Below are 144,179 nucleotides of genomic sequence, written 5' to 3'. Positions count from 1 at the left end.
CTAACCAAACCTCTATTTCTGGCGGTAAGTAAAACTTCATCTTAACAAATCTTGCCACCAACACCCCACTCTCACTAGATGGCAATGCCCATATACACCAGGAGTGTCTAAATATAAAAAGACCCATATAAAGGAAAAGGCAATAATTGTGCATGCCTTCACTTAACAGCACACCTCAGAGGGAAAAACTCATATATCTTATATAGAGTGTACCAGACTGGTGAGGAGGGCTTACTCTTTTGACAAAGACCCTAAGGAATTATAATTTGCAAGATATATTCCTTTGACAATTTGGATACTGACTCTTTCAGGTTTGCAATATACAACGTTGGGGTTTTTGTCTTGTGAACTCTCCTATGAAAAAGTCACCACTCAGAGACAAGCAAGGGCTTCTTAGCCAGGTAACTATGTGTGTGTTGATTTAAAAACCTTCCAAAGATAACCCTCTCTGCTGTGAAGACGCCTTCTTAGCACTGCACAATTCATTCATCATCCTTAGCTTCTGCTGAGAAAAAGTTAGCTGTTCACCTCTCTCTAAAGATCAAATCCACTGTGTTCAGGACAAATTGCTTCCTTCTTAGAACTTCAAAAAAATAGAGTTACTTCTAAGTCCTAATGAAGATATATTACTTCAAAAGCTATAAAACAGAACTCCCAGATACAGCTTTTGAGTGAATCCCAAGAAAGGTCAGTTAGGTTGTAGACATAAGAGGTTTCTGCTGCCTCAAATCAATCCCTTAAAGTGTTCCTCCAAGATCTCTGCAGTCTGTGCTAACCAGCAGCCTTGGAGGGTCAAGGAAGGGCCATCCGTTGGAAACGACTTGCATCTCTGATATAGCAACAGAACAATGAGATGATTTTTCTTCCTTAAAGGAGGATACTTCTACACTCCTTTCATTCAATATGTTCAGAGGGGAGGACCAAAATGGCAGCAGAGAATGCCTTCCACAAAAGATGCAATACCAATTCTCTTTACTCAAGCCCTTAGAGGGGAAGTAGCTAAGAGTTTTCTACCAGACAAGGAGACACTCAGAGACATCAAGGTCCAGAAGAGTTCAAATCTCCTCCACTCAATCAGGTACAAAGATACCACTTTGAAAGACATATACCAGCTCCCTCTTTTCTCCGAGAATTTCAAAGTGGTGTACATCCCAGTCGGAGGTCTTCACAGCACCTTTATGGAAAAGTGAGGGGGAAATAAAGGGCGATCCTGAGCAATTTTCAAAAGGCCATTCAGCAAGACAGTGGCAGATACGGAAACAGTCTTCCTGATTCTGATAACTCTATTGCATTTTCTCTAACACAAAAACGGATCCTGGGGGCCCAACCATTAGATGACCACAGTAACACAAATTGTTCTTTTTAAGAAACCCAGCTGAAAATGTTATGGGAAAAGCAAAATATCATCTCAACAGGGTCTTTACTGTCCTTAAGATACTCCAGGCCACAGTAATCTCTCCTGACTCTGGGAAGTACAGAGTCAGGTCAGTGGTTTTCAAACTTGGCCCCGTGGAGCCCCTTTAGAGAGCGCTGGGAGAGTAAGAAGAGCCAGATGGAACTCGGCCTTTCTACCCTAACTTCAGCCAGAAAATCTCTAAGCTTATCTGCTCAAAGGGGTCCATGATTTTTAAATATCTTTTAACAATCTAGGATAACTACATTCCTTTAAAAATGAAGGAACAGAAGTAAAAAGAAGTTAAATAACCAGAGAGAAGCACTGTTGAAAGAATGAGTGGTGGAAATCAATATGTAAATCAAGCAACCAATGCCTGGGTGTAAAGAAGAAAAGAAGGTGAGCTTGGATGGTCCTAAGACCCAGGAGGATGAGCACTTTCAAGAGGTGATCCTCACAAGGGCATAGTACAAACCCAAGAGGGACTTTGCTGATTGGCTTAACATTGGTGCCTCTTCCTTTGAACCTCATTTTCTTATAACACTGAAATAGCAAACGGTACCATGACTATTGACCTCTTTCATCATAAATATATTTATCCTCCTGCAAATTAACCTCAGTGATTCTTTTCCTTTTCTTCTGTTTCAATTCTAAACTCCTCCTTTCCTTGGCTACCTCTTCAAACCCCAACCCTTCTGTGAGGTTTTATTCTGAATTAGTAAAGCCAGTTTGGTCCCAAACAATTGCATGTAAATTATATTATCCAAAAGTATCAATTCAATCTTGCATCTGTGGCAAATTCTGTCCTGTGAAAAAGTCAGGAAAGAGTACTTACAACAACACTGTTAGTTCCCTTCATACACTGGTACAGTGGAACCAGATGATACAAGGAATCATAGAGCTGGAAGGGTCCCTAAGAAACCATTCAAACCACCCCCACCATCTTCAAAGAGCAACATCCTAGACTCTTGGCAATAAGAAACAATTTGAAACACATCCAGAGATAAACTTTAACACACACTTTAGATAAAATTGTTCCCCTGCCTTCTCTTCTCAGTTCCCATTTCTACATTTTGTCCTTTTTTTTTTTTTTTTTTTTGCGGTACGTGGGCCTCTCACTGTTGTGGCCTCTCTGGTTGAGGAGCACAGCCCCCGGACACGCAGGCTCAGCAGCCATGGCTCACGAGCCCAGCCGCTCCGCGGCATGTGGGATCTTCCCGGACAGGGGCACGAACCAGTGTCCCCTGCATCGGCAGGCGGACTCTCAACCACTGCGCCATGGGGGAAACCCTCTATTTGTTACCTTTTGACCCTTCTTTATACTCCTCTTGGTTCTGCATATCCCCTGCTCCTCTTGAAATGACAGACCATCCACTAAGCTTCAGTAAATAAGAACATTTTTCTAAGCTTCTACATACTAAATTCTTAACTGGGCATCTGAGTTGCTTTTTCCCAAATTACTTGAAAGCCTACTAGCAAGTAAAGAGTATTGGTAACATTTTAGTATATTCTATATAATCTTTCATTTTGTTTTTATGTAGAAGGATGGATGGACACATACATAGATAGATTCAGAATCTTATTGCTCATGTTTTTGTAAACTTTTTTATTCAACAATATCTTTTGGACATCTTTCTATATTAATAAGTCAACATTGTTGTTTTCACGCTTTTATAGTATTCCATCAACTGTGTGCAATGAGATTTAAATAGAGGATGAATTCTTCCTTCCAAGAAGTTGCTTCCTTAGTGTAGTTCAGAGTTTTGATTATTCCAACAGTTCCTAACTGACCTGCTTGTCTGCTTTCCCCTCTATAACCCACCATCTGTATATTGCTGACCTTATCTTCCTAAAACACAGGGAGGATCATGCTTCTCCTCTTCTTACAATCCTTCTGCTGCTCTTCGGGTAAAATCCAAACTCCTTCCCAGGGCATCCAAGCCCCCAAACCTGTCTCCAGCCTAGGTTTCCTGCTCCATTCCCAGCCTCCCATTTCCCCCAGCCCCTAACATAACAGAATTTTCATCATTTACTGCTCACTGCATGGAAATTCAAGCCTCTGTTCTTTTCCTACTACTTATAAAGTCCTCCCCACCTTGTCTACCTGTTAAATTCCCAGTGCTCTTAAGATCTTCCTCTATAGCATCTGTGGCACCAGGATAGTCACTTTTTTCTGTGTGAATGATGCCATTTCTAAATTTCTATATAATGGCACTTATATTGTGTTATAATTTTTTATGTATATGTTTATCTCTCCCACAATTCTGGCTTTATCCTTAATGTTTTACACAGTAACTGCCACTCAATAAAAGTTTATTGAACTAAATTCAGTCCCTCAACCTGTGGACCAGGCTTACAAGATAGGATAAAGCATTCATTTTAGCTTAAATTCTGGATCCAGGGATGAACTGTATTTCCACCCATCACAGTTGTATCCCTGATACAACAGCAGCAATTGAAATTGCTAATTTATTTTTCATCCTCCAATTTCCAGCTTGAAAGTAACACCCCAGATATGCAGGGAGTAGAGTCTTAAGGACGGTGTCATTGATATTATTTCCACCCTTTCTACTAGAAGGAGGGAACGGTGAATTCAGGCATTATGTCCAACATTCTATTACAATCCACAAATGTCCTGGAAGAGGCAGCAACTGTGGGAGATGTCAGTACTGTTCTAGAAAACAATAAAAGTCTGACAATAACGTATAAATAATATTTAAATGTGAATTTTGGCAAGTATGAAGTATTTCATTAGTTTTATCAGTATCTATGACTTCCTTTTCCCTTTCCCTTTCAAGAAAGAATATACAACTCTCTGCTGAACAGAATCAACCAAGAAATATCAAATGGCATAGATTATGTTTTCAGGGGGTGAAAAAAAGAGAAGTTGTCTAGATAACATTGGCTTCAGTGATATCAATGTTTAGTTTTCAGTTTCCTCTTAGGGCTTCTTGGCTTAGTGGAGCATGACAATTCTTTTTTCAATAAAATACAGTCCTACAGCACTGCAATACTAATCATGTTGTATTTTGCTTTGCTTTGTATTGTTTTCATTGTTTCTGATTGTCACTGATTTACTGGATGTTTGACCTCCTAAGTGTGGTTTAGATGGAGACCAAAACCCAATAAAATCAAAATCAACACTGCAATAAAGTGGGTCTGAAAAAAATAAATAAATGTTGCCAACTTAACGATTCTTTCCTTGACAAACCACTAGAGATACCCAATCTCAGATTTCCCTTGAGAGTCAATGAGAACCATTTTTCCTTTATTGTTCTATTTTTTAAAGAACTGTAACAAAGAAATAGCAAAGTGCAAAAATCATAAATGCACGGCTCAATAAATTTTCACAAAGCAAGCCCACCAATGTAACCAGTACCTAGTGAGGCACCCCAAAAGCCCCACTATGTAACCCCTATTCTGGTCAGACTATAGATGAACTTTGCCTATATTCTAATTTTACGTAAATGGATTCATACAGTGCGTACTCTTCTGTGTCCGGTTTCTTTCCCTCCAAGTTACGCTGGTGAGATTCATCTTTGTTTTCACTTGTGGCAACAGTGTGTTCACTGTCACTGCCATAGAGAACTACCCCTTTTTTGTTATTGTTTCAGGAGCATCTAAACAAACAAGTGCTCTGAGGAAAACACATGGATCCTAGGGTTAGAATACAAGAGCTTTAAGTCAAAAGAGTAAACAGTGACTAAGATGACCTTTTTTTTTTTTTTTTCTTTGCCACGCGGGCCTCTCACCGCTGCGGCCCCTCCCATTGCGGAGCACAGGCTCCTGACGCGCGGGCTCAGCGGCCATGGCTCATGGGCCCAGCCGCCCTGCGGCATGTGGGATTCCCCCAGACCGGGGCACTAACCCGCATCCCCCGCATTAGCAGGAGGACTCCCAACCACTGCGCCACCAGAGAAGCCCTAAGATGACCTTTTGAAACAGCTTGAAGTCAATTGTCAAGAAGCAGCTGTCTGAGCAGAGAAGCAGAATAGTTAAAAAGCACCCTGTGTGGGCTTCCCTGGTGGCGCAGTGGTTGAGAGTCCGCCTGCCGGTGCAGGGACACGGTTTCGTGCCCCAGTCCGGGAGGACGGAGCGGCTGGGCCCGTGAGCCATGGCCGCTGAGCCTGCGCGTCCGGAGCCTGTGCTCCGCAACAGGAGGGGCCGCAGCGGTGAGAGGCCCGCGTGGCGCAAAAAAAAAAAAAAAAAAGTAGAAATGATTTGTGCCAGAACATGACTAATATGAATTCCAGTTTTAAAACCAAATCCACATATAAGAGGATATGACACCCCAAGTTCATTTCAATGGCTACTAAAATATGCTAGATTAAATTAAAAGTGGTTTTAAGTTATTTTAGCTCTTTGCATCAAAAGATGGGAGTCTCTTTCCTCACGATGAGAGACTGAGTCAGCTTGTGACTGCTTTGACCCACAGAAGTAGGCAGAAGTGACACTGTGACTCTGAGCTCAGGCTTCTAGAGGCCTTGCAACATTGCTCTCACCCTCCTGGACCTGCTGATTCCACGGGAGATTCCACTTGAGCCCACCTGCTGCAGGAGGATGTCGTGTGGAGCAAGGACAAGCCCTCTCGTCTGAAGTCCCTGACCGTGATGGGGAAATCCTGGTTGAGTAAAATCCATTTCTCCTGCCTTCACTACTCAAGGTCATTTTAAAACCAGCATGTCCTTTAAGTAGCACATAACCTAAGCAGTAAGAAGTTTGCGTGCCTCACGCTCCAGGAACGTGGAGTCAGCTGTGTCTAATTCGAGCTGAGCTGGTTAAAACTGGATAGGACCGCCTAACCTCCGACTGAGCCTGCGCCGGTGTCTCCTCGGTGCCCGTTTGAACGTGCAGAGGGCGGGAGCTGACTTACGCCTGCGCAGAATAGCAATTACGGCACGTTTTTCCAATCAGCGCTCCGCACGCCTCAGATCCAGCCCGTGAATACCCCGTTTCTTTATCACATAAATACCCTCGGGGTGGCATGTTTAAGATTTGTTTGGTCTCCTTACTTGGCTGCCTTTTGAATAAACCCACTCCCTGCTGCAAACCTCACTGTCTCAGCATTTTGGCGTGCTGTGCATCGGGCAAAACAAACCTGGTTCGGTAAGAATGATTAATGTACATGTCAACTCAACTGGCCTAAGAGATGCCCAGAGTGCTGGTAAAACATTATTTCTGGGTGGGTCTATGAGGGCAGTTCTGGAAGAGATTAGCATTTGATTCAGTAGACTGAGTGAAGAGATCTGAGCTCACCAACGCGGGCGGGCATCCTCCAACCCGTTGGAACATAAAGGCAAAGGAAGGGCAAATTCTTTCTCTGTTTGAACTAGGACATCCATCTTCTCCTGCCCTCAGTCATCAGAGCTCCAGATTCTCAGCCTTCAGACTCAAATTGAATTATACCACTGGCACGCCGGGTTCTGTGGGACTTCTCGGCCTCCATAGCTGTAAGCCAATTCCTGTGGTAAATCTCCTCCAATATGTTTATATATATCCTATTGGTTCTGTTTATCTGGAGAATCCTGACTAACGTACAGTTGATCCTTGAATGATGCGAGGGTTAGGGGTACCAAGGCTCCACGCACTTGAAAATCCACGTATAATTTAAACTCAGTGCTCCACATACACTGTTCCTCTGCAGCCGAGGTTCCTTCACATCCTAGGTTTAACCAACCTCGGACACGTAGTACCATAGAATTTACTACGGAAAATATTCACGTATTAGTGGACCCCCATACTTCAAATCCAAGTTGTTAAAGAGTCATCTGTACTAACTAACAAGCCCTCAGAAGACTTCTTGAATATACCCCAGGTAAGAGCAGCAAAAGAATTGACTAGCTGAGCCCAGCCCAAATTTTTGAACAAATAAGTTTTTTATTTAAGCCACTAACTTTGAGGAAGTGTTGTTTTGCAGCAAGAGATAACTGAGACTAGTACCCACAGCCTGTCTCAGTTACCTCTTGTTTTGTTATGTAACATAACAAATGAGTAAGGAAACTGGCTGGTGTATTTGGGGTTACTATCATGTCTCCAACTTTAAATTTCTACAGCACTTTGCTGCCAAATTTAGGCCCAATTTATTTCTAATCAGGACAACTCTAATTGACTCCTGGTATCTGTGTCTGCCCGCATTTACTTCCTATACCAATCTAATCTCTGTGTTGCCAGCAAAGTATCTAGGATCCAAATTAAAATTCTCCCTGCTATTACGTTTCGTTTAAACACTTCTGTCTGTGGGATAAAATTCTGAGCCTGGGCTTCCCTGGTGGTGCAGTGGTTGAGAGTCCGCCTGCCGATGTAGGGGACACGGGTTTGTGCCCCAGTCCGGGAAGATCCCACATGCTGCAGAGCGGCTGGGCCCGTGAGCCATGGCCGCTGAGCCTGCGTGTCCGGAGCCTGTGCTCCGCAACGGGAGAGGCCACAACAGTGAGAGGCCCGCGTACCGCAAAAAAAAAAAAAAAAAAAAAAAGAAAAGAAAAGAGCATTAGTGGAACAATTGAAAAATTCAAATAAAGTCTATGTGCCAGATAATAGTATTGTATCAATGTTAGTTTGCTGATTTTGATCATTGTGGTGTGCTTTTGTAAGGTATTATCACTTGGGGAAACTGGATGAAAGATTATGAAAATTTTCGGTATGTTTGCAACTGTTTTGTAAATCTAAGATGATTTAAACCTTCAAAATGAGAGGGTAAAAAGTTTTAATTATTAAAATCAATAGTACAGAATATGATGGACAGTTGAAGAGGACCCTTGAAAATAGGTTATGAATGACATCTGTCCCATTTAGTTGGCTATTGGCTGACCAGAGCAATTATTAGCCACACTGGCTTGGGGCCACCCTACCCCAACCCCCATACACACACAACTTCTCAACTCTGGTTTGATCTGAATATGTCACAAAATCCTCAAAATTTCACAACAGTATTGCTCAAAATTCACTTTGATCTTATCATGTAAAATATCCTGTATAAATACTTCTTACAAGAGAGAAAGGAAAGGAGAGGGAAAGTCATACAAACAAGAGGCTATTTCCAAAAAGGTAGTTTTAAAACCATCAGCTAAAGTAGAATCACCTGGGTAACTTGTTTTTAAAAACTCTCATGCCCAAGACCCACATCTAACCTAGAGAATCAGCATCTATAGGAGTGGAGTATTTGTGTGAGTTCACTGTATGATTCTGAGACACAAGGGAAGTCTGAGAACTACCATTTAAGAAAATGACTGGTCCCTAAAACGGGATCCATTAACCACTAGATGGTGCCAGGATTCTGAAGATGGAACTTTCCATGTATATTTCCCTCTGAGTAAACAGTATATTCATTTTCCCTTTTCTCTCTCTCCACATCTCCCCAACTTTTAGAAGAAGGGTATAACACACCAAAATAAATACTCAGCATCAGTGTGACACTTTCTTCTTGAATTTATTTTAGCTGTAATAGTCTTGCTCTGAGTGGGTCTTGGGGAAGGCAGATCTAGGGCTTGTTTTTCCCTTAGCATCTTCCTTTCTGAGTGCAAGTGTTTCCAAGAAGGAAATCCACTGTGAGTAGTAAGTTCATCAGCAATGAGTGATGGACTAAGAAAGAATTATGTGACAAATTCCTGAAAGCTGTATTTAACCATTTGTAGCTTTTATCTCTGCCCTTTCCCAAAAACCATGACTTCAAAAATATACCAGAATCATCAGTTTATTCTGTCCTAACTCCCACTGCCTCTATGCAAAAGTATTTAACTTCTTTAACAGTTTATCCTTTTTTATTTCCAGAGTTTCTTCACATTAAAAAATCCTGTGTGACAATAATCTCATTTCAGAATTTTTCTGAAGAGTACATTTGTTTGAAATCTGCTCGAGGACATGTATGTAGCCTTACACGTGTTTAAGTATTTTTAAATGTGTACTGAACAGAAAAAAAGCTGGAAAGCTGACCAAGACAACGTATTTCTTTTATTAATCCTGCAAATACCTACTGAGTAATGATATATAGCAGGCACTGTGATACCTACTAGCATAGATATACAGGGTTGACCAAAACAGACAAGATAGAAATCTCATGGACTTGCATTCTACTTGAGAGAAACATGTAAATCAACAAAATAATGAGAGAGTGGCAACTCTTTTAAAAAATAAAGCAGAGTGATGTGACAGTTTCTGTACAATGTAGGATTATTTTTGACAGGGTGGTTAGGGGAGGCATCCCTGAAGAGGTGCCATTTGGACCAGGAGTGAATGACAAGAAGAGCTGGAGATCCAGCTATCTAGGCAGAGGGTAGAGCAAATGCCAAAGTCTGGGGGTAGGAACAACATCTGCTATGTTGCAGATCAAGAAGAAAGACAGTTGAGGGAAGCGTCAGACAAATGAGGTTGAAGACGTGAGCAAAGACCCTATCAGGACCATAGATTGCAATTTAAAGTTGTTTTGTTTTGTTTTGTTTGATGTGGACCATTTTTAAAGTCTTTATTGAATTTGTTACAATATTGCTTCTGTTTTATGTTCTGGTTTTTTGGCCACAAGGCATGTGGAATCTTAGCTGACCAGGGGTCGAACCCGCACCCCCTGCATTGGAAGGTGAAGTCTTAACCACTGGGCCATCAGGAAAGTCCCTAGATTGCAATTTAGTTTGTTTTTTTTTTTCCTTACATAAAATGGGAAATCATCAGAACGTTTTAAGGAGGAAATCAATACTGTTTCTTTTTCTTTCTTTCTTTCTTTTTTTTTTTTTTTGCAGTACGCGGGCCTCTCCCCGTTGCGGCCTCTCCCATTGCGGAGCACAGGCTCCGGACGCGCAGGCTCAGCGGCCATGGCTCACGGGCCCAGCCGCTCTGCGGCACACGGGATCCTCCCGGACCGGGACACGAACCCTTGTCCCCTGCATCGGCAGGCGGACTCTCAACCACTGCGCCACCAGGAAAGTCCCTAGATTGCAATTTAGATTGTTTTTTTTTTTCCTTACATAAAATGGGAAATCATCAGAACGTTTTAAGGAGGAAATCAATACTCTTTCTTTTTCAAGATCATCTTGGTTCCTGTTGGTAGAGGAGCACAGTGGAAGCAGAGAGAACAATTGCAATACTGCTGCAGTCGTCTAGATAAGGGATGATGATAGCTGGTTTAGAGATAAGAGTGGAATGGAGAGAAGTGGTCAAACTCTAGATGTGCTCTGAAGGTATGGCCAATCAGACTTGCTGGTGGAGTGCTTGTGGGGAGTGAAGGGGTGAGAGAAATCAACAACACCTAAATTGCTGTCTAATCAACCAGATGGGTGGGGAAGCTACTTACTTAGGGTAAAATGGGACAAGCAAGGTTTAGAGGAGAGCTGTGACTTTAAGATTCTGGTTTGGTAACAGTAAGTCTGAGATGTTTATTTAATATGGGAAAAGTTAGGAGGAGATTATAAGATTTGTTAGTCATCAGCATACAAACAGAATTTAGAGCCATAAGGCTGAATATCACCTAGAGAACAATATTGATAAGCTGAGAATAATAATACTCCCTATGGTTATTGCAAGGAATAAATTGAGGAATATATAAAATATCTAAGTGCCCAACAGAGTAGACAATCAATAAAATATGATTTTTCTTCCCTATTTCATTCCTTGGTAAAAGTGGACTCTGCAGTAAATTACAACAGAACTAAAATCTTTCCATTAGCTCAGATGTCTTTACAGCCAAAGGAAATCTTAATGATCATCTGTCTCCACATCTCCAAAATGAGGTCCTTCTAAGGTATTCACAGGTTTCCTGGATCTCTGTTAAGCCTGAGTTAATAAAGTTTAACAAATTTCTTACAACAAGGACCTATTGTATAGCATAGGGAACTATAATCAATATCTTGTAAACTATAATGGAAAATAATCTGAAAAAAGATATAGATATATAGATATATATGTATGTATAAGTGAATCACTTTGATGCACACCTGAAACAATAAATCAACTATACTTCAATCTTAAAAAGTAATAAATAAAATTTAAAAAAAATAAAGTTTAACAGATTTCTTAAATGCAGGCCCTCACAAATCTCTCTAAGGAATGGAACTTGTACCCAGCATTTCCCAACTTTCATACAGGCTGGAGAAAGTGTAACAGGGAAGAACAAAATCTGACACCATGTTGGATCTCTTTCTTTAATCTTTGCTCTCAGTTACTTTTGCTACTATAATCACTAAAATGATGTTGTCTATAGCTATGGGCATACATAGTGGCCTCCCTTGGGGAACCCTTCCCCTCTACCTAAATGTTAAACTAAAGTGCCTTTGTTCAGCTCACAGGGAAATATTTCGACCCTGCCCACCTGTGAATGCCTTCAAGAAAGAAGAACTTAACACATCCCCTCCCTGAGGCTGGCCAAACCATGAGTTGTTTTGCAAGACTTATGGCCTTTTTACTTTACTTCCTCACCTCCTCCCCCTCTCTCTTCTATAAAAGAAACTAGCATCCAGACCCCGATAAAATGGTACTCTAAGACATTAGTCTGCCATCTTCATGGACGCCCGGCTTTCTGAATAAAGTTGTATTCCTTGCCTCAACACCTCATCTCCCGATTTATTGGCCTGTCGTGTGGTGAGCAGAGTGAGCTTGGACTCGGTAACAAAAGTGTCCATAGGAAAGCCCTGATTTACTCCAAGCCCACATTTTACAGATGAGACATCTGAGGACAAGGGGGATAAAGTCTCCTAGCTTGGAACTCATTATAACAGAATATACCATTGCTAAGATACTGCTATTGTTACTAACATCACCCAAACTTTCCCACCAGCCTCCCCCTCTGAGTAGCCTGTTCCTGTCCTTTTCCTAAAAGCTGAGTTTATGAGGTGTCTATAGTAAGCGTTCAGGTTGATGAGATGCCTATAGAAGGCCTCAAGTTCCTTTATATGTCTGAGTAGCACCCATGTGGTTTATGAGAAGTTGCCTAAGAATGACTGTGTTTCATATCCATAATACAGAGTGGGAGGTAGATTTTTTTTTTAAGTACCAAGTAGATGATCAAATTGTTACTATATTTATGGCTTCACCTGCAGTCATGTGTGTGACTTTGGATCCTTCACCTCATGTAAAATTCCTGAACTTTCATTTATCTGGTTGTTAATAATAAGGACAGTAAAATGAGGGTTAATATTTGCTAAAGCTTTGGCTCATAACTCAAAGTTCCTAAATCAGTAGAAAGTATCTTTTACCAGTGGCCAAAAGTACATTGAACTAACTTTTTAAAAAGCAATAGCTTCTGTTTTTCCGTAATTTCTTTCCCTAACTGTAAGGTTAAGCCTCGGAAACAAAGAACAGAGCTTTGACGAGGGCCCTTTCTCATTACAGTTTTGCAGAGAAGAAAACTGGAGCACACAGACATCAAACCTTAGCATATCTGAGGGCCCATAACACGTCAGGCATGAGCTGGATTGGAAGCCAGCTTCGTCTTACACTGAAGAAGGCATGCTAGACTCAGTGCAAAAACCTGGAGAGCAGTCGAGGGAGAGGTGGGAAGGACGTCTGGAACAGACCTGACAAAAGTGAGTAGCCGGCTGGTGCTGCTGTAGGCTTTCCATGGGGAGTAGGAGGACTGAAGGGGAGGCTGGGGAGGAGGCGCACGTGGTGGCGACAGTGTGCAGGTCTACCAAGTACGATTTTGAGATCTTTAAAAGATGTCCTCTACCCACCTTTCCTTATTTCTGATGATAAGAGGCTTCTGAAACATAGTCAGCTGTTATCCCAGGAAGATTCCACTGCACTACCTAAGTTCCCCCTGCTCACTTACTGAAACCGAAGCCTCTCAGAGTGACTTTCGTGTAGCTCAAGCAGTTGACAACAGTTAAAATAAAATTGCCCCTAGGAGGCGCTGTTACCATCTTACCGCATTAATAATATGAATGTAGAATCTGAAGTGGTTAGCTATTGCTCTATAACAAACCATCTCAAAACATATGGGTTCAAAACAACTACTTACTATTTATGAATCCACAGCTTAGCAGGTAGTTCTAGTGATCTGATCTAACTAATCACCAATCTAGTGATTAGTTCTACTGATCTAGACCGATTAGATTTTGGCTAGGCTCAGTCATGTGTCAGATGGCAGGTCAACTGGGAGCTGAGTGGTCTATGAAAGCTGGAATGACTCACCTCTGCTCTACATGGTCTCACCTGGAGCATGCCCCTAATTCAGGCATGTTGTCATGGTGACCATAGAGAAGCCAAAGAGGAAGCAGAAGCACGCACGGCTTCTTGACTCAGACCTGTCACAATATCACAGTGTACTGGCCAAAGCAAGCCACAAAGGCAGCCCAAGTTAGAGGGGCAGGTACTCCAAAGTTATCAGACAAACAGTATGGATACAGAGAAGCCATTAATTTAATTGAGATCATCAATGCCTTCAATCTAATACAGGACAGAAGAGCACATTCTGCTTGAAAGAGTAGGAAAAGGAGGATAGAGAATAAAAGTTATGTGCATTTTTAATAATCTCATGCATAGAAGTCTCTAGTTCTAGTATCTAGTCTTGAACTCAAGCAAATTGCACTCTTTCTTCTCTATGTAAATCTTCATCTTAGTATTTCCTATACAAATAAATCTTCTCCCCACATACAATTTGTTTTGCAATGGTCTTAGATTAAAATGAATTAAATATTTTAAAATATTTACATTTGAGTTCAGCCAATTAGACTTTTGTTTGAAATAGAGTAAAAAAAAATTTTAATGTCATTTTATTATCCTCCTAGTTAATGAACAACTTCAGTGTTTGCATTAGTGTCATGGTGGAACAGCTAAAAAGAAGGAAGAATAAAAAAGATCAACTTCTATGATGAATACATGTATAAAACATGTTCTTTAAAAAAAGTACATTCTGATTATAGAAAGCACAGATGGGACATGGGCGATAAGATATTGATATTTTATCAATATTTTGATAATATCCAATTTGTTATGTTGGGTATGTTTAATTCAAATGAATATGAAAGTTGTTATATTTGGCATATTTAATTTAAATAATGTACAGTCATGAACTTTTGGGCATAAACTGAGGACCATTTAGGGAGAATTAAGGTGGAACCTCTGAGGTAGCAGATACTCACTGTCTTCTAAAGTGAGGAAAGACATCAGGATTGTAGTAAGACATAGATCACCGAGAATAAGGGGTCAATGAAAGTAACCCCACACCAGCCTCAAGATAAGATGAAGCTCCTGAGGTGAGAAGTTATTATTATCTTAGCAGTCACATAGAATGTCTCTGTGGTCAATTGCTCACCTTCACATGTAGGTTTCTGGTGTGGCTGATCCGTCCCTCTGACCGTACTCTGAAAGAGAAACCTTCTGATATACCACTTGTGAGGGAAGAACAGGCCACTTGGCTGAAAGGGTTGTTATTGACCAGATCAGGAGTAAACTCAAAGTTCCTTCCTGGCACTTCTCAGAGTTTCTTGAAGATTAGCTGGCCTCTGGAAGGTGTGGAAAAGACAACAGGCCCTGCCAGCAAAGAGGAGCATCCAGCAGACATTCTGAGCACAACTCATGCCCTAGAAGAGTAGGCTCCAGGAGAAAGCAGTGAAGCCAATGGATCCAGACCTAGAACTGTAAGTGACAGGTCCCAGACCTGGAAAAGGTAGTTGAGAGTAGAGTATTGCCTCTTTGCTATGTGAAATGTCTTTTGGGTATCTCAAGGACAGAAAGGCTCCACATGGAGATCTGTGGTTGCCCACTGGGGGCAGTTTCTTTGTTTATCATCAAGGACTTAAGCAAATCAAGAGTGATCCCACATGTTCAGGAACCTCTGACACAAGTGCCTTTTGCTTATAGGTTGATTGCAAAGAAGAACTGGCAGAGCTTGAGGTTTTTCATGTTGTTCAAGCTGAGGAGGGAAAACTCCAATAGAGGGGGACAATGAGCAGTGCTAGAAAAGGCTTGGAAGTATGGCTGCAATCTAGGACTCAGTTTGTCCAGGAGCACTCACTATGTTCCAGCTAAGGGAAAAGAGAATGATTACATACTTGCACTGTCACACTTGCTGTGTCAACTCTGCAAGCTTTGGTTTTAAGTTCCTTTTAATCTAGAAAGATAGGTTAGGTTTTAGGTTACCTTCTTTGACTTCCTTGTAAGCAGACACTGTAGATTAGGCTTTTGGTTTTTTGGCTTTTACTGTGTTTTCTAGTTTAAAGTTTGTAAAACTACTAGCAGGGTACCATGTATATGGAGAGGTATTGAATTTTTTGAAAATTACTCTACAATTCCAACTACAATTGCTTAAACATCCCTCAAAGAATCCTATCTGCAAAAGATTCTTTTATGGGAAAGTGATCAGGCTCAGCTCAGACCTGGGGCAATAAATAAAAGGTCTCCAGAATGACATTTGAAGGCATCACGGTGGGTACACACAGACATCGTGAAGGCAAACACTGTACGAGTCATGCAGAAAATGTAATATAATATGTAAGTAGGTTGAAGAGACTAGGAACCATGTGTTCTATTTTCCTTTAGGGGAGACTGTGTATAATAGTGAAAAGACATATGGCTTTGGATTCTATACGCCTGCATTTAAATTTCAGCTCTGCTGCTGTTTCACTGAAGGTGTGAGCTAGGAAAATAAACTGTTTCTCTTCAGGTTGGTTTCCTTATCTCCAAAATGGTGAGAAATTACCTGTTTTCTAGCATTAGAGGAAGATTAAATAAGTTTCTATATATAAAGTGCTAGGCATATAGAAATTACACAACAAATAAGTTCGCTTCCACTCTTTACCTTCCCTCCCTGAAAACCTAATAAGCAACACTGGAACACAGTTTCTCAGAGAAACAGTCTGTTTCCTCAGCCCCCATGATGGCCCAGCCCAATCACCAAACCACACCTTACTCTGCAGAGTTTTCACAGGTGCATAAGGCAGAATGCAAACTCTGGTTTACCAGAAATCTCACAATGACTTCTAACCAGTCTGGGCTAAACTCTCCCTGTGGCTAAGGAGGGGTTGGTCAGTAGCTATACCTAGGTTTGAATCTCAGCTTGGTGACGTACAAGCTGTGAGACATGAGATGACTTCATGAAACTTGCTGAGCTTCAGCCTCCTCCTCTGCAAAATGAGGATGAGAACTCCTTTATGGAATCATTTCCAGCATTGCGCACATACATGTTAAGAAGCCTACCACCGGCTGTAGTCCCAAGTGGTGCTGCTGAAATGGGCAAGTTCATGAAACCCAAGAACGTGGTTCTGATCCTGGCTGGATGCTACTCCAGACGCAAAGAAGTCATTGTGAAGAACACTGATGATAGTACCTCAGACCGACCCTAGAGCCATGCTCTGGTGGCTGGAATCGACCGCTATCCCTGCAAAGTGACAGCTGCCATGAACAAGATGAAAATCACCAAGGGGTCAAAGATCTAGTCTTTTATGAAAGTTTATAGTTATAATCACCTCGTGCCCACAGGTAGTCTGTGGATATCCCCTTGGACAAAATTGTTGTCAACAAGGATGTCTTCACAGAGACCCTCCTCTCAAACACAAGGCCCAGTGAGACGCCAAGGTCAAGTTCAAGGAAAGATACAAGACCGGCAAGAACAAATGGTTCTTCCAGAAGCTGCAGTTTTAGGTCTATCTTGTTTCAGTTATTAAAAATACCAAAACAAAACAAAACAAAAAGCCTACCAACCATCATCACAAATGTGGTGATCTTTATAAAAAACTCTGCCAATTTGTTACCCAATTGGGTCATCGTCTGCACTTTTTTTATAACTAATAGAGAATATTTTTCACTTGTTTATTAGCCATGAGCATTTCTTCTTCCATAAATTGCATGCTTATATCCTGACTCCCATCTTAAAAGATACCATGAAATAAATTTTTAATACTAAACTATCACAGACAGTACCATCACAGTCAGCTGTTGTAAATTCAGCCCAGCCTCACTATTCGTCACTGTTCTTAAAAAAATTACAAGATGAATGCTAAATTAAAGAGAAGTAATTAACAGTAAATAGAAACATATTAGTAAATGAATCTCTTTCTCTTTGCCAGTATTTAAGAGATAGTAGTTCATGCTCTTCTAAATGCCTGAAGATTTTGTAGAGAATCATCATTATTAATATTCTTTGTTATACCACTGTTACAAACAGGTGAAATAAACAACCACCTAAAAAACATGATTTAAGGATTACCAAGAAGGATAAAGGGAAAATACCAAATATCCTGGCCCTGGACTTATGTAGACTACATGAAAAATATAAAAACACGTCTTCAAAAGAAACAGTGGTGATCAAATTAACTAATTGTGAATAAGTTTCTAATAATATTGTTAAATAGTTAGCCAGAAATAAACCCTAACATTTATGGTCAATTCATTTTCAACAATAGTGTCAGGAAAACTGGCAAAAGTGTTAAGTTCTAGGACAACATGCAAAAGAATGAAGTTGGACCACTACTTCATAATACACTCAAGAATTAACTCAGGGACTTCCCTAGTGGTCCAGTGGTTAAGAATCTGCCTTCCAATGCATGGGATGTAGGTTTGATCCCTGGTCGGGGAACGAAGATCCCACATGCTGCAGGGCAACTAAGCCCGCGTGCCACAACTATGGAGCCCGTGTGCTCTGGAGCCCGCATGCCACACTGGAGTGAAGCCCACGCACCACAACGAAGAGCCCACATGCCACAACAAAGATCCTGCATGCCGCAACTAAGACGCAACGCAGACTAATTAATTAATTAACTTTAAAAAAAAAGAATTAACTCAAAGTGGATCAAAGACCTTACACTAATGTAAATGCTAAAACTCTTAGAAGAAACTCTTAGAAGACCTTGGGTTAGGCAATTATTTCTTAAGTATAACACCAAAAGCACAAATGATAAAGGAAGATTGATAAATTGGATGTTATCAAAACTAAAAACTTTTGTGCTTCAAAGGACACCATCAAGAAAGTGAAGAGACAACTACAGAATGGGAGAAAGTATTGCAAATCATATATTGGAAAAGGAACTCATATCTGGAATATATGAAGGATACAACTCAATAATAAAAAAGACGACCCAACTTGAATATGGGCAAAGGATTAAATAGATTATTCTCCAAATAAGAGATATAAATGCACAGAAAAAATGCTCAAAATCATTTGTCATTAGGAACATGCAAATCAAAAGGATAATGAGATACCATTTCAAATTTACTAGAATGGTTATAATAAAAAAAAATAGTAAGTGTTGTCAGGCATATGGAGGGATTGGAACCCCCATCCATTGCTGGTTGGAATGTTAAAATGGTGCAGCCACTTTGGAAAACAGTTTGGTAGTCAAGCATAGCAATTTTACTCCTGGCTGTACAGCCAAGATAATTGAAAATATATGGCCACATGAAACTTGTACACAAGTTTCCATAGCAGCGTTATTCATAAAGCCAAAAAGTGGAAACAACCCAAATATCCTCCACCTGAAGAATGGATAAATACAATGTGTTATATCCATACAATGAAATACCGTTTGGTCATAAAATGGAATGAATTACTGACACACGCTACAATGTGGACAAAACCTGTCAGCATGCTAAGTGAAAGAAGCCAGCCACAAAAGATCACATACAGTATGATCCCATTTATATAAAATACCCAGAATAGGTACTTTCCCTCTCTATAGCTGAGATATGAAATGTCTCATATAGAGCAATTACATTAGTAGATTAGCTGTTGCCAAGGCAGAGGAAGGAGGCGGTGGGGGGATGGAGAGTAACTGCTAATGGGTACAAGGTTTCTTTTCGGAGTGCGGAAAATGTTCTAAAATTAGATGATGGTGGTGGTTGTGTAACTCGGTAAATAAACTAAAAACCACTAAATTATACACTTTAGACAGGTGGACTTTACATTCCATACATGGTATCTGAGGCTGTTTTTAAAACCTTCAAAAACAGATAATTAGTTACTTTATATAAGGCCCTGTGATTTTATTATAAATGTTGGTAAAAATAATTATAAATGTTGGTAATAATTATAGCAACTTACTGAGTGCTTATTATGTGCCAGACAATATTCAAAGTCTTTGCAAGTATTAACTAATTTACTTTCCCAACAAACCTATTAGGCAAATACTATTATTATTCCCATTTTACAGATTAGAAAACTGAAGCTATTAAGTTGCATCATAAGAATTCAAACACAGAGAGTCTGTATTTTTAAATAAAATATTTACTAGCCCTGGAATCCAATAGCAAAATATGGGGAGAAAATCCCTAAAATTCAGAGAATTGGGGACATTTTTAAATATTATGATTAATGACAAAGCCTAAAAAAGTTAATACCTAAGAGTAAAAGAAAAATTGTTACTTCACACAATAGCAGTGGAAAGGAAAGGCTGTAGATTATGTGATCGTGCTCCTCTCTTGTCCTGTATAAATACAACAGTAGACACAGATGGGCTGTTGCTGAGACTCCCTGGTATGTTTTCATTCTCCTGTGAGTGACAGGAGGAGGAATTCTACAGAGACGCACGGTGTAAACAGGAGCCAGATTGCCAGGCCAGGAGTGAAGAGAGAGCCAGGAGGGCAGCCCCAGCTCTGCCACTAATTATTCACGTGACCTTGGGTAGGTCATCTGACCCTTCTGAACACAAATGATACATCTATAACATGAAATATCTTTAAGTCCCTATTTCTTTCAGAATCTCATTATCTACCATTTAGTTTCTAGACTAATCTCCGAAACATTTTGGCCAGTGTTATGTTTACTCCCAAACAAATTTTGCTCAAATCTGTTTCATGGACTTCTTCAAACATGTCTTTTCTTTTTTTTTCTTTTTTTTTTTACAACTTTATTGGAGTATAATTGCTTCACAATGGTGTATTAGTTTCTGCTTTATAACAAAGTGAACCAGTTATACATATACATCTGTTCCCATATCCCTTCCCTCTTGCGTCTCCCTCCCTCCCACCCTCCCTATCCCACCCCTCCAGTAGGTCACAAAGCACCGAGCTGATCTCCCTGTGCTATGCGGCTGCTTCCCACTAGCTATCTACCTTATGCCAAACATGTCTTTTCTGGCCCTATGTCAACTCCTCTGGCCCCTGGTGCTCTAGCTGTGGGGAGGAAACTGAGAAGATGTGTCTGTTCCTCAGTTTGAATGCAAGGCCCCTTAAAAATAATAAAAATCTGGGCTTCCCTGGTGGCGCAGTGGTTGAGAGTCTGCCTGCTGATGCAGGGGACACGGGTTCGTGCCCTGGTCCGGGAAGATCCCACATGCCGCGGAGCGGCTGGGCCCGTGAGCCATGGCCACTGAGCCTGCGCGTCCGGAGCCTGTGCTCCGCAACAGGAGAGGCCACAACAGTGAGAGGCCCGTGTACCACAAAAAATAAATAACTAAATAAATAAAATAAAAATAAAAATCCGTTTAATAAATGTTGGATGTATTTCCAGGATTACCAAACAATTTGACAGTCCTTTAGAGTAAAACATAATTTTGATGATGATGAAATAGTCATTGTGATTATCTCTGGGAACTGAGGATTACAGATGATTTTTAAATTTTCTTCCTTATATTTTGTGTATTTTGTCTTATAAACCAAAAAAGTATGTTTTTAAAACCTTATGGTACAACATTATGAACCACATTAACCACATTATTTAACCACACTAAAAATAATACCAAAAATTCCTTATGGGGCATTAAAAAATCGTATGATGTTCATAAATATTTCTCTGGAAATTATTACCAATTTGTGTAAAATCAAACAAGACAGAATATACTATAACTCCTATGCAATTTGTCAGATGATAATGCTATTTAAATCAAAGGACACAGGTTTTTTTTTTGTTGTTTGTTTGTTTGTTTTTGCGGTACGGGGGCCTCCCACTGTTGTGGCCTCTCCCGTTGCGGAGCACAGGCTCCGGACGCGCAGGCTCAGCAGCCATGGCTCACTGGCCCAGCCGCTCTGCGGCCTGTGGGATCCTCCCAGACCGGGGCACGAACCTGCGTCCCCTACATCGGCAGGCAGACTCTCAACCACCGCGCCACCAGGGAAGCCCTGGACACAGTTTTTTAAATACGGTAACTCTGCGGCCAGATTCATACATTTACCACACACTGAAGTTGGAACATTTAAATGTTTACTGCAGAGTGAGGGAGTTAGCTTGTACTGGCTCACAAGAGCTAGTGGTCAGCACCTCTTCCTAAAGCCATGTTCAGTGGCATCACCTTGGTAGCTTAAAATCAGCCATGGTGGGAGTATTTACACTCTGGAAGTTGGCAGATGCTCCAAGTCAGAGAACTTGGGTTTTCAAATTTCCTTCCCTAATATGACAAAGACCAAATACATGAAAAGAAAGATTGCCTTAAGTCTGATATGGCCATGTTTACTGGAACAGCAAGATCAACTTTCTGGAACAGCAAAATCAACTTCCTAATCTTTCCGGGAGCAAAACTTTCTTTAAACTGACCAACTGCTGCAGACAGTAATAGTTTTCCATCATGGGCAACACAGTCAGTCTCTCTATATCCTCTCAGAGAAGGGCTCACAACTTTAGGGGAGCAGCTAACCCCTCTCCAATCTTAGAAACCACAGAATAAAGGAGCTTGAAGCAAGTGGAAGGGACTTTAGATATGACCTCATCCATTAGTTAGACTGGAGTATTCTAGGCTGCTTGGTGGGGCCATTAGCACCAATGTCAACATTCCATGGACCCGAATTGTTAACCCTTGCTCTCCATCTGGGGTTAAGTCTTCCACAAGCCACATGCAGACACACAGCTGATGTGACATTCCAAAAAGGAAATCATATCTTTCAATCATATTATAATAATCCACTCAGCTTTAGAGAAAATATGACCAGCTCAAATCATAATCTTCCCACCTCATCATCAATAGCATTTTCTGAATGCTTACTATGCACAGGCTTCATGCGTGAAGTTTACATTATCATCAAGTTCTCACAATAGTCTTTTAATGATACTATTTTCATTACCATTTTTATGGAGGCTTGGAAAGGTTAAGTACCTTTCCAAAGTAACACAGCAAGGAAATAATGGAGCCACCCTTCTGATCCAGGCAACCTGACCCCCAAGCCCACACCCTAAACCACAACACTACACAGCCCACTCCAGGAATGTGGGTAAATTCACATTACACCCAACACTGGTTTGCCATATATGGCTATTCCACGATGAAGTCTGAATCTCCATGTAACTTCACCAGGCCACATGTTCCTTTGCTCAAATGGCAGCAGTATGTGTGTAGAGTATACAAACTAATTTTTTTAATACTAGCCTGAACAAAGCATAATCCATCAGATAAATCTTAAAGCACAAATATTTATGTTACTTAATTGTAGAGGAAATCTAGTTTATTTATAAATGGAAATTTATATTCCATTCCTTGGAAAGCTGGTTTTCAAGCTCTTTTTATCTGGTAGTTTCAATTTGGTCTTGTGCCTCAAAATCCAATTCCCACAGCTCTAGGAGGAATATACAGGCATGAATCCCCATCTCCTATCTAGCCTGACACCAGTAGGCATATTTGTTCTTTATTTGTGGACTTCATAATGGTTGGATGTAATAACTGTTGACTGAAAAAAAAACACGCACAACCTAAAAGTTGAGAGTTAAGTTTTATTTGGCAGCGATTTTTAGGACTTCAAGCCCGGAAGGCAGCACCTCAAGTAACCCTGAGAGAACTGTTCCAAGGAGGCAAAGGGAGGAACTAGAAGTTTTGCAACAAAAGGCAGGTAGTCTGAACATCAGAAGATTATTGTAAATTAAAGAAAACCAGATATCCCAAGTTAAAGAATTTGGCACTTTTCTGTGTATGGGAAGGTGCTAGAGTCTGGGCACACTGAAATCATTTCTTTGATATGCACCTCAGCTATCTGGAGCCAGTATCCAGTGTTTTCACATCCTGAGTTTCCTCAGGGCTCACCAGCTCACCATTGGTGGTGGCTGCAATCGCTGATGACTGTGACATCCTTTGCTTACTGATACGGCAGGAAATATTCCATTTCTCATAACCAAAGATTACCATCATTGCACAAGATGAAATCCTTGGAACTATGGACCTTGTTTCATTGAAGAAAGAAAAAAATCTTACAGGAAAACTTTAATGAGCCGGGTTTAAGGAGAGAAAACTAGAACTAGAGAAGACTTTCAACATCATCTAGGCTGGGGCTTTCAAACTCAAATGCAGGTTATGAGAGTAAGTGAAACAAAGCAAGCAGAGTGAGGCACTGAGGAAGGCTGGAGACTGATGCAAACTACAGAGGTCAGCCCCATCACAAGGGACCTCTACAGCTTAGTACCAGCCAACTATTGCCATACTCTTGTCAGGTCTGATTTTCCAGGCAAGGCCAGATAACCATGTTTTCTATGAAATGTATAGGAAATTTCTACTTACAAAACATGGTAGAGGCCAAACAGAACATGTCAGCAGGCCAGATCTAGCCTACTATCTCTTCACGTAGTAGAAGAGAAAAAGTCCAGAGATGTTAACTGAACTCACCGCGTGGGAGAGCCCACATTGATTGTTCTCTTTTCTATGTCAGACTCTTCTACAGTCTCTGTTTATAAAGACATAGCACTGTGACTTATTGGAGAGCATCAGAAAAATGAGGTGTTTCCATCATTGCTGGTCTTACTTAAAACTGCCTGCTAGTTGTCAGTTTTTGTCTTGTTTGGTCTTGCTTATTAATCTCCCTTTCCATGGAAGGCTATAAAAGGTCTCTGCTACCTTTGTTATCATTGTATTCTGGTTGTTGTCGTAGATCATTCCTTTTTTTTGCCAGTGTCTCTGCTCCTTTTATAGCTATATTTACAAAAATGTCCTACTCAAGTTATTTCTCTTTGATCACCTGGTCTTTGTTTAAATTTTCACACATAAAAATGAAAGCTGTGGCAAAGGCTAGAAGTGCTTTGAGCAGAGGCCACATCTAAACAGTCAAAGGGGTCAAACAATGGCAGCTCTGTGCCTGCAAGTGTAGACTGATGCACAGCAGTCAACTGCCATCCATTTAAAGAAAGCAATCAGTCACATTTTCTTTTAGTGGCCATGTGCCATCAGAACCTTATTCCTGTTTGAACATAAGGTCCAGATGTAACTACTAGCAAATTTTTAAAGATTGCTCATGGGCATGTCGTATCATGAAGTGAAATTCAGTGGAAAAGCCACAACTGCCTTCAGACCCTCCCATCAGCATCTGTAGTTTAACACTGACAAGCTCTAGGGAAGGCATGAGCGCTCCTCTTTTTCTACCACTTTCTTCTGACTTCTATGCCTCCTTCCCGCCTCATGGTTTTCCTTACCTTCTGGCTCTTGAAGGCATTTGAGTTTATGACCCATGCTCTAGAGTTTCAGCACATCTCATCTCTGGCACAATTTCTTATGATAAGGAATGAACTCAACATCTTACATAAGAGTTCAGTCAATACTGTTTCCACTACTTTGAAGCTACCTCCCCTAGACCCATAGTTGCTGCCTAAATGGAACAACTGTATCACCAGGTGATTGCAGTAGTGAGTCCACTCATCCCCTTGTGCTTCTAAAGCATCATGCACATGGCCATCAACTTAGTCTTTCCTCACTTTATTCCCAGTACCTACAAGATAAAGCTTGAACTGCCCACTGGCATTCAGGGCCCTTCATAATTCAGCCTCCATCTAAATGTTCAAAGCTCTTCCCTTACCGCTCCAGCACAAACTCTCCACTCTCACGTACACGCCTGGTCCACGTCTGGTCCACGCCTGTTCATTTGCTCACAAGCCCTGCTCCCTTCCCTTTCTGCTTTTCCAGCTTCTCCTCATTCTTCAGAGCTCAACTCAAACTCCACCTTTTCCACTAGGCTTTTCTGAGTCATCCCAGTCTCAAATGACCTTGCCTCCTTTTAAATATAAACGCCTAATAAACTTTTCTTGAATGAATCAATCAATTCTGGCAAGACCACATTCTTATGACCACTTAATTATGGCCAAACTACTTAAACTTTTTAAGATATATTTTCATCATCTGTAAAAATGTGGTTTTGGCAAGGATTAAATGAGATGTGATTATAAAATTATCTAGCAGAGATGCCAATAGACTCAAAAGATGTTAGGTAGTACAGAGATTCAAGAAATATTAGCCTGATTTACTGCCTTCTTCCCTCTTTTTTTTTTTTTTTTTTTGCGGTACGCGGGCCTCTCACTGCTGTGGCCTCTCCCGTTGTGGAGCACAGGCTCTGGACACGCAAGCCCAGCAGCCACGGCTCACGGGCCCAGCCACTCCACGGCATGCGGGATCCTCCTGGACCGGGGCACGAACCCATGTCCCCTGCATCGGCAGGCGGACTTTCAACCACTGCGCCACCAGGGAAGCCCTTCCCTCTTTTACTGTTAATTAACTTTTCAATTCCATATATTTTCTCTTCCTAGCTCCATTATTGGAGCAAGGACCCATTTCTTAAAATATTTTTGTATCACTCACTGCAGCTAGCATGGAACCTTACTGATAAAATATTGTTGAAAAGAAAGCTCCTCTATTGAAAAATATGTCCAAAGACTGGCTGTTGACCCTGGGATTTCCTCCTTCAGAGACATTTTTTCCTGAGCTAAGCATTGCCCCCAGTTAAAATCCAAACCTGCCTAGGAAACAATAATATGTTTCATTAGTTATAATATCTGTACTGATTAGACTTTTTTGTTTATAAGGAGCAGAAACTACCTTATAGGTTGTTGCTATTATATGAGGTATGGTGATGGGTCTGATTTTTTTTTTTGATTGAAGTATAGCTGTTGTGTTAGTTTTGAGCATACAGCAAAGTGATTCAGTTTTGTAGATAGATAGATGATAGATAGATAGATACACTCTTCCATTATAGGTTATTACAAGATATTGAATATACTTCCCTGTGCTATACAGTAGGTCCTGGTTGCTTACCTATTTTACATATAGTAATGTATGTCTGTTAATCTCAAATTCTAAATTTATCCTTCCCCCACCTTTTCCCATTGGTAACCATAAGCTTGTTTTCTATGTCTGTCTCTTTGTTTTGTAAATAAATTCATTTGTATCATTTTTTTTTAGATTCCACATATAAGTGATATCATATGATATTTGTCTTCTTCTGTCTGATTTACTTCACTTGGTATGATAATCTCTAGGTTGTAATGGGTTCGATTAATACACTTTAGTATAATTTAGCTTATCTAATATCTTTCCAACATAATTACAACACAAAAGGGGAACATAAGGGGAAAAAGAAAAATACATATACTGCACTATCAGAAAAGGATAAGGAGGGAGGCTGGGTGCAATGCACCATCACAACTGCAGCAAGACAACACCTGGAACCAGGGTGACCACCTGCCTTGATTGGCCCAACCCTAAGAGGTTCCTAGAATGTGAGGCATTCAGTGCTAAAATTAAGAATAGCCTGGGGGCTTCCCTGGTGGCTCAGTGGTTGAGAGTCCGCCTGCCGATGCAGGGGACGCGGGTTCATGCCCCAGTCCGGGAAGATCCCACATGCCGCGGAGCAGCTGGGCCTGTGAGCCATGGCCGCTGAACCTGCGCATCCGGAGCCTGTGCTCCGCAATGGGAGAGGCCACAGCAGTGAGAGCACCGCGTACCGCAAAAAAAAAAAAAAAAAAAAAAAAAAAAAAAGAATATCCTGGACAAACTGGGATAAACTGGTCACCTTATTAGGCATCAGTAAAATCCCACTGAAACATACACTTTATCTAATTTCAAAAGTGTGCTTAGAGTCAGTACTACGCACGGAGCAACACAAACCTGCCCCTGGCTGGTTATCAGCTGGTTAGAGCAAAGTGCTAACAAGAGCAAGGCTAAAGGTTTAATTTCCCAGGAAACTTTGCTCTCTTCCACTATCAGAGTCTGTGTACTTCACTTAAGCCTGTCGTTCTCCAATGTCACTGACTAATCACAAAAAGAAGAGAAGAGAGAGCATAGCTACATGAGACCAAATCCTTCCCTGCCACTAGTAACACTGGTGAAAAACTGATGTTTTTCTTGTGAATAAACATTAAGTGATTGAAGAAGCTGAAGATCATCACATAGGAAATTTATTTTCCTTCCTGCTTTTAGTAGGGTTATAAATAACAATAATGATAATACATAAAATATTCTGCTATATGATTTCATTCTAATCTTGTGAGAGACAACATGGCTGATACCACGCTCAGCAGGGTTGGGATCACCTGTGGTTGGACAGCCAGAAGCAATGGATGGAGCCTGAGCCCTTGCCTCCTAGTGTTTTTTTTATTTGTTTGTCTTTGTTGCCATCACCATTTTGGTAGAGGGCTCAGCCTCCTATAACCAGCAAAATACACAACCTGAATGTTGAGACTCCCCAAACTTTGTGCATATCACTTCCATGAGAACTCCAGAACTCTTCTGGTCCCAAAGACCAAGCACCACAGCCCTAAGGTTCCTATGTGTCTTACCAAATGTGGGCTGGTTATTTCCTGTATGGTAAAGGCATAAAGCACATCCACATTCCTTGCCCTGTTGATCAGGCTCAGGGGGTTAAAGAAAGCACCCCTACTTTTAATGTTTAGATCTTGCCTGGCTCTGCATCTCGTTGTCTTAAGTTTTTCCTTTTCCATAGACTTTTCTGCCTAAATCCAGAGTTATATGGTGTTCCTATTAGTAAACTGCAAGCTGAGTTTGCCAAACACATTTATTTCTCCTTCAGAGCAAATGGGTAGGATGAAAACCACTCTTGTCATACTTACATGTTACTCATTAACTGACTTCAAAAAAAAAAACTGCCTCAGCCAGATTAGGAGTCATGTGAAGAAGTAGCTTCCTGCAATGCAGGAACTGAGAGAGGCTGAAACGCAGAGATTTTCACATTACTGGGGAGGTTGAAAAATGAGCCCTTGAGTTTATTTCTTGACTTGGCGATTGACAAGTCCACAATGGTGAAGAAAAGGCTGTCATCATCCAATGACACAGTGTTCCGGTCTGAGATGCCAGACAGCCCAAGCAAGGTGGGTGCGGAGGCCCGGAACAGCATCCCTGACAGCCCCGGCTCAGTGTTTCTCAGGTGGGTACATCCCGTCTGCCCCCCTGATGGCCTCAGCCTCCCAAAAGGTGTTGCTTGGAGAGCCCCTTCCTCATCCCCGGAGGGAGGATTCTGCCAGTGAGAAAGAGAAGGCACAGCCCAGGCCCCTGGGCTGGTGGATTTTAAGGGGGTACATAGCAAAGAACGTGATCTGCTGAGCAAATAGAACTCTTACCACCATTAAGGGACAATAATTGTTAATGCCTTCTTCAGTACTTTTTAGTACGTACTAGAAAACTGGTCAGCTATGCAGTTACTCAATTCCTGACCCACTCTCAGGGTCATAGGCCGTGAAGCCAAATGGTTAAACCAAAAACCTTACTTTGGTGTCAAAATTACTGTATTATTATCAAAATAGTAATCATTAAAATATTAAAATAATTTTCTTCTTTGGACCTTTCTAAATTAAATATTAAAATAGTACTGGCTATGCTGTGATCCAACGACTTACTGTACAGTGATTTAAAGCAGCTTTGACTAGGTTCAGAACATATCTTCTTTAGCTGTAAGTATTAATATCTACATGAACACCACTCTGATAATTATATATTTTTAATGAAAATTCATTTATCTACTATTTTTCATTTTATCTCATAATAATTCTCTAGCAACTTATAAAATGTAGAAATCAAGTGCAAGTGGAATCAATTACAAGAAAAAGTTCCTTATGCAACTTTTTAAAAATTGAGGTTTAGTTGATTTACAACATTATATTAGTTTCAGATATACAACATAATGATTCAAATTTTTATAGATTATATCTCATCCAACTTTGGTGTAAACTTTTTTTAATGGAGGTGACATTGGTCTATATCATTATATCAGTTTCATGTTTACAACATTATATTTCTACTTCTATGTACCTTACAGCATGCTTACCACCTAAAATTTCCATATTATATCCAGAAAGTCAATCATTTTATTTATTTTTTAATCATTTTAAATCATTTACACAAAAAAATGCTCAACATTATAGCCTTTAAAAATTAAATACAAAATAACGAAATCACACTTCATTTAATAGCATTCGCATATCAGACTGTCAAGTGAGGAAAACAAATTCAATAATTTTTAAAAAGAAGTTTTAGAGATCAAGAGTCTGAATTTATGCAAAATGTTGCTTAATACATCTATTTAAGTTGGCTTAATTTTTCCATCCATCATTAAAATAAATCTACATAACTTGCATTATGGTCATTTGAGCAAGAGCACAATTCCAGTGATTGAAAATGTAAAACTTTGCATTACTTCCATATTTTGCTGAACTTCAAGTGCTTCTTTAATTGCTTCGTCTGCCTAATCCTCCTCTTACATTGACCGTAATGCAAACTCTTCTTGGAACTCAAGCTCTAACCAGGAAAAATAAAATCAAATTAAAATGCATAGGACTTCCCTGGGGGCGCAGTGGTTAAGAATCTGCCTGCCAATGCAGGGGACACAGGTTCGAGCCCTGGTCTGGGAAGATCCCACATGCTGCGGAGCAACGAAGCCCATGCGCCACAACTGCTGAGCCTGCTCTCTGGAGCCCGCGAGCCAGAACTACAGAAGCCTGCACACCAAGAGCCCGTGAAAAAAAAAAAGAAAAGAAAAGAAAAAAAAGACAGAAACCAACAAGGGCCTACTATATAGCACAGGGAACTACACTCAATGTCTTGTAATAACCTATAAGGGAAAAGAATCTGAAAAAGAATATATATATACATATGTATATATACACATATAACTGATTCACTTTGCTGTACACCTGAAACTAACACAACATTGTAAATCAGCTATACTTCAATTTAAAAAAACAAAATAAAAGATAAACACTTCCCTTTACCTTAACATTAAGAATTTATGTGGCTGTTGTGGCATCCCATTATCCTTCCCATGAGCTACAGCAAATCATACGTACCCTCAGATCAGCAAACCACTCAGATAGGCACAGCTACAATTTATGCAGTCTTTTTATTCAACCATTCAATTCAACAAAGATTTGTTGAATAACTATTATATGCCAGGCTATGAGGAAGGCACAGCAAATATAATCATAAGTGAGATAGATGTAGTCCCTGTGCTTATGGAGGTTATTAGTTTAATGGCAAAGACAGGCAAAAAAAATATGAATGAATGCATATATACATACATAATTCAAAATATTGATGTATATTTTTATAGGAAAAAATTACAGGGCAGAGATGGAGAATAAGGTGGGAAAAACTAATTTAGATTGAGTGGCAAGTCAGGGACTCTCCAAGGACGTGATATTTAGGCTGACTTCGAGGATGAAAAAAGAGCCAAGCATGAAATGATTGGGAAGGAGCAAGATGCCCTGAAGAGGGGAGTGAGCTGAGTCCTGAGGAACCTCAGCGCGGTGGCACCTGATGAAATCAGAGAGACAAGTAGAGGATGAAGGGGTTTAGAATTCTGTTCTAATCTTGGTGGGAAATCACTGGAGGGTTTAGAGTAGGGGAGTATCATGATGTGACGTTCCCTTTAGAAGGGTATTCTGGCCTCTCTGTAGGTTATTTCCAGTTTGTTGCTCATTCAAGCAATGCTCCGTCTTGCCCATGTCTCCAGTGTGCTTGTACAAGAGTGCCTCTAAGGTATATATATCTAGGAGAGGAACTGTGGGGCTATAATATGGACATGATTAACTTTACTCATTATGTCAAATTCTGTTCCAAAGTTCTGTGCCATTTATGCTATTACCAGCATTATTCCGCTTCCTCAACATTGCCATTGTTTGACTTTTTAATTCTTTCTAAGCTGGAATATATGAAATGGCATCTCAGTGTAAATGGTTTCAATGTGCCTGTCCCTTATTAAGACAAAAGGAGCATCTTTTCAACATGTTTATTAGTCATTTTCGTTTCCTCTTCTGTTAAATTCCTGCTCATGGATTTATGAACCTTTGGGGAAGCAAAAGGGGTGAGAGAGGGTACTATCTTTTCCTTATTTGTAGATAGTTTTTGAAATACTCAAGATACTGATCTTTTGTTAGCTATGTGTGTTGCAAATGTTTTATTCCAGCATATGACTTGTCTGTTCATGCTCTCCATTATGTCTGAGTTCTTACTTTCAATTTATCAGTTTGTTTACTTTTATTTTTCATTGAAGTATAGTTGACTTACAACATTATATTATTTTCAGGTGTACAACATAGTAATTTGATATTTTTATAGATTGTACTCCATACAGAGTTACTATAAAATATTGACTATATTCCCTGTGCTATACATTATATCCTTGTAACTTATTTTACACTTAGTAATTTGTACTTTTTAATCCCCTTCACCTATTTTTCCCCTGCCCCTACCACTCTCCCCTCTGGTAATCACTAGTTTGTTCTCTGTATCTGTGCATCTGTATCTGTTTTGTTATATTTGTTCATTTGTTTATTTTTTAGATTCTACATATAGGTGAAATCGTACAGTGTTTGTCTTTCTCTGATTTATTTGACTTATTTCACTAAGCATAATATCCTCCAGGTCCATCCATGTTGTCAAAAATGACAAAATTTCAATATTTTTATGGTATATGAATAATATTCCATTGTGTGTGTATATGTATGTATGTGTATATATATAGGGTTGGCCAAAAGCTTCATTTGTGTTTTTCTGTAAATCTTATGTTAATGTTGTGTGTGTGTGTGTGTGTGTATGTATATATATATATATATAACACACCTTCTTTATCCATTTATCTGTTGATGGACATTTAGGTTGCTTCCATATCTTGACTATTGTAAATAATGCTGCTATGAACATTGTGGTGCATACATCTTTTCAGATTAGTGTTTTTGTTTTCTTTGTATAAATACCCAAGAGTGGAAATACTGAATCATATGGTAGTTCTATTTTTAAGTTTTTTAAGTAACTCCATACTGTTCTCCATAGTGACTGTACCAATTTACATTCCCACTAACAGTGCATGAGGGTTCCCTTTTCTCCACACCCTCACCAACACTAGTTCTTTGTTGTCTTTTTGATAATAGCCATTCTGACTGGTGTGAGGTGATATCTTGTTTTCTTAATGATTTGCGCTTTCTGTGACTTAAGAATTCCTTCCCCACTCTGAGGTTATAAGAATGTTCTTATGTATTTTCTTCTAAAAGTATGTTTTCTTTTAAAACTAGGGTCCGTTCTGTATTTGGAATTTATTTTTGTTTCTGGTGTGAATTAGGGCCTCATCTAATCTTTTATATGGATAATGAACTCTCCCACATTATTTATTGAATAGTCTTTCCTTTCCCCATTAATCTGCAATGCCAGCTCTGTCATATATCACTGTCTTCATTACTATCACCTTATAATAAAAGTTTTGTTATCTGATGAGACAAGACTTCTTACCCGCTTCAGAAGTGATTGTCTACTTTTTTTTTTTAATTTTTAAATTAATTAATTAATTTATTTTTGGCTGCATTGGGTCTTCGTTGCTGCACGCGGGCTTGGGCTTTCTCTAGTTGCTGGGAGTAGGGGCTACTCTTCGTTGTAGTGCATGGGATTCTCATTGCGGTGGTTTATCTTGTTGCCGAGCACGGGCTCTAGGCGTGCAGGCTTCAGTAGCTGCAGCTCGCGGGCTGTAGAGCACGGGCTCAGTAGTTGTGGCACACGGGCTTAGTTGCTCCGCGGCATGTGGGATCTTCCCGGGTCAGGGTTCGAACCCGTGTCCCCTGCATTGGCAGGCAGATTCTTAACCAGTGCGCCACCTGGGAAGCCCTGATTGTCTACTTTTGACCCTTTGCTCTACCATTTAAATTTTAGAATTTTAGAATTTGGCTTGTCGCATAAAAACTTTTTTAAAAAGTTGAAATTCATCAAATCTATCGCTCAGTTTGAGGAAATTTGACATTTTATGGTGTTATATATACCTATTCATACACATGGTGTGGCCTCCATTTATTTAGGTCTTCTTTAATATCCTTTGATAAAGCTTAGATTATTCTACACAAAGCTCTTACACATCATTTGTTAGATTTATTCCGAGATACTTTACAACTTTGTTGCTTTTGGAAATATATTTTTAATTTGATTTTGTTGATGTTGTACAGAAATGTAATTAAATTTCTAAATTGATCTTATATTCCACATTCTTACTAAATCTTCTTATTAATTTTAATAATCTGTAGACTGAGTTTTTGTAGACAATAATATTATTTGAAATTTAAAACTCTTTTTACCTTTCTGAACTTTGCCCTTTTAAATCTTTTTTATTTTATTATACAAGCAAGGAATTCCATTATAATGTTGACTATAAATAGTAATTCCAGGCATTCTCATTTTGTTCCTAATTTAAAAGGTAATGCTTTTAACATTTCAGGTTTTATCAGCCTTTCTCAGATTAAAAAAGTTTCCTTCTTATTGAGGTTTTCTAAAAGGTTGCAGAAACTATTGAGTACTTTCCTGGCCTCCACTAAGATGATCCTCATTTGAAAATCTCTGGCACTCATAAAGTGCACAGTACCTCAACATGCAAAGTTCACAACAAGTCATCATTTCCCAAAATACAGAACACTGGACAGCCTTGAAAAATATGAATTGCTTTAAGCTTTATAAACAGACTGGAAAAGCCTCTGGAGAATTAACAGTTCCATAAATTAGTCATTCGGCAAATAAAAATCAGGTATTTTTTAAAATTAGTTTTTGGAGATTTACTATGCAAATTACCATTAGAGCTATTGCTTTTAATAAATTTGTTTCTCCAAAATATTTCTTTTTAGAGTATCAGTCTATTTCAGTTTTAGGTAAAGATGAAAGTTGCCCGGTGGAGCTAATGTGTTGAATGGGGTGCCATGGGCTTTGGGAGGCAAAAACAAGGTCCAAGATGACAACCAAAGAGGGCAAATATGGGGCAGTACCAAGCTGGAATGTGAAGCCAGGGTGGGACCAGCCCAGGCCTACTCATACCATCCGTGCTATGGTTTGGGGACCACTCCAGGCTGCTGCAGTGGACAGTGACCTTGGCAGGTCCAAGACAGCCTTGCATCACATTCACTCTGCCTCCTCTTAGTGGCTGCAAAGATTCTGCTTCTACTCCTCTACTCATCCAGTTGTCACCAGTGAGTAGAAGAGGAGATGCTGGGCCTTCTTCCCTTCCACTCTACCCTCCCAAGAGCCTTGCTTTTTCTTAGCCAATCCCACTTCTGCTTTTAGGGAAAGGATAGAAGCACTATTTGGTACCTGAAGAACAGGAACATAGTAGACATCATATCTTGACCCATTTTTACTAGCTGAGCCCATGGCCTCAGCTCGTGTTCATCATAGGAATTGTAGGGTTAAGAGTGATATTTAGAAGCTGAAGGGAAGCTGAGTTCTAAGAAATGGGCTTCCCTCTCCAGGAGCAGGGATGAGGGGGTAGCAATCAAAGAAAGTAAGACTGTGTTAAGGAGAAAGATAATAGTGTCCTGAGCACAAGGCAGGTATTTCAGTGAACGGACTAAATCTGTTCTTAGTGGGTGAGGTCAGGGTGGCAGGACCGGTGAAATCTGCCAAGGCTTGGGGCTACCAGGGTGCAGTGAAGCGGGGCTGTGGAGGTTAGAATAGGAGGTGACATACAGAGGAATAGGCCTCTTTGATAGGAGAGTTAGCATTTTCCAAGAAGGAGAGCATAGCACTCCCCAGTGCTAACACTGCCAGGAGAGAAGGGACCTACAGTCTCTTTCCCAAACTGTGCCAGGCACTTCTCCACAGTCTGCTAATACAAAGCACTCAGTATTCTCTCAATACACATGTTTGATCGTGTCACCGGGCTTTTGTTCATGCAGGACGTCTGAAAATTCCTATTCATCTTTCCAGATGCACCTCCTGAAAGGTCTAGTATAACATCAAAGGAGACTCCCCTTTGCCCTCTTACTTCCACCCTCAGAACTAGCAGCCTTTTCTTATTTGTCGGTACCATATTCCATATTAACCACTTACCAGAATGTATTGCCATCAGGGGAGTGTTTATTATAAAACCAAAGAAGCTTAAGCTTCTACCCTCATTTATTTGGGCCCCTTCCAAGGCCCTGGGAATGTCCCTAGCAAGATGTTCATGTAGTCGTACATTTCCGTCAACTTTTCAGATAATATTCTAACTACAAATATAATTGCTCTCTCTCTCCATTCCAATTTTCCCTCTGTCACATTCCTCTCCAGTCAGGTAGCCAGGGGCATTTGGGGCACTGTGAGCTAAGGGGAAGTTGTTTGGAGATACATTTAATTTGAGATTAGTGGAATGTATTTATGTGATTTGCCATCATTTCTATGTGCATATAAGTTATTGCTGGTTGTCCTGGCTTCCAGGAATACTCCAATAAGCAAATTCACCTTGCTTGGTGACACAGAAGTACAGGGCCGGAGATGGTACCATTGTCTAAACATGTCTCACAAGTGCCATGCATCAGAAGTATGAAGGGAATGGAAGAGAAACAAAGATGGAAATGTACAGAGCCAGAAGGTGATCTCTGGCAAATTCTTCCCATCACCACACGTGTAAATTGTATGGATTCTGTTCTCACTAATGCCAAGTCACAGCAGAAATTCTCTCCTATTAGGATTTGATACTTGATGACGCAGCTGATATAAGTATACCAAACTTTATGCTTATTGCACAATTTATCAGAATCCCTTGCTTATGGGGCACAAACCCAAGGTAATACTAAAAGCAGCCGTTGTCTCTGTATGTGTCACATAGTACATCTTAGCATGACATTTTCAAGAATAGGCTTGAATCTGAAAGAAAATGTCTAACCTATCGATAAAACTTAAGCTTTTTTAGAGAAAAGGCTAAATTATCTCTTTATTGAAAATATTACAAAATTCTTGCCATACGAAGAGATCAACAAGTATCAGTTAAAAATAAGAAAATAGCATAGAGTATGTAAGGCAGTTGATTTATGAGTGTTACATTAGTTTTCTGGATTTGGAGGTATTGGTGGAATTTGTCAGCTATTTCCAAACTAATAACTTGATATCCTTTCTCTTTCTAAATAAATACTCCCTTTCATGCCTAATTTTTTATTCATAATTTTTCTTAAAGAAGACCCTAAATTTGCGTAAGCTTTAGGCCCACAAAACATTGATCTGCTGCTGATTCTAACTGCTTCTATGTCTGTGTTCTCCAGCAGATCTGAGCCTTTTGGTTTTAAAACCTCGTGGAAATCTATTATGGATGAGTTCAGCTTAAAGTCCCATTTTCATTAAAAGCTTTTTATTGTAACAGATTTTTAAAAATCAGGTTCATTTACATGCCTTCATCTCTCTCTCTCTCTCTCTCTCTCTCTCTCTCTCCCCCTCCTTCTCTTGCTCTCGCCCTCTCTCGCCTCCATGTTTAACAAAACAAAACCAGCCAAGGGTAATTGAAGTGGAAGTTCTAGCAGTTGGCTTCCATGTGTATCTGTATGGGCCTAGATGAGGGCAAATGGAAAGGTCTGCCAAGAAGTCCACAAGTGATGAATGAGTGTTTCTATATCAGCCAGCAGTAAAAATAATAGTAATAATAGTCTCCCCTATTTGCACAGTGGCTTACTCGTGGGAACTTTTTACAGATGTGACCTTATAAACTTTGGTGGCTTTTCACTGTGGTAGATGGATTATGGCTACTCTCTATGTTGCTTAGGTGAGGAAAGCAAGTAACAGAAAAGGAAGAGAAGTTTTCTGCTGTTGCCGTACGGCATAATTGAACCGATGACATTAGTTCAGATAGTGAATGCGCGCAGCCAGTTACATGACTGAAATAGCATTATCCAACCTCGTTAACCAATTTCTTCACCTGGCTTGGCTCAAATTATTTGGGCTATTTCCGAAAATCAAATCCACCTTCAAGGGTCATTTCATTCAGTTTCTTCATTGCACCCAAGGTGATTTTTACAACCCCAGAGGGGACACTGTGTTTCAGAAGTAGGCATAATTCTCTGTTTGAAAGACTGAAGACTTTTCTGGGATTCTGATTTCTACACTGGGTCGTTATATGATCCTGTGAGTTTCAGTTAAATTTATCCGTAAAAAGACAATGGTATTTGCTCTATGTACTTTTGAGTGGTGATAAAAGAACAACTATGGTGGGTAATTTCTTTTAACAGAAATTTATGGAATACTTTCTATAATCTCTGTGTAGGGATGCTCTGTCTAGGAAGGACTGCCTGGTGTACATCTGGTTTCATCACTTTCTAAACTGTGCAATCTCTCTGTGCCTCACTTTCCTCAACGGCAAAATGGGGATAATCATAGGATTGTGGAGAGTATTAAGTGAGATAATACAGAAAGCGCTTGGCACACAGCAAATGTTCTGACACTAGCTGTGATTATTATAAGGCAGTGGGGGAGATCCACAGAGGAATAATGGTCATATTCACTTATCACCTAGAGCTCTTAGAGGCTAGGAATACATCCTTGCCTCTGTATCCCCAGCACCTGGCACAAAGAAGAAACTCTACAATGAGGAGAGACTCTTGTGGAGTAAAGAAATGGCTAAAGACCCAGCTTCTGCTTCCAGGGGCCCCAGTCTCTGTTGGTGACAGACACACACTCAGGCAAACATAGAGGGTAGGCAAGGCACATGTACCTTGAAGATTAAATTATTAACCTAACTCTCCACACTATAATTTCCCACAGCATGTTTCCTCTTAATCCCCATGTTGCAATACTTAGATCTGGAAATAAGCTGCACATTTCAAATGTTTAGTGGGACAAAATAAACTTTGCCAAATGTGAAAGACTCACAGCTGCCAGGATGATCCTGGAGAAAAAGAAACTTCTAGTTTATTCCCTCCAGTAAACCCACAGGGGCAGAACAGTGTGCCACGAACAAGCCTCACTCCAAGCATGCTCCTGCGAAAAAGAAAAGAAACCTGACAGCAGGAATGGTCAGGTCATACAAGTGTGTTCATTTATCTCGGAGCATTGTCCTTTGGACTGTGAGGGGAACACTCTGTGATCTGGTCGGCTTCCCGTCACATCTCTTGCCCTCTTTGTGCCCCAGGGAGATCACACTGCAGCTACAAGTGCTAGTTCTGGACCTTTGAACCTTCTTTTCTGCCTACAACACATGGGCAGAGTCAATTCTGAGCTGTCCTTCAAAGCTGGACCAGGTATCACTGCCTTCAGAAAGCCTATCCTGACCCTATCTCCCTTTCTCTGGGCTCACATTGTACCTTTTGTTTATTTCCATTACAGCATTTATCACACACTGAACCTCGCTTGTTTTTATATGTCTTTCTTCCTTACTCTCTGCCTCTTATTCCTAACCAATCAGCACAGTTCCAGGCACAAACTAAACAATGATAAGTGTTAGATGGATGAATAAATGGTGCTGGGTGGGGCTTCCCTGGTGGCGCAGTGGTTGGGGGTCCGCCTGCCGATGTGGGGGGCGCGGGCTCGTGCCCCGGTCCGGGAAGATCCCACATGCCGCGGAGCGGCTGGGCCCGTGAGCCATGGCCGCTGGGCCTGCGCCTCCGGAGCCTGTGCTCCGCAACGGGAGAGGCCACAACAGTGAGAGGCCCACATACCGCAAAAAAAAAAAAAAAAAATGGTGCTGGGTGATGGATGAATAAAGAGCTCCCCTGAGCTGGCAAGCACGGCTGACCCTTGCTGGGGCGCTGCTGACCTCACCCCAGGAAGGCTGAGGGTCAGCAGACCAGTCAGGGCGCATAAGTCGGTAATCTGCTCAGTTCAGGGAGAGCAGCTAATGGCAAAGTCGGGTGACCTCTCAGATCTTCTGACTCTGAGTCCAGGACCTTTTCACTCTTCCACAGTGATTCATTACTAGATCGCTACTGGTATTTGCCTCGCTGTGGTCCCAAGTGTTTCATCCTCGCCATTGGGAAAAGAGAGGGAAAAATTACACAACTGAAAGGCTACAAGGAGCAATATAGGCTGAAACTCCTGTTTCCATAAATTTAAATATAAGTTTAATTTTAGCTTAATTCTACACTGAATTAAAGTTTAAAAATAAACCTAATTACTATAAAATTGAATTAAATTAGACATAAAAGAAATAATTTCATAAAACATTGGTTTTTAATTTAATAAATAATCCCTCACACATGCCTCACATTTTCATATCTTCATGACTCTGTGCCTGTTTTCTCTCTGCCTCGGATAACATTTCCCTCAAGCAATACTTAACCAGCAAGTATTTTGCATTTTTGCAATATCCCCTTGGTTACACAGGTCAGCCCTGTGTATTCAGTGGGGATGGGGATCATACAAGGGGGAGAAAATCAAAAGGAGGGGATCTCATGGGCCATCTTGGAGGCTGACCACCACAAGAGCTGTGGGTGACACCAAAACTACCACATATTTCTAATCTGAAAGATGTTATATGATGAAAGGGCAGTAGCCTTGGAGTTACTCAGACCTGTATTTGAATCACAATTCCAACACTTACTGCGTCACCTTGGTCTAGTTATCTAATCTTTCCAAGCTTCAGTTTTCTCATTTGTAAGATGGAGCAAGTAACACCTGCCTCTTAGGACTGTTTTGAGGATTAGGTATGCGTAATATACAGTGGCTGGCAAGTAGGACACTAAAGAATTGCTGTTATTATAGTTACAAGGTAGGCAAAGTGTTACTATAGAAACACAGTCGGAAGTCATAATCCACTGAACCCTGTGTCAAACCTTAAGATTTTTTTTTTCTTTTCCTGTTTGTTTTATTATCCCCATACATTCCTTTATAACTTACAAATGACTTAGAGTTAAACACGGGGGGTGGGGGTGTAGGGGGGTAAAAGCAGATGAAGCTAAAAAAAAATACTTTTTTATATATTTTAAACATGGAGAAACTTGAGGACTTTAAGATCCAAACTTGAAGAGCCAAGCAGCAGTCGAGTGATTTCATTTCTCCTGTATGACTGAAGTCTATGTTATGATGATCTCAAAGAAATATGAAAATAAGGTAGGGGGAAAAAACCCACCAGTAGTTTCCTCAAAGTAGTTTCCTCAAAATTACAGTTCTGGGCTTCCCTGGTGGCACAGTGGTTGAGCGTCCACCTGCCGATGCAGGGGACGTGGGTTCGTGCCCCGGTCCGGGAAGATCCCACATGCTGCGGAGCGGCTGGGCCCGTGAGCCATGGCCGCTGAGCCTGTGCGTCCGGAGCCTGTGCTCCACAACGGGAGAGGCCACAACAGTGAGAGGCCCACGTACCACAAAAAAAAAAAAAAGAAAATTACAGTTCTTCTAGGAAAAAAAAAAATTAATTTTCTCTAGAAAAAAAAGACAAGTTCAAATGGTCAAGTTCTGTCTCACATCAAAATGAATCATTTTCCTAACAGTGCTACCAATTACAAGGTGAAACAATGTTCTGTACTCAGGAATTCGAGAATTTAGGCTTTGGCTTTGTTGTAAATTTGTCCGACCTTAGCTTCTTCTCCAGTAAAATAACGATAAAGACACTAAGAGAAGAGGCTTCTTCATATGTGATAAAAAATATTATCTCTCCAAATTCATCTGCTGAAAGAATAGTGGAAAGAGCCCAGGCCCAGCCCTGACAGACTTCCGTGACCAGCAACAAATCACTGACCCTCTCTTTTTCCTCATCTTACAAAATGGAGAGATCAGGATTTTTCCAGACAACTGAGAAATTAAAAGGAGAAAAAAAAAGTCAAATGAGGTGATATATATAAGTTTAAAATTACAAGCTCCTTCTGGGGGAAAAAAGTAAAGAATTCTTTTCAGGTATTATTTTATTTTTGTGGTATTTTTTTAAATTTTATTTTAGTTACTATCTGAAGTGGTGTTTTACCATGAAGCTAATAAAGCTGAAACTTTAGGGCCTGCTGAAACTTTAGGGCCTATCGTTTGAACGAAGCTCTTCTAATTCAATACTCACTCTTTGCACCTAATTATGTATTTTTTCTTCTGAAAGAATTCCGCCATATTGTATAGGCTTTAGGCCGTACAAAACTGAGTCTGCCCCAGTTGCTGTTGTTAACATAACGCTTCATTTTTCAACCAAGACTAATTTGCTAAATGTTATCATCAATATTTCATACCAGGAAATGGGAAAGTATTTACTAACAGCTTAACAAATCTACGCAAGAAGCTATTGTGATGGTATGAAAAGGTATTTCCAAAATTTCTGAAAAATATGGGAATGAAACTTATCCCCTACATAGACATAATTTGGGGGGAACGTTCATATTGTCATTATACAAGCTGACCACGTTATATAATCCATACATACTAGAGTATGTGACATATATTTAATGTAGAATTTAATTTTAGAATAAAACATAAAGGTGGTAGCATCTTTAAAAGAGAGAAAAAAGTTATCAGATCTTTTATTTATATGCATTATTATATCCCACATTTGGCGGGGGTTGAAGAAGTAGAGATTCCGGAAATCTGGAAACTACTCTACTAATAATAATTCCTCTTTGAGTTGAGAAGTAGCATAGAAGGGTAGTTAAGAACACCAGCGCCTCAGCCAGATTGCCTGGGGGCCCATCTCATCTGAGTGGCTTGGCATGTCTGTGCTTCATTTACCCCTCCTATTAAAGGTGGGGAGGGTGATAGCTCCTACCTCACAGAGCTGTTGTAAGGATTAAATGAGCAACTGGACTTGAGAAGTGCTTAGAAAACTGCCTAGCATATATAAGCACTACATAAATGTTATTTAATACACCTTTGGCTGATTTCTAACTTGGGCTGTCATCCCACAAATTGTTTTATCAACTTTGGTAATGATTGAAAATTTTTCATTGTATCCTACTGTCATTCTCCCATTAATGACAGCATCTTGCTTCTAGATCACCTACTGAATTGCCAAATTTTTAGTAAAAAAGACTATGTATCCCACTAAGGTTATTGGTTGGTCTTCTGTCGTTAGTAAGGACAGAGTAATCCCTAAATGTTTTTTTTTTTGGATTGCAAGTTAAGATAGGAACAAGTAAAATAGAAAACTGTGTAGCATGACTTAAATGTTTCATGGCATTGGCTTATTATGGTTTTTTTCAGAAGAGTTTTTAATACTTGCTAAATTGTCCCCATTAGGAAATATAATTATGCCAATTACTGACCAAGAGTTGAACTTTGGATGATGAATAAAGTAACAAAATTTTGGGTTGACTGTTATCTGTGTTTATCATAATAAAACAGAGTATATTTTATTGTGGCCCTAAACCACTCTGTTCATGTCAATACCAAATGATTGGGCTATTAATATGAAAGTTCTAAGGTAATTCTGTAAAGTATGATAAATATTTAATGAAAATATCAAGTGACCTTTCTTAAAGTCCTCTACCTAAGTGACAGGGAAGGAATTTTGTTAGTTTCCATGTAGTTATATAAACGGCCCTTAATTAATGATAAATAATAAGAAACACACATCGTGATGAAACGTTCAATTATGCTGACACCATAGTTTTTTGGTCTAGGGCTCTTCCTTGGATCCCAAAGAACAGTAGCTTCGTTTATTACTGAATTCAAAAGAAATAAAATTCTCCTACTGTGTGCCTATAAGGCTTTTCCATAGTGCCAGAAAACTGTATAACCATAAGCAAATCTGCAGTTCTATATAATTTTAGCAGCCTTTCCAAAATGCACAGTTAGGAACAGAGTGATAACTTTACTTCTGTTGGGTAATTCTCGATTAGGTCCAGGCTCGGTTCCACCTTCTCTTAATAAAAATAACAACCTAACATTTATTAGATGCCTCCTGCGTACCAGGTACAGTGCTAAGCTCTTTTTGCAAATTAGCTAATTCAAATTTTACAATAGCCTTATGAAGTAGTAATTACCCCATTTTCCAGATAGAAAACTGAAGTTTGGAAAATCAAGTACTTAAATCCCATGACAGATGAGTTGGACTCAATCTTAAGACTCTAAACCCCATGCTCTTTCTACCTCACTGTACTGCAACCCCTCCCAACTTTAATCTCCTTCCATCAGGGAGTAAAGCAATTGGGCTAATGGATGTAGACATCCTAAAATAAGTAGGGTGATTAAAACCCCTACCAAAAGTGGGGAGTTAGATATGACACCAAAAGCCTAAGTTACAAAAGAAATAATAAATTGGACCTCATCAAAAGTAAATACCAAAGACACCATCAAGAAAGTGAGAAACAATCCACAGAATGAAAGAAAATGTTTGCAAATCATGTATCTGGTAAAAGTCTAGTATTGGAATATATAAAGAATTTCTTACAACTCAATAATAAAAAGACAACTCATTTTTAAATGGGCAAAAGATTTGACTAGTTTTTCTCCAAAGAAGATATATAAATGGCCAACAAGATGCAACATGGTGATCAACATTATTAGTCACTAGGAAAATACAAATTAAAACCACAATGTCATACCACTTCACATCTAGTAGAACAACTATACTCTAAAAAGAAAATAACAAGTGTTGGTGAGCACGTTTGAGGAATTGGAACCCTCATACATTATTGGGAGTGTAAAATGGTACAACCACCTTGGAAAACAGTTTGGCAGTTCATCTAAAAGTTAAACATAAAGTTCATATGATCCAGCAATTCCATTCCTAAGTATATTCCCAAGATAACTGAAAACATGTGTCCAGGCCAAAACTTGTACATGGATATTCATAATAGCTAAAAAGGGGAAATAACCCAAATGTCCATCTATTGATGAATAAATATGGTATATCCACAGAATGGAATATTATTTGGTCATAAAAAGGGATGAAGTACTGTTACATGCCATGACATGGATGAAAGAAGCTAGTCACAAAAGACCACATCATTCCATTTATACAAAATGTCCAGAAGAGGCAAATCTATGGAGATAGAAAGTAGGTTAGTGGTTCCCAAGGGCTAGGGAGAAGGGAAAATGGGGATTGACTCCTAATGGTTATAGGGTTTCATTTTGTACTGATGAAAATGTTCTGGAATTAGTGGTGACAGCTGCACAACTCTGTCTAGTGATACTAAAACCACTGAACTATATAGACTTCAAAAGAATGAACTTTATGGTATATGAATTATATGTCAGTTAAGCTGTTATTTTATAAAATGCTAGTGAGAGATCATAAGAAATCATTTCTTTTTTTGAAAGTTCATATTCTGTAAGTACAAAGTATGTAAATAAGTTTTCCATGGCTGATAAATATGGCTTCCTGACTTTCAAAAGGATTGACATGTTTTTATTAAACCAGATCTTCTAGATCAATATTTTCTTTATTTGCCATTTAACTAAAAAAATGCTTCCCTTTTACCCTTTCACTGGAACTGTGTAGGGTTAGGATAGGGATGTAGGAGTACTGTAGGAAAGGGAGTTGCGTCAGAGGTCCCCAAGACCACCCCGCACTCGGAGATTCACAGAAAGACTCACAGAACTCAGCGTATGGTTGTACACATGGCTAAGATTTATTACAGTGACATAGTAAGTTGGGCCAAAAGGGAAAAAGATGCAGGTGGAGTCAGGAATCCATGTACAGGCTTCCTCGTGCGCTCTCCCTCCCATGGAGGGTCACAGGGAATGCACTTCTCCCCCATCAACCAAAATGTAGCAACATGTGTATGATGTGCCCAGAGAAGCCCATTAGAGACTCAGGACCCAAGGTTTTTTTTTTTTTTTTTTTTTTGCGGTACGCGGGCCTCTCACTGTTGTGGCCTCTCCCGTTGTGGAGCACAGGCTCCGGACGCTCAGGCCCAGCGGCCATGGCTCACGGGCCCAGCCGCTCTGCGGCATGTGGGATCTTCCCGGACCAGGGCACAAACCCGTGTCCCCTGCATCGGCAGGCGGACTCTCAACCACTGCGCCACCAGGGAAGCCCAGGACCCAAGGTTTTTATTGGCAACTGGTCATGTAGGCACCCTCTGCCTAGTATCAGTACATACTACAAATTTAAACTCCCAGAAAAAAAGCAGATGATGGGCATAAATCATATTATTTCCATAGTCTAGGCTCATGGAGCCACTTTTATTAGTTGGGGAACAGTGGGAACAGCCCAGAATCCAAATTCCAAAATGCCAGCTAAGAGCCAACCTTGCCAACAGGTCTTCCTTAGAAGACCAGTCTCAGGCTTGCTGTGCTACCTCTTCCGTGCACAGGGGTGGAAAATGAAGATCTCAAAGTCACCATCCAATGAGAACAGATCCTCGAGGGAAAGAGGAAGAGTACTAAGAGACTCTGGAATAGACTCAGCAGGGTTTCAGAGCCAGGGGGACACTGTAAGGTTTGGTTCTCAAGTCAGAAGTCTGCTGACACCCACAAACCTGGCAAGAGGACTGATTCAATAGTCTTAGGGCCAATTAGGCCTACTCACTTGGAAATGGTCCCAAGAGTTTCTAGCTTAAGTCCGTCTATTACCACAATTATGACCTTCCACTCTCCAGCCCTCCAAGTAAACCCTTGTTCCTTTCCTGGCATCAGCATATCTTCTGGAGGAGCAGTAGAAAGAAGGATAGATGAATTACAAACTCTTTGACTCTTACCTTTTGGCCCTGGTATTCAAGGAAGAATCCTCCCAGGTGAACAGATGATGAAATTGTTATCACCAAGAACAGAGTTCATGACACACCCTTGAAATATTTATCAGCCCAGCTGTTGGTTTTTTTTTTTTTTTTTTGGAGTGTAGTGGCTTTACACTGCTGTGTCAGTTTCTGCTGTACAGCAAAGTGAATCAGCCATACATATATATATATCCCCTCTTTTTTGGATTTCCTTCCATTTCGGTCACTACAGAGCACCGAGTAGAGTTCCCTGTGCTATATAGTAGGTTCTCATTAGTTATCTATTTTATACATAGTAGTGTACATATGTCTATCCCAATCTCCCAATTCATCCCACCACCCCTTTTCCCCCTTGGTATCCATACATTTGTTCTCTATGTCTGTGTCTCTATTTCTGCTTTGCAAATAAGATCATCTATACTATTTTTCTAGATTCCACATATATGCGTTAATATACGATAGTTGTTTTTCTCTTTCTGACTTACTTCACTCTGTATGACACTCTCCTGGTCCATCCACATCTCTGCAAATGATACAATTTCATTCCTTTTTATGGCTGAGTAATATTCCACTGTATACATGTGCCACATCTTCTTTATCCATTACTCTGTTGATGAACATTTAGGTTGCTTCTGTGTCTTGTCAGCCCAGCTGTTCTCATTAGCCCAGATGTGATGGCCAAAGATGTAACCTTGAGAAATAAACCCTCAGCAGGAGGACTCTAATTTAGTCCTTTTCTTTCCTGCAAATACTGAGTAAGAATTATCTTCTATCTCATGGAAGCATGAAAGGATCTGTTGGCTGTCCCAGCTCTTTTTGGAACCAATAACCACTATAAATCAACTAGAATACATTCAAAACAGGAAGTGGAAGGGATTTTTTTCCCCAGAACAATAAATTTCTATTACATAAGAATTATTTAACTTTGACCAGTGAGTTACTAAATATATCATAGTGCAAGACTCAAAGTGCACACAAGGAAACAGGTAACAATTCTGTGGCCACTTGGAAATTCTTAAACATTCCGCCTTCTCTGTCCTCTTTCCCTTTTACACCCTCCTCTCCTTTCCCCTTCCCTGCCTTCGCCCATTAGCTTCCTCCTCTTTCTTCTCACACTTTCCATCATCCCTACCTCCCCAAAAATTATAAACGGACTATAATTTCAGAGGATTCAAATGACTTCAAAAAATTTTGTTTTCTTTTACAATTTTCCCTACCCAAATGTAAACATATTATCTCACCAATCGATTATTTCTAGTAAAAATGCCTACATATTTGATATACATGTATCTGCATCTTCCACATTAATAGTCTGATTTAAAAATTATCTTCAGTCAATACTAAAGTTCATGAAAATCAATAAATTCTTTTTGCTAAATTGTACCTTTAGCCCTATGAGAAAAATATATAGTAAATTCTTTTTTAGCAGCAGCCTTTCAAAATCTTCACAGTTCTGCCTTAACTATCAGGCAACCACATGGGGAGACCTTAGTTTCCCAGAATCAGACTTGGCAGTCCCAATGATTGGCTTGGCTGCCATGGAGGAAACATTCCTGGCAGAGATCACCCAGGGAGAGATGCTTCATCTAACTCTCTACATCTAATCTTCACAAAGAGCCAAATTATCTTGAATCCAAATAAGTCACCTTGGAAACAAGACACAACAGATGAACCACTTAGCAGGCTAAACCTGCCTCCAAGATAATAATTATCTCCCATTTAATTTGCTTGCCTTTTAGGTAGGGTTTGCTAAGACTGAATTAGAAGTTCTCTCTGAAAAGCTGAAAAAATTGATTCCTCCAAAAAATTAAAAAGTTAATTTGATATCAAAAATCATCAGTAGACTCTAGAATGCAGAAGGTAACCATCCTATGCAGGTCAGGCCTTCTCTGACCATCCTGCCTACTTAAAGGCGATAATCTAGAGCATGCTCAGAGGGGAGTATCTGAGAACACATGGAGACACTCAGATCTATGCGGCTTGTGAAAGAACTAGGGATATTAGCCTGCAGAAGCAAAGCTCAGAGGCCAGTTGGAGAGAGTGGGGCATGAGGGTCAATTCAGATATTTAAAGGTTTGGCACGTGGTAGAGCAGGTTTGTGCAGCCTGAAGGGCTAAAATGGAACAAATGTGTGGGAAGAGATGACAGTCCAGTCATTACAAAAGATAACTCTGAGCAACCAGATTTGCCCAGGCATGAACTGGGCTGCTTTAAAGAGCAATGAGTTCCTTGTTCCCAGAGGTTTTCAAGTCTTTGATAGTTTCATACAACATTCTGCATTCCTTTTATCAAATAATTACTCTGAAAGCTCAACATAAGCTACACACAGGTGAATGAAATAGCCATGGTTCCTGCTCTCATCCCACTTAGAGTCTGGTGGGGTGATTAGGTCAGAAGTATAGAGGGGACTCAAACATACATCAAGACAAGACCTGTGAAGTTTTTCCTAATCTCAAGAAACTGATTCTATGAAGTAAAACCCATGTTTTTTTTTCTACATTTGAAGAGCCCCAAACATGTTTTTATTCTTACCAAGAATGAGCCAGCCAGATTAATAACCCTTAGCTATGAAACAGCTTAAGGCTAGCATAAAGAATATTTGGGATACTGTTGGGATAAAGCCATTAGAGTTATAACTGTGGGTCTCCAAAGTACATTAATGAAGGAGCCTCAAGTCCATTTTCCTAAAGTGAGCTATTTAGAATCATCCTTTTGCTGTTGGTTACAGTTCTCATAATAGAGTTATATATCTTTCATGGTTAGAAAATAGTTTTCCTTTGGAAAAATGGAATAACAGTATTTTGTAATTAGGAAAGAAACACAGGCTGGTATATATTGAAGAGAAGGATTTTTTTAATGGTTAATATTTAGTCTCAGAATTAAATTCCGTAATAAACAAAGGTGGTTACGTACAACCTATTCTTGCCTATTAATTTTAATTATTGAAGTTCATTTCTAATTACTTACCTAATCAGCACATTTCAAGATATGATTACTTTATCTTGATCTGAATTTAACAACTATGATCTTAGAGTTGGATCACATGATGTTTTGGAAAAATGACCTGTTGTAGCTAAAAGGCCCCTTAGAGTTTGCCTAGCTTGACAGGATGCAGAGGAGAGAAGTTCTGGGGAAATTCCAGGTTAGACTCACTGAACCTCTCAGCAAGGCTCCAGGCAACAGAGAACTCACAAACATGCCTTCATGGAAAATACACTGGCATTAACAAAAGCTCGGTTCATTTCATTTCTTTTTTTTTTTTAAAGCTTTTTTTTTATTGCTAAGACTAATCCCCCAAAAATCTACTAGCAAACCATGTATTAATCAATGCTAGAATGCCAGAAGTTTAAAAGAGAAGAAAAAAAAATAACAATGTCAGGGACTGAAAAGTCAAAAACAGCAGGACAGAGCCTGCTATTCAGTTTCTAGAATGAGAGGGAATGTTTTATGGAAACTTCCAGATTCAGATCTTCTTTACTGGTACTTAAACAGGAAAGTTTACTATCAAATAGAGTGATGATACTTTACTATACAGTTTTCTAAGGGCATGTCTTGGGTAGACCATATCTACTCGAAATAGTCCAGATATCTCTGCTGCTGGTTAAGCTCAGAAAACTAAATACTGTGGTAACCCATATGACCCCACTGTCATTTGCCGAGGTCAGACACGCTAACCCCAGCAAATGGCACAAAAGTGTAGATCGTGGAAGTAAGATAATAAGGACCATTGGGCCAACAGCGAATTGGAAAGTTCCCAGTTCGCTGTTAGGCTTTCAGAATTCTGACAAAACACACTGGTTGGTCATATTTAGCTGAGGGTCACTATTTTGTGACTGCTGAACCAGCCATAGGGACAACCAGAGCTAGGTGGGGATCCCAGGGTAGTCAGGTTTCAGGCCCCACCCTGCCCCAGTATTGGCCCTCCCTCAGCACCTTCAGTAGCATCCTCCCCCCCTTTACATGTATCTGTGGGGTTTCTGGCACCATCCCCACTGGGGGCCAGGGCCATCCCTGTGCCTTCCTGTTGCCCTTCCCCAAGTGGAAAGAAGTCTTCTCTCTAAGTGTGACAGTTCTTTCAGCCAACTCAGAAAGCCTGGCTTCATAAGCAACGGGCCTACTAGCAACAAACTATGGCTAATGAGTCCAAGGGTTAGCTGAGCTAGGAGGCATTGGTAAATACCATCCCAGGGGCTATGCCAGCCTTCTCAAAGTAGGTAATTCTCCTAATCTTCCCGGAGTAGGAGCCCTGCTTCTTGAGAACCCAGTCCAGGATTCTGGGATGGGGACAACCTCTTTTTTGAGACATAATTTCTCTGGTATTACATCTCCACAATCCCCTACAAACAGTTCTGAGCTAGAAAGAGCTCTGAAAACCAAAAAACATTTATGACTTTGCTGCAGAATCTGAATTGAAGTGATGTAAGTCTATAAGCAATATCTATTTATCTCACTTAGTGGGAATGTTCACACATTTAGCTGAAGAAATATTATTGTGTTGAATTACAAGCTGGGGATATTATATAACATGCAGCTTATGTGTCATATTGCCTTCCTAAAATTCAAAAATCTCTCTGAATTACAAAGTACACCTGTCTTCATGGGTTTTGGATAAAGGCCTGTAGATCTGTAGTGGCTTCGAAATTAGTTCCAGAGTTTTTTTTACTATTTTCTTCAGGCGGCTGAAGTAATTATACAGGATGTGTGGCTAAAAGGAGAAGGTCACGTATAGAAATAGAAGTCCTCATAATTGAGTGGGGAATTTAATGGAAAAAGAGTACCTCTGTAGAGCCAGGAGTTAGGGTAGCGTCTCCCCCAAAGCCCTGGAGAAGACAATGTTTACCCCTTAACAGCCAGTTCCTCATCTCTCCAGACACCTTTGACTAATATTCACCCAGGAAGGAAACTACAGAGAGGGAAACCTATTCTTGAATTCAGTGCAGAGTTCACTGTAGGATAAGAAGTTCCATCATCATATAAACAAGTTTTAAAATGATGATTTGATTCCTGAGCTAACCCCAAAAAAGTTTGCTCATAGCACAGCTAAAACAATAGAATTTATAATATGGGATAAGCTCAACTTTAAGACTGAATCTAGGGACCTAAGTTCTTTCAAATTACTGTTTAATATGAGAAAATATATTCTGCATCCCAAATAATGAAATGCAAAATGCCATTTAGAGCACAATGCATTTCTACGTCGGATGTTCCCCGTAATATGTAGTGTTTTTCTAATTGTCATCATTTATTGTTCAAGAAATAGTTACTGAGCACTAATCATAGGTACTAGGAATACTTAGAGGGCTCAACAAGAGACAGTGAACCAGTCTTCACACAGTTTAGACACTAGGTGGGGAGACAGCAGGAAAAGACATGCAATACGGACTAAAGTAAACTCATCTTTTTTTTTTAATTGAAGTATAGTTGATTTACAATATTGTGCCAATCTCTGCCGTACAGCAAAGTGACTCAGCAATACACATGCATACATTCATTTTTTTATATTCTTTTCCATTATGGTTTATCCCAGGAGATTGGATATAGTTCCCTGTGCTATATAGTAGGACCTTGTTGTTTATCCATTCTAAATGTAATAGTTTTCATCTACCAACCCCAGACTCCCAGTCCATCCCTCTCCCTCCCCCCATGCCCCCCTGGCAACCAGAAGTCTGATCTCTATGTCTGTGATTCTGTTTCTATTTTGTAGATAGGTTCATTTGTGCCATATTTTAAATGCTATATATAAGTAATATCATATGGTGTTTGTCTTTCTCTTTCTGACTTACTTCAGTTAGTATGATCATCTCTAGTTGCATCCATGTTGCTGCAAATGGCATTATTTCATTCTTTTTTATGTCTGAGTAGTATTCCATTGTATACATGTACCAAATCTACTTTATCCATTCATCTTTCAATGGACATTTAGGTTGTTTCCATGTTTTGGCTATTGTAAATAGTGCTGCTATGAACAGAGGGGGTGCATGTATCTTTTTGAATTACAGTTTTGTCCGGGTATATGACCAGGAGTGGGATTGCTGGAGCATATGGTAATTCTATTTTTAGTTTTCTGAGGAACCTTCATACTCTTTTCCACAGTGGCTGCACCAATTTACATTCCCATCAGCAGTGCAAGAGGGTTCCCTTTCTCCACACCCTCTCCAGCATTTATTGTTTGTAGACTTTTTTTTTTTTTTTTTTTTTTTTTTTGCGGTACGCGGGCCTCGCACTGCTGTGGCCTCTCCCGTTGCGGAGCACAGGCTCCGGACGCGCAGGCTCAGCGGCCATGGCTCATGGGCCCAGCCGCTCCGCGGCATGTGGGATCCTCCCGGACCGGGGCACGAACCCACGTCCCCTGCATCGGCAGGTGGACTCTCAACCACTGCGCCACCAGGGAAGCCCGTTTGTAGACTTTCTGATGATGGCCATTCTGTCTGGTGTGAGGTGGTACCTCATTGTAGTTCTGATTTGCATTTCTCTAATGATTAGTGATGTTGAGCATCTCTTCATGTGCCTACTGACCATCTGTATGCCTTCTTTGGAGAAATGTCTATTAAGGTCTTCTGCCCATTTTTTTTTTTTTTTTTTTTTTGCGGTACACGGGCCTCTCACTGTTGTGGCCTCTCCCGTTGCGGAGCACAGACTCCGGACGCGCAGGTTCAGTGGCCATGGCTCACGGGCCTGGCCACTCCGAGGCATATGGGATCCTCCCGGACCGGGGCACGAACCTGTGTCCCCTGCATCAGCAGGCGGACTCTCAACCACTGTGCCACCAGGGAAGCCCTTCTGCCCATTTTTTGATGGGGTTGTTTTTGTTGTTGTTGTTAAGTTGTATGAGCTGTTGTATATTTTGGAGATTAAGCTCTTGTCAGTTGCACCATTTGCAAATATTTCCTCCCATTCCGTAAGTTGTCTTTTCATTTTTTTTTTTTTTTATGGTTTCCTTTGCAGTGCAAAAACTTGTAAGTCTGATTAGGTCCCATCTGTTTATTTTTGTTTTTATTTCTATTGCCTTGGGAGACTGACCTAAGAAAACCTTGGTACAATTTACATCAGAGAATGTTTTGCCTATTCTCTCTTCTAGAAGTAAACTCATCTTAATGTAAAATTAACATTCAATAAAGTTACATTTCTCTTGTAATTTTATACATCAAAACATTTGCATGATGAGTTTTATCTTATTTAAAAGCAGCTTCATATTTCCTGATATCGAGTTTGACACACTAAAAGATTCACATTGAATGACTCAAAAGTCTCCAAACCTTCGCAAAGGTCAGGGAGGCTTTCTAAATATATTCATCCCCCAGGTTCTGCTAATAAGGAAGTGGCTATCTGGAAGGGAACAAGTTATGAAATTCACAGTGGAATAACAGCATTATTTTTCCAAAACTCAGAGACGCTGGACAATATTTGAATCTTAAAACAATAGCGCTGAATTTGTCATTAAAAAAAAAATCCACTACTCTGCCAGAAGAGAATGGAATGCTAATGTCCGATTGTGGCAGTCCACATTTTTAGAAAGCTTGTCACGACATTCCACATATCATACTTTGGAAAACAATAGTCTCATGCTACTGAAATGCCGAGGTAAAATTTTCTGACTGGAAATCAAAAAACAATAGCGACCTTCCCTGAAATCGGGAAATTTCAGGATTCCACAGTCTCGATACAACTCAAGGAAAGGAAGCCTTGGACTTCTCTGTGGTGGGAATATTTGATAGAGAGAGGAATGTGAAGGGAAGCAAAAAGAGATAAAGGCCTTACTTTTCCTCCTGGCAGCTCGAAGGGGGAGGTGAAGAAACAGTGCGATGGAAACGGGAAGCTGCCGGTAGAAAGCACGTTAGGATTTACTTGCTTGTTACATTAGCCCAGTTTGCATCAACCACATAATAGCAAGGCTAGAAAGGCAGTCCATGCTTGATGTTAATCCCCTAAAGGAACAACAAAGAAATAACTAATTCCTGAATTGAATCATGGGCATATGCAACTACCCCTGTACTTTTAGATTTCCAAAAGCAATGAGGAATCTTGGGGATAAATGCCAGCTGGGAAATCAATAATCAGGATTGTCAAGTGTAGCAGAATAATGTTTGGGAGGCTTGGATTCTGCACTTGATGGAGTCGTTAACTGGTGAAATTTGGAAAATGTGGAAAATTTGCAAAGTCACTAGCTAGGTAAATGAAATCAATCCAAGGGGCCTTTGTTCCATGTCTAGAATTGTTAAACACTGATCTTGGCCCTGAGGGGAGAATTAACAAGATGTGCCAGACACCATCTCAATCCCACTGGAAAGACGAGCCTGTACACATGTAACAATAAATCAAGATAGAAGTATTATGCAGCATAATAGCAAAAACTAATCACTAACATTCATGAGACACTTACTACATGCCACACCCCATTCTAAAGGGCTGTCCATGGCTTTTTTGTTTGTTAGTTTGTTTTTCTGATAGAGACTCATTCTGTATCTCCAGGGCCCTTAAATTTCTATAATGTCTATCACTAGTAGTCTTCTAAAGGGAAAGTATGATCTGATGCAATGAATCTTTTAATCACATGTCAGTAAATTGTTCCACTTGTAAATCAAGCAGATGAAGCATATCATAAATACCAATCTACCTGTTTTTTTCCACTGTTAGTGAATGTATGCATGGTCTTTTTTTTTTTTTTTTGCGGTACGCGGGCCTCTCACCGTTGTGGCCTCTCCCATTGCGGAGCACAGGCTCCGGACACGCAGGCTCAGCGGCCATGGCTCACGGGCCCAGCCGCTCCGCGGCATGTGGGATCCTCCCGGACCGGGGCACGAACCCGTGTCCCCTGCATCGGCAGGCAGACTCTCAACCACTGCGCCACCAGGGAAGCCCTGTATGCATGGTCTTGAAGAAAGATCTTGTATATAGAGACTGACCAGAGGTATCCTGAAGCGTGTGAGCTAGGTTGTACTGTGGCAATGAATAACAACAAAATTTCAATGTCTTATAATAAAATTGCTTGCTCACTGCAAAATGTCCAACATGGGTTGATGGGGGGAAGGGCTATCCATGTTCTAATTCATTTAATTATCACAGCCACTCTATGAGATAGGCACTATTATTCTCTTCTTTTTCACTCTGAGGAAACTGAAGCTCAGAGAGGTTGAGTAACTTACTCAAGGTCACACAGCTCATAAATAGTAGATCAGGGATTTAAATCCAGGCTCCAGAAGCCACTCACCCTTGCATACCACAAAATATATACAAAGGATTTTAATTCTGACTATGGTAGGTTAGTGGGGCAGGATGAGGTGGGGAGGTGAGGAGAGAAGTAAAAGGAGCTTCCAGGAGGAAATGGCAATTGAGCTGTGTGTTGCACAGATGGACACAATATAACCTCCCTAGACCCAGTTTCTTACCTCCAAACAAGTGGGACTGATGAGATTATCTCAAAGGCCCTTTGAATCTTTTAATCACTTCAGAATTCGCCTCTTGTGGCATCACCAGAGATAGCACAAAAAGAGCAAGCTTCAGAAATCAACACAACTGAATTATTAGCTGTGCGATCTTTGTAGAGTTGTTTACTTTTTCTGAATCTTAGTTTCTTCATTGATGCAATAAGAAAATCCTCATGGGGTTGTAAAGATTAACTAGTCTATGCTAGGCACAGTGTATGGCACATAGGAGGCACTCGATTAATTGCAGCTTCTCCTTCCCCTTTACTTTTTCTTTAACTGAATATAATCTCAGTTCTTGAACTGACCTAAATCTTAGATCATTGTGTGCTGGCTACACATTAGTAGAGTACCATTTCGGGGTAGATAGCAAAACAAAAGACGATATTTGAGGGTATCAAATATTTTCTAAAATATCTGTTCTAATTTGCAGAGCATTTATTTTATAGTAAATGCCATTTGCTTCTCTTGATCCTTTTGATTATATAACTCAACTAACTTATTAAACAGTCACATGATAAACTGGAAATCAAGAGGTGAAGCTACATACTCTTCATAAGCTGTGACTGATATTGCTCAAGAAGCTTTTGGTAGCTATTTCATGGGTTATGCAAAAAGTGCATAGTTAAAAGAGTTTAAAACTTTGTAATGTCACATACTGAAATAAACATGTGAATGGAAGTAGGAAGAAAAAGTCTTATCCAAAAACTCTTTTGCCATAATTTGCAGTTTAATTATCAAAGACAGAGATAATAAGATATATATCCGTAGAAAAAAGTAAAGAGACAAAGATCATATTGATATACAAGAGAAAAAAAAGAGATAAAAACTTTAGGTAAGTAGGTGTTTTGTTTCTTCTTTCTGTTATTTTATTAACCAGAATACATTTATTTTAACCAGCTCTGGCTAAAAAGATTTGAGGCTTTTCTTTTTACTTCTTTTAATTGAGGTTTAACTTAAATACATTAAAATGCGTACACTCAAGAACTTTTACATATGCATACGCCCACATAACCACTACCCAGATCAACATACAGAACATTTCTAGCACCCTTGAAAGTCGTCTACCCCCTTCTTAGTCCATACCCGCAAGGTAACCACTATCCACATTTTAAATAAAGCAGGTAACAAAAATAGAAAATGATAAATGAAAAAGTAAAGGAATCCTAAACCTGCTTTTTTTTGTTTTCTGGTATGTGCTAGAGTTTTTCTTTACAAAGTTTACATTGGCGGTTGACTAACCATTAGGTACCCAAGGGTCTAAGAAATTAGCTCATTAGGTGGTAAACTGAAAACCATAGCCTGCAGCTTAAGAGAAGCAGCAGCCTTCACATTCTTACTGTAGAAGAGTCATATGACCCATTTCTTTCTTCTAGAGCAAACTGATTAAAGAAAGCATCTGGAGAATTCAATCAGATTGTTTACAACCTCAGTATCAACATAAGTGTTGACTCAGTTAGGTCTAAGCAAAAATTCTGCCTTGTGGTTAGTGAAGCCAAGATAAGTAATAACAGGGAGTCACTTAGATCTAAACTCTTGGTTGGGTCATGAAGCTATCAACTCTGCGCATGCCCCTGATTTGACACCAATGGAGCATGAGCTTTGAGTTATTTTTCAAGTAACTGTGGTAATTTGACATTCTTGCATACATTGATTTTCACCCCAGCATTCTGTAACTTTCAGGTCATTTAATAAATTTGGAAGTACAGTGAGTGACAGAGGGTACCCTACTGAGCAGCAAGACAATCAGATCCAAGAGTCCGGTTCATTAGATGCCTAGCCCAACAACTGAACTAACATGATATTTCACTTTGGCCAGTACTATGCATTGGCTATCAATAAATTATCCAAACAGGGACACCTTTTGAGAGTGAAAGGGGCACTATCAAAATTACGCCAGAACTGCAGGACTAAATCAGGACTGACCCAAGCAAACCAGGACATAACAGTCAGTCACCTTAACTATCACAAGCCTCCAGTCCATAAGAGTTCATATTGATTAACTCTCAATACCAATGTCTCCTTTAATGGTTAAGCTAAAGCTTTTACAGTGGCAAAGACATCTGAGAGAGAAAAAAAAAACCCAAGGACACATGAGAGACTGTAGCTGAGTTCCAGCAAGTTAAACATATCAATGCCACTGATATAAGGATGTAGCCTCAGCTTCTGACATAAGGAAATCAACCTGAAGAGGGCTGAGGACTCAGAGGAAGAGAAGTTACATCTCTAGCTTTTGTAAATCTGTCTAGCATGTAATAATACTCCACACACTGTCTTTACATACTGAGGGCTGATGAACTAAGGGAGGGCAGTACCCTCAATTTGTTAAAATATTATCCTGGTCAGTAATAATGTAATAATGATAATTAGTAGTTTATATGACTTGAGTGCTTACTATGTACCTGCATAGTGTACTAATTCCTTTATATATATTTGTTCTTTAGACTCCCCAGTGGTCCTATAAGATAGATACTACTGCTATTCCCATTCTTTTCCCACAGATGAGGAAACTGAGGCTTAGAGGAGGTTAAGTCATTCTTCTGAGGTAGTATGATACATATTAGGACTCCAAGATCAGTCTGAAACCGGACTCCTCCTCCACTCCTCCCAGGGCTCTTTAATTGCCAGATGAACTCACTCAGCTAGCTCAAAGAAGGGGATTTGTTTACTGACAGGATACCACAGGAAAGCCCTTGGACACCAATAGCAGAAAAGCAAATACTTTAGGACCACCTGGTGCAGGGGATGGAGTGGTGGAAAACTGAGAAGCTAGGAACCAAGACCATTCCCACCAGCTGTCATCTCCTGTTTCTTTGCAGTGTCTACTACAAATTTATACAATAGTTTTTTGAAATCTGGGGGATTGGGACTCTATAGCACCAAGCATTTCCAACGTCTGAATCTCCCTCTATTATGTGTCTTATTAAAGAACTTACATATTTTTTGATATGGAGAAAGGATGAACTTTTCATTTTGCTGACTACTACTAAAAATAAAAATTAAATTCTGATTTTAATTAGCCTGTGATCCTAACACACAGGGAAACATTCTTTTTTCATCTGGTATGCTTTTAAAAGTAGAAACGAATGCAAAGAAGCACAGAGCCCTACAGGAAGGAGGTCAAGGCCGTAGGTTCCCAAAGGAATAGATTTCCATAATTACTCTCTCCTCATGGAATTTATTTAAAATTGTCATTTTGCAATTGGTAAATGCAACATGTCTGTGTAAAAGATGTTTTGTTTTGTTTTCCCCCTAGTTCTTACAGTTAGTCTATGTAAGGCAGAAAGTGATGTAGCTATAACCATGAGGTTTAGGGTCCTTCCCTTGAGGCCAGCTTTCTGTTACTTCAATGCTGTGTTTCATGAATAGATTCATATTCTGGCACCAAGCAAAGTGCTTGGACTAGAGCCCAGTCCTCCTGACTTCCAGTCTAGGGCCTTTTCAATAAGTTGTGCAGATGTCTGCACAACTTATTGAGAAGGGGGAGGGGGTGGCTCGTGTGTGACCCAAAACAGTAGAACCTGAAAAATCAAAGGGCCGTCTCCCGCCCCTCCCACCATTTTACAGCATGATGTTACTTGGTCCAAGTGTCTGGTTGTGACATATGAAGGTAGCAGTTTTTGACTAAGGTTCTGTGTATGAATGTTTTGTAAATATCTATATATTGAACTCTCCCATTGGACTGCAAGCTCACTTATAGCAAGCAGGTGCTTATTTATTTTTATATCTCCACAACCCAGAATATAGCCTGGCACATAAAAGGCATCAAAAAAGTGCTGATTGGAGGAAAGGAAGGAAGGGAGGGAGGGAGGGAGGGCAGACTGCACAATTTGCCCCAAATGTAGGGTCTGTTTATAAGGTTCAGCCACAAAATAAAAGCAAAGTGAATATGTAGCTATTTGAGAGAAATAGAAAAACTTTCTTATTTGCCTGAAGTACTTGTTGGTTCCTTCTCCCATGTTCCTTCTTTGCCAGGTTATTTGTTGGATAAATTTTTTAAATGAATGGTGCTACATAGAGAACAGATTGGAAGATAACAAAATGCTAGTAGGAATTGTCAGAAAATATGAAAGTATGGGAAAAAAGAATGAAAAGCAATTAAAAGTGTGCAATATTGGTGACATAAAGAAAAATATAACTTGCAGAAACTACTTTAACAATAATTAAATATTACCTGCTTCAAAACAATGTGCTGATTGCCCTGCATGGACTGCCTTGTCAAAACATTTCACAGGGAGGAAAACAGAATTTGCCAAACGAGGGTGCAAGGAAAGAGAAAGGCCAGTCCTCATATTGACAGCATGGCCATTAGTTCCCAAAACAGGGAAAGGAAGTAGCTGTATGGATGTTTCTCTAAGAAAATATGAGCGATTCCATAACTTTAAAGTGTTGCCTGTGGGTTATAAACAGTAATTCTTGGACTTGCTCTGGAGCTAGACCATCTGGGAGTCATGGGACCTCTCTGACCTGTTTGAAGCACTTGCACTCAACTAGCAGACAAGTGAGAAGTAGCACAGGCCAAAGGTTTTCCTTTCTAAACTGGGAGGGAGGGCTCAGGAGAGATTTAAGTTATATTTCTTTTTCATGCACTCTTTTTTTCCCCCTGATAATTGAAAAAAAAAAAAAGACCAAAATTATTCAAATCAACATCTCAGGTCAGCTAGAGTTCCAGATGAGTATGGTTGAGAACCACTGGTTGGAAACAATCACCCAACGATTCATTCATTCATTCAACACATATTTATTGAGCATCTAACATGAACCAGGCGCTGTGGATACAGTGGCTAACACAACAGACAAGTCCTTTATTTTTGAGAAGATTCCATTCTTGTAGGAGAGGACAGATAATAAATCAATGGGCAGAGGAGATAGTGTTTCTCTGAGACCATTTCCTGAAACCTTCTCTTCCCTCCTTATACGCCAGGCACGGTGTAGAACAGTGGCCTTCTCGCTGTTCCCTAGCATATGCCAAGCTCAGCCATGCCTGGAGGTCTTTCCCCATGCCCTTCACTCTGGCTGGCAAGCTTTCCTCCCAGACTTCACATGGCTTCCTCCTTCCCCTCCTTCAAGTCTCGGCTGAGATGTCACCTGTCAAATAGGTTTCCCTGATCATCCTATGTAAAACAGACCTCCCTCACTCTCCCTGATGTTCTATTTTATTTTCTTTATATCTCTTATCTGTTGAAACTGTGTTATTTATGTGTTACTTTTTTATTTTTGATAAAAAAGTAGACTGTAAGAGCCACTGCAGTATGGGTTTTTGCTTGGTTTGTCCATTTCTATATCTCACGCATTTAGAACAGTGCTATTAGAAATGCCCACTTACTCACATGCCCAGTGACGAAGTGTCTGGAGTCAGAGGACCTAATCTCGTATCTGCACTGTGGTAGCTGGTCTCCAAAAATGGCCCAAGGTGAGCTGCACTCCTGGTATTCACACCTTGGGTAGTTCTTTTGCCTTGAACCTGAGCTGGCACTGTGGCTCACCTGTGACCAACAGAATGCAGCAGAGGTGAAGACGCCTGATGTCCTAGGCTATCTCATAGGAAGCCTTTCAGAGTCCATCTTGATATCATGGAACATATGCTCTGGAGGAAGCCAATCACCAAGTTAAAAAGTCCAACTATACTGGGACTGCCATGCTGTAAGGAAGCCCAAGCTAGCCATGTGGGGGGCCATGCAGAGAGACTAAAATGCTCAGCTAGTCCCCAGCTGTTCCAGCCATCTCAGCTGAAGCATCAGATATGAGGGTGCACATCCAGCTCAGAAGAGCATTCAAATGACTCCAACCTTGGGGGCCCTCTGACTGCATCTGCATGAGAGCCCCCAAATGAGAACTATCCAGCTGAGCCCCATCAATCCACCGTACCATAAGAGAAAATAATACATCATTGTTTTAAGCCACCAAGATTTTAGATGGTTAGTTTTGCAGCAATAGATAACTGCAAAATGCAGCCACCAAAGGTAGTTCTAGATTCAAACATTTCTTTCTCCACAAATACTACATATGTCTAAGGATCCTTGGGCTTTGTCCCCCTCACACACACTCTCCTCTAAGCACATGTCTCTGCCATTAATAAGCTTTGTTTTCACTGTTCACTTTCCTACTACCCTTTATAAGCACCCACTGGGAGTCAGAAAAGCTAGGTCTTCATCCTCCTGGGACCACTGTAATTTTGGCCAAGTCACTAAACTCTCCGAAGCTTGGGCTCAGAAAAATGGTGGCAGGAATTTGATATTTTAATTTTGTTGGATGTGTGGCAGACAACCCCTTCCCTCAAACTGAAACTAATACAGAACAGAAATAAATGAGAGAGATACAAGTGGAAGAATTCTGACTGAAGCAGGACAGGCTGTGTATTGGAGTAGTGGTTAGAGGTGGGGACTGCAGTCAGAAAACCTAAGCTCAAATGCTGGCCCATCCCCTCACCGGTCACCCCAGAACCCGGTGTGAAAACCACTATCCTGGCTGGTCTCAGAGGCCTCCCCACTTCACATTGTTGTGATCTGTAACATCTACCATACAGAAAATAGACATATATTTTAAAACTTCAGTGTAGATTTTAATTTATTGTTTATATGGTGTCATTTATTTTAATTTAAAAACAGAGTATTGACCTGGAAGAGTTTTTTATTGCTTCTGCTTTCTCACAGAATCAGATTTATACTAGTTTTTCCCAACTACCATCTGCCCCTAGAGCAGTAAGCCCTTACGATCTTGCCTCTTCCTCTCAACACAGGTGCTAAACTTAGTTCTTGCTTCATCCCTAGAGAGAGAAATAGAGTATTTCAAATTTCCCCATCTTCAGTATAACTTGGCTTGGGAAATACTGGTTTAAAACCATTCTATTTGATTTTTTAAGATTTTATTTTCAAAGGCCTCTATAGTAGGAGATTCCATAGCCTACTAGAGTTTCCCATTCCAATGTTTAATGGCTGTATTCATTTGGAAATTTTCCCTCATGTTTGACAGAAATCACTCAATAAAGGTCCCCTGCATATAATGCTTCTCAACTTTCATTTCTACAACTTTTAAAAAATGTCTTATAATTAAGTTCTTCAGTGTCACTGTACAGCTCTCTTCTTCTTTTTTTCTTTTTAAAAATAAATTTATTTATTTATTTATTTATGGCTGTATTGCGTCTTCGTCGTTGGGTATTCGTTGCTGCGTGCGGGCTTTCTCTAGTTGCAGCGAGCAGGGACTACTCTTCGTTGCAGTGTGCGGGTTTCTCATTGCAGTGGCTTCTCTTTTGCGGAGCTTGGGCTCTAGGCGCATGGGCTTCAGTAGTTGTGGCTTGCAGGCTCTAGAGCGCAGGCTCAGTAGTTGTGGTGCATGGGCTTAGTTGCTCTGCAGCATGCGGGATCTTCCCGGACCAGGGCTCGAATCCGTGTCCCCTACACTGGCAGGTGGATTCTTAACCACTGGGTCACCAGGGAAGTTCCATGTATAGCTCTCTTCTGAACTCTCTCACTTTTTCCCCATTTTCTCCTCTGCATAGTAACCTTAAATTGAAAACAGGAATGGTCTGAAGAGTGTTCCTGGATTCTATGACTTATGATGTATATTAAATATTATGCGTAGTTAACTTATTACAGCACTTCCAGGTTTCATCTTGGTAAGAGCATCAACATTTTCTAAAACATATGTCATCAGACAATATGCATAAAATTACAGGCATGTAATGACACTTTACATGTACTTATATTGGCTAATAAACACATACCCCGCCTTGTGTTATAAATTAGGTAACTTCTTGACCATACACTGCAACCAAATAGTCACTCAAATCTCCAAACTCATATTTGAACTCTGCCCCAAAACTATGGACAGATGCACAGTGTTTCTGATCAATGTTAAAAAGAGACCGCAATCTGATCAATATTGTTGACTGAAGAAAAACTACACAACCTAAAAGTTTCAAGTTGAGTTTTATTCGAGGATCTTACTAAGGACTATGGTCCAGGAGACAGTCTCTCAGATAACAATGAGGAACTGCTCCAAAGAGATAACAGAGGAGCCAGGATATATACAAGTTTTTTTGCTGGGGAAAAAAAACCCCAAAACAACATGTAGTCGAACATCAAAAGATTACTGCTAATCACAAAGAACAGAGATCTCAAGTTAATGATTTTAGTGTTTTTCTATGTATGGGGAGATACAAGATTCGGGGTTCACTGAAATTATTCCTTAGATACACATCTTAACTATCTAGTATCTAGGGCCAGTATCCAAAGCACAGAAAGCTTCCTGGTTCTCTCCATCCTGAATTCCCCATAGGGCACACTATAAGTGGGTACCTGCAGTGGCTAATGGCTTGATCCTTACAGAACAGGGATGGCAGGCAACATACTCTGTTTACTGGAATGTCAGGCAACATTCTCTGTTCACAATATTCTAAGCTGTTGAATAGAAGCCCCTACCTCCTGAAAGGTTATGGGTTAGGCATTTTCTACTAGAACTGCTTCGATAACTGGAAGAAGTATTGGCTAGAACTTTTCTTTGATGTCAGAAACAAGAAATTATGTTCCCAGAGGCTTGGAGGAAGAAAAATAGAGGGTAGGATTTTTTATTGGTGCCAAATCGAAGAGTCCCCCAAAATGTATTTTAGACATAATCTTATGTCTCTGTTTTATCACACGACAATGAAGTTTCCCTATCATTTTACTGCTGCTGCCTTTGAAATACTGCATTCCATTTTACTGTAGAATAGCCCAAAGAATAAACAAATTAGGAAGCTGTTTGACAATGTCTTTCAAACTCAAGCAAATGCCACTAAGTAAAATAACGTTGTGTACTAGCTCCTTTCTAATTCCTCCCCACTAGGAAAGGGCTATTGACTATTTTCCCCACTTGCTGCTCCTCCAATCCCTCCCTAGCCCACCCCCACTGTTTTCTCCCTTTCTCACTTAAAACCACACTACTGGAGGTCCTCATCACATACACTGAAGAACAAGTTTCAGGGCAACTGAGTGCTCCTTAACTGAGCTGTAAGCCCATGCGGAGAAGCTATGAACACTTGCCCTTACTCACACATCAAAAGAGGACTGACCATGGCTTCTGAAAAGGTTAAACATAGCACTACCAAAAGACCCAGAATTCCACTCCTAGGTATATACCCAGAAGAACTGAAAGCAGGGACTCAAACAAATATTTGTACATCATTATTCATAAGAGAATTATTCACAATAGCCAAAAGGTAGAAACAACCCAAGAGATGAATGAATAAAAAAGTGTGGAATATACATACAAATATTATTCAGCCAAAAAAAAATGAATGAAGTACTAATAAATGCTACAACTTGGATGGATCTTGAAAACATTATGCTTAGTGAAATAAGCCAGATGCAGAAGGAAAAATATTGTCTGATGCCATTCACATGAGGGCGCTAGAATAGACAAATTCATAGAGACAGAAAATAGAATAGAGGCCACCAAGGCCTTGGAGAAGGTGGGAAGGAGGAGTTATTGTCGAATAGACACGGTTTCTGTTGGGGTGATTTTTTAAGTTTCGGGTATAGATAGTGGTGATGGTTACATACATTGTGAACGTATTTAATGTCACTAAATTGTACACTTACCAATAGTTAAAATGATAAATATTATGTATATTTTACAGAAATAAAAAAATTACTTACAGGGCAAAAAAGTCAGTTCTGGTCCAAGTTCTGCAGTGGGGGTAGCTTGAAGGGCACCTGAGTTTTAAGGTGAGAGTCACTACCCAGAGTTTGGGACATTCTAAGCCCACTGCCACCCTGAGTATGATGGTGAGCTAGAGAAGGGACCTGGAAGCTGAAGGCCTCAGTAATGTCCCTAAGAAGTGACAGCTATGGACGCCAAAGAGATGGCTTCCAAGCCTCCAGGTCACCCAAAGCCTTCCCCACCCTACCCCGCCGGGCTCCTGAAGCCAGGGGGTCAGTGGTACTCAGGTAGGAAAAAAGAGGGGGAGAGAGAGAGAGAGAGACAGTGAACTGACCAAGCCAACTCAAATGGAATTTCTGTGAACTTTTTTCTTTTACTCATTTTTCAAGTGTCATGAGAGTCTATTTTGGAGCAAGCAGGTTACACAAAGATGCTTTTCTTCTCTCAGACTAATATATAAGCTAGTAAACGTAGAAGGAATAAGAAAACTTTGGAAAGGACTTGAAACCCCAAAATGTTTGAGGTTAGTTAGAAGAGTAGGTGTTTTCTTTTACACACACACACACACACACATACATTGTCAAGTGAAAAAAAATGCACAACCTAAAAGTTGAGAATTATATTGTATTCAGTGGGCTGGGAGACAGCTTCTCAGATCACTCTGAGGGACAGTTCTAAAGAGGTAAGGGAGGAGCCAGGATATATAGGAGTTTTTGCGAAATAGAACAAAACACAAAAACAGCAAAAAAAAAAGGGTAGTTGGAACACTAAAAGATTACTGTTAATTAAAGAAAACCAGACACCTCAAATTAATAAATTTAGCGCTTTTCTATGTATGGGAAGATGGGCTCATTGAAATCATTCCTTTAATATGCACCTTAACTATCTAGGGCCAGTGTCCTGCTTTTCTCCATCCTGAACCCCCTCAGGGTGCGCTGTTGTGGCTGGCTCCAGTGGCCGATGGCTTATTGGCAGGCAACATTCTTCCTCCACAACATAAACACTATGGTTGCATATTCTTTGTAATTATTCTTAAATCTGAAATTAATTTTAGAAGAAAATCCGAAGGCAGCCCCAGAGCATAATGTTAGTAATTTTTTCCCAGCCATAAAGTTAGGCCTCCAACAATAAGGTTTTATATTAGTTATTCTTATTCTCAACTACTCTGTAGCAAATTACAAATCTACCAACACATACGTTATTTGCTATTGCAGGGGAGCAAAGTTTGCCAACCCAAAATGCATCCCTTTGGCATGCAGATTATTTCAAGCTAAAAACAAGCAAGGCCCAAAAGATTGGGGAAGAATCTTTGAACTTTCTCCTAACTGCCTAAAAAAATTTAGATAGAAGAACTGTTCCAGGAAGGGAGCTGTCACCATAGATTACTACAGTATAATATGAACTAGGTGTGTAGACAGGGAGGAACCTAGCAAAGTCAGCTTGTTGAAATTCCTCTCTGTGTTCCATTGTTTCTGTATGACACAGCAAACATTTTTTGCCACCCATTTGCTCATTTTCATCTTCCTGTGAATTGCCTTCATTCCCTCAAACAATGGAGCCATCCACAACTGTGCACCCTGAGGGGATTCAGGATGGAAAAAAGCAGGACACTGGCCCCAGACAGTTAAGGTGCATATCAAAGGAATGATTTCAATAAGCCCAGACTCTTGCATCTCCCCATACATAGAAGAGTGCAAAATTCATTAACTTGAGATGTCTGGTTTTTCTTTAATTAACAGTAATCTTTTGACTACCTGGTTTTTGTTGCCAAAACTCGTATATATCCTGGCTCCGCTCTTACCTCTTCAGGGCAATCCCTCAGAGCTATCCAAGAGGCTGTCTTCTGGACTTAAGTACTCAGCAAGTCCACCAAATAAAACATAATTCTCAACTTTTTAGGTTGTGCAGGTTTTTTCTTTTCAGTCAACGCTATGAAGTTCCAAACCCCTGCCCCATTCTCTTCTCTCAGGTGGCACATAAGCCTCGATTGCCTAACTTGTCCTTGGGCCTCATTTTCTTAGGGAGCCCCCTGGACGCAGGTAATTAAATTTGATTTTCTCCTATTGATCTATCTCACGTCAAGTTAACCCTTAGACCAGCCAGAAGAACCTAGAAGGGCAGAGGAAAGTTTCTTCTCCTTCCCCACTCTACTAAATCGGTGTTTAGAATAATGGCTAGAACATGGCAGGTCTCAAAGTTCCTTAAATGAGTACGTAGATGCTGCAAACACAAAACGTGACACTACCAGCAAGGCGGGAAGAAGAGGCTTCATTTTATTGGTTGGGCGCATAGTAAGCAAGTTGCTGGTGAGGTTTTGATGGCTGCTTCTCCACGCCCCCCTCCACCCCTACCAACTAGGAAAGGTCAAACAGGCAACTACCTCTTATTGCCTCAGTCACAGAACCGACCTATTGTTTAAGCTCTGACAGGCAGTCCTCAAAGAGACTACACCCTGCTTGAATAATTTAGGCTGGGGCACAGGCCAGCCCACAAAGCGCATCTGTGCGAGAGAGAGCCTCACTCAGTCCTGTCGTTTCCTCCATCTATCTACAGCTGGCCGCCCATTTTTCAAACCCCCTATTTACAGTCGGGGTAGAAAAAAAGCCCAGTTTACCAGGAGGCTACTTATACGGCGCCGGGTTAGGCATATGTTTCACCTGCTTGGCCAATTAGCTTCCTCCGCCCGCAAGACTAGTTCAACAGGTTTCCTTTTTCTCTTCCTCCGCCTCCTGGGTTGGAGAAAGAGGTTGTCACTTCGCTTCGACCCTCCCCTTCCCTCCCTCCCGGCTCTGCCCCGCCAGCTCGGACCAATCGCGCCGGCTCGAACGTGTCCAGGTTGGCGGCCCCCGGCGCGGCCGGCCCGGATGCGCCGAGCGGCCCAGGGCGCTGGGGAGGGCGCGGCGGTTTCGCTGGGCCTGCGCCCCGGACAGTGGGAGTCGGGGAAGCGGGAGGAGGAGACTGTCTGAAGGTGCCCTCCAGACGCGGCCCTGATGACTGAACTACAGCAAGATGTGGACGACACAAAGCCTGCCAAAGTGCTCGGGAAGAGAGAGAGCAAAATTGGCTCAGCCCAGTAAGTATCCTCCGCTGGATCCCAGCCGCGGCGGTAGAAAGCGCGCTGCCCAAACTTCTCTGCCAGGGAAGAGTTGGGAGTGGAAACGGTTTTCTGGAACTTTAACGTGGACAGACTTGTGGCTTGAACTCTTCCAGTGGCGCCCGGTCTCTTTTTTGCCCCCGATTCTGTAGTAGAGAAAAGGCACGGCAGCGTTTCAGAAACGCACTGCAGCTTGTAGTCCGGTGGGGATGGGAATTATTTGAGCCGAGAGCACGACCGGTGTTTTATAAATCCCAAGGGAGGTCTGGGTCGACTCTTCAGAGCTCCAAGCCACATCAAGAAGCAGCGCTTAACATTTATTCTAATTGTCTTACATCTTAATGACTTGTGTGAAGGTGCAGCTGTCCCGTAGATGTCATCTGGCCACTAGCTTCACAAAGATGCGTATTTTGTCATTCGATTCGGAGCGTGAGGGTGGTTTTTTTCCCCCATACCCTTCACTGTTTCCCCTCACGAGAGAGGAAAAGTAGTGGAAAATATGAAATACGCTTTATCTTTACCCCTCAAAGACTGCCTGCCTTTGTTGGGTACTTAACACAAACTTGTTATACGCTTTTTTTTTTTTTGAGGGAGGGTGTGGGAGTGGGGTGAGGGAACACAATGAACATAAAATAAAACATCAGATATTGGGTTGTGACTATCCTCTCAAAAGATTCATGTGCGTAATAGGATTTGCACATTGTTTGACCTATAAAGTCTTCTGGTTTAAGAAGCTGAAAACGCAAATATTTGATCACAAGGATTAGCTTCCTGTAACAAAATTTATTTATCTTACGTACTTTTTAAAATCCAGAAGTATGGTTATTTATGTGATTGTTATTCCCAAACTTTTCTTTCAAAAAAGAAAAGAATCTTTAAGTGTTTGGTCATTTTCTGTATCACTATAACATTGAAACTAAGGTAAATATCTAAATAAGCCCAATTTTAATTTTTATGGTACCAAGCTGTTGGGTATCTAAAATGCTTTATTGCTACTAGTATAAAAAAGATGACAGACTTTTTTAATAGTACAGATTCAATCTAAAAAAATGAAAATATTAAAAAATTCAATCCTCATCATTCATTATTCAGCATTTACTCATTTTTAAGAACACAGCCTGGTTCCACATAAAGACTTGTGTTTGTAAAAGCATATTCCACCCATTTATTGAAGTTCAGGCCGACCTTTTAGAAAAAGAATAGCTTTTATTAGCTGCTTTGAATTGTGGTTTCAAAGGCTTTGGTCATATTCTCTTCAAGTGTCTGCTTTCCTTGGCTACCTCAGCATTGTCAACTTCAGCTGATGTTCTTTCCGCTTTACTGACTGAAAAAAGATGATTGAGGAAAAATTGCTCTAGGTATAACTCTCACAAAATGTTCTTGTTTCCTTACCCAGAAATAAAATCCTTACTTTATACTAATAATTCAAGCCCAAGGAAAAGATGAACCAGCAAATGACATGTATTTCCTTAACCATTCTTTTATAAACTTTACCTCCCTGAAGAAGAGGTGTTGTGGCTAGTCAGGTCACCATTTCATAGATGTTTGAGGTGTCAGGAGTGGTAAGTGACACTGGCAGGAATGGAACCCAGGACTCTAAACTCCTGGATCAGAACTCATCCAAAGGCACTATTTTTTTCCAGCTACACAAAGCAGAATGGTTCAAGTCCACCCAACAGCTGTTAAGTTTTAAATCTTCACATTCCCTCCCAGTCCTCAAGATACTCAGTCAAGGAGATCATTCTGATTGATTGAAAACATCTGCTATAGCATTAGACTAATTTTGTTAAATTAAAATTCTTTAGATGTTAAGAAAATAATTATGTAGAAGATACACAACCACCTTGAAGCTCAAGGCCCCGAACAGCCAGCCCTTCATTTGGAACATTCAGTTTCACAAATTCATTTCAGTTCTACAAATGGGAATACCTACTATTTGTTCAATAATGGTGGGCAATACAAGAATGAATGTGATTTGGTATCCGTCTTTCTGTAACTCCAAGAGCAGTGTTGAGGGGAGCCATGTATGTATATTACAGTACTTCAAGGGACGATGGTGGCCATTGTCACATTAAACACACAAACAAGATATTATAAAAAGTTTGGCCTATAACTGAATCCTCTCCGCAGTTAGGATATGTACCCATTTGGCAGTCTTTGGTTTATTGAGTCTTTGGTTTTTCCCCCGCAAAGTGGTAATTCCCAGGCCTACTAAAGTCACTTCTGATTCAATCTAAGATTTTAGACCCTCTTTTTTTCTGAGCTCTTAAACTCCTGCTTTGGTAACAGAATAAAAGTAATTTAAAGACACAGGTAGATACATTTTCACAGTGATCTATTGGTGTGATAATTCCATATTTGAAATCGTGTTGAGTAGCAAAATTTTTATGCTTGGAAACCCAGTCTAACTTGTCTGTTTTGAATTTCATCTTAGATTAATCATCACTAAGCTCAAAGTTGTTGAAGGCTGGGTGTCCCAAGGGACATTTTCTTCGAGAGTGTTAGAATGGCTTGCTCCTCCCCATTCTCTGCATCTGTAACTTCACCCACATGGGCCTCATCACCTATTACCTTAGCCTCTTAATTAATAATAGCTGCCAATTATGGAGAATGCTTGCTACGTGACAGGCTGTATGCTCAACACTTACTCTTTCGTTGTCATACAGAATCCATTCGATACTATCATTATCTCCATTTTAGAAGTAAGAACACTGAAATTCTGAGAAGTTAAGTAACTAGCCAGGCAGAGACACAGTTAATAAGAGAACAGCTCAAATTCAAGTCCAGGACTCCTAACTCTAGAGCTTGACCTTGAATCTTTATCCCTCCTCCTATAGTCTAGAATCTGTGACGGCCCTCCATGACCTACTCTTAAAAAACAGCCTCCTCTGCCAAGAATCTAAGACCCTTAATGATCTGGACACACATAGACCATTTCAACTTCATTTCCTAATCCTGGTCAGCTTGCTCAGCCTCTGTAGCCAGCCGCACTAGCTGCACTGTAATTCAGAGGCGATAATGCAGAAGAATAAGGAACATGTGTGCCAAACGTAGTACTGAATCAGGTTCCCTCATTCTTCCCTCCTCCTCAGCGCTCTATTACTTTGCTCAAGCACTGCCCTCTCTTCTCTCTCTTAAGATACTTCTGTAAGTCAACTCGAGCTTTCCTTCATTTAAAGCCTCTCCTAATCACTGGCCATACTCTCCTCTTTCTTACCAGTGCTCACCTTGTATGTATGTGGTCAGCCCAGAGAAGTTCACTGCTACTGCTATTACTATATATTAACAGTTAATGTTTATGTAATGTTTAGTGTGTACGAAATACTGCTCTAAGTTATTAACATATATTAATTCACACAGTAGTCCAGTGTACATTAGTTAACTGTCCCCAAATAGATTGCAAACTCCAATCACGTTTTTTCTTATTGAATTTCTCAAAGGACTCAGCAAATAATCACTTTCAATAACTATCTGTTGGTGAGCTGTGGAGGCTGGGATCCCATCCCCTGCAGATTAAGGTATATAATATGCTTACAGCTGACTTTCAGTTTGACGATCTCAGGGGAAGTTATACTCTCAAATCAAATTATCTGTCAGTAGCAGTAGAATTTTTTTTTTATTGTATCACAAGAATCTTTGATGTTTACTTTAAAGTTTACTCATGGTGGTATAAGTAGCAGTAGAATTTTTAGGTACATTTACTTGCCCAATTATTCATTTTTGTGCTGGAAGTGAGACTGCACATTTACTCACCACCAAAATACATATTCAATTTAAAAATAACAGCCCCCCCACTTTTTCTTTTTACCAAGAATTGGTAGTTCTAGCTGCATATTTCCTTTCGAGAGCCTAGTTTTTCCCTACTTTATCTTTTTCATTCTTAATTTTATGTTCACGTTGCCTAGATATTTCAAACATAGCCTAACTTTTTTGACACACATTTTGTTAGATACACTTTTATTTCTTAAAGTCTTTGGCGGATCTCATTTAGTAATGGCCTCGTTACTTTTAATGAATTTCAAAAAGTATCTAAAACTAATACTGATATACTTCTGGGCAGTTGATTCATATTTCAAATAATGAATTACATCACATGCCACATACACTTGTAATGCAGTTTGAATTGTAAACATTTAAAATTTAATAATTTGGGATGTAAGAATTCTAGAAATTTGTTCAATTTCATATGTGTGGAGAAAGAGAGGGTGGATGTATGCAATATAAGCAGTTTACCTTAAAAGGAAGTTCTCTGGGATTATCAAGAAATAATAATGATTTGGGCACATATTTTGACTTTAAAGAGTGAATTCAAGCAAAAATGAATTACCTTAGTCTTGTGCATATTGTGGGTACTTGACAAACAGAATAAGAGTTGCAGTTGGGGACTGATCTTGCATTGGAAGCAAGAGGAGCAAAGATGAATAATTATTGAGTATAGCTCGACTTCTTAGTGCTTGCTGAAGTCCAAACATTGAAAGTGACTATTTAGCAAGAAAATCTCTGTAAATTATCTATATATTATATATCTTTCCATATGTGTGTTTGTATATATTTTTTCTTCTTTAATTCTAATTTCCAGCTCACCAACTCTGACAGATTACCCAGCATACTTTTTTTTTTCTTTTATTTACGGTACGCAGGCCTTTCACTGTTGTGGCCTCTCCCGTTGCGGAGCACAGGCTCCAGACGCGCAGGCTCAGCGGCCATGGCTCACGGGCCCAGCCGCTCTGCGGCATGTGGGATCTTCTCGGACCGGGGCACGAACCTGTGTCCCCTGCATCGGCAGGCGGACTCTCACCCACTGCGCCACCAGGGAAGCCCCCAACCAGCATACTTTTTAATATAAACTTTGGGATAAGAAGAAAAAATTACAGCATTAGAAAATATTAAAATTATATTAAGGTAAAACAATCAATTGAGGAGTTTGAAAAGATGGAGAAAAATAGTGTTCTGGTTTTAAATGTTTTGAAAAGAAATTTAATGAACCAAATCAGCTCCATGGCTCAATGTTAATATCATTGGAAATTGCTGATTTGTCAAGGCAGTACAGAAAGAGGTTAAGAATGCAGGCTCTAGGAAACTAGGATCTGAAGTCTGACTTTCCTATCTCCTAGAAGTTTGACCCTGGTGAGTTGCTTAGCACCTCCAAGCTTCATTATCTGTAAAGAATAATAAAGTCAGCTGTGGGAACTCCCTGGCCATCCAGTGGTTGGGACTCCACGCTTTCTCTGCTGAGGGCGCAGGTTCAGTCCCTGGTCGTGGAACTAACATCCTGCAAGCTGTGCAGTGCAGCCAATAAATAAATAAATAAATAAATTTAATTAAGCCAGATGTTTCGATTAGGCTTGCCTTGAAGTTTAAATGTGAAATGTCAGAAATTCACTTCACCTAGTGCCTGACATGGTCAGCGCTCCATAAGCCATAGCTGTGGTGGTCCTCACTGTTGAAGGTCTGGGACTGTGGTAACCTGAATGGGAGGGAAGTCCAGAAGGGAGGGGATATCTGTATGTGTATGGCTGATTCATTTTGTTGCGCAGTGGAGGCTAACGCAACATTGTAAAGCAACCAGACTCCAATAAAAATTAATTTAAAAAACAAAAAAAAAGAAAATGTAATTAACCAAAATAGTCAAAATTCAAAAGGCCTAACTCTTAACAGTTGCACGCACCAGTGTCCTATTAAGTGAGACTCTGTTCCATCAGCTACACCTACAGGGCACTTTGACAGCCACTGATCATTTCCATGAATCCAACATGGCATCTTGATTTTAGTTTATGCTGAAAGGATCTCATGCCATAACTCTTTAGTGACCTACCAGCTTATTTAAATGTTGCTTACTGATTTGGTGTTCTCACATCTGTTGTCCAGTGCTTTTATCTCTGATCCATTGATTTCTACCTCCTGCATACTGGCGCTGAGCTTTTCTTTCATGGCTCCTCAACTTTAAACTGCTGAGTTGTTTCCATTTGCTGAACTTCACTAGACCTCCCCTTCAACATCTTTCTAATTCTTTAAATGCCCAGCTTTAGGCATTTCATACATTTCCAAGTGGCATAAAGCACAGGTCCTGGAGACAGACTCCTCCACAGCCACCTGAATGACTGTTCTTCCTTCTTAAAGAAAAGAGCATGTTTTTATCCATGCTCTTAAACTTGATCATTTACCCTTAGGAGAGAAGCAGAACCAACTTAAACTCCATCCCCTAAGGTAAACTAGTTGATAAGTTCTCGTTGGTCATTCCACGTGTGTCAGAGTTTCCCACATTCATGATGGGACATGATGTCCCAAGAGGCAGATTATTTTTAACAGGTTTATTGAGACATATTTTACATATCATAAAATCTACCCATTTCAAGTGTACAATTCAATGACTTTGAGTTACATTACTGAGTGGTGCACTGTCACCATACCCAATTTTAGAACATTTCACATCCTCTCTCCATTAAGATCCCTTGGGCCCGTTTATACTAATTCCCATTAGTATGACATAAAATGTACTTAAACAAAAGAGTCAAAATTCACCCCCCACCCCAGCCCCAGGTAGTCACTAATCTATTTTCTATCTCTGTAAATTTCTCTTTTCTGGGCATGTCATATAAATGGAATCGTATATAATATGTAGTCTCTTGTATCTGTCTTCTTTCACTTACCATCATGTTTTTGAGGTTCATCCATGAAGTAGCATATACCAGTGGTTCATTCATTTCATTGCTGAATAGTATTCCACTATACAGATAGACCACTTTTTTTTTGATTCCCATAGGTTTATTTTTTATTTATTTATGTTTTTAACATCTTTATTGGAGTATAATTGCTTTACAATGGTGTGCTAGTTTCTGCTTTATAACAAAGTGAATCAGTTATATATATACATATATCCCCATATCTCTTCCCTCTTGCGTCTCCCTCCCTCCCACCCTCCCTATCCCACTCCTCTAGGTGGTCACAAAGCACCGAGCTGATCTCCCTGTGCTATGCAGCTGCTTCCCACTAGCTATCTATTTTATGTTTGGTAGTGTATATATGTCCATGCCACTGTCTCACTTTGTCACAGCTTACCTTTCCCCCTCCCCATATCCTCAAGTCCATTCTCTAGTAGGTCTGTGTCTTTATTCCCATCTTGCCCGTAGGTTCTTCATGACCTTTTTTTTTTTTGAGATTCCGTATATATGTGTTAGCATACGGTATTGGTTTTTCTCTTTCTGACTTACTTCACTTTGTATACAGACACTAGGTCCATCCACCTCACTACAAATAACTGAATTTCGTTTCTTTTTATGGCTGAGTAATATTCCATTGTATATATGTGCCACATCTTCTTTATCCATTCATCTGTTAATGGACACTTAGGTTGCTTCCATGTCCTGGCTATTGTAAATAGAGCTGCAATGAACATTTTGGTACATGACTCTTTTTGAATTATGTTTTCTCAGGGTATATGCCCAGTAGTGGGATTGCTGGGTCATATGGTAGTTCTATTTGTAGTTTTTTAAGGAACCTCCATACTGTTCTCCATAGCTGTATCAATTTACCTTCCCACCTACAGTGCAAGAGGGTTCCCTTTTCTCCACACCCTCTCCAGCATTTATTGTTTGTAGATTTTTGGATGATGGCCATTCTGACCGGTGTGAGATGATATCTCACTGTAGTTTTGATTTGCATTTCTCTAATGATCAGTGATGTTGAGCATTCTTTCATGTGTTTGTTGGCAATCTGTATATCTTCCTTGGAGAAATGTCTATTTAGGTCTTCTGCCCATTTTTGGATTGGGTTGTTTGTTTTTTTGATATTGAGCTGCATGAGCTGCTTGTAAATTTTGGAAATTAATCCTTTGTCAGTTGCTTCATTTGCAAATATTTTCTTCCATTCTGAGGGTTGTCTTTTCGCGGATAGACCACATTTTGTCTGTCTGTTCACTTGTTCATGAACATTTAGGTTGTTGATTATGATGAATAATGCTGCTGTGAATATTTGTGTGCAAGTCTTTGTATGGGCAGATGTTTTCATTTCTCTTGAGCATATACCTAGAAATGGGATTGCTGGGTCATATGGTAATTCTATGTTTACCTTTTTGAGGAACTGGCAAACTGTTTTCCAAGCAGCTACACCACTTTACATGCTCACCAGCAAAGCATGAGGGCCCGTGGTGTAGTTTTAAGAGAAAGTACTTTCACATAGCAGGGAAATAAGATTGTAAACACCTTAAAGATAGGTCAGTACCTTACACTTTAGAACATAACAAATATCTGTTGAATTGTTGACTGAGTGAAATTCATACTTAGGGTTTTGAAAACTCCCTCAAACTGCAGTGTTAAAGATAACTCAGACTGTCATACTTGGGTACCGTTTTTACAAGCTCTTAAAATTTTGCATGTAACATTTGTTACTGTTTTTTTTTTAATGATAATAATACAAAGAAGAAATTTTTTTTTTTTTTTTTTGCGGTACGCGGGCCTCTCGCTGTTGTGGCCTCTCCCGTTGCGGAGCACAGGCTCCGGACACGCAGGCTCAGCGGCCATGGCTCACGGGCCCAGCCGCTCTGCGGCATGTGGGATCTTTCCGGACCGGGGTACGAACCCGAGTCCCCTGCATCGGCAGGTGGACTCTCAACCACTGCGCCACCAGGGAAGCCCCAATTTTTGTGTCTTTTGCTGTTAAGGATTATTATCTGAAAACAGTTACCTTGTGATCCTACAAATTATTTTGAAACCCCTAGTGTGTAGTGCTGTAAAAGCTGTATTGTGAGTTGAGTTGCCATACGTCAACGGTGAAGAAAAACTATTCATCATGACAACTTTTATTATCACGGTACTAGTTCTATAATTCATTAGAAAATAGTTCATTTGATCCTAACAACGTAAATGTTGTGCTGGATGCTGTGTATAACAAATAATGTGGTCCTCTGAGAGCCCATACAAACTGTCAAGAATATTTTTTCCCTCCCTCTTTCCCTTCCTCTCTTCTAAAGTTGGACTAGTTTTGATGTGAAGTTGGTAGATTTCTTATACTTGTTCTTGATTTGATCAGAATCTTTTCTGAAATTTTTACAAAGAATCACAACATGTTTTCTAAACTCAAATTCTGAAATCACAAAATGTCACACCTGTCCTCGGAACCTGAGATGAGAGAATAATAAATGGCTTATGAGCTGGGAGAAAGGCAATATTTAACAGTTGATAAGGACCAGAGATATTGGCTCGTGTGTCAGCTGACATTTACTAAGTAGTTCTGTGTATTGGCGCCATGCTGAGTGTCATGGCAGTCACCAAGGAGAAGATGAGGCCTTTGCCCATAAGAAAAACAGAGCAGAGGAAAGGAATATTTTGTTTAGAGGTTTGATCTTCTTTCAAAGAAGAAACTAGGTACCTCCAGAAAATATATCAAACCAGGTAACTTCAGAAAACATATCAAATATAGCAGTTGATATATTTAGATGAGATGAGGTAATATCATTGTTACATGCTCAACCATTGTTCAAAGTGCTTTTAAATATATACATGGAATGAGGTAGGTACAATTATCGTCACGTTTTGTGCATAACAGACACAGTGACTTGCCCAAGTTTATAACAGCTGTTGAAGTGTTGGGGCCAGAATTCAAATGCAGGCAGTCTAATCTGAACCAGCCTCCTAAAATGATTAATTGTACAACCTCACTTGGGGTACAGTCTCACTTGGGAAGAGCAAAGATGCAGAAGGCAAAGTGGCTCCCATTAGGTGTCTATGCATCCCTGCATAGGTCTCTTAACTGTTATAGGTCTGCTTTCTCAACTATAAAACCGAGACTTGTTTCATTTCTTTCTACAGTTCTAACATTGAAAGGATTTCTAATGATCTATAGAGGACAGAGTAGAGAGAGCACCTTTAGCTACCAATTGGGTGCCGGTGCTTTCTCTGTGTACTGTCAAACACAGGTGCCTTTCTGGATACTTTCATCTTCATCTGTGCTCAGACCTGACCATAGGGAACTTTGTTTCAATTGCAGCGTTACATGGTGATTTGCACGGCAGTCACTCATGGATTCCAATTTTTAAAAACCATGGCTGGGTTCTTCTTTGCACAAGTACAGAGTGTTTCTGTAAAGTAATGTGACCGATTTTGTTTTTAAAAACGTGAATTTTTTTTTTTTTAAGTAGTCGCCTAAGGGACCCAAGAACTTTTCCAAAAATGCTGCAGTTGTACAAAATCTTCTTGAAATTCTTCTTGCAGGGTACTTTCAGAGCCTGGAGCTCATTCTTTTTTTTTTTTTTTTTTAAGTCTGGCCAGGATTCATTAGGAAGCTTATTAGTCACAGTGAATAAAAAGCCATGAACAGAAGAACTGAGATCTGCACAAATTCTGCCATTGGGCTTACAACACTAGTGAGAAGCTAATAAACATTAAGAATGTCCCAAGAGGAATCTTATGTAAGTCCCAATCTTACCCCGACCAGGATACCCACAAATACAGAAACGATGCCCATGCTCTCCTCAGACTGCTTACCTGGTTAGCAGGAAAAAAGACCTTCTCCTCAAGGTATTACGCATCAGCAGGAGATTCCTGCTCTTCTAACTATAACCATGGGACACTAGTGCACGACAGGCAACTCCAAGCTGGGCAACTTTTTTTTTTTTTTAAGAAGATGTTGGGGGTAGGAGTTTATTTGTTTATTTATTTTTGCTGTGTTGGGTCTTCGTTTCTGTGCGAGGGCTTTCTCTAGTTGCGGCATGTGGGGGCCACTCTTCATCACGGTGCGTGGGCCTCTCACTATCACGGCCTCTCTTGTTGCGGGGCACAGGCTCTAGACGCACAGGCTCAGTTGTTGTGGCTCACGGGCCCAGTTGCTCCACGGCATGTGGGATCTTCCCAGACCAGGGCTCGAACCCGTGTCCCCTGCACTGGCAGGCGGACTCCCAACCACTGCGCCACCAGGGAAGCCCCAAGCTGGGCAACTTGACAAGAATGTTGAAAGGTGACAGGGAGAAGGAGCATGCAGGGACAAGGATTTCGAGGTGGACACCCTCCTCATGGTTAATATGAACACAATGCTGAGGCTTCAGAAAGTTTACTGCACCCCAGGAAGAGTCTCCATTTAAAAAAACACAAGTCACACAAAAATCCTGCCACAAAGCAACAAGACACTTGGGATCCCATGGCCACATTAACTGGGAAGGCAGGCATTATCCATGACTGCCAGATGCTGACCACCCCAAGACCCAATTTCTGCAGGGTCCTAGAGAACCACAATTGTCCCTCAGCACCCACACAACCCTTCCCGGGGGTGTGGCATCTTCCATAGCTCAGGTTTCTGCAGCAAGCCCCAAGGACAAAGCTTGGCAGAGGCCATGGCAGCCAGCTCTCTCTGGAGCCGCATCACTCTTTGTCCTTCCCAACAGGATGTCGTACATCTTCACTGACACAACGCCTCTGTGGGAGCCTTGGCCAGCCCTTAGGAAGTAAAGTGTGTCTGTGGGGTAACCTGATGGACCCTGTGGTCAGCTGGGTTGGCCGATGAGGAGCTCATTCTTTGAATAGTCATAAGGTTGGCAAATCCTCTTTCTTTGACAATGAATTCAATTTTTGAAAACAGCCTGAAGCCAAATTTGATGAATACGAATAGTTTAAACACCTTTAAACCATTCTATGGATAAGATCTTTTTTTTTTTTTTTTTTTTTTGTGGTACACAGGCCTCTCACCTTGTGGCCTCTCCTGTTGCGGAGCACAGGCTCCGGATGTGCAGGCTTAGTGGCCATGGCTCATGGGCCCAGCCGCTCCGCGGCACGTGGGTTCCTCCCAGACTGGGGCACGAACCCGTGTCCCCTGCATCGGCAGGCGGACTCTCAACCACTGCGCCACCAGGGAAGGCCCGATAGGATCATTTTTGATGCAAAAGCAAGATGTGACTATAAAATAATAAGACTGAGTTTCTGATGATACTTACAAAACAATTTGTACACTTCCAATTTAGGTTTATTACTTTGTAACCTGATTATGAAAACAGTAAAATGTTCTAGTTATTATGCTGTTCTAAAATCATTTTTCAGTGTTTATAATATACCCAAGTAGGTGTTGGGCATGTCATGGCATTAAAAAATACTTTAAGGATACAAATGTAACATGTGATGACTTTTTTTGAGGCATATGCCCTATGTAATATTGTGGAAAACAATTTTTTAAAATATATTTATTTATTTTTGGCTGCATTGGGTCTTCGTTGCTGCGCGTGGGCTTTCTTCAGTTGCAGCGAGCAGGGGCTACACTTCATTGTGGTGCACGGGCTTCTCATTGCAGTGGCTTCTCTTGTTGCAGGGCATGGGCTCTAGGTGCACAGGCTTCAGTAGTTGTGGCAAGTTGGCTCAGTAGTTGTGGCGCACAGGCTTAGTTGCTCCGCGGCATGTGGGATCTTCCCAGATCAGGGCTCAAGCCCCTGTCTCCTGCACTGGCAGGTGGATTCTTAACCACTGCACCACCAGGGAAGTCGCAGAAAACAATTTTTGAAAAAAATTTCCATGAGTTTAAGCAGTGAAGTAAGTGAAGGTTCAGCTATCACAATCATCTTGTTCTCTGTTCCATTTCATTATGCACTATGGGAGTTTGTATACAAATTACATTTCTCTCAGGTCCCCTGCCCATATCCTAGTTTTATACCAGATGGACTTTTCCACTGGTATATGCAAGGCACTACTCCTGACTTTCCCATATGATAGCAATCAATTAGCTATGAAGCTAATGAAGCTTTCCTTTTTTTTCCCCCTATTCTAAGTGTTACCTGCTATTTAATATCTGTGAGCTGATTGGTCTACTACCTGATCAGTCCTGGAGCCTACTTAAAGACAAGCATATGTTCCTGTTCCCTTTTCTTGACTTTTTGGTCGGAATGCATTCATTAGCATAGCATGTCTCATTTCTGATTTTAATCCTGTATTGTTTGGTAACTTCTCTGTGACATATCTCCACTCTCCTCTAATCCAGTGTAATTCAGCAAGCGTTCCTTTTTTTTTTTGCTGTACGCGGGCCTCTCACTGTTGTGGCCTCTCCCGTTGCGGAGCACAGGCTCTGGACGTGCAGGCTCAGTGGCCATGGCTCACGGGCCCAGCTGCTCCACAGCATGTGGGATCTTCCCGGACCGGGGCACGAACCCGTGTCCCCTGCATCAGCAGGCGGACTCTCAACCACTGCGCCACCAGGGAGGCCCTAGCAAGCGTTTCTTAACTGCTTACTCTATGCTGAGAACACATGGCTGAGTGAGGTGTGGGCGACGCCCTTTAGGAGCTCCCTGACTGGGGAGAGGAGAGCGGGGGACACACACACACACACACACACACACACACACACACACACACACACACACACACACACACACACACACACACACACACACACACACACACACACACACACACACACACACACACACACACCCCTAATACTGTGTGATAAAAAAATTCCACAATAATTATCAAATGCTAATAGAAATGGTGTAGGGCATGATTTCCAGGCAGCTCCCTGGGAGATACTGAGGGTCATGTGTCAGACGCAGATTAGTCACTGAATTGGGGGCACCATGGTAAGGAGAGTTCCGGCTCACTTCTTCTCCTGCCTTCTAGGCAGTCTGCTTTTTTTTTTTTTTTTTTTTTTTTGCTGTACGTGGGCCTCTCACTGTTGTGGCCTCTCCCGTCGCGGAGCACAGGCTCCGGACGCGCAGACTCAGCGGCCACGGCTCACGGGCCCAGCCGCTCCGCGGCATGTGGGATCTTCCCAGACCGGGGCATGAACCCGTGTCCCCTGCATCGGCAGGCGGACTCTCACCCACTGCGCCACCAGGGAAGCCCAAGCAGGCTGCTTTTTTTGAGGTGAGCTGAGCTAAGTGGTGATATCTGAAGTGAGGTTGATGGGTAAGAAAGAATTTGGCCTCAACTGGAGGGAAAAATTATTCCAGGCAAGGGATGAAAAGGATAGGGTACTTGAAAGTCCAAATTCGTGTTTTTGATGAATCCTTAGGGGTCTGTGGCTAGACTGTTGACCGGTTGGGACAGGAGAGCAGAACACAGGAGGACCTGGATCCCCCATTCAGAATTCTCCTTGCTTGGCTCTCTTTGTTTCACTTCCGGCTTTGACTCTACTACTGATTCTTTGAAACTTTAGGGAAGTCGTTCTCTCTGGTCTTCAGTTTCCTCCTCTGTAAAGAGAGAGGGCTGAATGACCTGATTTGTTAGATCCCTTCCAACCTGAAGAGTATGAGTCTTTGAAGAAACTGCCCTATTTCTCTGTGCTCTTCTTTAGCCTTTGTGTAAAGAATTCTTTCAGGCTGAACAAACTGAGGAAAGTGTTTTGAATATGAATAGAATCCTTGCTTTCTGACTTGGTTTGGCCTCTTTTATTATTATTATTATTTTTGCTTTTATTTCTTCCCCTTGGTAAACTTTTACCTGGTTAAGGCAGGACTGCTGGTGGAACATACCTCAACTCTCCTCTTACATATTTATAGATACATATCAGCATTCACATTGCATTTGGACAACTCTGCTTTGCCCTTTGGCTGCAGGTGACAGGGCCACAATGCCTTCTGGACAACTCATAGTAAAAAGGTCTACGCAAGTAACAATTTTAAACCTGTAACACAAATGGGGAGCAAATTCATTACCAATGGAATTGCAGGTTTCTCCTGTATACTTCAGGTATGAAAATAAACATATTCCATTTGAATACAATTTAAAGTTAAAAAGCATACATGTAACTGATTCACTTTGCTGTACAGCAGAAACTAACACAACATTGTAAAGCAACTATACTCCAATAAAAATTAATTTAAAAAAATAAAGTTAAAAAGCCCTTTTCCTCAGATTTGAAGTCGGGGATGCTAGCTCACCACTTCAACCTAATAATTATTATAGCATTTATAAAACACTTTATATTCTTTAAAGTACTTTTATTTATATCAAAGGTTGGAATTTAACACATTTTTTGAGGACCTACTATTGTTAAGCACTGTAGCATGTTACAGGGATATTAGGATGTATTAGACGTGGATCTTGCCCTCAAGAACATTACAGCATATTTCACTATAACTTGAGCAATACCTTACCATGACATTAAATATGAATTTCAGTCTATTGTGATAAATAAGAATATGTACAGGCATTTTAAGAGAATAGTGGAGAAGCATCCAGCCCAGGGTGGGGATTGAGTAAAAGGCTTCTTAGAAGAAATGATGATACCTACATTTTGAAGGAGGAATAGGAATTAGCCAAAAAAAAAAAAAAAAGAGGTCATTTTATCCAGAAAGAATAGCCTAAATGAAGACACAGTGATGTGAAACAGCCTGGTGGTTATGGAGAACTAATATTACTAGAACATAAGTCATATATTGAGTAGCAGTACCTGAGCAGGTGCAATGCATTGGAGGAAGGTACAGAGGACGACCTTTTATGCCATGGGAAGGAGCTTGGTCTTCGCTAGAAGACATAGGGAGTCACTGAAGGGATGTGATAAAGTCAGGTTTGAGTTTTTTCAGAAATGAGTCCAGTAGCAAGGTTTAAGATAGATTGGATGGAGAACAAAATAGGAAGCAGGGATTAGCTGTCTGTGAAATAATCCAAATGAGATTGTTTTACTAGGAAAAATGGGAGAATAGGTTTGAGAAATGTCAAAGGGATAAAATTGGAAGAACCAGGTGATTGATTGGATTGACAGAGAGAGGAAGGTAGAATGACTCTTAATTTCTCTCTCCAGGAGAAAGCTGCATGGATTGTGATGCCATTAATTAAGCCATGGAACATAGGAGGAAAAGGAGATTTAGGGTCTAAAATGATGGGTTCTCTTTTATAAAAATTGAGATTGGGATGGAGGTGTGTGCTGTAATAAGAAATATATTTGGTCTTTGTCCCCAATTCCTGGCACAGAGTTCCTAGAATTGGAATTTCCTGAGTGCTAAGAAGGAGTGTCTCTTGTTATTCATAATGACCCCTTTTGATCACACCTGAGTTTATACTAATGAGATGGTTTAGGGTAGAACCCTTAGATAGCCTCAGGATGGGGCTGGTCACCAAAAAGCCCAAGTGATTAGAGCTTGGGAGCTTTTGGCCCCATCCCTAACCTCCTGGGAGGGGAGGGCACCAAGAAATTAAGTACTATAAAAACTCTTGAACAGTAAGATTTGATGAGCTTCCAGATTGGTGAACACACCAAGGTGCTAGGAGGGCAGTGCACCCAGAGAGGACATGGAAGCTCTACGTGCCTGCATACCCTGCCCTGTGCAACTCTTCCATCTGCCTGTTCTTGACTTGTCTTTTATAATAAAGAAGTAAATGTAAGTTAAGCATTTCTCTGAGTTCTGTGAGCCATTCAACAAATTATCGAACCTGATGGGGGATTGGGGGGAGTCATGGGAACCCCTGATTTATAGCCACTTGGCCTGGGACTTACAGCTGACATCTGAAGTGGGGGCAATCTTGTGGAACTAAGCCCTTAACCTATGAGGTTGGCTCTAACTTTGGATAGTTAGTGCCAGAATTGAATTGAATTGTTGGATACCCAGTTGGTATCTGGAGAATCAGAGAATTGGTTGTTGGTGTCAGAAAACACCCCAAGGACTTCCCTGGTGGTCCAGTGGTTAAGACTCCACACGCTCCTGACGCAGGGGGGCCGGGTTCGATCCCTGGTCAGGGAACTAGATCCTGCATGCCGCAACTAAAAAAAAAAAAAAAAAAAAAAAAAGATCCCGCATGCCGCAACGAAGATCCTGTATGCTGCAACTAAGACCTGGTGCAAACAAATAAATATTAAAAGAAAAGAAAACACAACACCCCAGAAGGTCAGAGTTGGGAGACAGATTTGGGAAATGTCAGCATATAGGTGATAGTTAAAATCATGAGACTGGATCGAATTTTCCAGTGGAGAGAAAAGTAGAGGACCAAAGAGAGAACCTAGGAACGATGCTATGTTGAGATGAAGGTCAAAGAAGATGCTACAAGGTTGATGGAGAATAAATAGCACAGCAAAAAATAAAACAAAAGCAAAATCAAACAAACAATATGGTATAGAAACATTAAAAAAAAAGGGAAGAAAAATCTCAAGAGATAGTCAACAATATGGAGTACCAATAGCAGCATTAAGAGAACTCCTGAAATGCCCTTTCCATTTAGCAATATAGAGATCATTGGTTAACTTTGCCAGAGAAATATTAGTGGAGCAGTGGGAATGGAGGCCAGACTATAGTGGACTGGGTTAATGCGAAATGCGGAATCAGACACATCATGGGTAGACTATGGCTCCGAGAGCCTTGGCTGAGAAGTGAAGGAAACACAGGAAGGTAACTCTAGGAATTGAAGTCTAAGGAAGGTTTTGGTTTTTTGATCAGAGAGCTTTGTGAGCCTGTACATAAACTAGGAGAAAGAACCAGCAAAGAAGGAAAAGATGAAGATGTGGCACAAAGATGGAATAACTGATAGAACAAGCCCAGAGGTATCAGAAAGTGGGCTTGAACATCAATAAGAGAGAGACCTTGTCTTCTGAAACTGGAGGAATGTATGATGGAGTAGATGCAAGTGTAGGTTATTGTAGGTCAGGTGAAGACGTGCTTGTCTGAATACTTCGTTTTTCAATTGTCTCAGCAAGATAGTGACGTGACCCCTTTCATCCAAAGGGATGAGTAGTGTTTGGTTAGGGGCTTGAGAGCATGGAGAGTGTTTGGCATGCAAGTTGAGGGAATAGGAGAGGACAATGTCCAAAGACTGCTGAGGGCCCTGCTGACAGCAAAGGACCAATCCACCATAGGGCTAATTTTTCCCTCTTTGACGTCACTCAGAATCCAGGGATTAGAAGTTTAAAAGGCTAATTTTGAGGGCTTCCCTGGTGGTGCAGTGGTTGAGAGTCCGCCTGCCAATGCAGGGGTCACGGGTTCGTGCCCCAGTCCGGGAAGATCCCACATGCCGTGGAGCGGCTGAGCCCGTGAGCCATGGCCGCTGGGCCTGCGCGTCCGGAGCCTGTGCTCCGCAATGGGAGAGGCCACATCAGTGAGAGGCCCACGTACCGCAAAAAAAAAAGAAAAAAAAAAAGGACATATCCTGGAGGTGAGAAAAGTTCTTCAGCCTGATTTGTATTCTCAGTTCTGGTTTTGGTACGTGTTGTTTCAGCCTGTGTATTTGTGTTCTGAGCCAGGGTGCTGTCAGTTAAAAGAAAACAGGGTCCAGGCAAAACCGTGAGGGCATAGAGTCCTCCCACAGCCTCTTTCACATTTCTCTTCCCTTCAGTCTCCAAAGACATCCTTTACCCAGTCACCTACTGCTGTCCCAGTGGTGGTATTGACACGGTGATGACTTTCCTGCACAGTAACCTTGCTGTCTCCCTTCCGTAAAACCGGCTTTCTCTCGACTGTGATGGAGAGATGCCATTAGTTACAGCATGTATCGGTGTGGTTACATACATAAAAGTAAAAGCTAGAGATGCCTTCCAACATCTTCCCCCTCCTCAATCCTGGCTTATGTGGGGCACGCGGGGTGGTGGTAAGGGGATTCAGGGACACTACAAAAGGGGGACCCTCCCCGTGATCTCGTACTATTGAGCAAACCATACTACGCAGATAGCTGCCTTCAAGACAAACTGTCTTTCCAGCTTTGAAAAGATGTTTCCTCAGTGTCTCTAAGGTAACCTGCCTGTTTGGTACCTGAAGCCATTCAAGGAGAGGGTAGGAATCATTTTTCCATAAGAGCTGTTTTTCCTGAACAAAATGCTATAGGTTTTTGTTCTAAGAATTGGCAAGAACCTCTTGTAAAGACAGGGAGGCAGGTACCATTTGTGGTGTATATTTATGATTGACAAATTCTGAGAATCTAATACTTTTGAGAGCACTGATCTTTGCACCTAGAACTCCAGATTTTGTTCCAAACCCACATACTGCTTGCTTTTTAGATGGGTACAAAATTGACACTCTTCTGTTCTCAGGAGATGTGACCTAACCCTGCAGATTCTCAAAGGCAAACGAGCATGCCTGTGGGAAAGCCCAGACAGTCTTGGGTGCCGGCACAGCCTGAGGCTTCGCTGACACCTGGTATTGATGGGCCAGAGGAAATGGGCAGTTTCCCTATCACATCACCACCTGTGTCTGCTCCGCTCAGGTTTCTCTCAAGACTGTCCTTTGGATGTGAGCCGGGGGAGGTTTTAGAGGAGCAGCTGCTGCATGAGACACAGGCAGGATACAGGTGTGGCTCCATCATCTCACCTAGAGTTATGGTAGCTCATCCAGTTGGATATGCTCTGCTCATAATTACAACTAGCTTCATGTTGACCCACGTAATTACGAATCTGTTTTCCTTCAACCCCAAGAAAACAATCTGGCCCAGGTATCGAGATTAGGGAGCGTCATGTCTGTTTCTGCCTCTCCCCAGAGTAGCCAGGGCAGCTAGGCTCCCAAGAGAAAAGGCACCCCCAGCAAGTGGAGATACCAAGGTGGCTACCTTCTGTTGCCAAGCTGGCGACAGCCATGTGGACTCATACAGGGAGTGTGAACTCTCCCAAATCCCGTATTGGATGCTCAAATATTCAGCTCTGTTTCAGAGATGATTTAGTCCACTGCAGTCCTAAATACTGAACAGCAGGAAAAATAATTTCTCCTCTACCCTTCTGAGTTTTTAGCTGAGACCCCTGTAATTAATACAAGACAGATTAACAAGAGAAAAGCAAACAGAAGTTTATTAACATGTATAGCTCATGTATACATGGGAGATTCCCCAGGGAAAAATGCGTAACTCCAGGTGGCTATAGAATTTAGGATTAAATACCATCTTAATAAAGAAAGAGGAGAGAAGATATAGGCCTCTCAGGGGAGAGTAAATGATTTTTAGGAAAGATGAAGGGCACATAGAATACAGGGGAGGTATGATAGTTTTGACAGTTTGTGTCGAGGTATGGTTTGAGCTCCTAGTCTCCTCTCTGTGATAAGAGTCATTCCTCCCTGGTTGATGAAACTTGGGGAGGGGATTTATGACAGCTGAGTTCCTTCAGGAGGATCTGTCTTTAGGCAGATATGTGACATTCAGAGAAAGCCTCTCCCTGCATTTGCTGTTCTTCAGGTGCCTACAGCTCAGAATCAATATACCAAGTTGGCACCTCTTAGAATTGCCCCGCTATTCTTCAATAATAATTTGTAATGCTAAAACCTTCCCCAAAGAACAGCTAGATTTCACATGTTTTTTAGTTCATTATAATTGCTAATCCTTTTTGAGTTTCTTACTGGTATTGTGATTATCTTTTTTTAAAAAGTCCTCATCTTTTAGAGCTACATATTGCAATAATTACAGATGTGAAGGTAATGGGATTTGTTTTAAAGTAATTATGGGGTGGGAGGAGTGTGCAGAGATACAGGTGAAACAGGATGGGCCATGAGTAGATAATCATTCTTCTGCCTACTCTATGTCGTAACATTTTCGTAGTAGGTGGCTGGAAATTTTTGTAATCATTTATGAAAGTAAGTGGGTACCTTTGATTACTCAGCTATGATGTGAATTAAGTATTAATCACAAGACGTAGACAGTCTGAGTTTTTCTGATGAAATATATGCCTGATCGTCAAACATTGCCACTATTCCTCTTGTCAACGCCACCTAGCTTCATTGGTCAAATAGAAAATGCATACATTTTTCTAAGCTCCTTAACCCCAGTTTTTTTAATGAAAAAAAAATGTGTTTTCTAAAATCAAGTTTGATGTGACAGAGAGCAGCTCTGTGCAGTGCAGCTCTGTAACACATGCTGTGAGAGCAAGGACCTGGTGTGGAGGAGATAAAGCCAGGCTCTTACTAAGACACTGAAATATGATAAATATCCCTGATGAAGACGCCACTCCCAGAAACCGTGCATTGGGCTACTCTTAGAAAGCCACAGGTCATGGAATTGATTCTTCTCCCGGAGGCTTATCCAGTTCAGAGGCATAAAATGAAGAAAAGCAATCCTGTTTTCTTCCTGTTTCTTGGAATCTGCAATAACCAAGCGTTGCTCTTTAAACTCTTACAGTAAAGCCAGCTAAGGTGTAATGGCCCCTCCCAACAATAATGACAGCTCATTTGGCCTTCCTAAGGCAAACTTCATTACCTTTCACCCCGTTTAGTGAGTGAAATGGTGACTCTTCCTCAGTGGAAGTGTTTCTTCTTTGCCCCCAACATTTGCAGGATCCGTTTGTCAGATCTTTGTCTGGCAGGATTGGAAGGGCAGGCCATTGCCTCACTGAAACTGCCCCTGACTAGTTTAAGTTTGCCAAAACATCCAACCCCCAGCAGAAAACTTCTCTGGCCTTTCCCATGCCAGTCTTCCTGAGTCCAGGAATTCACAGTGAACTACATCCCTTCCTGTTGCTATTTATAAGGTCTGGTGTAGTCAAAAAGGGCTCTGGGCTAGAAATCGGAATGCCTGGCCTCTGGTTCTGGTAGAAGGAACATGAAATACTTAAGGGAAATGAGTAGAGCAGCTCCCCCTCCCCCCAACACCCCATACAGAGATAAGACCCGGACCCTGCCCTCCGGGGCTTATGCTCTAAGGAGAGCAAAGATGAGCAAATTGTAGCCCGTTCATAATTCTTAAACAAACCCCATATTAAAGCATACAGTTTCCATGGCAGTCATACCTTTGAGGGTACTGGGGAGAAACATTAGATAAAGGAGGGTCAGTCCTCAGGGCACAAAGAGGGTTGAAAAAGGCTTCCTATAGGAGAAGGCCCCAGCCAGAGCTAAATCCTGGGAGATGACCAGTGCTTACCAAGGCCACAAGAGAGGGCTCAGGCAGCCCAAGCACAGGGCTGGGCAAAACATGGCAAGAGGTTAAATGCCAGTGAGGAGGTTCCAGATTGCAGAAAGAATCAAATTCAGCTTTATCCTGTAGGTAATGGAGAACCAAAAGGGTTTTAAATGGGGTGGGGTTGGGGAGATGATGTGAATATCATATCATATTTGGGCTTTTCAAAGATCACAGGGCAAAGTGGTCTTCCATATAGATGGAAGGAGGTGTGAGATGGACAGAGGAAATGTTGCATATCATTCAGATGAGGTGGGGAGGTTTAGGGGTCCAGGCAGGAGACACTGAGGACCCTAGCTAATGCAACAGAACTGCAAAAGAGCAGGAGGGGGCGTAACTGGAAAAATGTTAAAGGAGGTAGAAATCCACAGGTCTTCGTGTCTGACTAGGTTTGGTAGGAGACAGAGAGTCAAAGTATGAGAGTAGTTAGCTTATTATTCTTTGGTCGCTCAAAGCTCTCATCTTAGTTTCCTTATTTATGAAATATGGATAACACCTGTCTTACATACCTGCCTCATAAGGTTGGCGTGAGGGCTAGTATGATATCGTTGTATGGGTGTGAATCCTCCTTGAGAACAGCAGTGCAAGTGTAAAGTCATCTAGAAAATCCAGTAGGAAGGAGTGGCAAGGAAGAGGGAAGGGACCAAGAATAGATGTCTTCCAAAGATTTATATATATATATTTTAGCACAGGTAGAGAAAATGCATATTTGTAGTGGGAGAAATAAAGGACAGGAAATAAGGATATCAGATGTAAGATTTATTAGATTTACTGCTTATTTCCTTGAAAGAGGTACTATTATCATGTATAAATTACATTAATTATAATTCTTCTATCCTGTGAAAGTTAGCTGTCATTAAAATACTAGGATAAACATTTTTCAATAGAGTTCTTAGTTCTACAATTATTCCATATTTTCATATATATAATAGCAATTATATATAATGATATATCATGTATGATTTTTATGATATAAATAATATTCTGATACATGATATATTATTTATATCATATATGATATGATATAATTATGGGATTAATTCCATATTGAAATAACTAAAAATGTACTGTTTTATTTTCTGCCATGGGGTGGCATGAACTGTTCTTTCCTTAAGTGTATCTAGTTTGGAAGTGTTTTGGTTAAACCAAAGCCTTTTACAGAAAATTGTTTTCTCTAACGTAGAGTTATCCCATTTAAAAAAAGTGATAGTATCTCTCTTCTTTAGAAATTGAGTCCCATTAATTTTTCATTAGAAAGGAAATCCTGAGTTTCAATAATATTACTCTTAGCGTTCAAGCAAAGAGAATTTTCACGTGTGCTAATAACATCCGTGAGATTCCATGTCCATTTTGATCACTGGGGATGATGTGGCATAAGGGGTGAAGCTGACCTCTGGGAAATTCCTACACAGCACATCCTGAGCTGTCCTCATACACATGCAATTCTGAGCCGTGAGATCAGAGTACAGGAGAGTCAGGAAATGGTACTGCCAAGTTTGTGTGGGGAAAACAAAGGAGACACGGGTTTCTGGATGGCTCCCTGATGCTATTCTGGACTCTTGTGGAAACTTTTAACTCTGCTGCAGTGCCTACGTACCTCGGTCTTTCGTCTCTCTGGCATTTGATCTTTTTTTCCCCCCACATGGAACACAAAGACAGAGTTCCAAGAAATGAAGGGTATAGAGGAAAGAAAGCACTTAAGTCATCACAGATGGCAGCCAGGGTGGTGGGAGACAGCTCATATCTCCAGTGCGTCAAGTCCAAACGCCTCCTGCAACAGCTAAGGGCCAAAGTAGCGCAGCTCGTCTCCACGGGGACCAGGGCTCCTCAAAACAGAAGCAAACATTTCTCTCTTCCCAAGTCGGCTCTGATGGCCTTGGGTATTTTTACTGTTTTCTTTAACCTTAAACATTACTGTGCTATTTATAGGTAAAATATTCCCTTCTGGCTAAATACATGTATTTCTGACGTGATACATTCTGTCTCTCTCTCCAAGTAAAAGTTATTATCGTAGGTATGGTAACAAGAGAAAGGAAGTCTAACTCAAGAGGAATTTCTATGAAGATAAACGACTGTTCTGTCCATGAAGTTTACTAGGACTGTCTCCCTTTGGGATGTCTCTCCCTCCTCCCTTTTCCTTTTGCTGGAAAAGGAAAAGGAAAAGGGTCCTCATTCCTTCTTTTTCCTGGAAGAGTACCTCTAAGTTGGGTCCCCCTGACATGACTCTCTTCCAGTACCCCTCTATCAGAAAATACACAACAGACTTCCCTGGTGGCGGAGTGGTTAAGAATCCGCCTGCCAATACAGGGGATACGGGTTCAAGCCCTGGTCCGGGAAGATCCCACCTGCCATGGAGCAACTAAGCCCGTGCGCCACAACTACTGAGCCTGCGCTCTAGACCCCACTAGCCACAACTACTGAAGCCTTCATGCCACAACTGCTGAAGTCCATGCGCCTATAGCCCGTGCTCTGCAACAAGAAGCCACCGCAGTGAGAAGCCCGTGCACTGCAACAAAGAGTAGCTCCCGCTCGCCACAACTAGAGAAAGCCTGCGTGCAGCAAAGACAACCCAATGCAGCCAAAAATTAAAAAATATAAATAAATAAATTTATAAAGAAAAAAAGAAAATACACAACAATTTTCTCAGGAGTAGCATTTTCATAAAGCTGAGCCTCATTTCAGGACTCAGAACTTCTCTGCTCAGCCTCACCCTCATCCCTCCAGCTGTAAGGACAGCACCTCAGATACTCAGTTCCTTGTATTCCTACTCACTTCCCAGGTTCTTATACTACAAATACCTTCTTATTGGCAATCCTGATATACAAGTTACTTGTTCTTTTTTTTCTCCTTCTTTGCATACTGTAAAGTTTTTTATGACTTTTGCCTGAAATCCTCATCCTCCCAATTTTGTGCTGTTCTTGATCCTCTGTTCCTTTAAAATGGGGTTCCAAACTGATCATTTCGGTGATGGATTCCACTTACTTCTGAAAAACCCAAAATTAGAGGTCCTAACATTTTTTTTATTCTGGGTTTTAATGGGGTTGTTTTGACAGTGGGTTTTGTTTTTTATGTGTGTGCTTAATCTATAGTACCCGAGGTACCTTTCAGTCTTATTTGATGTTTTATGGTATTTTGAATATTTGCCATAATAGCTGACGATATTGTTAATATTGTACTTCCTCTTAAAAAACTTTTTTCCTGGATTTCATGCCCCAGCCTTTTGCATTCTTATCTTTCTGTTTTGGTAAGTTTCTCATTACACTTTTTTTATTTTTATTATTTTTAAAATATGTATTTATTTATTTATTGAGGCTGCACCAGCTCTTAGTTGTGGCATGCGGGCGTCTTAGTTGCGGTGTGCACAGGGGATCTAGTTCCCCAATCAGGGATCGAACCCAGTCCCCCTGCATTAGGAGTGCAGAGTCTTACCCACTGGACCACCAGGGAAGTCCCTCATTACACTTTTAAAATCTAGGTCTTTCCCAAACACTTCCTTTTGGCCAAAAGCCTTAATTAGATCTCCTCTAATGTATCTTAGGTATGAAAGGCGGCTTATTCTGACATTCAGCAGTTGCTGGTGGAAGAATACCTTCAAAAAAGGTGTAGAGATAGAAATACAAAAAAATATTTAAAGGCCTTGCCCCTGAGAAAATTACTAGCTTGAAGGAGATATATATTTTTAGAAACTTTGTTCGTACTGAGCAATGCATTATACAAAATCCTATTTACATGCTGAGGGTGTAAATAACAAAATGGAACTATCAGCAGTGTCAATCTACCTTTCCTGGAAATTGGAAAAGTCCATTGCTGTCTCCTTGATGCATTTTCTTGTCATTTTCCTTTGTTGTTTTCCAATTGTGCTTGGCCTCAAAATACCACTACTGAGAAGTTATTTAGTTTGATTATGATTTTGCTTACGACTGTTGTTTCTTCCAGCAATGAAGACAGTCTATTCAAGTTTCCATATAGTTTCAAATTATTACTCACCTAACTAATGGTCAGTTTGAAAGATAAGTATGCACACAGTGCTGATTCAGTGAAAGGGAAGGTGGAAAGACGACCTTTCCCCCCTCTTACCTTCAGCATGGCCCTCTTCCAATAGGACTTGTAAATCACACTTGGGAAGGAGTTTACTACATAGGTCTTGAGATAAAATTTTAGCCCAAGCCCTTTTTCAAATGCTGATTATTGTTCTGAACCCCATATATACTCAAAATTGTCCAGTCAACAAGTATTAATTGCATAATTTCTTATATCCAGACATTGGAAGTAAAGAGATGGGGGCTGGTATCAAGAGGGTGTATAACTGGACATGTCCTGGGCATGGAACGATGGATAGTTGTGGGTAGTTAAGAAGGCACAGGGGCTTCCCTGGTGGTGCAGTGGTTGAGAATCTGCCTGCCACTGCAGGGGTCACGGGTTAGAGCCCTGGTCTGGGAAGATCCCATATGCCGCGGAGCAACTAGACCTGTGAGCCACAACTACTGAGCCTGCGTGTCTGGAGCTTGTGCTCCACAACAAGAGAGGCCGCGACAGTGAGAGGCCCGTGCACCACAATGAAGAGTGGCCCCCACTTGCTGCAACTAGAGAAGGCCCAGGCACAGAAACGAAGGCCCAACACAGCCATCCATAAATAAATAAATAAATAAATAAATAAATAAGTAAGTAAGTAAGTAAGTAAGTAAATAAATCATAAATCATAAATCATAAATCATAAATCATACACACATACATACATACATACATACATACATACATTTTTTTTCAAAAAGGCACAGAGAGGATAGTCCAGGCTAGAGAGGCCAAAAGGCACACAGAAAGATGAAACACGATGTAAGTGAGGCTATGGTGAGAAGACCAACATGGCTGGAATGGAGAACTCTTTTTAGAAAGTAGAAGGAGACTGCAAAACTCTGGAGGGTCTTGACTCATAACCAGATACCTCACTGTGATGCTCAATAGAAAGCCATTGTTGGTTCTGGAGCAGGGACATGACATAATGGAGGCAGTGTCTTAAGAGGATGAATGGGGGCATTGATTGTCCCAGAGGACTTGGAGAGGGAGACCCTGGAGACCACTGCTGAATGTTCCCGATGTTGAGGGGACACGTCTGCAGCTGCAGCTGTTCTCTGCTGTTGACTTCATCTTAAAGCAGTGACAGAAGCCCTTGTGGGTGGTTTTTATTAAAAAAAAAAAAGAAAGAAAGAAAAAAAAAAACATAAACCAGTTTGAGTTGGGATTCTGTCCCTTCAGAATCAGAATCCTGATATTTGAATACTCTTTGGAGTTACGTGAGTTGCCTTAGGCTTTGAAGGAAAAGCAATGATTTAGGAAAACAGAATTGGGAGTTGATATAAAGAAGGTAGAAATGAATCACATGATTGTTCGTGGGACCAGGTTAAAGGGGAATATTGGGGCCACTGATGGCTGTGCTAAGCCATTCCTCCAGCCCTGGTATTGCAGCTGAGATTTAGGCACTGCTCTCTGCTATAGCAATGTCTTGGGACTCAACAGAAATCGTTTCCAACTGGCAGAGCCCTTCCTCTGCAAGGACAGTATCTTTTTGTTGTTATTCTTTGGGCTCTTTTGGTTTTCAAATACAGTTTTTTACCTGCTAACAATATATGTCTATTATATCTCAAACTAGATTTGCAAAGTCCCTCCCAACAAACTACATTTCCTCTTGTGTTCCCTGTAACTATTCATGGTGGTGCTAATCTCCATTCCCCAGATAACCTTTGGGTTATCTTGGATGTTGCTCTCCAATGCTTGCTCTCCCACCCATTCTGGTGTTATCTCTGGATTATCTCTCCAGTGCCGTGTCTGCTTCTTGCCTTCAAACTCCTCCCCACATCTGCCTCTGCATTTTCTGTCTCTAGTCTCCATCCCAGCCCATCCCCATTCTTATACACTGATGCGAGTGTAACCCTCCAGGAGCACATATCTCATCAAGCCTCTCGTGATGTAGGTACAGGAAGAGGTGGACACTGAATAATATCTCATCCTCATCATTTCATTCCTTCTGTCTAAAAATCTTCAATTAATCCCTACTGCCAACCAAATGAAGTCTAAAAGCGGCCCTTTCTCATTAGGAATCAAACTTCACAACAATTTAATTTGCTTCTTTCTGCTGCTTTACTCCAGAAAAAAACAAAACGCTAGGTTTTTCACCTGCCCCCCCCCAATAGCTTTTAACTATGCCTGATTTTAGTGGTAGTGGTACTTCATTATCTATAAAAATGTATGCATCCTGCTCTTTCTTGCTAATTCTAAACTTTCTGTCTCAACTTCCTGTTTTAATGGAGCATAAGAGTCAACTCACTTACACTAACGCCCTGCTTCCCTCTCTTCCTCCTCCCTATTTTAAATAGGCATATCACTCTTTCTCCTTCCTATTTTCATACATTTGCCTCTTTAAATAACACGTTGACCTAAATCTCTTGTTAAGTTAATTTGACTCCCAACTTTTTAGAATAAGAAATTAGTAACCTCTGCCCTTCTTTCACCTTTTTACCACTCCTATGTTTTCTTTAATAATAACTTCTCCTTTTTTTCCTGTTTAGAATTCCTACTCATTTGATATAAAAGTGCCTGGCTTATGGTGGTTTGTGACCACCTAGAGGGGTGGGATAGGGAGGGTAGAAGGGAGGGAGATGCAAGAGGGAAGAGATATGGGAACATATGTATATGTATAACTGATTCACTTTGTTATAAAGTAGAAACCAACACACCATTGTAAAGCAATTATACTCCAATAAAGATGTTTAAAAAAAAAAGTGCCTGGCTTCAACATGTCTTGTGTTTCCCTCTTACTTTTTCTCTCTTTTGAATTTCTGTATCTTGATGCTATTTTCCAACCCTTTGATTAAATAAATAGGTCTCGTTGAGAAGGTAATACTTAAGTAAAGACTCGAAGGAAAAGAGGGAGAGAGCCACGTGGCTTCATGGGGGCAACAGCGTTCCAGGCAGAGGGAATAGCCAGTGCACAGATTTTCTTGTGGGAGCGTGGAGTGAGAAAAGGGGGTCAGAGGGATGAGGTGGGGCAGACAGGGCAGGTCACGAAGTGCCTTGAAGGCTGTTAGGGATTCGGACTCTGAGAGAACTGAGGAGTCAAGGAAGGTTTCCTTCTCCATAATATTGTGATCTGTTTTAGGAGTTCTATCTTCTTTCTGAAGATATTAATTAGAAGGTTTGGGGTTTTTGTTTTTCTTGTTTGCTTGTTTGTTTTCTTCTGTTTTCTGAAGTCAATTTTCTAAGGGTTTTACTTTCTTGTTAGTTTATCTTGGTCTTTTCTTTAAGACTTCAGATTTTCTTCAAGGGGTCTGGCAATCCTTTGCTGTCATTTCATATTTAAGAATGAGGGACTAGAGGGAAAAAATAAGGGATTAGAGTAGTTTGGGAAGAATATGAATAGGGAGTTGGTACTTAGCTTGGGACCACTTTATTCAAAATGGAAGGAAGAGAAGGGATTTACTCTGGCGTTCCAGCCCCCTTCTTAGGTACCCTGATTTTCTGCAGCTAACTTATTCAGTTTTTTAATTGACAACCCTTCTGATATGTTTTCCTCACAAGCTAAGTAGCTGACTGTCTGCCATTTGTGTCTTGAGGATGGGGGTGTGGGCAAGGTGAGAGGTGGGCAGAAATTTCTCACACACACACCTTTAATTTAGTCTAATGTGTTCGGCAACTTCTTACATCCTCCTCCTATAGCACCTTATTGGACTCTGTCAAACAGATCAGTATTCTCTTTATCTTCCACTTATACCCAAATTCTGAAATACAGCTTTCTCTGCTTTGCTGCATGAGTTAATATTTACTTTACTTTCTACTTTCCATTTTTCAGAAATTTGGGGAAATTACTCTTCTGTTGATGGTTTCCCACCATAATTGTAAGCAGGATTACTACTTCTTTTATAAATCCTCATCTTAACAGGCCTTGGAAAGGAGAGGCAAACATCTGTGCTCCTGTTCTCCATCCTGGACTGGGAAGCCTGTTGGGTTTTCATCACAGGTTTTGACAAAACCAAAGAATACTGTGTTTTCGGCATTCCTTTTTTAAAAAATCTGCCAGTAAGCCTATCAAGAAAAAAGAGAAACTTAATTTGTCATTAACATTTTATTTTAACATTACGCTAGGCCCTAATATCCATTTAACTTTTCTAAATGTTTATTTATTTAAAAAGTCAATTCTAAGATATTGCCAAGAATTGGTGATGCAGTTATAAGAATTGTTTTCCCTAAATGTTTCAATCAGCAACCCATTAGAAAAATTGGCAAAATGTACATACAAACAGCTAATTTACAAAACAGGATATAAAAAACACTCAAATATATGAAAATACACTCAACCTTACTCATCAGGAGAGAGATGTAAATCAAAACTATAATGGGACTTTTTTTTTACCTCTTAGATTTGTAGAGATCAAAAAGTTTAACACTAATCATTGGTTAAATTGTTATTCTATGTGCTAGGTACTCTGCTAAGCACTCTGAATTGTTTTTTGGGGTTTTAAAAATATTTATTTCATTTATTTTTTCCTTTTATTTATTTACTTATTTTTTGCTGCACCGGGACTTAGTCGCCGCACACAGGATCTTTTTCATTACGGCTCGCCGTCTGCTCGGGTTTCTCTTTAGTTGCAGCGCGTGGGCTTCTCTCTAGTTGTGGCGTACGGGTTTTCTCTTTCTAGTTGTGGTGCACAGGCTCCAGAGCGCATGGGCTCTCTAGTTGAGAGCTCAGTAGTTGTGGCGCGCGGGCTTAGTTGCCCCACAAGATGTGGGATCTTAGTTCCCCGACCAGGGATCGAATCCATGTCCCCTGCATTGGAAGGTGGATTCTTTACCACTGGACCACCAGGGGAGTCCCTGAATTGTTTTTTAAGTGTAACACTTTAGTAAGAATGTGTAAACACTGCTACATATTATGGGTGTGGGTCACAAAACCTTTTACTAAAGGCAATTTGGCAATTACTATAAATTTTTCTTTAATTTGTGTACATTTTAACACAGCAGTTCCATTTCCAGGAAGTTATCCTAGGGATATATTCACACATAATAAAACATAAGGACATATGTCACATAAGGACATTCTTTGCAGTGTTGTCTATATTTGTGATAAGACTGAAATCACCTAAATGCCGATCAATAAGGAACTGGTTAAATTATGTAAGCCATTACAGTGGAACTCTATGCAGTCATTAAAAAGAACGAGGAAGCTCTATGGGTACTAATAGGGAAAGAGCACCAAGTTAGTTTCAAAAAAGGGGGCAGGGGGTGTCTAGAATAACATGCTATCACTTGTGCTTAAAAAATACACTCATATGCATTCAGACTCCCTGGAAGTACACACAGGAGCTGGGAACAGTAGGTGCCTCTGGAGAGAAACAGGGCCAGCATAAAACAGGGGTGGGTAGAAGGGAGATTTGTTTTTCCGTTTGTAACTTTTGAATTGTGTTGTTGTGCTTCTAGTACCTATTCAGAAATAAATATGTAGATCAAGAAATACAATGTAAAGTTTCCAAAGATACACTTATATCAGAATTGTAAATGAAAGACTGTTCTTCCTGATTTAGAAAAATCTAGTTGGGAGACTGAGTTGACTTTGCAGTTGGAGAGGCTTAGGGGTCTTGGAGAGGTCCTGGTCTCTATCACCAATTCCTGCACCTTTTGCACCCCATTCTGCTTCCTGCTTTTGGTGACTACGTTGTCTCTGTTTCTACTATGGCTGCTGCCCAGCAGCCCCCAGAGTCCTCCTCTGTCCCTATAGCCCATCTGTCAGCTTCCCAAGTATTGCCACCCTTGCCTGCCAGCCAGGGAGCCACCAAGTGGGCAGCACACCAAAAACAAGAGTCTTTCAGGCTACAGATCTTGGCGAGTCCAGGTGCAGCCTAGTTTCAGTACAGGGTTTCCATCCCATTTCTAGGATTTTATCTTCTGGGGATCCTCTGGTGAAACATATCCTATCTTCAAGTCACTTCTTAACCTTTGTTGGTCAAGACTGTGGTTTTGAGTAATGATAATCAGGGAGTTTTTTAAATGATAGTGGGTGTAAAACTATCTCACTGGTACTACCATAAAGGAGTTTAGTGACCTTTTTGATGCCTAAGCTTAGACTAATTTAACTTGAAGGTAGACAAGCACAGGTTTATCACTGTAACTAGGAAGGAGCACAGCTTCCTGGACTGAACCACAGCGAGGCACTTGTTTGCATTTACCTGAAATACAGCTTATTCACTCACCTGAGATAGAACCTAATTATCACTTACATGTGATGATGCCTGAGTACAACACATCTTCAGCAGGAGAGGCAAAGGGCCTGGGAGATGGATATGACAGAACAGAGGAGTGTTGAGTTTACTCCAACTCAGACTCTTTTCAGGAGGACTGATAGTTGACCCCATGTAAGAATTCTAATTCTGAAAAATTGTGAAATCTGAATCAAGTCATCATCAGACTAATGAGGTCTAGGAAGTGAGGAGTATTGGACTGTTGATAGGGATCGTCCAACCTGTTTTTTATTTATAGATTGTGGTGCAACAGTGTGTGGCAGTGTCTTGTTGAAACCAGCACTTCCTAGCTGGTAATAAAAATGCTGTTGCCTAGTTGGTAAAGTCAGGCTTGGTTGGTATAAGTGTGTCTATCTCACTGCTCTGAAATTCCTACTTAGAAGCTTTCAGGGCCCATAACTGATGCTTACATTGGGTTGGAGATAGGAGAAGAAATAACCTGCCAAAGCCAAGTGAAGGTGGATCCCGTGTTCCCAGCATCTTCTGCTGCTTCTGTGCTTCCTTAAAACTGTCACTCATTTTTTAAAATAAATTTATTTATTTTACTTATTTATTTTTGGCTGCGTTGGGTCTTTGTTGCTGTGAGCAGGCTGTCTCTAGCTGCGGCGAGCAGGGGTTACTCTTCGTTGCAGTGCACGGACTTCTCATTGCGTTGGCTTCTCTTGTTGTGGAGCACGGGCTCTAGGCGTGTGGGCTCAGTAGCTGTGGCTCGCAGGCTCTAGAGCGCAGGCTCAGTAGTTGTGGCTCATGGGCTTAGTTGCTCCTGGCATGTGGGATCTTCCCGGACCAAGGCTCGAACCCGTGTCCCCTGCATTGGCAGGCGGATTCTTAACCACTGCGCCACCAGGGAAGCCCCCAAGTTGATTTATTTTCATGACTTAAGTGAGATCTGTTATTTCATCTCCCTTGTCAATGAGAGTTCAGCTTCACTGCCAGTAACTTTAAAGTTACTGAGAGGCCTTGCAAAAGTTGTCTGTTTCTTCTCCTATGCTCTCCTCACTCAAACACAGGTGAGTCTCTGCTCTTCGGATTCTAGCAGTTTCAGTTTGTTGCCAACAAGACCTCCGTGGTAGGGGTGTAGGAATCATCTCGCCTGTGTTGGGAATTTAAGTTGCTTGAGTTCCGTAACATCTTTGAGTAAACAAAAACCTAAAGTTGAATTGGCCCATTGATGAATTTCACTTCTGTTTTGGATGCTGCAGAATTAATCCCACATCAGTCAACACTGATAAATGACCACACTGAGCAAAATGCTGAGCTGGGTGCTGTGGAAAAAACAGAAGTTCCCTCCTTCTCGTAGTTGGATCATTAATTGATGAGGGGCCTAGTGAGTTATAGAACCAGCAGCAGCAGAGCTGAGGTGATGGGATGGGAGGCTCTGTGGAGCTTGTGCCCGCTGGGGAGGGCTTTCCAGGGCAGAACCAGTGCTGGAGACCAGGAGCCAGTCTAGGGAAGAGAAGGGTGGAGACTCTGTACATCATTGGATGAATGGATAAAGAAGATGTGGCACATATATACAATGGAATATTACTCAGCCATAAAAAGAAATTAAATTGGTTATTTGTAGTGAGGTGGGTGGACCTAGAGTCTGTCATACAGAGTAAAGTAAGTCAGAAAGAGAAAGACAAATACCGTATACTAACACATCTATATGGAATCTAAGAAAAAAAATGTCATGAAGAACCTAGGAGCAAGATGGGAATTAAGACACAGACCTACTAGAAAATGGACTTGAGGATATGGGGAGGGGGAAGGGTAAGCTGTGACAAAGTGAGAGAGAGGCATGGACACATACACACTACCAAACGTAAAATAGATAGCTAGGGGGAAGCAGCCGCATAGCACAGGGAGATCAGCTCGGTGCTTTGTGACCACCATAGGGAAGGCGGGAGGGAGGGAGACGCAAGACGTAAGAGATATGGGAACATATGTATGTGTATAACTGATTCACTTTGTTATAAAGCAGAAACTAACACACCATTGTAAAGCAATTATACTCCAGTAAAGATGTAAAAAAAAAAGAATGAAGTCATTTTAATCTGCACATACCTGAATGCTCTGTCATTGAAAGGCATTGCGTGCGTGGGTTGACCTAGATAGAGGCAGGCTCTGTAATCTTGTCAGTGCTAAGCTAGGGGCGCTGCATCAGGACCACCCACTTGGTGAGGGCTGAGTGCCCAGCACTGCACACAAGTGCCTGGCCAGGAAGGGCGGGGCAAGGAGGGGCTGAAATCCAGCCACTTCGCTTCCTCTGCTCCTTGGTGCTGGGCTCTGTCTGCCCAGAGCAAGGGGCACCATTTCTCTGCCAAGTCCTATGTCAGTAGGGCTACATCCAGACAGACAGCACCTTTTTATGAGTGCTTCTGGCCGGGCATGGCTCTTTCTGAGTCTTCACGGGTGCTGTGCAGGACAGTTACCATGCTGCCTCTAAGTCTGAATCTGACCCTGCATAGCATAGAATTCCGTAAATATTTGAATGAATGCTGAGGTGGATTATTGAAGTTCCATACACACTTCATCTCCCTACTTAAAGAGGGACTCGAGTGGATTTCTTTTTCTTTTGTGGTTTATTGTATTTCAATTTACTTGACTAGTTTGTGGAAACTTGTTGAAGAGATTTTCTGATTTACTTTTTTTTAACCATTTTTTTCCCTTGAAGTAGTTAATTTACAGTGTTGTATTCGTTTCAGGTGTACAGCAAAGTGATTCAGATATATATATGTACTTTTTCAGATTCTTTTCCGTTATAGGTTATTATAAGATATTGAATATAGTTCCCTATGCTATACAGTAGGTCCGTGTTGTTTATCTATTTTATATATAGTGTGAATCTGTTAATCCCAAACTCCTAATTTATCTCCACCACCCACCCCTCTGCCCCCACTGCTATCCCCTTTGGTAACCATAAGTTTATTTTCTGTCTGTGAGTCTGTTTCTGTTTTGTAAATAAGTTCATTTGAGTGGATTTCTTTTTCTTTTTTTTTGGTTTATTGTATTCAATTTACTTGACTGGTTTGTGGAAACTTTTTTTTGTTGTTTTGAAAAACCTATTTACTTTTGCAAATATTAGTCCAAATACATGCTTTACAGGCTACTATGGGTCAGAAACATTCTGTAGAAGAAATTATTTTGATAGACATTGGAAATAATTTTAATAGAAGAAAAAACTCATATTTATCTAGATGTGGCTATGTTCCACAGGAAGATTTCGACATCTAAAGTGCAAAGACAAAATGACCGTGGCTTTTCTTGCCACTCAGAATATTGACAATCTTCCCTTAGAGCTTACTCTTTTTTTTTTTAATATCAAAATCTAATAAGCCAAATTTATTCAAGAAAAGTTACATCCATTTTCCTTTAACCTTCTTAATCTACCAAGGACAGTAACTTATGTAAAAGCATGCCTGTTTTTTCCTTTAGAGCTTCTTTTTTTTAATTGGAGTATAATTGCTTTACAATGTTGTGTTCGTTTCTGCTGTACAATTAAGTGAATCAACTACATGCATACCTATATCCCCTCCCTCCTGCCCCCCTCCCCCCCCGCATCCCACCCATCTAGGTCATCACAGAGCACCGAGCTGAGCTTCCTGTGCTTTATAGCATGTACCCACTAGCTATCTATTTTATGCATGGTAGTGTATGTATGTCAATCCTAATCTCCCAATTCGGCCCACCCTCACCTTCCCACCCTGTGTCCCCATGTCCATTCTCTACATCTACATCTCTATTCCTGCCCTGCAAGTAGGTTCATCTGTGCCATTTTTCTAGATTCCACATATACACGTTAATATACGATATTTGTTTTTCTCTTTCTGGCTTATTTCACTCTGTATGACAGACTGTAGGTCCATCCACATCTCTACAAATGACCCAATTTCGTTCCTTTTTATGGCTAATATTCCATTGTATATATGTGCAACATCTTCTTTATCCATTCATCTGTCTGTGGACATTTAGGTTATTTCCATGTCTTGGCTATTGTAAATAGTGCTGCAGTGAACACTGGGGTACATGTGTCCTTCTGAGTTATGGTTTTCTCAGGGTATATGCCCAGTAGGGGCGTTGCTGTGTCATATGGTAATTCTATTTTTAGTTTTTTAAGGAACCTCCATACTGTCCTATATAGTGGCTGTATCAGTTTACATTCCCACCAACAGTGTAGAAGGGTTCCCTTTTCTCCACACCCTCTCCAGCATTTGTTGTTTGTAGATTTTTGATGATGGCCATTCTGACTGCTGTGAGGTGATAACTCACTGTAGTTTTGATGTGCATTCCTCTAATAATTAGTGACATTGAGCATCCTTTCATGTGCCCCTTGGCCATCTGTATGTCCTCCTTGGAGACATGTCTATTTAGGTCTTCTGCCCATTTTTTGATTGGGTTGTTTGTTTCTTTGATACTGAGCTCCATGAGCTGTTTGTATATTTTGGAGATTAATCCTTTGTTGCTTCCTTTGCAATTATTTTCTCCCATTCTGAGGGTTGTCTTTTTGTCTTGTTTATCGTTTCCTTTGCTGTGCAAAAGCTTTTAAGTTTAATTAGGTCCCATTTGTTTATTTTGTTTTTATTTTCATTACTCTGGGGGGGGGGGTAAAAAAAGATCTTGCTGTGGTTTATGTCAAAGACTTTTTCCTATGTTTTCCTCTAAGAGTTTTATAGTGTCTGGTCTTCCATTTAGGGCTTTAATCCATTTTGAGTTTATTTTTGTGTATGGTGTTAGGCAGGTGTTAGGTGTTAGTTGGGTGTCAAGTAGATGGTGTACTGACCTTTAGAAGTAGGGCTCCAATGGACAAGGGGGTGGAGGATTGTCAAGCATCAGAATGAATTCAACTTAAGAACAAACTGGCTCTGATCCCAGCCAACCCCAAAGTCTAGCCAGAGGCCCATTAGAAATAAATGCAAATTGTAGTATCACTTTTACAAGGTTGTGCCACTTAACACTGTTAAATCTAATCAATCCATATTAAAGCTAAGCACACTCCCATTGTTAGCTCAGTCCTCACCGTATCCCATTTCTATGAAGGCTCCTATGGAAACTTTTTGAAGAGATTTTCTGATTTACTTTTTTTTATAACTTTTTTTTTCTTGAAGTATAGTTAATTTACAGTGTTGTGTTAGATTCGGGTGTACAGCAAAGTGATTCAGAGAGATATATATATATAATACACACACACGTATATGTGTGCTTTTTCAGATTCTTTTCCATTATAGGTTATTACAAGATACCGAACATAGTTTCCTGTGCTGTACAGTAGGTGCGTGTTGTTTATTTTATGTATAGTAGTGTGAATCTGTTAATCCCAAACTCCTAATTTATCTCCACCACCCACCCCTCTGCCCCCACTGCTATCCCCTTTGGTAACTGTAAGTTTATTTTCTATGTCTGTGAGTCTGTTTCTGTTTTGTAAATAAGTTCACTTGAGTGAATTTCTTATGCTTTTGAAGAATAGGAGTCATGTGTGTGTCTTGGGGGATAGAGGGAAAAGGCAGGGATGTGCTCAAAGGGCCCTTAACAGTTCTAAAATTCTTGGAGTCCATAAATTAAACTTGATATTAAAATAAATCTTCTATTTTAAACCAAAGCAATGTTTTCATTTTAATGTTTCAAGGCTTTCCATGTACCTTTTATCACATAATGCAATTCAGTTATGGACTGAGTCCTTTTAATGTACATAAGTGCTTTAAGTACTTTGAAAAGAACTGAAGAAATAGAAGGTTGGGCCTATGTCCTCAGATGTTAACCTACCAAGAAAAAGAGAAATGCAGAATGAGAGTATCAACCACTCGTAGAGATTATTACTTGGATACCTTGTCAGACATACCTGGTTTTGATCTTGACACGACAATAGGACTCCCAATGTGGGCTGGAATTTCCATGCGCTGTGAAAAGTGGTAAGCAAGCAACCACAAAGGTTCAAGTAACCAATAACATTTCCTGCCTGCGAGGTTTTTTGCTGGTGAAGATACCAAATGGGTGGTAAGTTAGGATTAAAATTAGCTAAACTGTCACAGCAATGCTGTCTTTCTTTACACTCAGCCACCGTGGAGTTCTCACGGTCTAGAAGTATGTTTTGTGAGTCCTCTGCTGTGCAGGCTGACACCAAAGAAGGTCTGATCCATGCTACCACCTTGTGTTCTCCCTGGCCACATTCCTAACTCTCCTCCCATGTTGAAGTGGTTTCCCCTGATCCCGAGACTGAGGGAGCTCACCTGTGTCCCCCGCACTGGCCATCCTCCATCTGTTAACGGTCCAGCGTGCTGACCCTCCGACGTACTGTCCCCTCTACACCCTTTCTCACCAAGGTCAGACCTAGTTTTCCAAAAGCCTGCTGAGTGGGATTATATACCAGCACTATCCTAGACCTCGTGGTCAGTATAAAAATCAATGAGATTCTTCTCCCCAGCCTGGGGCTCCCACACTGAAGAGCTAGTAAGAGGGCTCGGAGGATAGATGCGTGGCTGGGGGGTGGATGGATGCGAAGAAAGAAAGTATGAGAACGGGCATGTACACAAAGGCCTCCCGGATGGACAGACCTGAGTTTGAATCCCAACTCAGACAGGTACTAGTTCTGCAAACTCGGGCAAGAAATTCACTATGTGAGAGCCTCAGATTCCTAGTCTGTGAAATGGGAGTAATAATTCCCACCTAGCCTGGGTGGTGGTGTGGATTAGAGAGTGTAATTGCTGAGAAAAGCGCTTGGTGAAATTAGCAAGTACCCAAACCAGGACCTATATAACTACAACAAAAGATGATAAGTGACGTAAGTGCAAACAAACGGGGTGAGAGCGCCCAGCAGAAAGGCTCACAGCTGGCAGGAGGCTGCACGTGAGCTCGTGCACAGGTCAGGGGCCCTCCCAGCCTCTGGGTGATCTTCCACCTCCACGCTGGGCTGGGCAGAGCCAAGAAGCACAGGGCCCACGGGCCGCATACCCAGGAGCCGGCGAGTCCCTGCAAGGTCAGACATTTACCTGCACATAAACCTGCACGTGTATCTGAAGCAGGCATGACCCGGAGCTCCACCCGCTGGGGCACCAGCTGAGGGGGTAGAATGGAGGGATGGAAAGGGTACCGCTGTCCTTGTTGACTTCAGCCAGTCCCGGGCATTGAAGATCATTGCACTCTCCAGAAAGCGAGGTCACGTCATCGTTTTTCCCTCCTCCCCACTCTGGATATCTAAGGTGAAGTGTTTTCTCCAGCTCAGAGGCTGAGAATGGTGTGGAGGAGAAAAAGAAGGTCTGCAGGTCACCAGCAGCCCTGTCCCCTGCTCTGTCCACCGAGGCCGAGTCCGCAGACCAGAAGAGAATCATTTCCCTGCGGTGAGTCCTCACCTTGACTCTCTCTGTTCTTTTGGCCTTTCGGGGAGGAGGGGTTGCTGGGAGGAGCTGGTGCTTCTAGTTTTATGGTGGTGGTTAAGAGTGAAGATCTCCTACAAGCAGGTGACACCCCTGAGAAAGAAGTGGGGTGTTTTTCCTTGATATCCAGGCACTGGCACCTGCCTTCCTTCCTCAGCTCTTCCCACCAGCCTCTCTTCTCCTTCCCACTCCAGCCTTCTGCAGAATTTCTGAAAGCACTGATTTTGCTACATGATAAAGCTGGGGTGGGCCCCTCTCTGGCATGGAGTTAGAAGCACCTGGAAAGGCTGCCAGGGTTGCTGATGAGGCCGCCCAAGTTGGATTGTCTGCTCGGCCTGTGGGTGTGCACACCTGCTGTCTCACTTTCCTGGCAGCCACGGAAAACAGCAGAGGGAAACCCTGCCTGGGATCCCCGGGCGGGGTGTGCACATCTCCCTGGGCTGCCCATTTCCTGGGGCCGGTGCTGGAAGCTGGGCTCAGTTTGGTCGTGGGGCTGTGAGGGGACAGGCGGTTTGAGATGTGGAGCTCTGGTCCCCGTCACTCTCAGGGGCACCAATTATGTGCTTTCTTTCACATGGAAGGAAGAAGTAGGAACTTCAAGTTGCTTTTCTGCCCTTAAAAGAGAATGGTTAAGTCAGTGATCAATTACAGGTAACTGTGGCCATTTATCCACACCAAGTGGAGGAGTAATAGCTCTCCTCCCCGTATTAGAACTGTCAGAACTGCTACCTTCTACGTCTTTTGTCCTCTGCTACAGGATGATTAAATAACTCCTGCTTTTCCCTTCCTTCCTGGCTACCCAGCCCACGCCTTCTCTGCAAATCTATACCTCACTCAGGACCAAGCATAAGTCTTCACTGTGCCCCCAGATTTTTCTGTTCTGACTATCACTCCCAATTCTGTCTCCATCTTTTCTGCATGACTGTTTTGATGCATCTCACTTTTTTTTTTTTTTTTTTGTGATACGCGGGCCTCTCACTGCTGTGGCCTCTCCTGCTGCGGAGCACAGGCTCTGGACGCGCAGGCTCAGCGGCCATGGCCCACAGGCCCAGCCGCTCCGCGTCATGTGGGATTCTCCCGGACCGGGGCATGAACCCGTGTCCCCTGCATCGGCAGGCAGACTCCCAACCACTGCGCCACCAGGGAAGCCCGATGCATCTCACTTTTAACCGTTATTTCTATAGCTGTTTCCTGTCAGAGCATCCTGCCTCACTCACCAAACAAAGGCACCAAGCCTGTTGTTTCTTGTATCTTTCACCACTATTGGCTGGCTACTGCAGGCGCTCTGAATGCACTGCACGTGTAACTCCACTTTCCCCAGGCTTCAGATGAGAATAACACACATCATGAGGGCATGCTTGTTCAGCTTCACCAGCTCAAATGTGTTATCTGCGTAGCTGCAGAGAGTCCTGCGCTTGGTTGAAGGCTCTGCTCTCACTGTCTGGCAATTCTGAATTTTTGAATAAAAATGTTTTGCACTAGGTTTCAGGTCCTGCTCATAGTCATCTGTATGAAGTGAGACTAACACAGTTGAAAAGACACAAAGAAATAATGCATGTAAATAAGCATGCCTCCCACCCCTACCTCAGAGCCAATGCTGTGCAGACAAGACCTTCTGCTTGTGCCTCTTGAAATCATCAAGGGTACAGCTGCCCTTTTGTCACATTTGCTTATAGTCCATAGTTCTGCAAAAGGTCTGATCATTGCCTTGACAGTACCATTAACATTTATTAATTTGAATCAGTAGAGGTGATAAATTCAAATTAGTGGCTAGTATAAATAATAGGTAATTTGACATTTGTAAAAACAATTTTATTTTCAAGTAGAGTACAAATGTCTACTCATAGTTTTTTTTTTAAAGTAATTCCTAGAATTCTAAAGAAATTTATATCTGTGAATTGGTTCAATGGCCAGTAACTGAATCCAAATCTCTGTGCCTTGAATTGATGAGAGATATTTTGCCTCTGGTTTGAGCACTGTGGACTCAAAACTGTTGCGGGCAGCAGAGGCCTGGGACATCACATAGTCTCTTCGCAGCTGAGAAAGCCAGAGTCCAAAGTCTCTCTAACTTCATTTCTGTCCCTCTGTCACACCCATATGCCACCCAAATTGCTTAAGAGTCTTCTTAAATTCACTTTGAACCAAACATTATTTTAACTGAGCCTCATTCTAAAGAATCCTATCGTGGAATCATGAATTTCATGTGCCATTTTTTTCCCCCAATAAACAGAAAAAAATCTACATAATTGTATCACAAAATTTTTTCATGTATATACCTCTAAAAATCATGCATGCATTCCACTTTGAAATAGCTGGGTTTCGCTGTACAGTTGAAGATGCAAATTCTACTCAAATGAAGAGCCAGGACTAGAATCACCTTGGGAAAGAAATCCGGGAGCTCTGACCTCTGCCCTTATGAGAACAAAGGAAGGACTTCCAAACGTGTTCTTTTTTTATCCTGATTTCACTTCTATTTTCCCACTCTGGGATGTTCTGTCTCTCTTTTCCCCATACCCAATTCCTGCTCATCCTGTTAGGCCCAGTGTATTAAACCCTCACTGACCTGCTGGTCTCTTCTCTTACCTCCTGTTGGACTTAACTGTCTCTATACCGCCTCCTAACGCCTATGATATGTATTGTTTTGATGCTACATCATGTACTGCCTTTTTAAAAAGATGTTTGATAGGGAGGGTGGGAGGGAGGGAGACGCAAGAGGGAGGAGATATGGGAACATATGTATATGTATAACTGATTCACTTTGTTATAAAGCAGAAACTAACACACCATTGTAAAGCAATTATACTCCAATAAAGATGTAAAAAAATAAATAAATAAAAATAAAAAGATGCTTGATATGCGCACAGGCTCCTTAAGGATAAGGACTGTCTTGTGTGCCCTGAGGCATTTAACATCACGCCTCACTCAATTAACACTTGTTAAGTATTCACAGAATTCTGGATTGAACTATAGCTGCAGTTTCAATAATCAGCCTCCAGTACTCCTCTTTATACTGCTTAAAATACTTTTGAGATGATATAATTACTTTCACAGCTCAATCAATACTTCTCCCTTCCATAAGGTACAGTTTCTTCAGTTTGGGATCCCGCCTGCTGGAATCACCCCGTCTCCCAACACCATGTCCTTAGAGTCCTGAGGGATTATCGATGTCTAGAAGAGAAAAATCAATGTCAGGCTTTCTTGTGAGCTGGTATAATAATCAAGATGTATTACACTGTATACAATTAATGGTAGCGTAAAAAATTCATCTTACAGACTTCTTGGATTTTCTTTCCTCAGGTCGAAATCCAGTTTTGATGGTGCCTCTTTAGCAAGTGAGAAGAACGACTGTAAAACAGAAAGCAAGAATGACCCTAAGATTGAAAGGAAAAAGTTCTCATCTTCCAGCCAGGTAATTTGGGAATGAAATGTGTATTGTCTCAGAGGGCGACAGAAGCATTGAAGCCAATAGGAAGAGGGAACCCAAGGGTCAGGACTAAGGTAGGCAAAGATTTTAGAGAATCAGGAAGAAAGGACCGGCTGCAGTTCCCTCGGGCGAGCTTTCATCAACATTATATTTCACAGCTGACCATGCAGCACATGCAGAGGGGCAGTGACTACTGAGAGTCATGCGCTTGTCTAATAATTAGCGGAGACCAGGAGAGGTGTGACATCCTTGCACTACAATTAAAGAGTGTGATAAGGCACCTGTGTGAATAGAAGGCTTCCCAACTGCACACAGAGGAGGAAAACCTGGGAACAGCGTCATGATTCTTCTTTGGAAGCAATTTGGGGTCTGCTTCAAAATACACCCAGATGGGTAACAAAGCCCAGTTCTGTGTCATAGAGTATGACATACTTACTGGGGCCAACAGTTTGGGGCTTTTTGACACTTCACTCCTAAAATACTTGAATATGTATCTCCTAAGAACTAGAACAAGAAACTGTTGGCTCACCCAAGAAATTTAACTAAATAGTAAATATGCAAAAATATTACTAATATAAAATCCATTTTCGATTTCTACAATTGTCCCAGTAGTGAATGTCCTTTATAAAGATTTTTTGCTCCCCCTCTCTAGAATCCAGTTGAACCATGCATTGCATTTATTTGTCATGTCACCTTTAATTTAGATCAGTCCCTACCTTTTTAAAATTTTTATTTTTATTAATTTCACATTTTTGAAGACTCCATGGCCCAGGATATTTTTAAATCAAGCATGCAACCAATGCTCACTGTAGCCATTAAAAAGAAGATCTCGGCAAAGCCCTGATAGAACACCTAGCTTTAATCAAGGAAACTTTCTGGATGCAAGATGTACTCCAAGGAAGCAGCATGAGCTAACCTACTTTATGTGAGGTGTTCATCTATAAACGAGTTGACTTGAGGGGACCATCTGTCATACGCATGACCTGTCTGAAGCTCTTCTTTATGGCAATAGTAGGGCCATTGCTGCCATTGAGACTACTCCTAGTTTGGATAATGCATCATCAAGGGCCAACTTGTGGTATCTCTCTGTTCCACTCATAAGACTCTGCCTGCTAGGAGGCTTTTGAAGAAAAGTGGTGCTGTGGATGGAGGACCCAGTCCTACCTCTTAGTAGCTGTGTGGAGCCAGTTAAGTCGCTCAGAATCCCTGAGGCACAGGGTCCTGAACTGACATCAGTTCCCAGGTTACTGTGGGGCTGGGAGTGGTGTTTTGTGAAAGCATTTTACAAACTGTAAATTGCTGTCTATACATTGTTGTCACAACTGGAAACAGACGAAAATGAAGTGATTTGCAGCATTTCAGATTCTTGGGCCTTCTACAGCCCTGGAGAGTTAAGTACTTTGTGTGAAATCCTACTTGTCACCTCCCCCTGACACTGGTTAAGGAAATGCCTTCACAACAGTAACAGTCACAGTGACAAACCGGGTAGCCAGTCCTGGAGATGTATTACCCCATTTAAGCCTTACGCATCCCTCTGAGGCAGCTACTGGCACAGAAGAGAAAACTGGCCCAGAGAGGTTAAGTAACTAGGCCAGGATCACATGCCACAGAAGAGGTGCAGCTAAAACTTAAACTCAGGGTAATCTGATACAGGGCTTTTAACCACTACCCTCTTCTGAGAGTACTCACTGGGAACTTTAGTGCCCTGGGATCCACTACCTGGTGAGATTTCTTAGAAGTTTATCTCATTTCTTATTGGGGGCATCTTTGTCCAGCCACTTCTGCAGAAGGCTGATCACCAGCTACTTCACGATTATAGATATATATATATGTCCAGTCAGCAAGTCACTAATCTTGTTGGAAAATGAAACCTTTGTGCCCTGCCTTCCACTGTTTTTCACTGAAGGGTTGTGTTGGAGACTATAAGATCAGGGAGAATGAACTCTTAAGATTCTCTATTAAGGGTGGGGAGATTTGTTACATAATTTACATTGAAGTTAAAATTCGTGATGTTTGAGAAGAAGAACAAGAGCGGTGATGCCTGTGTTTTGTCATACTTGTAGGACAAAGCAAACATGCACTTCCACAAGCTGTTTCTGGATGTCCCCACTGAGGAACCCCTGAGGCAAAGTAAGTTCTGACTTGGTTGACTTTGAAAAGATGCTAATTGGTTTGGGGGGAGAAAGAGTCTGAGGACTGAATCACCAAGGGGAATAGCTTTCTGAAAGTCATGATGTAACAATAACACGGACCTCACTCAGCTTTCACCCAGCACCTTGAAAGATAAGGGAGTAGAATGGGAAAGTGACCTCCTCCACGTGATATGGAACCATCCAAGGGGATTCCAGAATGTCCTCGCCTTGCATACTCACTGCTGAAATGTGTTGTGATTGGATAGTGCTTTGTTTTAAGATAACAAGACCAGAGCAAGAGAGGCCACTAGAAGAAGACAACACAGACCTAGGTGGACAGACATGTCAACCCCTGTGCTGTGCAGGGCTCAGTGGTCACACCTAAACACCTGGCCCAGCACGACGTTCAGCACCTGCTCCGCTCCGCTGAGCGCATCTGGCGCCCAGGGTTCCATTCCAGCTTCCCTCAGTACACAAATGCTAAGGCAGCATGCTGGCTTCCTCCCACCATCTCCAAACAGGAAGGTGTGGGTCATGTGCTCTCCCCACAATGAGACCATCTATTTCAAAAGGAGTCATTAGTGACCATCCCAGGGAAGAAAGGGCGGCAGTGCCAACATTAGCACAAGGATGACACACCTTCCCAAAGAGGAGATTTTTGCAACATCATTCTTGACCCCTCATCTGCAATGATAGACTTGCCTTTCCTTTTTTTTTTTTGCGGTACGCAGGCCTCTCACTGTTGTGGCCTCTCCCGTTGCGGAGCGCAGGCTCAGCGGCCATGGCTCACGGGCCCAGCCGCTCCGCGGCATGTGGGATCTTCCCGGACCGGGGCACGAACCCGTGTCCCCTGCATCGGCAGGCGGACTCTCAACCACTGCACCACCAGGGAAGCCCCTTGCCTTTCTATTTTGATGTTTATACTGAAGTTTGTAAGACTTGGAATTAAAAAACAAACTCTCATCTCCATAGCTTTATTTCACTAAAGATGACTGAAAAAGAGGTGAGAGATCTTTTGAGCATGTGAGTGTATTATCTCTGCCCATCTCTGAGTCACCAACATATATACACAATTTTCATTTTAAATGGAAATTCTAAATAATGTTATACCTGTATATATTTTCCCAGGTTTTACCTGTGCTCTACAGAAAGAAATATTATACCAAGGGAAGCTCTTTGTATCAGAAAACTGGATTTGTTTTCATTCCAAGGTCTTTGGAAAAGACACTAAGGTTGGTATAATTTTTCAAAAAGAAAGCTAATCCTGCATTTTCTTACATATTGTGACTATTAATTGTTTTAAATGTAGCAATGTCTATAAATATTTGTGTCATTATTATTCCTTTATACCAAGTTTCCTTTACTATAGTTCCAAATACTACAGGTTCTAAATGCCTCTAGATAACACGAACTTCCCTTTTTCCCTAAACAGCACTCTCTCATTCATTTCCTTATATATATATACATATATATATATATATCTCCCACAATCCTACCTTAAATCCTTTTTACCGAGATGTCACCAGTACACTCTTAAAGTTCTTCATATGGAGAATGTGTCATAATTTGTTTCAAAGACATACATTAAACCCAAAACAATTCTTTAAAGAAATTTGAATTTTACACCATATTCACACAGTTACCATCAGATATCTAGGCAAACAGGCCTATAAATAAGATACTTATTAGAGCTCACTTTGTCACCAGCACAAAATGAGCAGGATTTGGAGCATTTTAGGCCTAGTCTGGGGGAGTCACATACCCACAATCCCCGTTGAACACGGACATCTTTTCCTTCTCACTAAACACAGATTTTGGGGAGCAGAGGCCCATGATACCTGAACCATTAGGAAGAATAGCCTGAAGAAGTTGGCAGTTTTCCCAGGGCACCGCCTTCTAAAACGAGGCCCTTGGGACTTTGGCATGAGAAGGGAAAAACTAATTCCATCCCACTGACATTCTTTCCCTTTGAGCTGTGATGTCACATCACACAGTTCAGTCAGGCCACCAGAACAAAGTGTCAGAGAAACACCTGGGGTTTGCATGACCTCGGTGAGTTTTTTTTTTGTTTTTTGTTTTTTTTTTGCGGTACACAGGCCTCTCACTGTTGTGGCCTCTCCCGTTGCGGAGCACAGGCTCCGGAAGCGCAGGCTCAGTGGCCATGGCTCGTGGGCCCAGCCGCTCCACAGCATGTGGGATCTTCCCGGACTGGGGCACGAACCCGTGTCCCCTGCATCGGCAGGCGGATTCTCAACCACTGCGCCACCAGGGAAGCCCTCAGTGAGTTTTTAGTCATTCTGATTCGTGATTATGAATAAGCAGCTTCTATACTCTTGAAGTTGCTGATTAAAAACTCCTTTTGTTTTGACTGGTAGATACGTTTTATTTAAATATTCTCCCTAAAGCCACTGGCAGTCTTATAAATGCACCGTATTTCTAGATTTCTGGATTATAAGCACTTGTTCATGGAGTGGGGAAGGGAACTGGGTAGTACTGATCTCCAATTCCATGGGATAAAGACAATTCTCAGGAATAGAGAGAGCCAACACCTCTGACCAAAGCAGCAGGGGTTGAAAACAGTAGTGAACAAAGAATTAGCCTTGGACTTCCCTGGTGGCGCAGTGGTTAAGAATCCGCCTGCCAATGCAGGGGACACGGGTTCAAGCCCTGGACCAGGAAGATCCCACATGCCGTGGAGTAACTAAGCCCGTGCGCCACAACTACTGAGCCTGAGCTCTAGAGCCCGCGAGCCACATCTACTGAGCCCGTGTGCTGCAACTACTGAAGCCCGCATGCCTACAGCCCATGCTCCACAACAAGAGAAGTCACGACAATGAGAAGCCCGCGCACCGCAATGAAGAGTAGCCCACGCTCACCGCAACTAGAGAAAGCCCACACGCAGCAATGAAGACCCAACACAGGCAAAAAATAAATAAATAATTTAAAAAAAAAATTAGCCTTTGTTAAAGGATGGGGAATTCACAAAGCCAGTAAGTAACTTCAAGCTAATATGATTCTAGCAATGGTTTCAAAATCCTATCTCTACCTAAGAAAGAACTGACCAAAAAAAGCTAAAAGGAGTGACCTGGCTTTTTAAAGACAAGGACATGTGGGATTGCTTTTGCACATGCTGTATCTAATCTAAGAGAAAAGAGGGGGTGGGAAGATAAGAACCATGATAGTGACTTGCACATTCCTTACCCACTGAGGATGGCGTCAAGGAGATGTGGGCTTCAGCTCTGCGGCAGAATTTGCTCACTGCCAACAGACCTTGGTCCAGCATGATCCAATGTGAACTAAAAGCAAACAAGCAATCTGCTCTAGGAAGGGGAATTTTCTAAGCACCCTAAAGTGTAACCTTAATCAGAACCTTTTCCTCAGCCTGTGTGTATTTTTAGATGCTAGTAAAATTAAAGGCATGTATCACATTGCATCTAGGCTCAAACAGAGAAGTGATTCATGCTTTATTTTTCAAATGTTATCTAGTTGTCACTTATACTCATGAAGCAATTGAGTGAAACTCCTTCTTAAGGGTGTTCCGTGCCTTACATTCTGCAAAAATCCAAATTTATAGCCCCTTATCACTGTGTGTTTGTGTTGCTGCTGAGAAACGAAATTAGGCATTTTTTTTTGCAGTACGCGGGCCTCTCACTGTTGTGGCCTCTCCCGTTGCGGAGCACAGGCTCCGGCCGCGCAGGCTCAGTGGCCATGGCTCACAGGCCCAGCCACTCCGTGGCATGTGGGATCCTCCCGGACCAGGGCACGAACCCGTGTCCCCTGCATCGGCAGGCGGACTCTCAACCACTGTGCCACCAGGGAAGCCCAATTAGGCTCATTTTTATATCATCATCTATCTTGGAAGATCTTAAATTCTTTTTTCCAAAGTAATCCCAATTTATCACTTCTGAATTATCTCCCCAACTTCAAAAGTTTCATGGGTAGAGTTCTTTGGCAAAATAGTCTTTTTTCTTTAGTGTCTAATTTAGATTAGCCCCTCATTCTTCATAGTCTTCCCATCAGGAACTTGGAGGGGCAGTAGAACAACTCCGTCTCATAAACCTAAATATGAACGCAAAAGTTCTAAATTAAAATGTAAGAAAATTGAAAGCTTAGTTTTGGTCCTTCAAGCTGGCAGTACTAACATAAGCCCCTCCTCTTCCCCACTGACCTTGTTGATCTCTTTCAGAATATGTGAAGCATTTTTACAAAATGTATGTTCATGTGAGTGTGTGCACCTGTGGAGGGATTCAGGCCCTCTTCTTTTTACCAGGAGTGGGGGTGACTCTCTTTTCAGGGATCAAAGTGATGTGATCCATTTTCCTTTGAGATCAAACCTGGTTGAAGGGCTGTAACATAAAAATAACAGGAACATCTACTGTTCTTCGCAGCATCTGGTACATTCTTGCAGTACCTTGTATGAAAAAGAACCCCTATTTTGGATCAGATTGGTTCAAATTCTATCTTTGTAACTTATTTATGACCTTGAGAAAGTCATATACCTCTCTAAACAAACATCCTTATCTCTTAGAATGTCTACATTATAGGACTGTCATATTTAAATATAATTGTCATCTGGTAAATAGGTATTGATAATGGTAGCTGCTGTAATTGTCATTGTTGTTATTCTTTATTGTTTGAGCCAGAAAAGAACTCAAGAGTGCTTGTATTTCACCCATCCTCTTTTTTATGAGACAGATGAGGAAATGAATGACATTTTTATTGACTGCTAGGCATTTTCCATCTATTATCTCATTTAATCCACAGAAAATCCTGGGAAATAGGTAAGACTGTCTCTATTTTATAAGTCAGGAAACCAAGGCCAAGAAAGGATAACTTACAAGGTTGAATAAGTCATGTGGATAGTAATAGAACTGAGAATTCAGGCCCCAGACTTCCTGTTCAAAAATGGGTCTACGGGCCTCCCTGGTGGCGCAGTGGTTGGGAGTCCGCCTGCCGATGCAGGGGATACGGGTTCGTGCCCCGGTCTGGGAGGATCCCATGTGCCGCGGAGCGGCTGGGCCCGTGAGCCATGGCTGCTGAGCCTGCGCGTCCGGAGCCTGTGCTCCGCAACGGGAGAGGCCACAACAGTGAGAGGCCCGCATACCACAAAAAAAAAAAAAAAAAAAAAAAAAAAAAAAAAAAAAAAATGGGTCTACTATACCAGTGCTTTTCAGCCTTTTTCCCTAAGGACAGAAAAGAGCAGGGTGTGTGGAGATGAGCTCAGAGTAGATGACCACAGGCATGTAACTTCTTTAGAGCCTTGGGATTACCTTTAAAATGGCTGTACATTTTGCATTCTATTCGCATGTCCCAGGTTTCCCACCAAACCCTTCTGTAGACTTGATGATCCAGATTTATCCTCCAGCTTTGTAAATACCACGTTGAGATCTCGGTGACACTCTTCTAAGATTCACTTTTCTTCGTGGAGGCTGGAGAGCTTGCTGCTGATTTTATCTTTTTTTATTTTTCCTTTAACATGAAGATTTGGAGTGCTGCTCTGTGAAGCCTGAACCCATGTTAACTCAGTGATTCTGTTTCAGATCTCTATTCCGGCTTTCTCGGTAACCCTGATAAAGAAAACCAAAACTGCCCTTCTGGTGCCAAATGCCCTGATTATAGCGACAGTCACAGACAGGGTGAGTACGCAGCGGGTGCGGGCACCCTGCTTTGTCCTACTCTGGGTTTCATTGCCTTAGGGGCTTCTTGCGGAGGACCAAGACCCTGAACCATAATACCATGAATTAGGAGTTACTCTGTAAGACTAATTTTTGAAATCACAGCCTTTAGACATTTGTGTAGTGTTGTTTGCCCTGACAAGGTGATTTATTCTAATGTAATAGTTGCCAATTTTGAATTTCCTGCTGACTTCATTATACTTACTTGACCAAAGTCAAAGAAAGTAAAATTCTTTCCCAACTTCCTTTTCCCTAACATCTATTAGGTCAGGTCAGGCTACAGGGATATATTTCATTTCTTTATTATTATTTAAAACGCCACCATCACCACCACCTTATTCACAGGGTGAGGCAGGGTGATGTGAGGAGTCCCTGGGGCGGGGTTGGCCAGCCTCCCCATAACCTCCATTGGTGCCTCCCCAGAGCCAACCTAAAGATGTAAAACTTGGGCTTGCTATTCAAGTTCAGCTTGAGGACCAGTTCCTAGGCCCTCTTTGCCTCCAGGTTGCCTTAACTACCCCTCTTCAACAGAGAAGTTCCGGAGCTGTCATTGACTGTTGGGCTACCCCAGACATGGGCAACCTGAAATATTTGTATGGAGAGCGATGTGTGTTTCGCCTTGGCAAGAGAGAGAGTAGAGTGGTTTGGTTACTCATGTTTCACTTGAAATTCTTTTTTAATATTTTACCTACTATTTTTATGAAAGCATAAAAGCTACATTTCATTTCTAATCATACTGAATAACTTAAAGGGGGAAGGAGAAAGAAGGAAAGATTAAAAGAGGCTATTCTGATGAGCTAGGAAATATGTTAATATCTGTTTCTAGATTTTTTTTTAACACGAATGGCTAACAAGCATCAGGTGCTTCTTGCCAGGCGTACACAAAATGCTTTCCTTATATTTACATGTTTATTCCACACTACCATACTGTAAGGGATGGGGATTGTTAAGGAAACTGAAACTAAGAGTTTGCCCAGTGTCACCCACTTGGTAACAGAGCCAAAATTTGCAACCCAGTCTGTCTAATGCCAGAACCCGTAATGTTAACTACTTTGGAATACAGTATTTGCTTGGAAAGTATATCAGGTTCTCTCATGGGAATGCAAGAGAGGGTAATCACAAACTTTGGAAAGGGGGTGTGAAAAGATGCTGTGGCTCAAATAGATGGAAAACGTGTGAACTTTTTTCTCAACGTGCGGTTTATGGTAAAATCTTTTTTCCTTGTGTTATTTGTCTCCAAATTACTTGTCTAGCTCTGACTTGACTTCTTTCCCATAACTTATTTATAAGCATTCACCAGAAAATCTCCATATTTGTACAAGAAAGAATCTGGAAGTGGCTTGAAAAAGAATGAGCCTTTTAGAGTGGCTGGGACATTTTCAATGGAAATCTAGGTCAGAGCAGAGAAAGCAGACCCTTGGGAATTGTTAAATACCTTCTAAAAGGGGGGCGGGAAAGGGAGGGAGAGGATAAAAGAGGACCTGGCGAATACAACTGGCCTTTCTTTACTATCCAGGTCTTTTCCATCCATGCTTGTTTGGGGCACCTATGTCAGAGCACCGGAGCTTTCATTTTGCTCTACATTTCTGTATTATTTAAGTTGGGTCTGAGAGTTTTGTTGCTATTGTGGGAGAATATATTCACTTTTTTCCAGGAATGGAATAAAAACTGAATGTGTGGCTGAATGGAATGAGAATATAGACTCGGTATAGAATATAGTCTATGGTGTTTGAAAATGAAAAAATATACAGATAAATTTTTTAACTCTGAACACTCACTTCTGGTCGAGCAGTATCTGTTAATAATTAAATAATTATCATTTTGTTTTTCAGTACATATTTGTCTCCTTACTCTCCAGAGATTCAACTTACAAACTACTAAAATCTGTGTGTGGACACTTAGAAGTGAGTACAACATCTCTGAGCCTCAATTGCTGTCTCTCTTCTGTATTTCTTATGGTTTTGTAGTTGATCTGGTTTTTTCATTTTGTAAAAATAATTTTGTTTTGATAATTTCAGAATACAAGCATTGGCAACAGTCCCAATCCATCTTCTCTTGAAAACAGTTTCCAGGCAGACCGCCCTTCATCTCTGCCTCTGGTGAGTTGCCTACATAACTATCTAAATGCAAAAGAAAGTGAGTAGGTCCCACAATCACACTTCTCCTTGCACCATGACCAGGGTGCAGGAGGAACTTAGGACCACAGTGTTGGAGGCAAAGTTGAAGAAACAGGGCATTTCTGTCCCGAAGAAGAGGGGACCATAGGAGGTCATCAACTTTTTCAGGTAATTGAAGAGTCAACCTGCAAAAGAAAAGAAACATGATAGTGTGCTGTTTTAGCCAGTTACTGGTCCATGGAGGTATTCAGCAAATCTTGCTCGGTTTGTTTGTCAGCGTTGTTTTAGAGGGATTCACCAGTCTATTTAGGTAGGGCATGATTCATCCCACAAGTCGTTGAATGTCTTCTATGTTCAAGGCACCATGCTAGTGTACCCATAAGGACACCAGGAAAAATCAAAACTAGTTCTTGCCTTCAAAGTCTTTACAGCTTAGTAGAGAAGATGAGGGATACCCAGAAATAACTGTAAAAGAAGAAAGCTGTAATGCCCAAGAGGTAGAGATTCTTTGATTCCCTTAGACTTTCTGACTACAGAGTAAATCTCGAACGGGAAGTAGCTCCCCCGATTTGTACAAGATTTGTACCTGTCATGGTATCATGCAAGCCCAAGAGAGTCCTAGCCGTGTTGTTCAAATGGTTGTTCCCAAACTGATAATCGTTAAACGTTTTAATACCTTTGGTGAAGCGGTATGAGCCCAGAGTTTCAACATCTACAATTTTTTTTAACTTTCTTTCTTTCTTTCTTTCTTTCTTTCTTTATTTATTTATTTTTGGCTGCGTTGGGTCTCTGTCGCTGCGCACAGGCCTTGTCTAGTTGCGGTGAGCGGGGGCTACTCTTCATGGCGGTGCATGGGCTTCTCATTGTGGTGGCTTCTCTTGTTGCGGAGCACGGGCTCTAGGCGCGCAAGCTTCTGTAGTTGTGGCGCACGGGCTCTAGAGCACAGGCTCAGTGGTTGTGGTGCACGGGCTTAGTTGCTCCACGGCATGTGGGATCTTCCCGGACCAGGGCTCGAACCTGTGTCCCCCGCATTGGCAGGTGGATTCTTAACCACTGCACCACCAAGGAAGCCCTACAAATCTTTTTTTTTTTTTTTGAGAGCTGTTAAAATGTACAGGGATTGAAAACGTGTTCACACAAAAACTTAAACCAGAATGTTCATAGCTGCATTATACATCATAGCCAAAAAGTGGAAGCAACCCTGATAGCCATCAGCTGATAAATGGATAAATAAAATGTAATATATCCATACAGTGAAATATTATTCGACCATAAAAATGAAGAACTACTGATACATAATACAACATGGACGAACCTTGAACACATTATGCTTAGTGGAAGAAGGCAGACACAAAAGGCTACATGTTGTATGATTCCATGTATATTAAATGTCCAGAAGAGACAAATCCATATGGGCAGAAAATGCATTAGTGGTTGCCAAGGAACAGGATTGGGAGTGAATGCTAACGGGTAAAGGGCTTCTTTCTCGGGGGAGATGGACATATTGTGAAATAAGACAGTGGTGATGGTTGTACGACAATGTAATTATTCTAAAAACCACTACATTGTATACTTAAACTGGTGAATTTTATCTCAATTTTTAAAAAAAAATCTACCTTAAAAAATAGTGAGAGGGCTTCCCTGGTGGCGCAGTGGTTGAGAGTCCGCCTGCCGATGCAGGGGACACGGGTTCGTGCCCCGGTCTGGGAAGATCCCACATGCCGCGGAGCGGCTAGGTCCGTGAGCCATGCCACTGAGCCTGCGCGTCCAGAGCCTGTGCTCCGCAACGGGAGAGACCACAGCAGTGAGAGGCCCACGTACCGCAAAAAAAAAAAGTACAAAATAGAATGAAACACTTATGATTTGGAATCCCTCAAACATGGTTTCAAATCTGGGTTCCACCCAGCTGAGCTATGTTTAACTGCTCTGACTCAGCTTCCTCATCCAGTAAAATGCCAGGCTCCTGACGTGGCTGTGAAGATCAAGTGCAGTCATGGGTGTTTGGTGCTTTGCATACTGCCTGATCCATAGTGGGTGTTCAATTAATAATTATTAAATTGAGGAGACTTGAATTTTTAAATTTTCCTTCCCCTATAAATTCTTGCATGAAATTGAAATGACTATTGAAATAATCAAGAGACAGCTAGTTGAAGGTGAAAGGTTGGTAATTTGCTTACAAGATATATCTCCTCTTCTTCACTTGGCAGCTAAATAAATTGTGAAAAGCTCGCCGAATTGCACCTTCACCGCGACATTTTAGTGACGCGTCTTGTCTCTTCATTTCCTAAGCACTTTGGGGAACAAGTGGTATACACAGTAAAAACATCCTGCTTTTTCCAAGACTCCTCACTCCTCTCTCACCCTTTTGTCATTTAGAAGTAATGTTACTGACCCTGTTATGATTTGTTTGAGGGAAAAAAAAAGCTAAAGCTTTCCTTTCAGTGTCTAATTTACTAAAGCCATTTTCCCTTTTCTATTTCCAATAGCTTTTTAAAACTATAATTTGAGAAAATCTTTCTCTGCATTTAGAACATGCATCTAGAACTTTCTAGCTACTTTTTTGTCTTGTATATGTCTGTTTTGGTCACTTTTTCTCATTACAAAATGCTAATGAGACTTCTCTAGCTTTACCCTAGAAGCTTTTCAAACATCAGCATCCCAGTTTTTTCCCTAGACATTTGTTATTTCAAACGAGTTGGCCACTGTTTGTTAACAGAATTCTAACTGCCCAGAAAAATCAGTAACCAGATACTCTGTGATCTGTTGAGGAAACCCAGTAGTATGGGGCAATCCTTCCTTCTTTTCCATTTTTTATAGGTCAGGCCTAAGTGAAAGGCCTGGAGGTTACAAAGTCCTGTCTGTTGAATAAAGGAAAATGGGCCTCTCTCTTCATTTCATTATTTCCCTTCAGGATTTCAACGATGAATTCTCAGATCTGGATGGAGTGGTACGGCAAAGAAGGCAAGACATGGAAGGATACAGCAGTTCTGGATCCCAGACTCCTGAATCTGAGAACTCTCGAGGTCTGGGAGATTTCTGTATCTTTACTGAAATTTAATTTTCCACAAAACACCCTTAGCTCAACCAAAACCAAAACCAAAACCAACCAAAAAACAACACACCTTCTGAGCTAACAATTAGGAAGGGACTCTAAACAAAGCGTAGTTTGAAAGTTCAAGGAAAAGGAATTGCCTATGTGGTAATACGCATTTAACAAATGTCTCTTTGGGAATTCCCTGGCGGTCCAGTGGTTAGGGCTCCACGCTCTCACTGCCGAGGGCCCAGATTCAATCCCTGGTCGGTGAACTAAAATCCCACAAGCCACATGGTGTGACAAAAAAGAACAAAAAAAAGTCTCTTAAATAGACATAATGGAGTGGTTGAAAGACAGAAACATGCAATATTTTCTTACTTCTTCTTTAGTAATATTATTAATTATTATAGCTGAATCGTCCCCATGAGCCAGTGGGATAAGGACAGACTGCCCTTATATCATTTTATTTTTTATTTGCTTGAACATTGGATTTCATCCCCAAACCACTCAACCAGCTTGTAAGAAGATCCATTTATATTCTTTGGCCATTATGCATATTAAGGGATTGATTTGCTCTGTGGTTGATCCTATGTGTCTAAACGCACTGGGGAGAAAGCTTACCCAGCCCCGTTTCATCTTGGTAGATTTCCATGTGACAGAATCCCAGACAGTTCTGAATGTCTCCAAGGGAGAAGCAAAACCAACTCGGGCAGATGCCCTTGTGAACAGAGTGCCTGAAGGAAAAGCCAAGAGTCTCCCTGGGCATGGTAAGGAATGGATTATTTGGGGGGCAGGGGTGGGCATCTGCCTGTAATTTTTAAAGGGCTTCATGTTTCACTTTATGACTGCCTTTGCTATTCCCTCCCCCTCCCTTCCTGCTGTAGGTCTTAGCATGTTAATTCATTTATACACTGAACAAACCGTACCCAGTTCCATGCTTTACTATGGGGCATACAAAGGTGAACAGCCTTCGTGGAAGACCTTTCATTATTCTGAATACTTTGAGGTTGTGATTCAAAAATTACCAGTAAAACTCACGTTATTTTATTATTATTTACTGATTATTATAATAACTGCTTACCAGTTGTACTGGTAGGAGATCAAGGAAGGGGTCTGTATTGTTCACCAGTCACTCCATCGCAATGCTTGGCACAGAGAAGGCTCTCAGTAGATATGTATTGAATGCAACATGTGGGAAGGAATTGTAACTACTGGTTAAAATGAGAAGGGAAGGCTTTGGTTAGTATTTCCTCTGATTTTTATTACCTGGAAATAATTCTGTCTCTCAAGTACTTCTTCCCTAAAGGGATACTGCTGCGCGAAGGAGATGTGTTATCATTTTTAAACAGAAGCTTTTTGTTTTCCACCCAACAGGTCAGTCAGAAACCATTGGAATCATACCCAGAGTAAAGTCTCAGAAATGTCCGACTCTCCACCATATTCTTATATTCTATGCAATTGTGTAAGTAAGTGTATTTAATATGAATGACATAATGATTCATTTCACTACAGGAATAATGTCATCACGTTACCAAGAGCCATTGTGAATCTTAGTTGCCTCTAATATGACCCAAATCTTTTAGGGGGAAATTTTTGTCTCCTACTTCAACACCTTTTTTCTTAAACTTAGGTCACCTTTTCATATTCATCCCCTTCTTATTTAAATAAATAGTGAGAAGGAAGGAAGGAAAAGCAAAATATACCAAATCCAGCAGAAGACTAAGTTCTAAGTAGATACTCTTAGTTAGGAAATTGTTTCCTGAATTATGAAGCATCTTTGTTCATGTTTATTTTTCCATCTATCCCGTGTCCTCTGGATAGAGACCAAAACAACTTGAAAATGTCATCCCCTTTATTGAAAACTTAGGCATTGCCTTTTTTGAGTTCCCCTCAGCTCCTAGCCTGTAACTAGCCTGTAGCTTCTAGCCAGTTGTTCTTCTGAAAATAACCTGACCCAGTTCTAGGCTGTTCCTCAGAACCAAGGAGGATCTGCAGTTTGGTTTCCAGATAAAGCAGAGAATGTGAGTCACAAGACCAGACACTCGCTGGCCAGGGCCTTCGACAGTACCTGGTGGGAGGAATGAGCACCAGCTTGGGAATCTACGTTGGCTGGCCTTGAGCGAGACTACTGAAATGCCATTATTTGTAAATTGAGGAAATAGAGAATTTTCGATATCCTTCTAGTTCTAAAGTTTAGTGCAAGCATCAGTCTGTTGAAAAAAGACTTTTGAAGTCTCTGTAGCCAAGTTATTTTGGGAAATACCTTGCCTCAAATGTACAGTGTTGCCTCTGAGGTTACTGTTTTATGAACATCAATCAGGTCCTGGCCACTAACCTACTGGGAATTTCTCTTTTATCCCTTTCCAGTGTCTGTGCACTAATCATCTCGACCTTCTACATGAGACACAGAATTAATTCTCTCGAGGAGCGGCTGGGGTCACTAACCTCCATTGTGGACACCCATCAGACTGAGTAAGACAATCCCCTCCAGTGCTGTCTTCTGCTTGCTGTTCACGTTAGTATAATGTTTGACCTGAGCTTGGCGTCCTTCTTAGCAAGCATTAATTGAGGATACATTCTGTATGAGACATTTTGTTAAGTGTATATATGGAAAGTAATGACCTGACTCTTCATGTTCTTGAGTTGCTATAGTGTCGCCAGTGATAAGGCAAGAAACAAGCCTAATTTTACGGTATCTTGTTCTCTTATCCTAAGACTCAGTTGTGACCTTGGCCCATTTATTAAAATAGTCAAGTTTATCTTCGTACAATGGCAATGAGTCAAGACATTCATAGAAAAGAAGCAATTCAAGTAACTCAGCACATTTCATCATATATAACTCTTTGTATGAACTCATTTACAAAACTCTTGACCACTATAAAGATCCATGTGACTAGTAATTAGTTGAATGTGTCTCTGAAGATTTTCTACCACAGTATTTTTAACATGTCTAACCTAATTAAATCTATTGCCATAGTGGTCTTTCCTTTAAACCCATTTACATGAGGATTTTGACACATTCTCTAAAGAGTAAAATAAAGTATTCCATGTTTAAAGCATACTTTTACCTGAAGTTTTAAAAGTAGAGATATTTCTTTACAGAGTAAGTACTGTGTGCTAGAGATCTATTACAGTAGATCTTTCACACAGATACAGTTTCCTCTCATAACTTCACCATAACCTTATAAGATAGCTATTATTCCCATTTTACAGATGAAGAAACTGAGACTCAGAGAAACAATTTTAACAGAATCAGGTTTCAGGTCTATATGACTACAAAAACCTAGTCAACCAGTGGTTGCTTATAAGGAACAGCAGAGAAGTGAGTCAGGATATTTTCAGTGTGTATCAGAATCATCTGGATGGCTTGTTAAAACAGATTGCAGGGCCCGTTCTCCAAATTTCTGGTGCTGACCTGGGGTCTACACTTTGAGAACTATTATGCCATACAATTCTAGGCCCTTTCTTTACAGTCTTAACAGTCACCTAAAAGTCTTGTTCTCTGGCTTATGCAATGCTGGTACACAGATTATTTCTGAACCATAAATATACATTTGAACCAGTAATAAGTCTAATGAATGGTTTGGGATAAATTCATACCCTGCCCTTACTCTCTCACGTGTTGTTCAAAATGTTAATAATACACTTAGAGCTAGGAGGTAGCTCTACATCATTGCAAACTATTAGTTCACTACCATATAAGGGGTTGATTTTATTAGGAAAATACCTCATGTCCTGTTATCATTTAATTAACGATGATGATGAGGGGGAAATTCCACTAATGGAAGGCAAATGGAATACTTATTCTACTATTTAAATAATCAATCCAGGAGGAGATACAATTTGAAAAACAACCATTTAAAGGGAAAATCACAAAGATCACATATTATATGAGGTCAGGGAATACCCATGACGGGAAGGTCTGGATTGTCAGAATTTCGTGTGGATAAATCAGTACTCTGGGTCTCAGATACCTTGTTTAGAAATCAGAAGATTTAGATTCAGTTTCCTTTTTGGGATCTAAGATTTTGATACTATGGATCAAGGACAAACAAAAAACTGTTTCAGAACTACTCAATGAAAAACGTCTGATTGCTTTCTTAATATTTAGATAATCATTGATAAGTTACCAAGTACCTAGGTCTCAAAAATGGATCCTATGTAAAATAAATTAGACCAGTCAATGCCATCTAAAAACTTCACATCTAAAATTAAATTACAACCAAGAAATAGAAAGGAGATACAGACCATGGTTCTTAACCTTAACATGAAAATCTAATCAATGGTTTTAGAGAAGCTCTCTGGGAAAATGTACACACATCTCTAAATTTCCTACAGTTTTAGCTGGTATAGGACCCCAGTGGACCTCAGAGTAAGAGCCCATGCCTTTAACAGTCAAGTGATAAATAGTGAATACATCGGTTATATTACTAGACAAGGGCAATTATGTTTGTACGGCAGGTCTCAAAGAAGGAACTGCAAAAGTCACACATCAACAGAAATTCGATTAAAGACATTCCTAAACATTATGAAAGTTCTAGTGTAAATGGTTGCTTCTCCTATAAACAGTACATACATGACTGAGAAGAGCAGTAAGCCTTGCAAATGCGTGCAGCTGTGGGCAGAGAGAGGGTATCGGGAGTTAGTAAAAGTAGTCTAAGAAACTGCGTGCTTGACAATAATTGTCTGATTTGTGTTTGGAAGCTGAGGCGCAATGTAGCCACTTAAACAAAAATAGCTTAAGAGATTTCCAGCTAAGCTTTGAAGACTTAGTCCCCTAAACATCTAGTCTGAAGTTGAGGATTACTGCAGGGCCTTTCTGATGTGAACAAGGTAAATGCACGCTGTCTCCTATTATAACCTAGTGTTCTGGTCAGATAAATTTCAAATGTGTTCATTCCACTTCTTTCTTTGCCATCCCTGCCCACAGTAATTCTTCTCTGTGTTCTTACAGACAGACAGCACCATCCAGCCCGGGGTCACACGTACAGTTAAATGTGGAGGTCCTGTGCCGAGAGCTTACAGCCAACATAATGAGACTAGAAAAGGTGACTGGTCTCTTTCCTGGGTTGGGGGCGTCGCAGTAGTGCCTGTCCACTGCCACAGGGCAGGGGTTACACACGCATGGCTGTGCAACAGGCCACCTAAATGACCATACGCGGCCAGGGGATTTTCCACTGAGAAATAGGTTCCAACCTCATCTTCCTTGTCGGTTGACCTTGTGGTTTTCCCACTTGGTTAGAAATCATTCTCTGTGCCATAGGGCCCAATGGTAAGTGTCGGCTGACACAGGGCTCGGGGAGGGGCATGGTCAGGAGTGCCCCCAACCAGAGAGGGCAGCCCCCAGCTCCACCCAGGCTGGTTGTCGCCATACAGAAAATATTTGCATTCAGTCTCTCTATGATACATGCCATTGTTCCCATCTGACAAAAGAAGCCAAGTTTCAAGTGAACTTGCTCCAGGAGACACACCCAGAAAGCTGGCAGGACTGGAATTTGAACCAGGTCTGACTCCAAAGTTGTCCTTCGAAGCCCTCTGCTTTTACTGCTCCTCAGAATCCAACCTTAGACCTGGGGGATAAGACCACTGAGTAGGGAGGTGAACAGGAGAAGGTAGGCACCCAGAAATATCCCCAGAGTTAAACCTAGTTAACATTTCTTATTTCTCCTTTCAGCACGTCTGTCCCTGTCTCATGCTTTATTTTGACCCTTATCCTTAAAGAAAAGGTTTAGAGTGACTTGTTCAATTTGAATTGCTGCCACAAATGCCAAGTATTTGGTGGCTTTCCACAGTAGTGCAGTTATGCTCACTTGGGAAGAAACATGAAATACAAATGAGTCAAATTATGCTTGTCTTGCAATACTAAATGGTATCTAGCATTTAACCACTGAAGTATGGAGAGCAAAGGAGTCTGCATACTTCTGTTCTAAACCAAGGCATGACAGATAATTCCCACTGAATCACTGTATCGATGGGCAAGCTTGGAAATTTTTTCTTTTAAATGCACAGTCAAGCTAGAGAAGGTATGGGATAGCAACCAGAACTGTTTTCCCTTCTAAAATGTCAGTTGCTAAGAATTGAAGATAAAATTTTTTTGATGAAATGCTTAGAAATGTTTGACTTCCATGCTGACCTAGAGAATGGGGTGGAAATTTTCTCTCTCGTTCACTCTGGCACACAGTGGTGTTCTTTGGACTGGAAGCACACGGAACCCTGCTGCCCTGCCGTGCATTTCTTCCCACTCCCCTGCCGGGCCCAGCTGGGACACCACTTTCTGTAATGAGGGACAGGAAAACAGGAGAGCTCGTCCACAACAGGCAGACAGCTGGCCATGTCTTGTGCAGAGCCCAGCTACTTGGCTAGGAGGCCCACAGTACCAACAGAAACCTGTGTCCCAAAGCAGAAGAAGGGAAGAGGGGATTCAGGGTCAAAATGCATGTGTTGAAGTTGTAAAAAGGCATAAGTTGCACACATTGCTCATAGGAATCTTAGTATAAAAATAGTCCACACCCATGTGCTGTTGCTCGGTCTGCACCCCCAAGCCTCCACCCGCCAAAGGGAAGCTGGTAGTAACGCAGCAGCGCATGGTCGGGGGACAGCAGCTGTGTGCTGCGGGAAAGTCAGAGCCAGGTCTCAGCTCTTTCTACTCAGTACCAGCAACTTCCTTCTCCTCTCCTGCAGGGACTGGTCATGTCTCAGCCTCCTGATCTGCCCTCTTGTAACTTCCCCATTTCTGTTCACGGCATCACTACCCTTTCAGTCATCCTTTTCACTTGCCACTGATAGATTACGCAGGACTTTGTCAACTAATTAGCATCAAATGTCTCCTCAATTTCTCTAAGATGGGCACCATTAGGCCATTCTGACCCCCTACTACCTCCTAGTCTAAGAGTATGAAGTCCAATCTCATTATGGTTTGTATTTGTATTTTCCTAATTACTATTGCGGTTGAGCATCTTTTCATATATATATTGGCCATATGGATTTCCTTCTGTAATATTCCTTCTGTAAATTGCCCCTTTATCTCCTTTGTTTTACTTTTGGGGTTTTTATCTTTGTAGGTGTTTTAAATATTTTGGATATCAGTCTTTTATTTCATTGCTTTCTCTACCTTCCCACTCCTGCTTTTCCATTCATCTTTGGTCCTGTGGGAAGCTAGGGAAGAGATGAAGTAGGAATTTGGGGGATGAAGGCAATGCCTTTTACAGGTAAAGAAGTAAATACTTATTTTCTTAGTACTGGGAATGGCATTAATGGTGGAGCAGTGCAGAAGAAAGAGCATGAACTTTGGAGTCAGATGTCTGTTCTTTTCCCTACTCTGCCACTTACCGTGTGACTGGTCTTGTTACGTAGCATCTCTGGCCCTTAGCTTGGTGTATAAAACCTGCCTCTGTGTGTGGTGCTGTGTGGTCAAGGTGAGCACACATGAAGTTCCTGGCACATACTGATTAGATCTCTTCCTCTCCACTTAACCTGTGTATGCCTCTAGGACATCACAGAATGTTCTTCCAAAAGAAGACTATGTTCTCTTTCTTTTGTTCCACAGGGTTCCCTACTCCCTCACAGTACTTATTGGCTCTTGAAAATTCCTTGCTCTGAATTCTTTAAAGTTCATTTACCCAACAAACATTTACCAAGCACGTTTTCAATGCCCAACACTATACTGTGGTCTTAAGATCCACATAGGCAGGGTCCGTGGGAAATGTTATATCTAATAGGAGTGTTAAACATTATTTGTGGTGTTTGTCCGATTCAGACCATCACGTGGGCTTTGTCAAGCCTGGTTTCGCATTGTCTCTGAATGCATTTGGGTCACACCTGGTGTTGCCAGGGCTTTTGTTCTGTTTCTCTTAGTCTCTATCGACATTTTCATCTTTGTGCCACTCTTTCAAAAATTTTTAGCCTATCTTTTTTCATTTTAAAGTGGTTTGTCAAACAGAATTCTATGCCACGATCATGCATTTATTTGCCTGATCTAAATTGAACCCATGTGTAGCTTTTTATTCAAGATAGAAGAGGTTAAGCTCAAGCATTATATAGACCACAGCAAATATGCACTTAATATACTCCATTCTATGTAATAACAGGAGCTTTTCTCTTATTTCAAGATACAAAACAACTTACAAAAGCTACTTGAGAATGGTGACTGACCAGCCAGAAGCTTGGACCAATGCAAAACCTCGCACTTCCCTTGAAGTAGGTGCTCCCCCGGCATTCTGGTGGAGCGCTCCCTGCTGGCCAGAGGAGCGAGCAGATGGGCAGCCCCAGCCATGCTTGCCCTTGGAGGTCTCCAGCTCAGGAAAGGGGGGAAGGGGAATAATTTTGGTTCCTGTGCAATAAAATTTGACCTTGACTCTGAGGAAGTTTTCAGGGCTGCTGCCTGAAGAAAACAGACCCATCTCTGGAGGTCTCAGGAAGGGCCTGGCGGACTTGGACGATTGTGGTTCAGTGGGTTATCGTGACTGTGTCAGCGGTACTGACATACTCCTCCACTCCATGCCTTTTCAGTCCTACCCACCTGCCTTTTCTCTCCTGTACACCCCTCTTAACCAACCTTCAAACTAAGGGATATATCGTGTGCCAACAAACTCGATAGGATCCTTAGAATTTGCCATGGCTCTCCCAAAAGACAAAAAGAAACAAAAAAGCCCTAACGGACAGACTTGCTTCAAACAAATAACATTTTAGTTTTTGGTTTTTTCCTTTCTGCTGTTATGTTCTGGTTTAAGTCACCTGTATATCTTCTCAGTTGAGTACTGGCAAGAGTATTGGACAAAGTGGATTAAACGATCTCATTTTATGTTTTGTTCCTCTAATAACTAATAGGACTGATTCTCACCCACCCCAGGTCAAGAAGAATTTGTGAGACATGAGACTAAAGTACTAAATTAACTTACTTTGAAACCAAAACTAATCTTTAAACCAAAAAGTATGATAGTGATTTGATGCAGGATGAAAAACACTGCATTTTTAAGATTGTAGGTGGACTGTGTGTGTTTTGAAATAGGATGTCTGTAATTAATGCTGAAACCCATCTCAGCATGATGATAGCATGCTTTTCTCTTTTGCTGACTAAAATATTTAACTAGTGGTTTTGCTAACTTCTATTTACCATATGGGTTGGCTGGTTTTTATTCATTAATTATTTAGGTACCCTAATATCTGTAATATAAAAGATATTCTGTTTATCTACGATGCATTTTATAATCATTTCTATGAAATGTATTTTGTTTAATCAGATAAGCTAATAAGTGAATTGGTTACATCATTTGTATTTGTTAGCCTACTGGACAAGAATTGTGCCTGGTGCACCCCTAGCTTTTAATAAATACTCATTGGTTAAAATGCCCTGCCAATGTTGTATTTTGTCAGTTTGTAAATTTTTTTAACAGAGACAATATGCTTTTAACTGCTTCTCACCTCCTCTCTACTACTTCCAACTCACCCATACTTCTTTTCTCCCAAGTATTCACTTCTGAAAAACTGATTTAAGTTCTTGGGTTGCAGTGATATAGGGGAAAGAAAAATTAACTATGAAATCAGAAAACCAATGCTTGATTCCTGGGTCCTCATTTTATGAGTTATGTGACCGTAAGCAAAATATTTGGTCATTTTCCCCCATTTTATTGATGAGGATAAAAGTACCAGGGGAAAGTGTCATTGTGAGAATTAAATGTTACAAAGTTTCTAAAGCACATCGCCATGTGAGGCAAATTGTATACTCTCCTCTTAATAGGAACCATATTCATTATTTCTTAAAATGTTTGCATGTCTGACAGTCCAGTTTTATAAAAGTTCTATGTCAATGCTCTATAGTTAAAACCCATTAGAGACAAGAGTGGGTCAGCCACCTCTGGAGAGAAATTCTACAACTGTGTGAAGAGCCTTTAAATGGTTCAAATTTCACTGAATTAGTAATCTGCTATCCAGCAATTTATACCAGAGCAATAATCAGAGATCTAGTCAAGGATTTATATACAAGAATATTCTTTGAAGCCTTAACAGCAAAATATTAGAGACTATTCAATAGCAGAGCACCTAACTTATGACACTATTTAGAATGGTATTGTCAAAAAATGGCATAGAAAATAGCATTAAAAAGGTAAGCATATAGAGAGGATGTGGAAAAGGGAAACCTCCTACACTGTTGATGGGAATGTAAGTTGGTATAGCTACTATGGAAAACAGTATGAAGGTTCCTCAGAAAACTAAAAATAGAATTATGATATGATCCAGCAATCCGACTCCTGGGCATATATCCAGACAAAACTACAATCCAAAAAAGATACATGCACTCCAATGTTCATAGCAGCACTATTCACAATAGCCAAGACATGGAAACAACCTAAATGTCCATCGACAGATGGATGGATAAAGACGTGGTACATATATACAATGGAATACTACTCAGCCTTTAAAAAAAGAATGAAATAATGCCATTTGCAGCAACATGGATGCAACTAGAGATTATCATACTAAGTGAAGTAAGTCATAAAAAGACAAATACCATATGGTATCACTTATATGTGGAATCTAAATTATGACACAAATGAACCTATCTATGAAACAAACAGACTCAGGCATAGAGAACAGACTTGCGGTTGTCAAGGGGGAGGGGGTTGGGGGAGGGATGGAGTGGGAGGTTAGGGTTAGTAGATAAAAGCTATTATATACGGAATGGATGGACAACAAGGCCCTACTGTATAGCACAGAGAACTATATTCAGTATCCTATGATAAGCCATAATGGAAAAGAACATAAAAGAATTATATATATGTATAACAATCTCTTTGCTGTACAGCAAAAATTAACACAACATTGTAAATCAACTATACTCCAATTACAAAGAAAACTGTTAACTTGGTGTTGTAACTGAACAGGGCCCTATGGAGCCTTCCCATAAAAGACCCCCTCCACCACCCCCCACCCCCACCACGTCCTCTGCCTGCCTCCTGTCTGTAGAAAAACTTTAGCCTCCTAGGCCTTCCCTGAGTTCCAAAGAGTAACTTGAATCAGAGAAGTGAGAAAATGCAGAAATAAGGGAAAACAGTCAAGCAAGCCGATAATAGTTCAGCCTTTAAACAAAGTCAAGGACCTTTAGTTCCTCCTCAAGGGCTATAGATAATATTCTGAGCCATGTCCTTTGAGCTGTTTTGCAGAGCCTGAAACCCCCACCAGGTGGAAGAAGTTAACTGTGTGCTGCCCAACAGAAGGTTGATGATGTTGACTCCCAATTAACCTCACCACCAGCCAATCAGAAGAATGTCCATGAGCTGATCATGCACCCCATGACCCCCTCCCTCACCCTGTCTTTAAAAACCTTTCCCTGAAAGCCTTCAAGGAGTTTGGGCCTTTTAAGCACTAGCTGCCTGGACTCCTTGCTTGGCCTGCAATAAACACTGCACTTTCCTTCACCACGATCCAGTGTGGTGTGTCAGTAGACTGGCTTTACTGCATGCGGGCAAGCAGACCCAAGTTTGGTTCGGTAACAGTGACAGTAAAGGGAATCAGAACACAAAGGTAGCAGGGAAGTAGCAAACTCAGGTTTGGAGGGAACAAGAGCCAAGTGGCTGAAACTACCCAAGCTTAAAGGCTGGGGAGGGGCTGGATGGAGCTGAAACTCTGCCCTCTGCAGAAGGGGCACGTCAGGTGGCGCTAATGTCTCAGAGGGGGCGTAATGAGCTTGGTTCTGCAAATGCTGGGTAAACTGCAAACTGGCTCCAGCTGCTGCTCCAGAAAGAAACTGCCAGTGCCAAGCCAAAGAAGTGAGGATAAGGCGACACTCACTGTAACAGGAAGTTTAGCAGTTCTGAGGGAGTAAACAGAAAGGAGCAATCCCTTCTTCCCGTTCAGTGCACAGTCTCTCTCTAGGGCCCCTTGTTAGCGGAATCTAACAGGGAACAGCTGGCAGAACATCAGTACGGTTTGAAGTGTTGCAACCTTAGCATCACAAGGGAGGGCTTCAAGCTAAGAGAGATCCCTTAATACTGGCTACTAGCCACCCCGTGGGCTACGCAGCATCCATACACACCCTTTCTATACATATTTGAACTCTCACACAACAAGAAACACAACTCTGTTTCTAACGAGACACCACTCTACTTCATACAAAGGAAGACAGTCTCATCCTTACCCGAAAATGATGAGATGCAAAGTCCCAACATTGGTTGTATCCACCTCTGCGATTCAGCAACTTCCACAAGCTGCTTGGAGACACGGCCTACAACCTCCACCCAACCTCTTCCGCTTCCTCCACGAGTTCCCTGCTTTCCCCGGGTCCCGCCCCTCCCCGCGCACAGGTGTTTGGCTGTTCAAAGCTTCGGTGATCAAGAAGCCTCGAAAGGGGGCTAAGGATTTGGTTCGCTTCACGGTGCACATCTCCGCGCTCGACAGCCCCCAACTCAAGGAGTTCTTTGGGGGTGGGGAGGTGACACGGTCCTCCGAAGTGTCCAGGGACCTGCACATCCTGCCAGCCTCTCTGATCCCCATACCGCCCCCTCGATAAGCCCCGGCCCTGGGGCCCTGATGCGTCCTGGTTGCACCAGCTGCTCCTCCGCAGAAAGGAGGGGTGTGGAGAGGAGGGGCCTCGACGTGTTGGACGTGCCAACGGACCATCCCCCACGCCACGCCCTCACCATCCAGACCTGCCATCTTTTAACTGTGGGAGCACCAAGGAGGCGTCCCGTGCCCCTGCCGAGCCCCGCACACCAAGGCTGAACTTGCCCTCTTGGACCCCTTTTCCAAGGAAGAAGGCTCAGGCCTCAGTCCTACCTGCATAAGTGAGTTGGCATTGATGCAGAGTCCTAAAGGCTGGACCAGCGACCTTGGGAAACAGGAAGTCAGGGAGAGGAAAAGGAAGGAGGGCCCGCCACCACCTTTCTGAGCCAAGCTACAGAGCTCATCACCCAGGGCTGCGGGAGGAGAAGGCAAGCACCTACCCTGCAGCTCTGCAGGGTTACTGGGATGGGGTGCACATCCTGCTTCAGGGAGGGTGTGAGGCAGGCAGCCGACTAGCTGAAGCGTCAGAGGCAATCCTGCACCTGTACCTGTCCTAACTCCTGCCTGAAGAAGGAGTGGCCCCTTCCCCAGGACTCCAGCACTGCCAGCCGCCTCCTTCTCCTCTCCCTGGTGCCTGGCCCTGTCTCCTGGTCTTATAATCTAGGGGCCATTTCTAGATGTAATTGGACCAAGAATGGGAAAAATAATGAATTCAAAGCTCCCCAAAGAGTTTTAATTAAAAATAAAATAATAATTAAAATAAATTAATAAAATTATTTAATTATTCCTCAAATTTGGTCACAGTGCCATCTGAATATTCTATTCTCTAGTGACTAAATTGTAAAGTTAGCCTCCAACAAAACTTGAGTAGAATATTAAAAGGAAGGAGGGACTTCCCTGGTTGCGCAGTGGTTGAGAGTCCGCCTGCCAATGCAGGGGACACGGGCTCAAGCCCTGGTCCGGGAAGGTCCCACATTCCGCAGAGCAACTAAGCCCGAGTACCACAACTACTGAACCTGCGCTCTAGAGTCCACGAGCCATAACTACTGAGCACACGTGCCACAACTACTGAAGCCTGTGCACCTAGAGACCGTGCTCCGCAACGAGAAGCCACTGCAGTGGGAAGCCCGCTCGCCACAACTAGAGAAAGCCCACGCACAGCAATGAAGACCCAACGCAGCCATAAATAAATATTTAAAAAATAAAGGGAAGGAAAAGAGAAAATTGTTACTATAAACGAATTTATAATACATATCATACAAATGCATACACATATATACACACACAAATAAAGGAAGAAAATATGCATAGCTGCTCTAGTCTTCATTTCTGTAACTAATTGCAAAGATATATTTATAATCTTCTTCCATCTTCCACTACCCATTCCATCTTTTCTTTGCCCTCAGAAAGAACCTCAGCTGGTCACAATTCTTTACCTGGTGAGGTGACCCAAATCTTTATTCCTGAAGGGTCTGAATTCCCAGAGCCTTTCTCTCTCTCTCTTCTTCCTCCCCACCCCCCTTTGTTGTTATTTGTGGCGGCGGTAGTGGTGGTGGTTGCATGTTGGTTCAATGGCTTTAATAAACCAAAAGAGATATTTGGCAGTCTTAGCTTCCAATTCAATCGAAACATTTGTCCATTAGGAACCAACACCTCCAAACCAGCAGAGCTCAAAATGGCAGGGATGGGAAGCAAGACTCCCATAAGTAGATTATTAGCCATAATAGTATAAGGAGCTACTCTTAACTCCAACCTCGACTCCCATAGGACCCATGCCTATAGGAGAGGCACACATATGTTGGTTTCTTCATTCGGTAAAATAAAACCCCATGCTTTCAGGGTGTCTCTCCTAACTGGTAGCCTAACAGGGCCTTCATGAGGCCATGTCACTGTCTTATTAAGCCAGCAGCTGCTAAGCAATGGCGTATGTGGTAAAAACCAGTGGATTCTGTGGGCACTAGCCCTCTACTGAAATTCTTGTGCTGTGAAATGAGCTTCTTGATCAGAAGCAATGTGGTGTGTAGTGAAGTTACCATGATGGTGAGTAAGGCAGAAACATTATGGACAAGGAAGGCAGATCAATATCTAGGACACGTATCTATTCCAAAGAGAAATCTTTCCCCTCCATGCTGGAAGAGGTCCCGAGCAATAGTCTTGCCACCAAGTGCATCGCCACAGAGGAATGACACTATGGAAGGCTGTTGCCAGGTTAGGCACTCAGCTGGGACATCCTTGGTGAGGGGAAGTTTGTGGGGTTGAACCCAGAAAAAACTTCATGATAATATTTATTCTCTATTTAAAGATTAAAATCTGAATGGGCTATTTTAGATTGAACAAGGACTCTAGTTCTTAGAGTTGCCCTTTCAAAAAGTAGAGATATTCACAGTTTCCGGTCTGCCTCCCCATCAGCATTGGACTTGTTAAAACGCTATTTATTAAGTGGGTGCCCAGTTAGGAAGTCAGTCCAAGCCAGTCAGCTGTCAGGGGGGTGTGAAGACATTTCCTAGATTGCTTGGCACTGAATGGTTCTGCTGACCACTTTAGGGGAGAACAGTGGTGAGTGAGCAATGTGCATCCTTCCACTGCACATTCCCTCCTTTTTAAGGCTGCGGCAATTTCCATTCAAGGGTTAAAGCCACCCATGGGGAAATTAAGCCATTTCTTGCTAAACGAAGAAATAAGAAGAGCAGTCACATGATGATGCTGGGGCTCTGACACGGTTATCTCTGAAACATTGCGTGAAGGATGTGATATGCTGTCAGCTTTACAGATAAGCATATGTGACCCAATTTGTTTGCTCCAGAGAGGTAGTTTACTGACAGAAGAAAAATGAAGGCAGAGTACTGACTGCACAATCAAATCTGAGTGGCTGCTGAACAGAATAAAATGCTGTGTAAATCCAGAAGCCACCCTGGAGTAAAGAAAACTAAATAACAAGGAGGAAGAGGGATTCACTAGAAGTGAAATACTGGGTGATTTCTACTTACATCTCCCCATAAATTTTTTTAACCTTTGGTAACTAAAATAGGTATGGGCTCTATCTTGTTAGTACTACTTAAGGTATATATTTAATTATCTTCAATGCTCTTTAATTTTATGGTTTGGGGTTGCAAACATTTAAAATCAGCAGTAAGTTCTGAGTTTTGCCAGTTCTTTCACTGTCATGTAATCATATAATCACGCCAATTGTATGACTGGTAGTCATATGAAGCAACTGTAAACCTTTCTGAGCAATTGATTCATTTCTACACTTGAGAGGCAGAGTATTAAACTGGGTGGTAATCCAACTATGTCAAGTTGTAGGCTCCAGAAGAAGAATCTCTATATCAAATTGTACACTCCAGAAGAAGGATTTATCCAGGGAAGGAAAGAACATGACTGGCTCCAATCAGAACTAGATCTTCCATTTCTGCATGGAGCCTAAATGAAGGTTAAAAGTCTGCTAGCTTCAGATGAAATGGCAGAGTAGGAAGACCCCTGAGCTCACCTCCTCCCATGGGTGCACCAAAATTACAACTATTTACAGAGCAACTATTGATGAAAACAACCTGAAGACTAGCAGAAGAGATTTTCCACAACCAAAGATATAAAGAAGGAACCACAATGAGATTGGTAGGAGGGGTGGAGATGCAGTATAGTCAAGGTCCACATCCCTAGATAGGCAATCCACAAACAGGAGGACAATCACAATTGCAGAGGTTTTCCCAAAAGAGTGAGGGTTTTGAGCTCCCGCATTGGGCTCCGCAGCCCAGGGTCCTGCACCAGGAAGACAAGTCCCTAGAACCACTGGCTTTGAAGGCCAGATGGGCTTACTTTTGGGAGAGCCAGAGGGCTATAGGAAACAAACTCCACTTTTAAAGGGCTCATGCAAAATCTCACATGCTCAGAGACCCAACACAGAGGCAGTAATCTGAAAGGAGCCTGATCAGACCCACTTGCTCATCTTGGAGAGCCTCCTAGAGCAGCAGGAGGCAAATGGGACTCCCCTTAGGGACATAAATACTGACAGCAGCCATTTTGAGAAGCCTGTTCTATGACAAGGACACCGGTCCTGGAAAGTGCCATTTTGGAGTCCTCTCCAGCCTATTAGCATCAGGGCTTATCTGCCCACCAGCTGGTCAGCACCTGTCCTGGAAACCCTAGGCTGCACAGCCACTTGCCCCTGGACCCAGCCCTGTCCACCAATAGGCCAGCACCAACCCCAGGGCTCCCTGAGATGTGCAGCCAGCAATTCCATGACCCTGCCCCACCATCAGGCCAGCAGCTTTTGTATGAGGCAGGGCGTGGCAGCCAACCAGACCAGGCACCAGCCCTGCCTCCCAGGGCACTAACACTAGTCAGCCACACCATAACAGATGGGCCCATGCAGCCAACATAGGGGGCAACCCTAGAGCATATTAATCTGGTGACCTGAAGGGAGTGTGCTGCTGGGCCCCATAGGATGTCTCCTACATAAGGACACTGGTCTAGGATCAGGAAATGTAACTGATCCACCTAACACATAGAAATAAAAACAGAGAAATAGGCAAATTGTGGCAACAGGGGCTTCCCTGGTGGCACAGTGGTTAAGAATCCACCTGCCAATGCAGGGGACATGGGTTAGAGCCCTGGTCCGGGAACTAGATCCCACATGCTGCGGAGAAACTAAGCCCATGCGCCACAACTACTGAGCCTGCACTCTAGAGCCCACAAGCCACAACTACTGAAGCCCACACGCCTTAAAGCCTGTGCTCCGCAACAAGAGAAGGCACTGAAATGAGAAAACCACGCACATCAACAAAGAGTAGCCCCCGCTCGCCACAACTAGAGAAAGCCCATGCACAGCAACAACGACCCAAGGCAGCCATAAATAAATAAATAAATAAATAAATAAATAAATGAATGAATGAATGGTGACAGAAGAGTGTGTTCCAAAAAAAAGGAACAAGAAAAAGCCCCAGAAAAAGAACTAAGCAAAGTAATCTACCCAATAAAGAGATCAAGGTAATGATCATAAAGATGTTCAACAAACTCAGGAGAAGAATGAATGAATACAGTGAGAAGTTTAACAGAGAGTTTGAAACTAAAAAAAAAAACTAAACAGAGTTTAAGAATACAGTAACTAAAATTAAAAATATACCAGAAAGAAAAACAGATTCAGTAGATTGGATGATTCAGAGGAACAGATCAGTGAACTGGAAGACAGAGTAGTGGAATCACTCAAGGTGAACAGAAAAAAGAAAAAATAATTTTTAAAAACGAGGATAGGGCTTCCCTGGTGGCATAGTGGTTAAGAATCCGCCTGCCGGGCTTCCCGGGTGGCGCAGTGGTTGGGAGTCCGCCTGCTGATGCAGGGGACGTGGGTTCGTGCCCTGGTCCGGGAGGATCCCACATGCCGCGGAGCGGCTGAGCCCATGAGCCATGGCCGCTGAGCCTGCGCGTCTGGAGCCTGTGCTCCACAGTGGGAGAGGCCGCAGCAGTGAGAGGCCCACGTACCACAAAAAAAAAAAAAAAAAGAATCTGCCTGCCAATGCAGGGGACATGGGTTTGAGCCCTGGTCTGGGAAGATCCCACATGCCGCAGAGCAACTAAGCCCATGCGCCACAACTACAGAGCCTGTGCTCTAGAGCCCGCGAGCCACAACTACTGAAGCCTGGGTACCTAGACCCCATGCTCTGCAACTAGAGAAGCCACCACAATGAGAAGCCCGCACACGGCAACAAAGAGTAGCCCCCTCTCACCACAACTAGAGAAAAGCCTGCACACAGAAACGAAGACCCAATGCAGCCAGAAATAAATAAATTAATTTTTTTTTTTAAATGAGGGTAGTTGAAGAGACCTCTGGGACAACATCAAGTGTACTGACATTTGCATTATAGGGATCCCAGCAGGAAAAAAGAGAGAAAAAGGGGGCTTCCCTGGTGGCGCAGTGGTTGAGAGTCCACCTGCCAATGCAGGGGACACGGGTTCGTGCCCCGGTCTGGGAAGATCCCGCATGCCGCAGAGCGGCTGGGCCCGTGAGCCATGGCGGCTGAGCCTGCGCATCCGGAGCCTGTGCTCCGCAACAGGAGAGGCCACAACAGTGAGAGGCCCGCGTACTGCAAAAAAAAAAAAAAAAAAAAAAAAAGAGAGAGAAAAAGGAGCAGAAAAGTTATTTAAACAAGTAACAGTTGAAAACTTCCCTAACCTGGGAAAGGAAACAGAAGTCCAGGTCCAGGAAGCACAGACAGTCCCAAATAAGATGAACTCAAAGATATCCACACCAAGATACATTGCAATTAAAATGGTAAAAATTAAAGGTAAAGAATCTTAAAAGCAGCAAGGGAAAAGCAACTAGTTACATATAAAGGAACTCCCATAAGACTACCAGGTGACTTTTCAGCAGAAACTTAGCAGGCCAGAAGGGAGTGGCACAATACATTTAAAGTGATGAGAAGAAAAAACGTAAAACCAAGAATGCTCTACCTGGCAATCTACTCAGATTTTAAGGAGTGATAGAGTTTTATAGACAAACAAAAGCTAAAAGAGTTCAGCACCACTAAGTCAGCTTTACAAAAAAATGTTAAAGGGAGTTCTCTAAGTAGAAAAGAAAAGACCACAACTAGAAATATGAAAATTATGAAAAGAAAAATCTCATTGATAAAGGCAAACATGCAGTAAAGGCTGTAGGTCAACCACTTATAAAGCTGGAAGTAGGAAGGTTAAAAGACAAAAGTAGTAAAATCACCTCTATCCACAATAAGTAGTTAAGAGATATGCAGAACAAAAGGATGTAAAGAATGATGTCAAAAATATTAAGCATGGGAGACGGATAAAATTGCAATGTTGTTAGAATGTGTTTGAACTTAAGAGATCATCAACTCAGTTTCCATTTCATTACTTGTGATTGGTCTGTTCATATTTTCTATTTCTTCCTGGTTCAGTCTTGGAAGGTTATACCTTTCTAAGAATTTGTCCATTTCTTCCAGGTTATCCATTTTATTGGCATAGAGTTGCTTGTAGTAGTCTCTTAGGATGCTTTGTATTTCTGTGGTGTCTGTTGTAACGTCTCCTTTTTCATTTCTAATTTTATTGATTTGAGTCCTCAACCTCTTTTCCATGAGTCTGGCTAAAGGTTTATTAATTTTGTTTATCTTCTCAAACAACCAGCTTTTAGTTTTACTGATCGTTACTATTTCTTTCTTTGTTTCTATTTCATTTATTTCTGCTCTGATCTTTATGATTTCTTTCCTTCTTCTAACTTTGGGTTTTGTTTTTTCTTCTTTCTCTAGTTCCTTTAGGTGTAAGTTTAGATTGCTTATTTGAGATTTTTCTTATTTCTTGAGGTAGGATTGTACTGCTATAAACTTCCCACTTAGAACAGCTTTTGCTGCATCCCATAGGTTTTGGATCATCATGTTTTCATTGTCATTTGTCTCTAGGTATTTTTTATTTTATAAATTTATTTATTTATTTATGGTTGCATTGGGTCTTCATTGCTACACTCTGGCTTTCTCTAGTTGCGGCGAGCAGGGATTACTCTTCATTGCGGTGCATGGACATATCACTGCAGTGGCTTCTCTTGTTGCGGAGCACAGGCTTCAGTAGTTGTGGCTTGCGGGCTCTAGAGCACAGTCTCAGAAGCTGTGGTGCATGGGCTTAGTTGCTCCGCGGCATGTGAGATCTTCCCAGACCAGGGCTTGAACCCATGTCCCCTGCATTGGAAGGCAGATTCTTAACCACTGAGCCACCAGGGAAGTCCCTCTAGGTATTTTTTGATTTCCTCTTTGATTTCTTCAGTGATCTCTTGGTTATTTAGTAATGTATTGTTTAGTCTCCATGTGTTTGTGTTTTTTATGTTTTTTTCCCTGTAATTTATTTCTAATCTCATAGCACTGTGGTCAGAAAAGATTAAAAAACTTCCAACAAACAAAAGTCCAGGACCAGATGGCTTCAGAGGTGAATTCTATCAAACATTTAGAGAAGAGCTAACACTAATCCTTCTCAAACTCTTCCAAAAAAT

General features: G+C 41.4%; 1 protein-coding gene and 1 pseudogene across 6 annotated transcripts; both read left to right on the top strand.

Moving 5' to 3' along the window:
* Nucleotides 1–16,545: 16,545 nt before the first annotated feature.
* On the top strand, nt 16,546–16,957 carry LOC307052841 (large ribosomal subunit protein eL27-like; annotated as a pseudogene). The gene has a single exon. The product of its transcript is annotated as a large ribosomal subunit protein eL27-like (transcript).
* Nucleotides 16,958–28,223: 11,266 nt separating this feature from the next.
* Nucleotides 28,224–132,059, top strand: GRAMD2B (GRAM domain containing 2B; the record flags this gene model as incomplete). Of its 5 annotated transcripts, none has more annotated exons than XM_079702301.1 (15): nt 67,838–67,901; nt 107,163–107,282; nt 108,122–108,164; nt 110,616–110,727; nt 112,806–112,872; nt 114,003–114,106; nt 118,415–118,510; nt 120,382–120,453; nt 120,568–120,648; nt 123,578–123,689; nt 124,345–124,467; nt 125,075–125,162; nt 126,068–126,172; nt 128,655–128,748; nt 131,809–132,059. In XM_079702301.1, the coding sequence occupies 15 exons, from the start codon at nt 67,838–67,840 to the stop codon at nt 131,848–131,850; spliced, it is 1,323 nt and encodes a 440-aa protein (XP_079558427.1). In that variant the 3' UTR covers nt 131,851–132,059. The 5 variants fall into 5 exon arrangements, with proteins under 5 accessions (XP_079558426.1, XP_079558428.1, XP_079558430.1 ...); XM_079702303.1 differs by having other exon boundaries at nt 123,578–123,704; XM_079702300.1 differs by lacking the exons at nt 67,838–67,901; nt 108,122–108,164 and adding an exon at nt 28,224–28,366.
* Between the last annotated feature and the right edge of the window lie 12,120 nt (nt 132,060–144,179).

This window comes from Hyperoodon ampullatus, assembly GCF_949752795.1.
Source record: "Hyperoodon ampullatus genome assembly, chromosome: 4".
Taxonomy (NCBI): Eukaryota; Metazoa; Chordata; class Mammalia; order Artiodactyla; family Ziphiidae; genus Hyperoodon; species Hyperoodon ampullatus.
This window is presented reverse-complemented; position numbering and strand designations above follow the sequence as displayed.